Genomic DNA, 144,179 nt, shown 5'->3' with positions numbered 1-144,179 from the left:
GAGGAGACCCCTTCTGAGGAGATCCCCTTGGCTTCAACTTATCATGATGCCTATCAACAAAATTGCCTCTTCTTCTATCAAAGGACGTGGTACCCTCTCTGACAGCTTTATCAAAACCTCTCTCAGCCTCCAAACTATTATGCACCATCTCATCAAAATTTGTTAACCTTTGTTGACTAACTACCGCATAGAGTTCACCCCTCAAAGCATGCTTATATTGGTTAACTTTCCAGATCTCATTACCCGCATACTCATGGTGAGTAGAGTAATAAGATAATTCCTCAAACTTCTTTGTGAAATCTGTCACCGACATTTGACCTTGTTTCAAATGAAGAAATTCCTGCTCCTACCTGACCTTGAACGACAAAGGAATATATTTCTCTTTCATCACTTGCTTAAAGTTCTCCCAATTCACTAGTATTCCATTTGTCACCATCCTGCGTCGAGCAGTTTCCCACCAATCCTGTGCTGCACCTCAAAATTGATTAGTTGCATAAACTACTTTCTCTTCCTCGGTACAATTGGCCATAAGAAAAATCTTCTCAATATGCTTGATCCACCTCTTAGCTTCAGGTGGCTCCCCACTACCGTCGAACTCTGGAGGATGGTTTCGATTGAATTCTCGGAATGCTGGATTTCCCACAACTGGAGGTGGTGGATGCGGTTGATGCAATCCCGGACCTTGTTGCATAGTTGCAGCCCACTGCTGCTGGGACTGTGTGTTCTGTTGGATCTGCTATTGCATCATGTGCATCATCTGCTGATTCTGCTGCATCATCTGTGCCCACATCTGAGCATCAGGGTTAACATTCTGCTCCACATTCTGATTGGCTCTTGGCTGGCCTCGTCCTCTTTGTGCTCCAGACATTCTCGCTCAAACTGTCATATTTAAGTCAAAGTGATCAATTTTAACCAAATATAACAATGAGGACAACATCCTAAACTCAAAAGAACAGCTACTTGGATTGTAATATTAATGACCCAAGGCACGATCTGAAACGACCTGCTCTGATACCAATTGTAACACCCATATTTGAAATTATCTAGAATAATCAAATGTGCGTTATAAGGTGATATTGGATACAATAATTATACAATACAGAAATGACTTTAAGTCGAGAGTTAAGATACAAAGCTTCCGAGTCATATGTTACATTATTACACACCAAAGTTTTTGCTTCATAAATCTAGTTACGAAGTCTAACAACATAACTTAAATAATATAACATATGCATCCTTAATTCAACTCCACTTTGATTTCTGCAAGCTCGATCAATCCAAAGCTTTTTCCTTACATTTTCTTTGAGCAACCTGTGAACCTGAACAAATAAGGAGTTGGATGAGACATAATGCCTCAGTGAGTTCTTTCTAGCCTAGGCTAGTGATAACCTTGGGGAAAACCTATGGTCATCACGTGTCTAAATTACAACCTGCCGGTTGATTATACGTGTGTGGATTTTGCTTATCTAGACGGTAATGCATGCTATATCCGTCGTAGATTCTTAAAATCTTACTAAAGGTCTTACTACTCTATACATGTCATGGCGATCAAGGGAAAAGTCTAAGATCGCTATATCAAGATACGCACTAAGTATCAAGAACTATCTTCCATGACACATCTCTAAGTCGGACGATTAAGTAAAACCTAACTCGTCATCGACATACTTCCTTTACTTGATTTCTAAACTTGTACATATTAAGTCATATCTTATTTCATACGCAAGCATAATACATGTTCAAATATTAAGTTAGAAGTTAGCGTTGAATAATCAAGAATATCTGAATTCATTTTACAGATTAGTTCCGTGTGGAGTAACCCCGGAAGTTAATCCCTGACTACCGGTATAAATGTCTAGCAAGGCGTACCGGACTCCCTTAGTGAAGTGCGGGTCCCTTACGGCTTACCCCATTTCCCTTGGAAAACCTTTTATACCCATTGATGACATGCTGTCATTACGTAATTTTTAGGACTTATTGTGACATTTTGATAGAGTTCTCATGCAATTTATACTGTTCTGGAGTGCAAAAAGCTGAAATATTGAAGTCTGTTTGAAGCAAATCGCGCCACGCCAATTTCAAGCCGTGCTGTGATTTTTGAAGCGAAATTACAACATCCCTGTTTGAGGGAAATCACGGCACGCCAATATACAAGGCGCGGCGCGATTTTGATGGGTCAGGCCCATGACTTCTATAAATACTGCACTCAATCTGAAGAACAGGAGTTACGATTTTGGAGAGCAAAGTGCGATTTTGAGACATCGGAGATGGCTAGAAGGGCGATTTCTTCAACCTTTTACCAATTCATGTATGTTTTATTTCAATCATTGATTATGCTATTTGTAAACTCGATTATGAGTAGCTAAATCTCTTAGAGATTAGATCCGAGATGAATCTTTGTAACCCTAATTGACACATGTTGCTGTGAAACTCTATTTTGTTTATGAATTCAATTCTAGTTTATTCAATTCAACTGTTCTTAATGCTTTTTATATCTTGATCACATATAACCTGATTTTGTGAGAACGAATGACCACTGACCATGGCTTTCAACTTAGACCTAATTGAGTGGTTCTAATGAACAGGGTTAGTCCAGGAATAGATAATCGTTTGTAAGTGATAATAGGTTAACGTTCGGTAAAACCTTCAAGAATTATTAGACCACCAAGGGATTGGGGGTCGTAGTTTGAGAAGAGGGTTCTAATTCAAGGGATTGATTAGAGCTATTTTGTTAATCATCGTAAATTAAAAGAAGATTCATAACAAATATGTGTGGTATACCGATTAGGGGAACTTAGAGGATTCGAAGGATCTGATCTCATCTCTCTCATATTTTTTTAATCAAATCTTTATTTTCTGTTACTTGATTTAATTAAAATCAAACCAAATCTACTGCCTAGTGGCAAAACAAAATAAACTTTTATACATCCTATTTTTATAACGCGATTGAATTATTGAAGTTAAAAACAGTCCTCGTGGGATCGATATTTTTACTACTTCGATAGTATTTGGTGCACTTGTCAAACTTCTATCAAGTTTTTGGCGCCGTTGCCGGGGACTGTTGAGTCATTTCAATTTGGCAATTACGTTATTATTCAGGATTTCTGTCTTTTATATTTTTGTATATATATATATTAAAAAAAATATTATGCTCTTTGTTTTCTTCTCATTGTACTGTGCTACTGAAAAGTTTATCCAAGTTTTGCAGCTATGATAGACAAGGTACTCTTCTATGACACAGAAGAGATTGCTAAGTTGCAGTATGAAAAATATATGCTATCTTTTAAGATCAAAATTTTGGACAACAAAATCTCGAGTTGTGATCATCAAGAGGCAAATCAACCAGGTAGTGATGGTGAAGGGAAGAAAGAGGTGATCAACATCGATTACAATACTCAACTTCAGAATATTTTAGATGATTTCTTGGTGTCAAATCAAGTTTCATTTGAGAAGTTTGATGTTCAGTGTGGTGATCTTGTTGAAAAAGCACATGAGTCTTAGAGGAAGCTGGTTCATATGGAGATTGAGTGTCACAAGGTTGTGGTGGAAGAAAATCCAAAAGTGAGGAGTGCTGACATTTTCCCGAAGTCTGAACAAACAGGGGTTAAGGAAATCACTCGTGTGCAAATGGATGCATGTCCTTCTCTAAGGTGGGAGAGCTTAAATTCCAAAGGTTTAACTGTGAGCACATGGGAGCACCTACTTCTTTATGCCAAGTTCATGGATTTCCTGCCTAACAAGAGGAAGAAGAAGGGTGATGTGTTCTTTCTGACATATTTGCCACCCTAACAGTGGTTGAAGCGTCAAGCTCAATGACGTAAAAGAAAGCGCTTGGTGGGAGGCAACCCACTAGATTTAATTTCAGGTAGTATTTATTTTTATTGTTTTCAATATAAAAAATAATATTTTCAACAACGAAACACAAAACAGGCAGGAATTTTTCTTTCAAAGTTTTAGTGTGCAAGCCCTGCCAAGAAGATTGTGATACAATACTGATGTTGTGTCCCAATCTCCTCTTCAAAAACTCTTGTTTCTTAAAAGTGGAAGTCCAGGATAAAATTGCAAACTTTAAAATTTTTTATTATGTCTTCAAAGTCGCGTTACGATTGTCGAATCATAATACGATTTTGAAGTAAAACTGCCTGGACTTGACCGCTTAAATTGTATTACGATTGGGGGATCGTGGTTCGATTTCAGAAAAATTTTGCACCCCTTTCTGCCTCAGCCAAATTGCGTCACGGTGGTGACAATCGTGATACGATCCTTGTGATAATTTGAAAAAGGTAACCTTTACAAACTGCCATCGCACCACGATTTCCCAATCGTAACGCGATTTTGCAAGAGCCTATTAAAGAACCAGCAGTTTCAGCATAAACCTCTTTCCATTTTCCTAGTTACTCTGCCCAATTTTCTCCAAGAACCCTAACCCACGAAAATCAACCCTTTTTCATCAATTTTTCATCTCCTTAGCATATCCCAACACCAATTCATCCAACATTCTTCATCTTCATCCATTTCAATTAACCAAAACAACCTACCCTTTTTCACACACTCTCAAACTTTCACACAAATGGCACCCAAAACACAAAATGTTTCAAAACCAAAAACTAGACAACAAACCAAGCCTAAGACAACTACCACCCAACCTTCATCTAGCCAAAACAAACGCAAAAGAAACGCTGCCCCACCATCAAATGTTAATTGGTTTATTTCTGATGACGCAAGAGAATGGTTCGATTATTGCAAGAGTTTGAGGGTGATTTGCATACTCCTACTATTCAGCCTATCACCGACAAGACCATGGATGTCTTTATGAAGAAGTATGAAGAGTTTATGAGGAAGAGAGGTGGTGCACCTGAAGCACCCCCACAGTAGCAGCTACCTCAAATGGAGAGAGGAGAAGGTTTTCCACTGAGTTTGCTGTAGCGGCACAGATGCATAGGAGGCTGATCACTGGCTCTTTCGAGAGATTTGAGAAATCCCGCCAGCCTCCTTTGATGGGTTACCTGAGACTGGTGGTGATGAGGATGTGGACATGGGACTGGACCACTGAGGGTTCAGCTTTGCTTGTTTTAGTGTTTTCGTTGTACTTTTCTTTTTAGTACTTTGTTTTTGTTTCGTACTGTTTTTATATTCTTGTATTGTCAAAGTCCGTTGAACATGTTATTCCCCGTATTGTGATGAATCTGCACTTGTTTATTATTGACGAATTTGTTTGTTAGTTGACTCTTTACAGTTTAGTAACAGTTGTTTGATGAAACTGTATTCCAAAAGTTCTAAAGGAGGGGTGACTTGATTCATAGGCGAAGTGTACGGCGTTGCTAGGTAGTCACATACTCCCAGAAATCTCAGCCATAAGGTTCATTGCCATATTTTGTTTTTCAATTTACTTATATTTAGATTAGTTTTCCATGCAACTACATTTCTAGAACTTGCATTGTTTCTCTATTATTGATTGGTCTTTGTTAATTACACACTGAGGCAAAAGTGCTTGGTCCTGTGAGCCTTTGAAGCCTACCCTATTTTAATTTGTTTTATCCTTTCTTAACCAATTGTGAGCCGGTAGGATTAGAACTTTTTGTTCGGTGACAAACTACAAATGAAGCCTAGAGCCTTTTTAGGATGATTACCTTGAAATTTTAATTTGAGGTAGGCTATGTAGGATGTTGCTTGATAATAAGTTTGGGGTTGCCTTTGGAATTTGCAACCTACTAAGTTTGGGGTGGGGGTACTAGAGAACAAGTGATGAAAAATGAAAAAGAATGAAAAACATACACACAAAAATAGGTGTATAAAAAAAAAAGATGAAAGAAATTGAAAAAGGGGCACACAATGTCATATCCAAGTAACTTCAAACTCGATGTGTCCCAAGCTTTTGATAAAGTTATTGAAAATGTTCTCTAGGTACCTAAGTTTTGTTTCAAATAAGGATTGGGGGATTGAATCTTGTTTTACACTTGTAGGAATGCCTAACTCAAATTTTGTGTAGCCTACTTATCTAAATATATCCCACCTTTCACCTGAGCCCCGTTATAACCCTAAAGACCTCAAAAGTGTGTAATGATATTGACTTTGATTGATGTTTAGAAACTTTTCAAGCGTATGGTAATATGTAGACCTGCATGTCGACTGGTAGAACCCTATTTCAATTTGATGCGAGGAGTTGTGAATTGGTGGATGCGAACAAGTCAAACTAGCTCATCTTTAGCTAGAAGGAGAATGAACTTTTGGGTACTAGCGTTTTGTCAGGTAACTGTTATTTTACCGTCGTTTGTCACTGTTGCAAGCAAATTCCTTGAGGACAAGGAATGGTTTAAGTTTAGGGTTGTAATGACATGCTGTCATTACGTAATTTTTAGGACTTATTGTGACATTTTGATAGAGTTCTCATGCAATTTATACTGTTCTGGAGTACAAAAAGCTGAAATATTGAAGTCTGTTTGAAGCAAATCGCGTCACGCCAATTTCAAGCCGTGCTGCGATTTTTGAAGCGAAATTACAACATCCCTGTTTGAGGGAAATCGCGGCACGCCAATATAAAAGGCGCGGCACGATTTTGATGGGTCAGGCCCATGACTTCTATAAATACTGCACTCAATTTGAAGAACAGGAGTTACGATTTTGGAGAGCAAAGTGCGATTTTGAGACATCGGAGACGGCTAGAAGGGTGATTTCTTCAACCTTTTACCAATTCATGTATGTTTTATTTCAATCATTGATTATGCTATTTGTAAACTCGATTATGAGTAGCTAAATCTCTTAGAGATTAGATCCGAGATGAATATTTGTAACCCTAATTGACACATGTTGCTGTGAAACTCTATTTTGTTTATGAATTCAATTCTAGTTTATTCAATTCAATTGTTCCTAATGCTTTTTATATCTTGATCACATATAACCTGATTTTGTGAGAACGAATGACCACTGACCATGGCTTTCGACTTAGACCTAATTGAGTTGTTCTAATGAACAGGGTTAGTCTAGGAATAGATAATCGTTTGTTAGTGATAATAGGTTAACGTTCAGTAAAACCTTCAAGAATTATTAGACCACCCAAGGGATTGGGGACTGTAGTTTGAGAAGAGGGTTCTAATTCAAGGGATTGATTAGAGCTATTTTGTTAATCATCGTAAATTAGAAGAAGATTCATAACAAATAGGTGCGGTATACCGATTAGGGGAACTTAGAGGATTCGAAGGATCTGATCTCATCTCTCTCATATTTTCTTAATCAAATCTTTATTTTCTGTTACTTGATTTAATTAAAATCAAACCAAATCTACTGCCTAGTGGCAAAACAAAATAAACTTTTATACATCCTATTTTTATAACGCGATTGAATTATTGAAGTTAAAAACAGTCCTCGTGGGATCGATATTTTTACTACATCGATAGTATTTGGTGCACTTGTCAAACTTCTATCACCCATCCTTGATGGAATACAAAAGACACAACACTCTTTCTTGCTTAAAGATTATAAACGTATAATTCTTATCTTAACTTGATCGTGAATAGATTAAATAATCACTATTCTTCTTATTATTCAAAACTCAATACTTAACTATCTAGTTCTCGATACATATAAATCGAGGCTCTAAGTTCTTTCCCATTATCTAATTGCATAGCTTGCTACCCATTCTTAACTTAGTTTTTTCTCATGTCATGCTTTGCCATCAAAACAAATACTTGCTTCACCCTTTTTCTTTAAGAAAACTTTAGGAAGGCCATGCCTTAAGACTTTGCTATGAGGGGTTCACTTTATAAAAGGATTGTTCAAGAAAACAGCTCGAGGAACGGCAGAGGGGAAAAAGGGCGAACGAACAATGCATTGCTGCACTGACTCACTCGCCGTGGCGAGTACATGAGCTCGCGAGGCGAGCAGCCTTACTCGCCATTGCGAGTATAAGGCGAGCAACACCCCCCTTCCGGCCTTCGAGCTCGCCGTTGCGAGCAACTTACTCGCGAGGCGAGATTTGACAGCCCAGATTCACCTAAAATGGTGTTTTTGATCAAAAATCCTCATATACAAGTATCCCAAAGGATAATATGACCTTAATGAACATATAAACCTGTAAAACAGCCTCAAAGCAAGTATTCATAAGCAAAACAAGCATCACATGAAAAGGGGTAAATAATCTATATATATATATATATATAAACCTTAAACAAAACAACTTCTATTTCACAAGCAACACATCAACCCTTGGGAAGGATCTACCTAAGAACTCACATAAAGAATATAATATTTGCAGCAAGAATATAACTCACATCCCTTGATTTCTACATCCAGATTTTATTACTTTTTATCTTTAATTTTTGTCGTTTTAAAAAATTTATATTTAATTCATTGCATGTCAGAAAATTCTAAATTTTAGTAAACGAACCTTTCATAGTGTTCTAATCTTGTCTCAAAAAAATCGTTCAAAAATTTAAGAGTTTAAGGATAATTAATCAAACTTTGTTTTAGCAGGGACTAAAATTATAAGTAAATTTTTTTTATAGGGACTAAAAATGCTATTAAAATTAAGTAGGGACTAAACTTACAAGGTCGCTATTTTATAGGGACTAGAAACATAATTAACCCTAAAAACAAATGTGCTAAATAAATAGTTTTAACTTTTAATCAAGTTAAATGTTCATAACAATATTTTGTATCTTTGAAAAAAAAAATATTTTTTATTATATAATTATGGTTTAAATATGGAAATGGTCCCTGCAAATATCTGGCGTTTTGGTTTTAGTCCCTATAAAAATATTTTTTTGGTTTTAGTTCCTGCAAATATAGAATATTTGGTTTTTGTCCTTGGTATTTTGTTTTAATCCTTGTAAAATCATTTCATATTGAAATTGGTCCCTATAATATTCATTTTAGTCCTCATTTTGAGGGACTAAAATCAAATATTCTACACATTAAAAGGACCAAATCCAATATAAAATCAATTTTACAAGGACTAAAACCAAAATTTTTTATATTTGCAGGGACTAAAACCAAAAAAATATTTTTACAGGGACTAAAACCAAAATATCATATATTTGCAGGGACTATTTTCATATTTAAGCCTATAATTATTTATTAATGACAAATTATTTTGAAGCTTACAAAATTGACCAAAAAATATATATAATTGAGTATATAATGACATGCGAAGATGACATTGTCATCTCAATTCATTCCTTAAAAAAACAATGTTGTCTCAATTGAAAATGTGAAAATTAAATTTCAAAAGAGAATCTTGGTGCAAATGTCAAAGGGAGTGGCCATTCAGGTCATAGATTCAACACCTTGTTTTGCCATTTTTTTTAATAAAACTCACTGATTAAATTTATGTATCAAATCGGTCCGGTTTGTTATAACCAACGGTTCATCGATTTTGATCGTGTCACACCGGTCCACGCCGGATTGAATGCACGACTGATCTGGTTTTAAAACTATGTCTAAACGCTAGTTAATATAAGGCTTAATAGCAGTTTGACCCCCTAAGTAGCACGATCTTGCGATTTTGGCCCTTTAACAAACTAAATTATAACCCAGCCCTAGTACTGCCCAATTTGCAAATTTGACCCCAGGTTAATTTTTACCAGGTCAACATGTGCTACCTTACTTAAATGAGTAGGATGTCACGTGTGTAATTTTTGAATTAAAAAAATTTAAAATTGCCACATATTCATTTATGGAATTAAACAAATAAAAAAGAAAAAGAAAAAAACAAGAAAATTTTTGCAGGGACCTTTTTCTACAATTTTATTTACATTGACTAAAACCAAAACGATACATATTTGCAGGGACTAAAATCATATTTTAGCCTTAGTTATTTAGCTTTAGTACTCCATTAAACCCTCGAAATTAGAAATATTATGAGTTTAATCGAGGTCAATCAAGTAAATTTGGTGGATTATTAACTTTAATATAGTATAGTAGATATAGTAGATACCCCATTAAACCCTAAAAATTAGGAATATTATGAGTTTACTCGGTTAATTAAGTAAATTTGGTGGCTATTAACTTTAATACAGTATATAGTAGTAGATAACTTTAATATAGTATTAAATATCAATGATCTGAACCCACTTAAGTTGATCTGTTGGTGTAGGCTTGGGACCTAAAGTGTGGTTCTACTCAAGGTCTCGAGTTTAAATGATTAAATCTAATCGATGTCAATAGTTTCTTCAACAAAAAAAAAAAGATATCAATGATCTGAATAGAAAATCGATTTTTAAGGATCTCAGGTAACAACTAATTATTTAGATCACAATGATTTGAATACAAATTTTGATATCGAAAATTAAGGCTAATATTGTGAGGGTAGTTTTTTATGTTTTATTTAATTTTTAAATCAATAATGATTAAGTTTTTCCCTCAAAAAAAATGATTAAGTTTTAGTGGACCATTAAACCCTCAAAATTAAGAATATTTTTTGAAGAAGTCAAAATTAAAAAAATTATAAGTTTAATTGAGGTAAATTAAGAAAATTTGGTGGCTATCAACTTTAATATAGTAGATATATGATTTAAAATAACAATTTAAAATTAGTTAAATTTTATTAAAACATGAACAAACCACAACAATAGGAACAAAAATTCATAACAATAAAAATGATATTGGATACTACAAAATATCTTATTTTATTTTTTATTTGTCAAAAATATTTTATCCTCTTAATATAAGTGTATCATGAAAGTGGATAGACTAACACAAGATATAACAAAATATTCTCTCGTCTCTCCTTCTCAAACCCTAGCCGTCACCTCTTTCTTCTTCTTCTTCTTCTTGTCAGAGGGGTGATTTAGGGTCAATTTTGACCCAAAAATCACCCCTCCGAGTTGTTTTTCCTTATATCCTATTTGAATAAGTGATTTCACATATTTTCTGTTTTCTTTCATTTGTTTTTGTGATTTCGTCGTCTATAAACGACTCTGTTTGTTTTGATTTTTCGTCTTTGTGCGGTGTGTTTTTTATTTTCCGTCTTAGTGCGGTGTTTATTTGATTCAAGTTGAAAGATTAGCTTTGAGCAAGTGCAGATCTGATCAATGACAATGACTTTGGCGTCGTCAACGTTGCAGATCCGGAGACATGAATATTCCGGAGACTTTAATATAGTCATATTAGTAATATTTTTAGGCATAAGTACTTTGCCGTTTTATGCTATTAACATGGATGATGTGAGTTTGTTCACAAATTCATCCTTTTTGTTTTTAGCGAATTTGAATTTGTATTGTATCGATATACTCTATCAATTTGAATGAATGAATATCGTTTATTTTTGTCAAAAAAAAAATGAAAGTAGACAGACTGCTACGTTAATGCCATCAATTCGTTAGTATGTATAAATATTTTGCACTTTTAAATTGTAACAAACTTTACTTTTTTTTTACAAAGTAACAAACTATACTTTTATTTCTCAAAATCACAAGTGTAACAAACATAAGATAATTTTCTTTTAAGGAGCAAATATAATATAAATATTATCTTACACCATTATAACAAACATATTATATCTTTCAAACAAAACAAAAAAACAAACATATTATAACAAACATAATATAAATATTATCTTTTTGGAGGACCCGTGAATTTGTTTAAGGCTCTGATTGATCCGTTTTTTGCACTTAGGCATGTCTTCATCATCGTCTCGCAAAGACATGATTAGCACCCTTCCAGACTCAATTCTTTCTCACATAATCTCTTTTCTTCCCACCAAATACGCTGCCGCCACAAGACTCCTCTCAAAACGATGGAACCCTTTGTACCCATTATGGCTCTTGGTTCTCACCCTCGACTTCGACGTCCAAAGCTTTGAAGACTTGAACACCTTTCGCCATGATGTATATCCCAACATGCTACCAATACAACATTTCATTAATGCCTCTATGCAACAAGGAATCGAAAACCAAGCCTTCGAGAAGGTTTATGAATTGAAATTAACTCATGGCATTCTGAGTGTGAATCTGGTATGAAAACTCACATAATTTAGTGTAATTATACATGTCATTGTTGTGTTGGTGTCAGAAGTGACACGTGTCCGACACCAGGACACACCTAATCCAAAGAGTGTCCGTGCTTCATTACTGCTGACTTTCTTATTGATTAAATAGTCTGTCATTGTGTGTAAATGTTATAATAATGCTTTGTTTTTATAACTAATGCAGAGATGTCCTCATCTTCTCTACATAGTCCACACTTTTCATAACCTAACCCAAATAGAGGTTTTCTTCCTTGGCTATAAGGGTAAAACTTGGAGTGGGAAATGGAGGTGGATGCTAGAAGTGCTTCAACAGAGTCCCAAGCTTCAACATCTTGCCATTCATCAGGTTATTCATTTAATTTGCTTGGTTTATTGTTTTTTTACTGCAAATTATATTCAAAATTTGAAACGCACAGTCAGCGCAAGAAGCGCAATCTAGCACAAAGATCATAAAAAAAAAAATATATATATATATAGACGGAACAACCAAAATACCAACACGGCAACAACCGATGCTGCTCTGCTGCTACTTCAAAACAAAACACTATCCGCTGCGCAAAAAAACAGAAGCACAACAGTATTAACACAAATACAAAGAACCAAAAGGCTAAAGCTTAACAAACCAAAATTCCAATTAAGAAGTAATTTTCACGAGAATGCGACAACTTTGGATGGAATCGGACTCTTCTAGATCGATGTAAACACCTTTTCCACCAAGCTATCCATCCTATTCTCTTTCAAAAGGACCCCCTCTGACAACTTATTTGTCGACTTCACAAAAAAACTCCGTCTTTTGGAAGCCACCCCCATCGATCCTCCTATTTTGACCACCACCCTCCTCCACAACTCCACTAAATTATTCAAAAGTGTTTCTTCCAAACAAATAGATTTTTTTGCCAAAAAAAAATCCCACCTCCACAACCTGAACCTCAAATGACTCACTTTAGCTTCTTTTTGAACCGATAGAGAAAACAAACGCGGAAATATTTCTCAAAGAGACTTTGAACCGATAGAGAAAACAAACGTGGAAATATTTCTCAAAGAGACATTTCTCAACTAACCATCCTTCCAAGAACTCGTCGAGCTTTTGTGTCCCATAACATGAACAACTTCCCCTTTGAACCTCTTAGAGATCGTGGTTGGGCCTAACATATAACCCCACAAAACCGGCTTGTGAGGTGAGGATTACCCCACTTATAAACACATTGTCAGGTCATCACCTATCCGATGTGGGACTCTTAACACACCCCCTCACGACCAGCACTATGGGCTTGGTTCGTGGACATAAATGGTGGGTGGCCTGATAGCGGAAACTTGATAGCAGGTGGCCCATTGGATCTTGGAGAGGCTCTGATACCATCTTAGAAATCGTGGTTAGGCCTAACACAACCCCAAAAAACCGGTTTGTGAGATGAGGTTTGCCCCCACTTAAAAACACATTGTCAGGCCATCACCTATCCGACATGAGACTCTTAATAGAACCAATCACTCCCTACCGACGCCTCTAACTAGACAATATCATTGAAGAATGGTAAGGCCAATGAACATTTTCCAATCGACATTCGAAACCCCATTCCCATATTTTTCGACTAACACATCCTTCGAAAGGGACCTCCGATTTTGAATTAACCTCCATCTCCATTTAGTCAAATGACTTAATTTGATTTATATGTTGTATAGAATTCTAACTTCATTAATTTGATTTGTGAACTCTACCTTTACATATTTCAATTATTATTATTTTCTTTGTGGAAATTTACTTGAACATAATTTTTTTTTACAGGAGATGGAAAACAATTTAATGGAAAATGTAGGAATACATGAAACCAATTGGGAAGACCCACAGATTGTTCCACATTGCCTTTCATCTCAGCTCAAAACTTGCTTGTTTAGAGATTTTAGAGGCAGAAAGAACGAGATTCAATTTGCAAAATATGTAATGCAAAACTCAAGAGCATTATGTACCATGACAATTCATAGTGTGTGTTCTATCGATTTAAATGCTAAATACCAAATGTTACAGAAATTAGCTACGTACCGAACGGCCTGTAAACTCATATTTGATTGATGAGGTTAGGAAATATATAATAATTCCTAAATGACTAGCTTTTTGATAGATTTTAAATTTATAATAGCCAGATTTGATGGTGTTTCAAATAGGGTTAATTATGTTTCTAGTCCCTATAAAATAGCGACCTTGTAAGTTTAGTCCCTACTTAATTTTAATAGCATTTTTAATCCCTATAAAAAAAATTTACTTATAATTTTAGTCCCTGCTAAAACAAAGTTTGATTAATTATCCTTAAACTCTTAAATTTTTTAACGATTTTTTTGAGACAAGATTAGAACACTATGAAAGGTTCGTTTACTAAAATTTAGAATTTTCTGACATGAAATGAATTAAATATGAATTTTTTAAAACGACAAAAGTTAAAGATAAAATGTAATAAAATCTGGATGTAGAAATCAAATTTTGCGATAATTTTTTGCGGACGAACTTTTAGTAATGTTCTAAACATGTCTGCAAAAAATTGTTCAAAAATTTAAGAGTTTAAGCATAAATTAAACAAATTTGAATTGAGTAGGGACTAATACTCAGTAGGGACTAAAATTAGGGACTAAAAATGCTATTAAAATTAAGTAGGGACTAATCTTACAAGGTTGCTATTTTATAGGGACTAGAAACATAATTAACCCTTTCAAATATACATTGGTGTTTCAAATACTGATATTTTGCATAACTACATGGAATGGAACAAAGTGTATAAACCTTGAAATGGACTGCTCTCACTCACTCATTCAACTGCTTCTCCCTGGTTTCTACTCTCTCTAGTCACTTATAAGTAAAAAACTACTTTTTAACCAAATACAATATGTATTCGGTAAATCTAAAAAATAGTTTTTTCTCTTATAAATATGACATCAAGGTTTATAAGGGATCTTAGCCTTCCGCTCTGCTATTAAAAATTCAGAAAGTGAAGAAGAACCGAGTGCGTGGACCATAACGCAACACAACTTCAAACCCTCATATATTTTCTCAACTTTGAATTTTTTCTTGCCCCGGTGATGATTGTTAATGGTTGTTTAATTGTGTTGTGTCCAAACATCATATGAAGAGGAAGTGAATTTCAAAGGATGAGGGACGGGGAAAGACAATTATAGAGGGGAAAAACTTGCTACAAAGAGAGAACTGAGAATTTTTACATTTCATTTAAATATAACATTCTTATTATCAAAACAAAATGTCTCTCTTGAAGAGTAAATTAGTAAAACAATATCAATTTTCTACAAATTTGATACCGCTACCAAAATTTATCAAAAACATTGAACAAACAAAGTTAAATTCTATATTAAAAAATAAAATAACAACCTTTGGATTGAAGCACTTACCATAGAGATAATTAAACACAACTTTTGTTTCTTGAACAGAATTTACACATTCTAAAAGGACTGTAAGAGTACTATCAAAACCTTCACTTCACCGAAAGTGTGTTGTTCGGATAGACATATTTTAATGTGAAATTGACTAATTTAGGTCCTTATTTTTAAGGGATCGGAAAAATATTTAATCATATGTTGTAAAATAAGATGCAACAAGGTTTTACAAATTGAATTATCTCTTTCATTTGAATTAACTCTTCCAGTCTCCTTCTCATCTCTCTCCTTTAATCTCAACAAAGAGTAAATTTAAGAGAGACATATGCTAGGAAGAAATAAGAAGAGCTAATCCATATGCTAGGATATGTTACGGTTAAATAATCTTCTACCGAATTAAAGCTCGAGTCAAGAACTAGCATTTCAGTTTAGTTATATATATACTTGAAGATACCCTTTCAAAACGTATATTTCTCCGATGTGGGACTTCAATATTTCTAATTCTTCACACACACACCCCACCCACCACACCAGTACAACTTAAGCATCCTATCTACTATGACAACACCAAAAAACCATGGCAGCACCTAAAATTACTTTTTAAGCATCCTAATATTTCTAATGTATAAAAGAGATGATTTACTTTTTTGAGTGTGAGCCTAAAATTACTTTTTAGTTCTTACTTCTTTGAGCCTAGAAACCATATATTTATAGCTTTTAATTTTTATACACAAACATGTTTCGTCGTGTGGTTTTGGCTAAAATCAAGATATTCTACTTTATATTAATCATTTGTTCATTGCAGCATAAAGTCAAAAATATTATAGGGACATGATTCCACTTTTTTTTTTTTTTTAAGGAAACATGATTCCACTTAGATTGTATATGATCACTTCATCAACAATACTCATACATATAGAGGAATCTATTAGAATTTTTAAATGTTTTTGAAAAACTTTACATCCAACCCCAACCCAAGGACCGTCTAGTTTGAGGGGTACAATTTCAGAGTCAATTTGTTGGTTTTTTATTTAAAGTATGGACTAGTCCACTTCAATTGTTAACTTATTTGTAACACGAAATAAGTTAAAAATAAGGTATACATCGTCTAATTAAAGTATGGACTAGTCCACTTCAATTGTTAACTTATTTGTAACACGAAATAAGTTAAAAATAAGGTATACATCGTCTAATGCTTGAGTAGTTGTTGCTAAAATCAAAATTTCTTTTTGTTACGAACAACAATGAGTGTATTTCAAAGTCTTCATTAGGTAGAAAGTAGTGGGAAGACAATTGTGTTTTGTAGAGTGTAGACATATCTGTGACGGGGTGACTCGAAGTTTTTAAACATACTCCTCAATCGTAAGTTATAATTTGTTTTAAAAAAAAATTTATCGCAAATTATAAGTCATTTTATATATAATAGCAATAAAACATTAAATACAATTTTTCATATTATATCTTCAATTAGTTATTACTCTTTTTTTATCTTTTCTATACCATTAAAGAAGACAAGTTTTATAAAATAAGTTATAATTTCTCTTTCTCCTTTAACATTAATACGTAGCTATTCTTCGATAACAATGTCTAACAGTGCAACTCTTAAAGAATCAAAATGAAAGCAATCAAATGTTACATGTTCAACTCTTCATTATCACAATATAACTGTCCTTTTCCGGCAGCATAACTAACTCCGGTGACCTTCCGGTGAGTCCTCCTCCGCCGTTTTCTCAACTTTCCTCTCTGATTTCTCACCTTTGTTGCTCTAATCGCACTTGCTCCACCTTGTTTTGCGGTGTTTCTGGATTTTTTGGTTTCTTTTCCGTTCACGCTTTTTCTCAAACACCTTGCCGGCATTTTCGCCATGGTTTGTCCCTGGCCTTTCATGGCGGCCGTGGATGCTACGGTACCCAAACCCACCACACCTGCGAAGTCTTTCGCACAAGCCTTATCGGATTCTGGTGATTTTCATCTCAATCAACTTCCTCCTAAAGCGATAATGGGAAACTCTGTTCGCGTTCGCACCATGGCCGAGTTACTCTGCATAAGGGTGACACGCCTTTAACCACACAAGCTTTGAAATTGAAACTAGAAGGTTTATGGCCAACTCTGAAAAATTGGAGTGTGATTCCCCTAGGTAAAGGTTTTTTTGAGTTCAAATTCAACAATGTTGAGGATATGCGTAAGGTTTGGGCTATGGGAGTGGTGAGTCTGAAACCTGGCTTCTTGAGATTCTATTGCTGGTCCAAAGACTTCACTCCTCATAATCAGACTCAAACCCATGCTCAGATTTGGGTCAGATTGTTGCATTTGCCCCAAGAATAATACTAGAGGAAGCAAACCCTCTTTGAGATTGCATCTGGTTTAGGCACCCCTCTCACTATTGATGAGGCTACTCAAAACAGAAAATTTGGTTTGTATGCCATGGTACTTCTGGATGTGGACTTATCTGAGAAATTGTTTGAGAATGTGTTTGTGGAAAGAGAGGGTAATGTTCTCTCTATTGGTGTTCAATATGAAAAACAACCTTCATTTTGTGCTCATTGCAAGATGTTGGGCCATACCCTACAAGATTGTGTGAAAATTGGAAAGACTAGCTCATCATTGAATGTCAAAAAGATACAATAAGTTAATACCACTGGCAAGCACAACTCCATCACAGCCTTACATGGCAAGAAAGCTGAAAACTCTAAGAATATGCAGTCAAACAAAAAGATTCATGAAGTTACTCTCACCAATGATACACCTGCCAAACAGCTGGACCAGGATAGTTTGATTGCTTTTGATACTATAGAGAAGGATGGAGCTAATGATGATGAGACTGTTACAGTAATCATGAAGGATGCTACCACAGATCCGGCCTTAGCTCTACACAACTCATTTGACCTTTTAAATGAGGATGCTGAAATTCCTTTTAGGGAGAACATGTTAGTGGAACATGAACAAACTCAGCACAACAGATATGCAACATGATATCTTGGCGCTTGTTGAATCAGGTTCTAAGGGGAATGCTTGCATTGAACCTGGTGTCAGTATTAAGAAGCCTAGTGAATTGAAAAAGGGGCTTTCTCAATCTGGCACTATGGATTCAAGTAAGCAGCTGTTGAAGGATGTCAATGGGAGGCTGTCATTCCCCATTGCATCTTCATCTTCTCCTCAACATGGTAACTCAACTGGGAGGCTGTCATTCCCTGGTGTTACCAATGCTTCCATTAAAATGGTCTGTGATGAGCAAATATCTACTGTCTATTTTGATGAGCATGCTGCAGGTATGGATGTTTTGTTTGTGCCTGAGTCACCCATAACATCTCAGCAAGACATATATGGGAGGCGAGTCTATGCTTATTCTTCCATCAGGGTTGTGGACCCGAATATTGATCCTGATCCAGGGATCTCCTTGGTGCATCTTCCTCAACCTATTACCATCTATGCTAGTGCCTTGACTTTGGACAAGCTACATGTGGTAACTAACTTGAAGCCTAGCACTGCTGAGCCCTCTAGTGATGTACAAAGGAGTGTTAAGCTACTCCAGAAGTTATGGGGAGACTCAGTAGATGAAGAATCAGATAATGAATGGCCCTCTGATCACTCTTATAGTCCATCAGGCAACAAGTTGTTGCTTTAAAGGATCATAAGAAGAAAAATAAGCAGAAATAACATGGCCCCCATGAGACAGGCATCACCACCCGCTCCAAAAAGAATAAAGCTCACAACATTTCATCATAATTTTACTGTATTGGAATATCAAAGGCTGGGGAAACAATGCCGCTCAAAGTGATTAGTGCTAACCTCAACAATGTGGTTCTTTGATTCATTTAGCTGATATATATGCTAATACCTACTATGTAAAAAGAAGTCAGCTTTGGCTTGACTTACAAAATCTGCAGGAATGCTTTAATTGCTGAGCTAATTGATGTCTTGTTGGCTGCTAGCCCTTTTTTTTCTTTTATCCTTTGTTATCTAGAGATGGATCTGGGCTCCCTTATTTTAGGGACTCTCATGTGTAAAAAGGTTCTAGACTCTCCAGTTTTTAATACATTTTGCAGCTTTGATAAAAAAAAATAACATTAATACGCTACTTAATTTAATTTGTATGAAATGATTAAAACATGGTATAATTTGAGACTGGTGAAGTATTGTGTAAATGGTATTTTGTGGATATGCCTCATGCACCGTTGACCAAAAGTGTGTGGAAGTTCATATAAACATATTTTAATGCGAAATGGACTACTTACAAGTGTCTCATTTGTTGGCATAACTCATAAAAAAAATCTAAAAAACTTATTTTTTTGGTACGAAAAATCTCAAAAACTTTGATGCCAAGTTTGATGTCAACTCATTAATGAAGACATGGTTTGTGACGTGCCAAACTAAACTTGCAAATTGTAGTTACTTAACATTAATTGGGTCCCTATTTTAAAGGGATCGGAAAAATATGAGTTCTGCTAACCGGTGCTCCCGAGACACTGGTTAAACATACCATAAAAGAGAATTATTACTATAAAAGGAAACTGTTTTTGACTTTATTAGAAATTAGCTACACAATTTCAATGCATTAACTACTATATAGTTTCCTTTTTCATATCCTTAACCAATGCCCCAGGAGCACCGGTTAGCATTTCCCGAAAAATATTTAATCCTATATTGTAAAATAAGATTAAACAATGGTTTACAAATTGAACTATCTCTTTCAGTTTCCTTCTTGTTGCTCTCCTTTAATCTTAACAAAAAGTAGCTTCTTGTTGCTCTCCTTTAATCTTAACAAAGAGTAGCGTAAATTTGAAAGCTATCTCTTTCAGTTTCCTTCTTGTTGCTCTCCTTTAATCTTAACAAAAAGTAGCTTCTTGTTGCTCTCCTTTAATCTTAACAAAGAGTAGCGTAAATTTGAAAGCAACAGTAAAGAAAAGAAAAGAGAAAATCCATATGTCAGAATATGTTACAATTAAAGTGAAAGCTCTGGTCAAACTGGCATTTCAGTTTAATTATATACTCCATGATACACTTTCAAAACATATATTTCTCCGATGTGGGACTTACACCAAAAAACAATGGCAGCACCTCGTTGTCAAATAACATTGTATAGCCACAAATGATATATATATGCTTTACTTCATGTTTTGATTTATATAAAACACAGTAAGCACTAGTTGTTGAAACTTATCATCAATTAGCTTTTAAAACTAGTGACCCAAAATTAACTTAAAGTTTCATTGTATCATTGGTCCATGTAGGTTTGCTAGTATTGGGATTTTCATATTGCATTTGACTTTGTGAAACACTTGGCCATCGTTTTTCTTTCTTTTGGTAAAGTCCTGCCCTTTCATAAATTTTGAACTTTTTTCCTTCATCGTTATATATGGTAAAAAAAAAATTATTAAAGGAGAGTTTATGTAATTGTTTAAAACTAATAATAAATTGGACAAATTTATAATATCATTGTAGGTTCATGATATTGTGAAGCCCTAGAGGCAACATTTTTATTTCTTTCGGAAAGTTGTTGCTCAACCCAACCTCTCATGTGTTTCCAACTCTTTTTTCCTTCTCGATAGAATATCCACATGTTTTTGTATAGAATATATAAAACATTTTCCTCCAAAAAGAAATTTTACTATTATACAAAAAAGTTATAGACCTTCAATATAGAAAATAGAATATATAAAACAGTGGCGCCTCCGGAATTTCTCTCATCCAATATTACTTTAATTATCCTCTCTTTGGAGTCTTGATCCAGTATCATCTAGAGCGAGTCCATGATATGGTACGTCTGGGTGTAAGTTGCAAAGGGATCCCGAAAAACATGACTTGCAAACATTTCAAAATACAATTGGATTGGAATTCCAAACATGGACTTGCAAACGTACTTTCTGTTCATTCCAATCCAAACATTTGAAAATACAATCTAAAATTGTGTTTATCTTTATACAACTTGCAAACAAATGACTTGCGGTTTCAGCTTTATTAAAACAAAATACACAATGTTGTTGATGCACATCATGGATGATACCTTGTCTCTACCATTCCACATGGGTCGGTAATTTGTCTTGGAGTAATCTACAGCTGAACACACATATCTTCTATGCCATTGATGTATTCCTTAGTTGTTGCATCGCTTAGAGAAAATCATCGCCATATTCATCACACAACTGTAGTCTTCTAATGGGGATTGATTTAATGAAGAAATGTGAGATTAATCTTTTGCATTTTTTTTATTTTTTTTTTAGGTTTTGAAAACTCGGTATCTGGCTCAATGACTAACTAATCTAAGAGGTTCAATTCTACGGTCAATTTATGTGGATTTCATTTAAAGTCAATTTATTCTAGACTAAGCCACAGAACTACGAGTACAGAATTTGTGGGGACTCCAATTATATTTATATTCTTATATTTTAAAAAATAATTTATTTTAAATTTCTTTAAAATGTATTAATGTAGCACCGAACATGAGTACAAAATTTATGAAGGATTTCCAATTTGAATCATCTCTTTAACTTTCCTTTCCATACCTCATCTTTATTCCCACCAAAGAATAAAACTAAGGGAGGAATGCAAAGCGAAAGAAAAAGAGAGAATTCATATGATTGAATCTTATGTCCAATTAATACATTTCAGTTTACTCTTATATAGTTGATAATACCCTTTCCAAATGTTTACTTCTCCAATGTGGGACTTCAGTGTATCTAAATTCTTCACACACATTCAGCTTAAGCGCTTACTCCTATAATCCAAAAGATACACTATGACAAAACCAAAAAAACCATGGCAGCACCTAGTTGTCAAATATAGTTGTATAGCCACAAATGATATTTGTTTTACTTCAAGTTTTGATATTTATAAAACACAATAAGCTTGTTGAAATTTATAATCAATTAAATTGTAAAACTAGTGGACCCCAAATTAGCTTCAAGTGTCATTGTATCATTGGTCCATGTAGGTTTACTTGAATTGGGCGTTTCATATTGCATTTGACTTAGTGAAGCACTTAGCCATCGTTTTTCTTTCTTTTGGTTAAGTCCTTTCATCATAAGTTTTTAACTTTTTTCCTTCGTCATTATATATGGGAAAAAAAGGTTATAAAACGTGAGTTCAGGTAGTTGTTTCGAACTATTTGTAGGTTCTTGATATTGTGAAGCACTAGATGAAGCATTTTTATCTCTTTTGAAAAGTTGCTGCTCAACCCAACCTTTCATGCGTTTCCAACTCTTTTTTCCTTCTCGATAGAATATCCACATGTTTTTAGTATAGAATATATAAAACTTTTTCCTCCAAAAAGAAATTTTACTATTATACAAAAAAGTTATAGACCTTAAATATAGAGAAAAAAAAAATATAAAACAGTGGCGCCTCCTGAATTTCCCTCGTCCAATATTACTTTAATTATCCTCTCTTTGGAGTCTTGATCAAGTAGTATCTAGAGCGAGTCCATGATATGGTACATTTGGGTGTAATTTGCAAAGGGATCCTGGATCCAGACAAAGATTGAACATTGGTCAAATCCGAAACAATTGTACTTGAAAATGGATTAACTCAAATGGTATTATGATTATGTGAAATCTAAACTCTTAATAAAAGGGATGGAGTGTTTTATCATAAATTGTAAAAGAAAGTTTGTGATGTTTAAATGGTGGGGTATAATTTTTTTTATAAGCAAAATTTTGTTAAAAGTGAGTAAAGGGGTACTCAAAACCTATTACAATAAGTCTATATCAAATACATTGGAGACAACTGAGTGGGTTAGTCCATCAATTTGAGGTAACAATTTTTTTATTACGACTACCTACTCTACAAATAAACCATATACCATGATAATCTCTTAATCAGATCTACAGAATTTGTGGGGACTCCAATTATATTTATATTCTTATATTTTAAAAAATAATTTATTTTAAATTTCTTTAAAATGTATTGTAGTATAGAACATGAGTACAAAATTTAAGATGGATTTGCAAATTGAATCATCTCTTTAACTTTCCTTTCCATTCCTCTCCTTTATTTCCACCAAAGAGTAAAACTAAGAGAGCAATGGAAATGGACAGAAAAAGAGAGAATTCATAGGATTGAATCTTATATCCGATTAAAGCATTTCAGTTTACTCTTATATATACTTGATAATACCCTTTCCAAATGTCTACTTCTCCAATGTGGGACTTGTGTATCTAATATATCTAATCTAAATTCTTCCAACACATTGAGCTTAAGCGCTTACTTCCTAGAATTACAAACCCTAACTCAATTCTACTCTTAATTATCTTATCAATTAAGTGAAGAGAAATCATCATTACTCATTTTTTCAACTCAAATGAGACTACTGGAGCATAAGCTGTCTGATGTAATTTTATTTTACTTTAGTTGCAAAACCGGTTGTAAAATTGTATCAATGTTTATAAAAGGGATTTGCTGTTTAAAAGTTTCAAACTTAAAATCACACTAATAGAGTACAATAAAATGTCTAGAGTCAAATAAAGGAATATGAAGAGGAATATGGAGATACCTAACATGTAACATTGAAAGTTTTTTTTCTGCATTATCGATCGATTATGCAGAATGAATCAAAAAAGAAAAAGAAGGGATAAGAAACAAAATAAGTACAAAGGGCTGAGAGCAAGGTTATCAAAATCGGGACTTTACTTCAAGTCGAAAGGGAGTAGCAAAATCGGGACTCGTAAAATCGCAATCAAAATCGAAGGATTTTACTCAAGGACTTTTGTAGAATCGATATAGGATAGCAAAGTCGGGACTTGTAAAATCGCAATCAAAATCGAGGATTCTACCCAAAAAAAATAATGTTAAATATATGTTATAAATTGCATATAGTCATAAATGACTAAAGTTCAAAGTCCACAAAATACATATACATAAATGACTCAAAGCCTAGATGCAAATATTCTTTAGTAGTCATAATAATGGTAAATAATGTAGACAAAATACTTAAAGGCAAATCCTAAATGCCTGACAAAATGATGGATAGGAAGGAAGCAATCTAGTTAGGTTTAGTTCATTTTGAACAAGATGAAAAATGAACAATCCCGTGTAACTATTGAGGAAGTGTGGGGGAAGTGAAAGAATGAAATTTTTTGGCCTTTTGGGTATTTATAGAACCAGGTCATGGATTCAAATCGGGTCCATTTACGAACCGGGTCAAAAATTGACCCTTATCAAAAAATGAACAAAATTCTTCAAAATCCTGCGATTTTGAACGGATTTCACGATTTTATGCGATTTTGTGCGATTTTGATAGGATTTTGCCTGTTTTTGGGACTTTCCTATTGATTTGAGTCGTTGAAGCTACGCAAAGTCGCAAAAACCAGGATTTTGAGACTTAAGTCGCGTTTTTGATAACAATGGCTGAGAGGAAACAAAAGAAACTTACCTGATATGTATGTAGTTTTTCATCAGTGGCAGCAACTGCATTTGTTATGTCAAGAACCAAAAGTATTATTCAACCATTTGAAAATACAATCCCAAGTTATCTTTATCTTTGTACAACTTGCAAACGAATTACTCGTGGTTTCAATGTCTTTAAAACAAAATACGCAACATTGTTGATGCACATCTGTCGCGTCATTTTTCGGAGATCAAGGCTATTTGGTTAGCGTTTGACTCACTTTTTATTTCACGACTTTGAAAAAATTTATTTAAATTGGGGGGTCCGGGGGTTGGTTATATTTAGGGAAGGTATTAGCACCCTAAATATTCGTAGTACTCTACGAGAACCTTTTGATTTTATTTAATGTTTTGTGCTATAAACTTGCATGCTTTTTTTTAAAAAAAAAAATGAAACTTTGAAATGATTAAAAAAAGGAAGACCTAATTATCTACATTTTATTGATTTGGAAGGACGAGTGTCATCTGCCTACGTACCCGTGAGGGATCAAAACCTCGTAGTTCGGGGTATAAATTGACGTTTGATTGGTTGTGTGTTTTTTATTAGTTTTGAAAAAAGTTTTAAAGAGAAAAAGCCAAGTGGCAAATGAGAATTGGTTTGTATTTTTTTATATCGAAAATAGACTTAAAGTAGAATTAAAATTTGATTTGAAATTTGATTAAGAAAGAAAATAAAAAGAACGTCACTTGATTGAAAATCAAGGTTTATTATGAAAATATTTTTGTATTTTTGGTTATTTGAATGTTTTTTGTTGTTTTTGAATATTGAATAGAACATAAAATAAACTAACGTAGCAATAAAAATAAAAGCGTGAGAGTTTTGTAGTGACGTTGGATCACCACAAAATCTCCTAACCTAATCTAATATTTTTGCATTTTTTGATATATAAAGCAGTAAGAGAAATAAAAGACAGACACACACACACACACACACACACACACACACACACACACTATTTTTTATTTATATTGTACATTGGACCTAATTACATTCTAGATATATGCAATAAAATAAATGACTAAAAATATACATGCATGAATAAATAATACAAATGCAGAATAATAAATCTAAACTTATAAAAGTGCATGAGATAAAATTAACAATAGATAAACTAAAGGGATAAATAAATAACAAAAATAGAAATGCATGATAATAAAACACTAAACAAATCAAACAATGCATTATTATTTACCTTTGTTTATCGTTTAATTCAAAGATCAAATTAAATTCTACGACAAACAAAAGCAACCAAAATAATAGTATAGAAACAATGTGAATTGACCAAAAAACATAAATGGAATCCAAAATAGTTTATACACGGTTAAAAATTAGTATCATGGTAAACATTGCCTCATACAAAAACTAATTTAGTGTCACAAACAAACAAAATTTGCCTCAAAACATATAAACATACACGGTTAAGGTACAGAGTTTGCTTGCTTAAAAAACGTATGAAAATTAAGTATAGAAGAGTTGTTGCAGTATTAAAAGGCTGAAATATCATGAAAGAATCAAAATCAGACGAGTGAGCCTGCAAAGAAATTGATATTCGCAAGTATATATAATTGAATTGAACCATGGTTTTGATAGAGTTCAATCAAGAAGCTGACTTGCGTTTTACTGACACTAGATCTATAATCCTTTTGCAATTTCAACCAAAATCAAGACATGCATAAATTAAACATAAGAAAAGACGATTGATAAGATTAAAGAAATAAAACAAAAAAAGAACCAAAAGTATAAGAGAGAGAGAGAGAGATGCAAGACAATATGAGTGTGTTGTGTTTTGGCTTGGACCTTTTGATTGGAAAGAAAGTGAATCGGTGAAAGAAAGCTGCCGCCACCTCCAAGGTAGCTCCCCCGATCCCCCCTTTGATATGTGACTCTGTCCTCCTTTTAAACAATTATGCAGTTTTTAATTTGGACAGAAATTAAACTCCAATTAAAAGTGCATTGAATAGGATTGAATGGCATTGCAAGATGCTGGACGCGTTTGGCATGAAAAAGGGAAGAAAGAGTAGACTTGAGACTCTGCCTGTGATTGAGGCGTGGAAAAGAACAAGAAAATTGGAAAAGAGCAAACAATATTTTTTGGACACTATACTATTTTGGACCCATTAAAAAGTTAACAAAACAAAAATCAAAACTAAAGAAAACGTATTTGACTAAAAGGATAGAAATGGAAAAGAAATGATAAAACTAAATAAATAATAATAATAAATATGGAAAGGTGTAAACTACAAACAAAAGACAAAATCAAATAAAAATATAAAAGATGGAAATTAAAATAAAAGACTAATAAAATAAAATAAAGGAGAAGTGGGCTTGAACTCGGAACAAAATATGAGGTATTTTAAAATACCTCTCTGCCGAAATTTTCACTGAAAAGACCGAGAATATTCCAGGTCAGAGGACATGTGTCAGTGGGACCTTAGGTCAAAAATTGGGGTATGACAGATGCCCCTATTTAAGTTTCTTCGTCCGGAGACTTGAAGATGGAATCTTTGAGTTGACGGACTGAAGAGACTTAAATATAAAAGTACACCAATTTTGGACCTAAGATGAAATGCTCATGATGCAAGTATGAATGTAGGACGACAAAGATTATTTGACTGAGACGAGAAACAACAACGGGATACCCAAATTTGTTGAAGAGAAAGGGATTCGATTCCGCTAGGGGAATGTAGTTTCACTGGGGAAAAGATTGTCTACTACCGTATTGACTTGGAACGATAGCTTAATGAAGACAAAACTTTTTATTAGCGACACCTCTCGACCAGACACACTGGGGATGACACTTTTGAAACAAAGGGTTCAAGCTGTCCTTTTGTCGGAACTAGCCACTTGAAATTGATTAGCGACGTCTCTGGAACAGATAAACTGGGGACGACACCATTGAAATTGAAGGGTTCAAGCTGTCCTTTTGTCGGAACTAGCCACTTGAAAGCCACTTGAAATTGATTAGCGACGTCTCTCGAACAGATACACTGGGGACGACACCATTGAAATTGAAGGGTTCAAGCTGTCCTTTTGTCGGAACTAGCCACTTGAAATTGATTAGCGACGTCTCTAGAACAGATAAAACTGGGGACGACACCATTGAAATTGAAATTGAAATTGACCGGTGACATCACTGGAATAGCTAACGCTGGGGATGACACCTCTGAAATTGAAATTGAAACTGAAATTGATATTGATTAGTGACATCACTAGAACAGCTAACGCTGGGGATGACACCTCTGAAATTGAAATTGAAATTGACCGGTGACATCACTGGAACAGCTAACGTTGGGGATGACACTGAAGAAAATAAAATGTGATTTCAAACTGAAACGTGACGAAAGGTATACTCAAGCGGTCCGTTGTTTAGGACTGGCAGCTTGAAACAAGATAAAAAGGTAAACTCAAGCGGTACGTTGTTTAGGACTGGCAGCTTGAAACAAAATAAACTCAAGCGGTTCGTTGTTTAGGACTGACAACTTGGAACGGGACAAAAAGGTAAACTCAAGCGGTCCGTTGTTTAGGACTGACAGCTTGGAACAAGACAAAAAAGAGAAGCGGTCCGTTGTTTAGGACTGGCAACTTGGAACGGGACAAAAAGGTAAACTCAAGCGGTCCGTTGTTTAGGACTGACAGCTTGGAACAAGACAAAAAAGAGACTCAAGCGGTCCGTTGTTTAGGACTGGCAGCTTGAAACAAGATAAAAAGTAGACTCAAGTTGTCCGTTGTTTAGGACTTGCCACTTGAAACAAGATAAAGGTAAACTCAAGCTGTCCGTTGTTTAGGACTTGCCACTTGAAACAAGGTAGACTCAAGCTGTCCGTTGTTTAGGACTTGCCACTTGACACAAGATAAAATGTAGACTCAAGCTGTCCGTTGTTTAGGACCTGCCACTTGACACAAGATAAAATGTAGACTCAAGCTGTCCGTTGTTTAGGACTTGCCACTTGAAACAAGATAAAAGATAGACTCAAGCTGTCCGTTGTTTAGGACTTGCCACTTGAAACAAGATAAAGGTAAACTCAAGCTGTCCGCTGTTTAGGACTTGCCACTTGACACTGATGGGTGACATCTCTTGACCAGACACACTGAGGATGACACTTTTGATGATGAGAAGGTAAATGTCAGATGTTCATGTGTAGAAACTTGCGGCTTGACACAATGATAAGTAGAGACCAAATTGAAAAGACATGACCGAAACAAGATTTTGGTGACCAATGCAATCATGTATGAATTGGTATTGCGTATATGATATGTATGAATGTATGAATAAGTGAAGGTATTTATGTATGATTGTATGAATGTATGAATTGTATATGACAGACGACTCGATGAAACGAGACAAGATATGTAGGACGGGAGGCGGACTGACATCGCAGTACAAACACTCGGCAAACTTCCTTGGAGATGATATTATTGTGAACAAATTGAGCCATTGATGGGGTGAAACCCGGCACAAGGTAGCAACTGATACCTCCTGGGGAGAGAGCCCAATGTTTAAACGAAAGTCTGGAAGAAGTCGCCATTTGTAAACCGACGCAGAGTGCTTTTCCCTTGGCATGCTTCAGCAGTCATTTTTTTTGTTATGAGAATCCCTAACTTTTGCCTGGACCGCCCTTTCGGGTTTTCAGTCCACCGGGAGTATATTCCTTTTTTGTGCCCCTAATTTTTGCCTGGACCGCCCTTTCGGGTTTTCAGTCCACCGGGACGCTCTCTATTGCCTAAGCCGCCTTTTCAGGTTTTTCGAATTAGCGAGCATTGATTTTTTTGTATCATTTTTTGTATATATTTTTTTGACTGTGAAAGCATCTTGCTTGAAGCAGAGATCCCCTCCATTGCGTTTAGACATGTTTCTCTTCCGGAATGTAGCCGTTCTCAAGGCGGATGCTGATGTACGGTTCGACTACTCACAAGTTCAAAGAGAGTGTGTTTGTTGTTAACGCTTTTCAAAAGATGAAAAAAAAAAGTTTTGTATTTTGAAAATTTTTGCTTCAAGTATTGCCATCAAAAATAGAAGAAATTTTGCAAACAGAATAAATGAGAGTTCCAAGTAAATGGCACAGGCTCAAATTTGATGAATTGAGTGGTGGCCTACCAATGGCGTGACTCCACGGATCTTTGAAAATTTTGGAAAATGGTAAATATAATGGGAAGGGTACATTGAACACAATAACCGTTATACTCCCTGACAACTTTGAATGCCCCCGTTTCGAGTCTTTGATATGCAGATGCTTCGAATCGGAGATTCTTTTGATGACTGGGTGCCCCAAGAGGACAGTGCTGGCGGATGCAGTTACTTGTCATGATCCTTAACTTTTGCATAGATCGCCCTTTCGGGTTTTCAATCTATCAGGATAATCATCAGTTTTTTTTTGTCTCTAATTTTTGCCTGGACCGCCCTTTTCGGGTTTTCGGTCCACCGAGACGCTCATTTTTGCCTAAGCCGCTTTTTCAGGTTTGCGACTTATCGAGCTTTTATTTTTGACAAAGTATTTCTTGACTGCATCGGCATTCACGGGATGTGCGAGTTTGTCACCATCCATAGTTGCACACAAGCCTTCAAAGTTAGGCATCCACTTGTCCCTGGAGTCTGGTAGGAAAGTAGTACAAAGTTCCGTTCTTGAAATTCATGGGGACGAACCTTTTTGTTAGAAGCTTGTTTCAAACCTCTTTTGATATATTTGTACAAGGTCGTCATGTGTTTAAATTTGATCAAGCTTGGACTTTAGCAGAACTCCTATTGACGGGACTTCGATCTCCGCGGGAGGCACGACCTCCATGTTGCATATTGGGGAAGGAGGGAGGGTTACCCCTGTTGAAATTTGTACTGAAGTATGATGTCCATGCGAGGCAACGGTAACATCTCATGCCAGTCTTTGTGAATGACTGCCATCTTCTTGGACAATCTTCTTGATTTTTGTTTGCAGCTTCGACGGCTAAGATGCCCCAGTATGTGTGAGATCTCATTGGGAGTCTCTTCATCCTTCCCTTCTTCAGCTTCGGACACAGGGAACTCAAAGTCGGAAGAGAGTACATGGTTAATGTGTTCAACGGGTTTATTAATGCATGATTTGATTATTGATTTTGACAAGTGTAAGTTATGATTATGCAGATATTTGAGAATGATTATATTTTTTTGGTTTTTTGTATTACCATTTTTCCAGAACAAAGCACAAAATAAAAAACAAATTCGGGATCAAAACAACCTTTTTATTATTGATGAAAATGCTTAAAGCAAAAAGCCCTACACCAGTTCACTTTCGTCTCGGGCAGAACGAAAGGGTTTTTTTTGAAAAGCAGCAAACAACAAACCAACGCATTATTTGAACAGATAAGTAGTAGAAGGAACATCAAAAACGACCCAAATGTGGCTTGCAAGTCCGAATTCAATCTTCGAAGAGCAACATATTGGCTTTAATCAGCTTCTGGACTTCAATCTTCAAAGATAAACAGTGCTCGATGTCATGGCCGGGTGCTCCTTGATGAAAGGCACATGAGAGGTCAGGTTGATACCCAACCGGCAACTCGTTGGGCACTCGAAGAGGCTTTCTAGTTTTGACAAGGTTCTTCATGAGCAAGATGGGAAGCAGTTCCGCATACGTCATTGGGATTGGGTCAAACTGCATCTTTGGAGCCTGTTGTCGAGGCTGTTGTTGATGTTGGCGTTCGGGCCCTTGCTGGAACTGCGGTTGCTTTGACTCGGCCTAGAGTGTTGTCCTGTTCAGACTGATACGTTCACTCTTTTTATTTGCACGAGTGTTGTAGGTGCGAGTCGACTTTGGATGAGAACAGTCGGACCACTTTGTGAAACGGGTTGACCTTTTATTGAGAAAACAATGACTTGTGAGACTCAGATTTGAAACTTATGAATGCAAAATGATGCATGATATGCTTATGCAAAAAAATGGACGAATTTGAAGGCCTTGTCAAAGTAATTGTAAACATCATAAGGAATAATGTTTCATTTGATAATTTGAAACGTTAAAAACAGTTCCCTTAAAAGCAAAGACAAAGTCCTCGACCAAAGTTAAGGTCTAGTTTAAGACTTTTGAAATTGTATTCCTTGGTGTCCCTCTTTACAAGGTCCACACCTCTAATGTTTACAAGGACTTATCAAGGTCCTTCGATTTTAATGATTTTTTTTTTATGGGTGAATGCATGTATGCATGTTTATGCTCGAAATACATATTGAGGTTAAGTCCACATGTTGGAGTCCGGGTAACAACGCCATTTGGTAAGGACTAAAGTTTCCATTTGCATTTGTAACAAGGGTTCTACCAAGTTCCCAAAGTTTTCAACCACTTCCGAATATTTGTTAGGTGACGAGAGTACTCTCGTTCCAACAATATTCGTAGGTTAGTCTCGTTTGGGTGTAGTATCGCGTGTCAACCAATACGAGAGTACTCTCGACCAGCCACCGCACTACGTCCTAAAAGGCCAAGATGGGTTAAAGGTGACTAAAGGTTCTCAACTTCGACGGTCACTTGAAAGTAACATGCCATACGCGAGTACTCACGACGACAAAAGTATACCTCCAAGATCCCTCCATTGAGTGGGTTATCACATGTACCAATACCGAAGAGTACTCTTGGCATGGAAACTATGATTATACCCGGTCCTATCTTAATTTCCCTCAAGTCCAAGTGTAGGACTTATCTCACCACTCACGTTAAAAGAAAGAAGAAAGAAGAAGGGGAGAACATATATACAGATATTTCCATCTTTTATTTTTTTGATTTTTTTTAAGCAAGTTATAGCACAAAAATTTAGGTAAAACCAAGTTAGGCTCAACCCTCTTAGGGGGGTCCCCAGTGAAGTCGCCATTTCTGTCGCGTCATTTTTCGGAGATCAAGGCTATTTGGTTAGCGTTTGACTCACTTTTTATTTCACGACTTTGAAAAAATTTATTTAAATTGGGGGGTCCGGGGGTTGGTTATATTTAGGGAAGGTATTAGCACCCTAAATATTCGTAGTACTCTACGAGAACCTTTTGATTTTATTTAATGTTTTGTGCTATAAACTTGCTTGCTTTTTTTTAAAAAAAAAATGAAACTTTGAAATGATTAAAAAAAGGAAGACCTAATTATCTACATTTTATTGATTTGGAAGGACGAGTGTCATCTGCCTACGTACCCGTGAGGGATCAAAACCTCGTAGTTCGGGGTATAAATTGACGTTTGATTGGTTGTGTGTTTTTTATTAGTTTTGAAAAAAGTTTTAAAGAGAAAAAGCCAAGTGGCAAATGAGAATTGGTTTGTATTTTTTTATATCGAAAATAGACTTAAAGTAGAATTAAAATTTGATTTGAAATTTGATTAAGAAAGAAAATAAAAAGAACGTCACTTGATTGAAAATCAAGGTTTATTATGAAAATATTTTTGTATTTTTGGTTATTTGAATGTTTTTTGTTGTTTTTGAATATTGAATAGAACATAAAATAAACTAACGTAGCAATAAAAATAAAAGCGTGAGAGTTTTGTAGTGACGTTGGATCACCACAAAATCTCCTAACCTAATCTAATTTTTTTGCATTTTTTGATATATAAAGCAGTAAGAGAAATAAAAGACACACACACACACACACACACACACACACACACACACTATTTTTTATTTATATTGTACATTGGACCTAATTACATTCTAGATATATGCAATAAAATAAATGACTAAAAATATACATGCATGAATAAATAATACAAATGCAGAATAATAAATCTAAACTTATAAAAGTGCATGAGATAAAATTAACAATAGATAAACTAAAGGGATAAATAAATAACAAAAATAGAAATGCATGATAATAAAACACTAAACAAATCAAACAATGCATTATTATTTACCTTTGTTTATCGTTTAATTCAAAGATCAAATTAAATTCTACGACAAACAAAAGCAACCAAAATAATAGTATAGAAACAATGTGAATTGACCAAAAAACATAAATGGAATCCAAAATAGTTTATACACGGTTAAAAATTAGTATCATGGTAAACATTGCCTCATACAAAAACTAATTTAGTGTCACAAACAAACAAAATTTGCCTCAAAACATATAAACATACACGGTTAAGGTACAGAGTTTGCTTGCTTAAAAAACGTATGAAAATTAAGTATAGAAGAGTTGTTGCAGTATTAAAAGGCTGAAATATCATGAAAGAATCAAAATCAGACGAGTGAGCCTGCAAAGAAATTGATATTCGCAAGTATATATAATTGAATTGAACCATGGTTTTGATAGAGTTCAATCAAGAAGCTGACTTGCGTTTTACTGACACTAGATCTATAATCCTTTTGCAATTTCAACCAAAATCAAGACATGCATAAATTAAACATAAGAAAAGACGATTGATAAGATTAAAGAAATAAAACAAAAAAAGAACCAAAAGTATAAGAGAGAGAGAGAGATGCAAGACAATATGAGTGTGTTGTGTTTTGGCTTGGACCTTTTGATTGGAAAGAAAGTGAATCGGTGAAAGAAAGCTGCCGCCACCTCCAAGGTAGCTCCCCCGATCCCCCCTTTGATATGTGACTCTGTCCTCCTTTTAAACAATTATGCAGTTTTTAATTTGGACAGAAATTAAACTCCAATTAAAAGTGCATTGAATAGGATTGAATGGCATTGCAAGATGCTGGACGCGTTTGGCATGAAAAAGGGAAGAAAGAGTAGACTTGAGACTCTGCCTGTGATTGAGGCGTGGAAAAGAACAAGAAAATTGGAAAAGAGCAAACAATATTTTTTGGACACTATACTATTTTGGACCCATTAAAAAGTTAACAAAACAAAAATCAAAACTAAAGAAAACGTATTTGACTAAAAGGATAGAAATGGAAAAGAAATGATAAAACTAAATAAATAATAATAATAAATATGGAAAGGTGTAAACTACAAACAAAAGACAAAATCAAATAAAAATATAAAAGATGGAAATTAAAATAAAAGACTAATAAAATAAAATAAAGGAGAAGTGGGCTTGAACTCGGAACAAAATATGAGGTATTTTAAAATACCTCTCTGCCGAAATTTTCACTGAAAAGACCGAGAATATTCCGGGTCAGAGGACATGTGTCAGTGGGACCTTAGGTCAAAAATTGGGGTATGACAACATCAAAAATGACGCCTTGTCTCGACAATTCCACTTGCATTGGTAACTTGTCTTAGAGTAATCTCCATCCAAACACACTTATCCTCAACGGCACTGCAACACTGAGAGAAAATCATCGTCGTATTCATCACAGAAATATAGTCTTCTGACGGGGATTGATTTAATGAAGAAAATATGAGATATTAGTCTCCGGCATTGTTCTTTTAAAAAAACAAAAAACTTGATATATGATATGAGGACCAAATAGTTCGTGAGGTTAAATCCCACCATTTATTTGCGGGAGGATATTTAAAAGTCAAGCAAAACTTTATATCGACTAACCAACCGAAATGGCATAATAACATCTTCAGGTTAGATGGCATGTCAATGGTCCTAACATCTCACAGGTCTTGGGCCAAGGGTATAGTGTACGTTGGGGGTTGAAAATTGCTCTTCTCTCATACCCCTAAAGTGAGTTAATTCACATTCGGTATAACCAATGTGAGTTAACTCACGTTAGTGACAACCCATTCCCATTCCTTTATTAAATTTTTTGCATTATGGACTTTAAGAATTGAATACCATAGTTCTTGTGTGTGGGGTATGACTAGTCCAAAGGATATATTATGTTAACTCGCGTTGGTGTTCAGAATGTAATTTAACTTAAATTGCTCCCTAAACATATACCCCAATTTTGTACAAGATATATTATGTTGCAACTTAATTAATTGTTGGTCGATATGGCAAATAAGGTTGCACGCTAGAGGGGGGTGAATAGCGCTTTGAAAAAGTTTTTCGGAGTTTTAACAAAAAAACGATTTGAATTGATTTGACTATTGGAAACAAGCTTGAACAATCATAACAATTCACAAAAAGATAATGCTATGTGCTAATGAGATACAATATAGAATTGAGAGATGCACAATACAAATCTTATTACAATCAAAAGTAAATGGCTCTTGAACAAGTTGCAAAACTAGACAATTTCAAAACCAAACTTATATGAAAATATAACAAGCTATCAATAAAAAACACAAGGCATATGCGATTGAAGAATTGAATAGCAATTGAAACCAATTGATCTAAGGTAGTACTAAAATATAATTCAAAGAATTAGATTAAATTTTTATCAAAAACAACTTAGATCAATACAAGTTTCTACTCTAACAATTACTCAATTAACATATGCAACAATTGAAAGTAAAGAGGATAAGGAAGAGAGATAACACGATATTTTTATAGTAGTTCGCTCTTTTCGTCCTTGCTAGAGCTGCGTCTACTCTTCTTGGTGAAAAACGTCTCTGCGCACCAAGGTAATCCATTAATAATAACAATGTTGAATACAAATGTGATTACAAGAGTTCCTTGAAACTAAACTAGTTCTTCAACCCCTATGTAAACACTCCCCCAAAGTTCAAATAACCTTTGAATTTGGTGTTCCTTGAATCTTTGAATCCTTGATTACCCGTGCACTCTTTCGGACTCTTCACTCAAGTCTACGATGCTACGTTCGGTAAACGAATCCCCTTCGATTGCAAGAACAATTAGAAAGAACCCCCAAGCCCTTTGGAGGTGGAATGAAATTATTCACTTCACTTTGGAACCTTGATTAAGCCCAACCAATTTCCTCGAGAGAACCAACTTACAATCCCTATAAGCACCACAGAAAATCAATGTGAATCAATGTACAAAGTGATTCTAAGAAAAAATGTTTAATCTTGAAGAATTTATGAACAATGAGTTTTTGAAACCTAGAGAGAATAGATGCAAATGGTTCAATGAAATAGGAGTTATGAGAGAGTGAGTATATATAGTAAATGAGTGTAGGTGCAAATTTTCGTACAAAAATAACTATTTGAATCGATTCACTAAAAGTATGAATCAATTCAGACAGCAGAACATATAGATTGATGCGATTCAGGCAAAAATTGAATCGATTCAAATTCGCCAGGATGAAGATTGATACGATTCAGATTAAAATGAGTTGATTCAATGCAAGTCAGAAAGTTTCATGATACGATTCAGGATATATTGAGTCGATTCACACAAAGTCGGAGAGTTTGTGTGATACGATTCAGATAGATGTGAATCGATTCATCTGTGCAGAACCAGAATTTTTGAAAGCAAATGAAGAAAACTTTTGACATACGGGGAAAAGAACATTATGCCACAAATCACTAAGGTCCTTTAACAAGTTCTAAGTCTAATTTACAAAGAGAGAAACAATATGCAGGAAAGACAAACTTGCAATTAAAACATCATCAAAATGACGGTTGTCAACACAAGCTTCATTAACAATCTCAGTTCATTAAAGATTGTTAAATAAGTCTTTGGTTCTTATAAATTTTTAGTTTCTCTAAATTTATTTCAAACATTGGTCATCCCCTAAATATCTTCCTCCAATTTCATTTAAAAATAATAATAATAATATCTTCCTCCAACAAATTGGATTCTTGTTGTAAAGGCTGCACATGTCGCAATATATAGAGGGATTAAAAACGAAAGCCAATGTATTTATAAGTAGCAAAACTTATTTTGAAGTAATTTTTTGTCTCTATAATTTCAATTTTATTCCCTTATACACCGTCATGTGTGCAACTTTAAACAACGATTGCCAAATTCTAAGACGAAAAATATTTGAGGGAGCATTGTTTGAAGAAATTTTTTGACAGACTAAAAACAAAAAGTGATATATTTATAAAAACGGGGGACTTATTTAAACCGTAATAAAATTCAGATCTATTGAGTTCTACAGGTTTCAACGGATAAGGTTCCGTGTTGTCGCTACTTTAGCATTCTCATTCCTAGATTCTCTGATAATTGTTCAAGTCTGTTGAAATCTACAAATTTTAGGGTTTTGGGTTCGTCTCCAAGGCACATGTTCAGCCTCAATATCTATCTCAATCTTATGAGCGAATTTTCTCTCAGATCTGTTCTTTTACTTTGCACTTGAAATTTTTGATAATTACTACTCATCTTATTTATAGAATTTTAACTATTCATGGAACCATTATTATAGGTAACAAAATTTTGTTTAAATTTTAAGATAACAAGAAACAAACTTTGTTTATAAAAAAAACTTTAGTTTTCCAAGTATATAGCATTAATTAGCTAGTTTTATTGAAAAATATATGAGTAATTGACAAAGGGTATAATTGACAAATCATACTCTTAAAATACTAAAACGACTGTTAAATAGAAACACTAAATTCACACTAGAACGACACTTAAAAGGAACAGATGGAGTAAATTAGTTGGATCGAAATGCGTAAAAAAAAAATTTGATGGGTGTGTAAGTATAATCCAACGTGAAAGTGTGAATTTTGAGTTTGATCGAAATAAGTTGTAGAAAATGTTCACATACATCCTTGGAGAGATGTCTCGTCATTTTATATATGAAGAGTGTTGGGAATAGTCATCTTGCAACATTCTCACTTATACTCACTCATTTATTTGATGAAATTAATGTGGATCTCATATTTTAAAAATAGATGCCACATAAAAGGATTTGATTGGTAATAATTTCATCCAATAATAAAGTGAATATTAAAGGAATAGTTGGAAAAAGTGTTTATAGCACCTTTTTTTAAAGGGGAAAAACTTATAGCATTTAATTAGATATTAGTTCAATATGATATATGGCAGGTCATCAACAAAAGTATGGAGAGTTGAGGATTAGATAAGAATATGGTCTCACTAACTAATGTATGAGCTACCTTATTCGTTTGCCTCTGACTAAACTCCACATGAGAGTTTGTGAAAAATAAACTACAACAATGTTTGCATTCATCTAATATAGTGTCAAATTTTGTGATGTTGTGGTTGCCGTTGTTGAAGTAATCTACAAATATCTTTGCTACTTAGTCAAAATCAACATTGTGAAGTTGTAGACGATGCACCCAATTGATGGCATAAATCAATCCCAAAGATTCTCCGACTTCCGTGGAGCAAATATGTTGTGACCAAAGTGTCATAGCAACCCCTAGTTCAGCGTGATGGAGAATCAGACGTCAATGTTGCACATTAGGCACCCAGTAATTGGTGGATGCCAACGAGACAACTGATGTTGAGTGTTGCTAGTCGTCTCTGTTGTGACAGTTTTTGGCGTAGGTCTATCTTCTTGTTGTTGTGTTTGCTTAGCATGCTTTGTTACATTTGCATGCAACCAGTCTTCCTATAAGTTTTTCGCATGCTCCAAAATTTGACTACACGTATTAATAACTTACTACCACACTTTCATGTTTTGACTCTTCCACAAACTTTAAGTAATAGTCACAAACCTCTCGCGTTGTATTGGCGGCATTACTTGCAAAAGTGAGAATATTATAGTTTCAACATTGTAATTTTGCCACATCTCATTCTAACCTGCCATAAGTCGCAAGTCTTTCAAATAGTTACAGCCATGGAACAATCAAATAAAATGTGTGTTGCATCTTCATAATTACCGATGCACACCATGCATTCTGTCGGACAATTTATTCTTCCATCTCTGAGTCCTCCATGGAACAATCAATTTATTACCTCTTTTATCTATTGTAAATATCAGCTTGTTAGAAGAAAAATGAATAAGATTACTCATTCGATCGTTGGCTGTAACAACCTTATTTGTTAAGACTTTTAGTTGGATTGATTGATAATATGATAATTAATTTCTTTATGGAAAATGCTAACTTATGTCCTTAAGTCACAAATTTATTGGAATGTGTGTATTACATTTAATTTTTAACTTTTTAATGATTTTTTTTGAAAGGAGCTTTTTAATGATTTAAATGCACAAAAATTTAAAAAATATTTCTTCTTATATTTCTTAACACGTGCCCTCAGGGAACAAGTTAGCACTACCCTTTATTTATATGTTAAAAAGAGGTCGCATTCAACAAGGTTTACTTTTTGTGTGGAATAATAATGGCAAAATGGTAGCTGGCTGCGATTGCAAACGGACTTAGCAGCAAAATGATGAAATGGAAAATATGTTTTCAATCTATAATTGGACGCCACTTTGGCATTATGTAATCATTCAATGCACCTACATGGTTACGCTATATAGTCACGGATCAAAATCATTCATGCAAGTTCGGCTTTAAAATAGTTTAGTGCGTATCTACCATTCAATAATTTAGTATCATATTCCTCTCAAAAATAGTTTAGTATTATATATATTTTTTATTTTTTTATCCACGTGAGCTTAACTCAGTTGGTAGGAATATTGTATATTATATACAGGGGCCGGAGTTCGAATCCCGAACACCCCACTTCTTCACATTTAAATGTGTGAGCTTTAGTCATTAGGCTACTTGACAAAAAAAAATTATTTTCATTATTTTAAATTATATTTTAATTTTAAACTATTTTTTTAAGCAGAAAAAATTTATATTAAATAAAACTACAAAGATACAAAGACGGAGGGACATTAGAACTGACCCAAGTACAACCCAAACTGGAATACAGGGTGTAACTTAAGCCTACTAGATCAACCCTACTCTATCCTTCCAAATAATCACTCATTATGAGTGCAGTCCAACGAACCCGCGTACGAGCGTGAAACCAAACTACAAAAAATAAATGAAGAGCGAACATTTGTAAATAACAAGTATGGTATAAAACTGGTGAATGGACAAACCGTCAACACGGAATCAAAATCCACGTACCAACAACTCTCTAACCAAAGCAACAAGTATAAAAGTTCATTTGAGTAAAGCATGTCTGACGCGCCTTGATACTTGTGGATCTTAACAGATCCGGAGCATCAAGAATCAAAGGTTCAGACTACCAACACAATTGATTTCAATTTGACGCGTAAGAACTCTTATCGAGCAATGAGTTCAATACATTAATAATCAACCGCCCTTTCGGGTTAACAGAACCATACCCTTTCAGGTCTGCGAAACCTATCCACCATTGAGGTACAAATCTGAAGTCGCACCCAATCTTTGAACAACCATAAAAACATAGTAACAAATCCGGAGACCCACAAAAACAAAGCAGAGCTGGCGGCAAAGATCGAGGGATGAATTTTAAACTAATTTAATCTAGAGTATCGACAATAAACCAAACTCATTTTATTTAATTGTTTTGTAATTTTGCTCAATTTGGTCCCTTCGGGGACATCCGATAAAATTGGAAGAATTGTTTTGTAATTTTGCTCAATTTGAATTTTAATGAAAGTATTTATTTTCCATTAAAAAAAACCAAACTTGTTTTTTTTTTTTTTTACAAATAATGAACAAAACTTGTACACCAAAGAATTCTCCTAAGAAATTATGCACGGCAAATCACAACCGGTCCAATTTGGAATAGAGATGTGATGTCTCTCTCTAATTTTGGAGGAATAAAACCAGATTTTGTAGGCGATGTTTTGTCCAGTAGAATTAGTTTTGCCTATAAACTTTGATTATACATTTCATGTTTGACATACAATCAAGCAAAACACTTATTTCTCGCAACTTATCATTTTTAACAGCTCACAAAAACTCAACTTCATACTTAACTATATTTTGAGAAGTTAAAGAACCCACAAGGACGAAATTCCTTCCTTGTCGCTATTGTTTGAAGAAAAACAAAATCATGGTAGAGTTATTAGCCGATTCTTGGGGCTAGCTTTCAACTTTAACAATAGTAGTATCAATATACCCAATATTGAGTAAAATTTTGGAGCACTGTTCACAAATGCTCAAATTGCTTATAGATGCTTTTGCATTAAATGTCGATGTGATGGTTTCTACCCTCAGCTACTGTTCATTGCTTATTTTATTTTGTTTAATATATTAATATTGGAGAAATACTTGAGATACTTTATCTGTACTTCTCCGGGTTTGGCGGAATTTTCCAGTAGTTGTCAGAAAAATGCAGTGCAGCTTTGTTAGTCAAATGCAGTGCAGTTGTGCCAGTATCAGAAAAAGCAGCGCATGCGTCAGTGTCAAAATTCCCCCTTCTTTCTCTCTTCCACGCAACTTATTTCTTTCTCTTCCTCCACTTGCACTTTTCATTCATCCTTCTTTTCTTTCTCTTTCTCTCTCTCTCTCTCACGCTCCCCTCCCCTTTCTCTTGCGTCAAGTAGTATTTAAACCATTGCATTGCCATCTCATTTACTCATCTCCAACATGCTAAAATCCTTCATAAATTTTGATACCCATCTATGCTTTCCTTTTTCCTTCGTGTTGTACTATATTATGTATTTTCATATGTTTGATAAATTTACATTAACATACTCTACAATTGATGATGCAGGTGGTATATTAGATGATAAAACCAGCAGCTTATCTCATTGATATGCATTCTTTTTTATTCTCTTTAACAAGTAGTACATGGCCGTCTTTTTATCATTCTCCATTTGTATATTCAACATGCAACTTTTTGCCTCTTCTTTGTCTCCCATCCATTGGTTTCGACAGCCAACTCATGGAATTCTTGAAGGAACCACACCAGCAACATGAAGACAAGTCAAAAGAACACAATAATTAGAATTTTTCACAAAAGTTAGATTTTATTTTGAAAGGAAATACTAAGTGTGTGGAAGAAAAATTGATTTTTAGTTCACAAAACTCATGGTGAGATTGTTTACTAGCCAACTACACTATTTAACATCTCCATTTTAATGATTTTCACATATTCATAGGTATTCATCAAATTTCAGTGATACATCTTTTCTTGGTACTCAGTAAATTTCTATTATCCTCTTTATTTTTCAGTTGAAAGCCCTTAATATGAAAGCAAATGATAGGTCTTCTCTAAATAGACAAGTTTAAGGTATAACATCTTGATGAAGAGGCACGTGTAAGGCTTTATTAAAAAAATGTTATTTTTGTTGAATCAAACATAAGCACAATGTTCTATCACATATAAAGTATAGGTGAGGTTTAGCATGGGAAAGGAAAGTTCTTTCCCATCATGGGAAAATTTAACCACATCCATTGATTTAATAGTTTTTTATTTGAATGGCTTAGATCCATGACTTGATAATTGTTGTAACTTTTTGGTGGTTACATAGTAGACAAAAAAACCGACCCCACCATTGATTAAATATCAATTTATCATTTGATTTATTAATTTACTTTTTTTTATTAATTCATCTTCTTCCCTCCTCCACTTCTCCATCTTCATCACCATCTTCATACATTCATCAACATCAAACCCAGAAAAAGAAGAACAGAAAATTAAAACCCAAAAAATAAGAATTGAAATCATAGATCCACTCTTCATCATTCTTCACCATCATCACTAAAAATCCTATATCCACTCTTGATCATCAAGATCCATGGTTCCTCAATGATAACAACAACAACAACAACCTAGAATCATCATCTTCATCCTCGTTCTTATTCATTCATTTTTCAAGAATTCGTCTGTGTTATACATTGACAAATGTGGGAGGTATTCTGGAAAAAGCAAAAAAGAATTAAAAAAACTAATTTAATTTTTATTTATTTTTATTTCTGAACAGGTTTGAGACTGCCACCTGTCCTGGGAAATGGACCTTTCCCATGGTGGGAAAGAAGTATCCATTCCCAGGCTAAATGCCACCTAAAGTATAAGGGTAGACTTTAACTCTTGACTCCTTCTTTTTGGCCTGATACTGTTAAGTTAATGATTTGTTTTCTCATTTCTCTATTTTCTTCTACAAATTTCCTCCCCCCGCATTAACCAAATCACCAAAGAGAACACTCTACCATCTTTTCTACATGGACAGCTACATTTATTTTATCCCTAACAATTATATTTATAATTATACTTTTAACCCTTTTATAATTATACTTTTAACCCTTTATTGTCTTATGCAGAGTCTCATCATTCATAACATTCTTGGTACAAACAGAGTTATATGCCTAAATGTGTGTGTGTGTGTGTGTGCGCGCGCGCGCATATATTATTAAGTGCAAAAACATGATATGCATAGTCATGTTATGCACAAGTGCAATCAAAAACCAGATGTAAGCTAAAAATAATAAACTTTCTTCAAATTCGTAACAGCTTACAGTTGAATAATAAAGTGAATGAATGAGAAAGAACTCAAAAGTGGAAGGCCAATGCTTTGTTTATATAAACAAGAGATTCATTAAAACAAGTTCTACACAATTGTTTTCATGTTTTTTAACTTACAGTGATAATGTGCATTTGGACAGCAGCAAGCAAGCATGTAAACAAGTCCTCATTAGACACTTTGATAGCTCCTTCGTCCCACAGTTTCTCTAAGTGTTTGGATAGAAGCCGAGCAAGCATATCAACAGGAACATAATCACCTGCATATTTGTGTAGATTAAGAAAGCAGCATCAGCAATAAGATATAATCTTCAACAAGGAATTAAAATATTTGATGTTGTCATTTACTAATTTTTGTTTCAGTAATTTATTCCTATATTATTATTATTATTAAGATTATTTTTTCAATCATTAAATGAAAGGAAAATATGAGTCCTTGAGGTATGCAATGGAATTCATGTCCACAATTTGACTAGGAGAGCCGATTAAAAGGCATGACAAAAGAATTATTGACTTGCAATTCCATTATAATTGTTAATCACATTTGTATTGCATGTGTTTCACTAGCAAATATTCTACTTAACCATCTTTTGAAAACTTGTGATTATGAAAAGGATCATAACAAGTGAGTATGTTAGTTAAAATTTTATTCAATGAGAACAAGTCACGTAAAACCAAGAATTTGAGTCATAGTCAAAGGAAACAACAACCAGATTCGGAAGCAGTGTTGTAAAGGGATGATTTGCTACCTCTGGCCATGCACTAACAACACTCAAAGTATTAACAAGACTTTTAAAAAAAAAAAATTGATGAGAGCTCTACTCACATGTTCCATTTTTGTCTTTATAATTTTCTTGAAGTCCAAAAAACTCAATTGATAAAACAATTTTTACTTAAATCATGTACAACTTAGATACACATGTTAGGGCAAAAAAGCGAAGTACACTATTTCTAAGCCTAAAAGGTTTCAATATGTCATATCATAAAGATTAACCATTTCCACCTCATCCACAAAAAACAGTTAAAAAAAGTAAATTCAATAGTATTGAATTATAAATATATACCAAATTCATTTCCAAGTTCAATGGCAGCATTTGCATTTTGATAGCTACTCTTCCTCCCATGACTACTTCCACAAAGACACGCACCTCTTTAACTTTGATAACCTTATCTTATTATTTGTCTTCATGTGTATTTGTTGCTTGCAAACCTTCCAAAAGTTTCACAAAAGACAATTTAGAAATACTCTTGGACAAGTTTTTGTAAATTTTTTAGCTAAAAATGATTGAAAATAACACAACATGATTTTTACCTCAAGAAAGTACTTGACTTAAATTGTCAAGGTCAAAAAAAAAAAAATAGCATGACAAGCCCATCTAGCAAATGGTGTTCTACTGTTAATGACTATTAAAATATTGTCTGGTACTTACAATTTAGAACAAACACAAATGAGCTAGCAAGCTGAGAGCCTGAGATCATATCCTCCTATACATGAACAGAGCCACCCACGTCCATATTTATAAATTAATCCATCATGCCTCACACGCTACATGAATGACACGGTTTACAAATTGATGAACTTCCTAGCAAAGAGAGATGGCACATTCCAATATGTTTCCAAGCTTGCAAACTGGCGTGTGGAAGCCACTCACCCTGATATATATATCCAAGGGATTCAAAAATGATCACAAGCCAGTTAGTTGAGTATAAAATTCAACACTAACTACATGACTATATTTGAATCAAGCATAACCAAGAACATTTCCTCAACAAAAAAGACGAGAAGTATGATATGCATTAAGAAATTAACTCAATTTTCCACCTACGGTTATTTTTATTACACAGATTTATTAAAATTAAAAATAAAAAAATTAAAGATTAAATAAATTTTTCTAATGTCTATAAAATATCCCAATAATCGAAATTATAAACCAAGTATAAACAAAATTTTGAAAAACAAATTTGTTTACAGATCTACAGTAGCAAAGTAACTCACACTATAGATCAAAAATGATAGTTAAAACATTGCTATGAAATGAAAGAGGTAAAAAACTGAAATCATAACCAAATTCAACATATACAGAAGAATAATAACCTAGAACATATATGAGAATAAACAATAAAACAAAAATAGAAGACATGCAGAACTGTCTATTGCAATAAAATTGAAACAGAATTGAATACCCTTTTTGGTTCGATTTTTCCATGGATTTTGTAACGGAGAAAGGCTTAGCTGATGAAAAGATGCCGTAGTTGGTTGAAAACACCATCGAAAAAGGACCCATTTTTTTATCTATGATTTTTGGAGATTTTGTTTGGTGAGAAAGGTAGATGAGGTTGAGAAGATGAAGAATACAAGGTCGTTTGAGTCAAGAAAGGTCAGATGGGGGTGGAGAAATAGCTGGCGGCCGGTGGTGAGGGAGAGGTTTATAGTTTCATAATGGAAACGTGTTAGAGTAAGGATGGGAATGAAAAATGAGGGTAAAATTTTTTCTTAATTGGGCTTACCTCGATTCTGTTTACTAGAGGAGGTGTATGTATAAAATTGTGGTGTGAATAAAAGTATGTATAAAATTGAACTTAAAGTAATTAAAAAACAAATATACATTCAAACCTAGATCTTATGTCCTCGTGAGCTTAACTCAGTTGGTAGAGACAATGCATAATATATGCAAGGTCCGGGGTTCAAACCCCGACCACAACAAAAAAAAAACCTAGATTTTATATTATTTATTTAAATTTCAAAGTTAATGCATTCTCAAATTCATCTCCAAAAAATTGTTTGTTCAAATTTAATTGTTTGTTCAAATTTTTTTCAAACTCATTCGGTTTTTGCCTGATCGTAATTTAATTGTATTGTTTATTAATTACACTTCTGATATTACTTCATATTATTGTTTCTTATAAATTATTAAAAACAAATTAAAAAGCTATTACAAAATAAACTACATGTGTTGTCACTTTTCTAAAGTTTGTTATACATATCGTTGTAATTCAACTATATTTGAATAACTTTTTTCAAAATTTTAATATATAATATTAAAAAATATTCTATTTATAATTTTTTTTTGAAATAAAACTTTTATTAACTATATTTTTATTTATAAATATTATAGTGCATGAGTTGTATTTTTTTTCACCACATGTATAGTCATTTTCTTAAAGTTTGTCAGTGTGTTTTGTTTTGGCCGAGTATATTAGTCTGTAATAGTGTTTAAGTTGTTTTAAATGATTTGAATACATCTGCTCAAATATTGTTTGATTTGTTCAATCATGATACGGTGCTCAAACATGGTTTGATTTGTGCAATAAATAAAGTTATGTTTTTTTTTTAATATTCCTTTTGATCTCTAATGATGTTTGCACCGTTTTGTGTGATTTAAAAAAATTGGCTCAAACTTTAAACATATATACACTCGTGGAAATGCTTGAACGTGTTGTTCTATGTATGAGGATTGAGTGTGTTGCTCAAATTTATGCACAAGTTTGATTTCAAAATTGGGACTAAATGGGCTTTCGTGGATGGTCATGGAAATGTTCACAACGCTATATTTAGTGATGATTATAGTCATCCTTGGATGAAGGATAGATAGGAGAAACTTAGAAGTTTTACAATATTGTTGGTTTTTATTGAAATTCATCTTATCTAATTTGAAAATGATATTTTTACCTAAAATTTAGAAACTGTATTTATTATGGCGATTAAATCCATTTTTTTCATAGTTGTAGTACTATGATTGAAATGACAAAGTATTTTGATGTTATCATCCCAGTAGATGGACTCAAAATGGTTTTTTTTTGGTGTTTTGGTAGATTCTTAGATGCTTTTGCGGATTATATCATAAGGAAAAATTTTGAGTTTTTCGAGGTATAATGGATCAAAGACTATTTATTAATTAGAGAATGATTCCAATTGTGGTAATTTCATTCGTTTTAAGTTTGCTTCTGTTGATAACAGACAATTGGTTCATGTTTTTGAAATTGTACTTTAGATTTATCTCTGTCTAGACCGTCGCCACTATTATTGGAATAAATGTTATTCATGCTCACGTAGTTAAATAGATATATTGCAGATAGAGTATGTATTTATATATTATGTCTATTACATAGTTTGAAATGTCAATTTTTGTATAATAAGAGCTACTATTGATAAAAAAAAACATTCACGTTTATGTTTGATTTGTATAATATTATGCTATGGTATTTGTGACATCTTAAATTGTTGTATTCGAATCTTGCATTCGTGAGTAGAAAAAAATTGGACATGGCATGGATGAACGCACCGAATACGAATCTAATTTTGCTTATTTGTAATTCAATTTTTTAATCATTTTATTTTTATTGATTGCGATGACGCGAATTTCTGATGTTGATGTCGTCAAACATTTTCTATGTTGTGTTTATCTATTTTTTTATTTGATTTTGTTTTTCGCCATGAAATACATTAAACGATCAGCATGTGCTATCTTGGTAAGAATCGATAGTTGATAACAATTTAATCATGTTGTGTCTTCTTTTAGTACTCCCTCAGTTTCAAAATGAGTATCGCTTTAGGCTTTGGCACACAGATTAAGAAATGGAATGAAATAATCATTGGATACAACGCTTTTACTAAACTGTCCTTACTTTATTAGAAAAAGACAAACTTAAAGTTGCATTGAAAATTATGTGAGAGAAAAGTTTGAGAGGGTAAAGTTGGAAGAAAAAAATTAAAGTTGTATTTGAAATGTAAAGCGACATTCATTTTGAAACAAATTTTTTTTTTACTAAAGTGACACTCATTTTGAAACGGAAGGAGTAAATTAATTTGAACTTTTTGATATTTTTTTTTTCATTTTACTTGAATTATAGTGTTTGGTAACAGCTGCATTAAACCCCAAACATTTAATAGGTGAAATTCTAACGCTAAGCTACTTGACAAAAATCAAAATAATTTATTTTTAAATAAAAAAATATAATTTATTTTCAACAAAATTAGAGTGCCAAATAATTTTTCAAAAAAAGTAATTAAATATTTTGCCACAATAAACTAATCAAAGAGATGATATTTACACCCCACCGATTGTTATTTATTTCCATAAGAATCGGGAATATAAATTATTAAAGAAGTTTATAATTTTTATATATTTAAGAGGTTCCAAAAGAATTACTCAAGAAATTTATTGAATAAAATTATAACTATTATAGTTTTAGTTTTTGTTGTTGTATTGTGGTGGTGTCGTGTCGTCTGTGGCCGACTGTAATTCCACTTGTCCGTCGTCGTGTAATCATTGACCGATTGTAATTCCAACCATATGTCTGTGGCCGACTGTAATTATACATGTTCGTCATCGTGTAATCTGTGTCCGATTGTAATTCCACTCACCCATCTGTAACCAACGTTAATTCTACCCGTGCTTCGCACGGGCAACACACTAGTATTATTACAAGCATATGGTAATTAAGATTGCATATATGCCATACCTATATTAACTGACGTTAACATCTATTAATGCAGTTTGAATCTATTTTAGTCTATGATTTTCTGTGAAGTTTAATTCATGTTTTTTTTTCTTATAATAATTATTTTTGTGAAGTTTAATGATTTTCTTTCCGTGAAGTTTTTGTTGGGTATTTGTGTTGGCTGCATTGTTGCTAAAACAAATATCTTTGTTCTGTAAGTTGGAACCAATGTTCCAGCATGTGGTTAGGCAACTCTGTAAGATGTTGGATACGATGTTCCAACATCCTGGCACGGTTCAGTGTGCCTGGGTTTCTGCCTTATCTATACGTGCGTATTTTATCGTTTAAGGAAACCATATTTCCTTTACTTACTGACCAAGTAACGCGCATATCTTATAAGAATCAGCTGTGGAATATTACTAAAATAGATATTTTATTTTAGGAAATATTTGTTACGATTTGGAATGTTTCTAAATAGGTTCTGACATATTAGGACTTTCCAGAATTGTTTCTGATTCTGTTTTGCAGGTTTGCTGAACCGATCTGCAAGTTGACTGAAGCCCAATGAATTATTTAGCCCAAGCTGCTTCAGTATAAAAGGAAGACTTCAAGACCTAATTGATTATTCAAGCCGTCATTCTAAAAAGCTTAGATTTTTAGGGTTTGAGTCTTCATGTATTCTGTTCTTGTATCGTTTGTGATGCAAGTCTAGAATCTTTACTGTCTTCCTTTCTTGTGTCGTGTTAGATACTTGTTTAGGACTAAGTTTGTGAGTATTGATACTCTTGTGCATCAAACCGAAGTTGTGAAACAAGGTTTGGTTGTTTGTGTTGGAAGGTAACTTCTATCTTGTTGTGTTTGAGGTCTGATAGGTCACTAGGGCAGTGACTGACCATTAGGATAGTGAGATGAGATCTCAGATCTAGGAGTTCCTAGGTTGAAGTCTATACGGGTAGGTCCTAGGTCATATAGTGTAAACGAGGAGTTTGCTGGGAGCTATTGAATAAGGACTACACTAGTGAATTTCCTTCTTGGCTTGGTAGCCCCCAGATGTAAGCATGTTGTGCTGAACTGGGTCAACAAACCTCATGTGTTCTTTATTTTCTGTCCTTTATTTTTCTTGTTTTATTTCTGTTTATCGCGTGATGGTGAAACATTAATCGGAACATTGCAAACGTTAAAACATCTGACATAACATGTTAAAACAGGTACGCTAGAATTTCAGTTTTATTTGGATTTTTCGGAATAAATAAAATAACATGTGTTATTTTATATGTATCTTTGTTGACAAACATATTAGTAGCTCGTATCGAGTAATGCTAGCAACATTCTCTTTTGAACACTCTTTCTAATACTCACTCTTTTATTGGTTTAAATTATTGTGGGTCTACATTTTGAAAATTGAACTCACACAAAATAGTGAGACATACATTGATTTCATTCAATAAAAGAGTAAGTGCTAGAGAGAATGTTGTTGCGAGTATTCCTCGTATCTTATGTCGTAAGAGCTCACTTCAAGTTATATCATACAAAGTCTCCACACGTGTAGATATTTATTTTTGATGAAAATATTTATTGCAATTACCAATGGTCGTGATTGAATATCTCATCAAAATATCGTACAGTAGTCTTTAGTAACATTCTTTTCTTTAAAAAAAAAAATGTACGTCCAAAATAATTAAATTATAAAATTCAGTCAACATGCACAAGCCGACGACCTAAGGGTATGTTTGGTTCTAAGGAAAGATAGTGGGGAGGAGAGAAAGATGAGGGAAAGAAGCATTTTCCCTTGTTTGGAACACTATAGACAGGTTAAGGAAAGAAAGATTTCAATGGGGCCCACCTTAAAAAACCTTTCCACACTCAAATGGCCGGAAAGGTTGAAGAAAGTTGAAAAAAGGCATCCAATTGAACAAAGTGACCAAATAACCCTTGCTTTTTGATGCATATTTCTTGGCATCACGTGAAGTGCTTTCTTTGTTTTGTTTATTCCAATTTGCTTCAATACTACGTAGATTTATGCATGTTTATTCCAATTTATTCTAATTTATTTTTATTTCTTATATCTACCTGTTATTTTGCACTGTTATTTATTTTATTTAGAAATATATAGTCACTTGTTATTAGTATATATTATTGTTATTACTATACATTTGATAAAAAATTATATATTATTTCATTTAAATGTGAGGCTATATATGTCATTTTAGGAAATACACATCTTTCTTTCCTTTCACTTTCCTATCACTTTCATCAATACCAAACAACTAAATAATCATCTCACTTTCTATTCACTTTCTACTCACTTTCATTCCTTCAACAATCTTTCCACTTACAATCTTTCCTTTCACTTTCTTTGATCTTCCAAACAAACCCTAACAGTCCAAAAAAAAAAAACAAGAGTCTAGTGGTACTTGGCCTCTGATTGGCAAATTATAAGAATGTAAGTCAAGTCAATGATTAAAGGTCTATAACCTAGCTTTGTAGAAAGATAACATGGTTTGGTCTCTCTTTCATACACATGCTCAATTATGAACCAGTCCTTTTTAGAAAATATTTACATTTTCTTGAATAGAAGTCAAATTTTTAAAAATGTAGCCAAAGCCAAAATGTAGACCTGTCATCTTTCGCTATCAAGTATTCATTCTCTTCCTTAAAACATGCTCAGCCACTAAGGTTTATGCTACGATGTACAACGACAGTTTGTTATAGCATTTTAAGAAAAAAAATCATTTTTTTAAGAAAATAATCATTTTTAAGAGTTCCGCATTTGTTTGTTACAGATTTTAAAAAAAATTAAAATCTAAAAAAAATCTAAAAATAACTTTAAATGAGAAGCTGTTAAGAGCAGCTTCTCAAAAAATAGATTTTTTTTAGAGGAGAGAGAAAATATGATTTAAAATATTGAACTAATTTTATAACAAAAAAATCTCTTTTATATAGTTGTATCCAAACAAACTAGATTATTTGTTTAAAAAAAGTGATTTTTATTACGGTAAGCAAACGCAAAATAAATTTTGATTTTTCACAAAATCTCTATAATATAATCTCTAAATTATTTTATGTCAAAATCACTTTTATTTTAATCCGTAACAAACGGGCCCATAATCGCCAATGCCGGCGTGACTAGTCGACACCAAACATGTAGTATCTCCTTCTCTTTTTGTCATACAATCTTTAATTCTTCGTATCCCTTTTTCAAGCCTAACCACAAGTATATGATACAATGAATTTTGGATTAAAGTGAATATTTAGTCTTGCATCTACTATGAGTGATATATATTCATTTTAATCCAAATGCTATTAATTATTCTTATCATTCTCACATGTGATTCTCATTCTCATTCTCACTTGATATTGCATATATATACATATAACCTTTAAAGATTTGGGTGCAACTGACGAAATGTAGGGTCTCGATCTTTCGGTGGTGATGAATCATTGTCGACTCATATTCAGTTGATTATCTTGAATAATGCCCACATCGTCTAGTATGATAAAGGAAGAGGAAGATCAAGACTATGACCTTTTTTGGTTAACCATTTTATTAGTCGTTTATAAGCCTATATAAATTATTAAATTATGTAGGCTTATAACTAAGTGTTTATCACACAGGAACAACACCAATGCAAAAACTCACTAAATTCATGAACGCTTAAAATATACTATAATATACACACACAAAAAACTATAAATGACTGAAAATAAAAGTAAGGGTTATAATACTAGGTTACCTCCTAATAAACGTGTATTTTACGACATTAGAGAATTGATCTTGTAAAATACATTCTCTAAATTGATTATATCTGAACTCGTTCTGGCTCGCTTCTAGATATCTCTTCTTTGATTTCCTAATATACTTGTTCTATTTTTCTTCGAGGTGAAGGATCACATGGGAAGGTACAATCCCTTCCCACTATGGGAAGATTTTTTTAAGCCATTAGATCCCTTCCCTTATCATACACTTTCAACACTATATTATTTTCTAACACCTTCCACCATCCTTCTCTCTCCTTCCTCTCTACCACCAGCAACATCAAACCCAGCAACATATTATCACCATCATCTCTCTCATCATCACCACCTCCCTATCATCAACACAACACCACCCAGATTCATCATCAACACCATTTTAAGTTTCAATTAAATAATTAATAATGTTCTTTATATACCCTAAATCTAATTATTGAAAAAAAACATAAATTCATAATTCTCTATTCATCACCATCGATATCTTTTTTTCCCTGCGGGCTTCTTTGGTGGTCCTTTTTTTCCCTGCGGACTGTCAGTTTTAAGGGGTTCTGTTTTCTTTTAGCAGAATTTGTTTGTTCTAGTTAATTTGTTTAGTTTCTGTTGCCTTTTGCTCTGTGGCTTTTTGCACTGCTTGTGCAAGCCTTTGTTTAGTACATGATGTTTCAAAAAAAAAAAAAAAAAGGGAATGAGGTAGATCTCATGTGAGATGGAAATGAGGAAACACGAACAGAAAAGGAGAGAAAGAAGATGTAAAGAAGAAGGAAAGAGTGAAACATGAGTAAAGGAGAAAATGGAATGAGAGGCTGTTGAATTTCTGAAAAATGAGATTCAGATTAATTGATTTGATGTTGGTGGTGATGATGATGGATACATGAAGGAGAAAGAAATGGTGTGTGGGAAGATGGTATGAAAGAGCAAAGAGAAAAAAATATAGTGTTGTGTGACCATGATAAAATCAGCAATCTAATGGCTAAGAAAAGCTTTCCCATGGTGGGAAGGGATTCCCTGGTACCATGTGAAACGCCACCTTTCTTCGAACTATCTGACTTTGTTTGCTTTTGCTCGTTCATAACTCGCTTGCTCCAAATCTCTTATAGTGTGTTTGGATGGGGGAATGTTTTGAGGGAATCTAATGTCATGAGGGAATTTAAATACTTTGAGGTGAATTTCATTGTTTGGATGGGGGAATGTAATGTAATGTTGAGGAAATGTAATGTTATGAGGGAATTCAAATACTTTGAGGTAAACTGCCTATAATTTTAATTTCTTTAAAATTTCCAAATTACCTCATCCAAACACACACTGGGAATTAACTAGAACTTGGGATTTATTTATCTTTGATACTACGAGCATTCCTCGATCAGTTGACCTACAAGTAAGATAAAAAAGGATCAAAGTGGCTATGATGTAACTCAAAACTTAATTATCTACTATTTACTTAAAATTTGGGGAATTCTAAAATATTACAGGCAAAATGAGCTAATAAGTTCCTACCAAATATATCTAAGATTAGGTAAATTTCACACTTATCACTGTTATAGGCAATATCACAATGATTTGGTATCATTTGCAATATAAACAACTAATGTCAGAATCAGCTGATACCGTATTGAATGACAGATGAGTTGGCTATCTCTTGATAGATGAGCATGGCTATCAAGTCCAAATATGATTGGAGGATGTTATAGTCCATGTTGCAAGTATTTTTCTATCAGTTGCATCATAATCAACTGATGCTGGAATTAATTAATATAGACTTGACTAATAAATATATCAGTTGGCGGCTGAACGTGAATACCAAGTCTGAAAGGGATTAGAGGGTGTTATTGTCCTTATTAGGGTTGTGGTAATGTTAATCAATTGGAGAATGAGGACATGATATTTGACGTTATTTTAGCTATGTTTTCGAGTCAATTTAGTAGAGTCTAAGGTCATTTAATAGATGTTTTAGAGGAATTGCTTATGGTTTAAGTGACATTTTATATTATTTGCATTTGAGTCCATGTAATTTTGTTTATTCCAAAAACTGGCAACTCCATAGGAGTTTTGAGTCATTTAAATCAGAAATTATGTAAATTGGGAAATCAAAACATCACATGGAGATATGGAGGCAAGAGAATGAAGACCAATGGAGTTCGAGAATGTTTTTGATGGCAATACAATGTAGGAAAATAATGTTCCAAGATGAAAACATGGAAGAAAATCACTAATAGAATGAAGAAAAATGTCATTTTCTACATATTTCCTGCCTTGGCACATAACACATTTAAGAGGGAAATAAAACTGTACCTCATCTACCCCAGCAAGTATCCCATGTGCATGGTTCTGGGAGTTTTTGCCCAATTTCTTAATTTGCAAGCTAGATCAAGTTGAAAAAGCCTAGTAACCCAGTTATAAACTTGAGTATAAATAAGGTGGAAAAGCTCGTAAACTTGGCGGTGCAAGGTGAAGGCATGCATCAAGGCAAGTATTAATGATCAGCTGGAGTTTCCCTAACTGCACTCTTGAGTATATTTTGTATCTTTTTCTTGTTTATTTTTTTTGTTGCCATGAGCAACTAACATCCTCTAATCAAGGTTCTAAGATCAACCTCTGTTTATTTGTTGAAATTCATTAATGTAATTTCTTTATTCAGTTATTATATAAGTCTTATTTAACTTTTTATTTCTTCACATGTAATGCTTTTAGATCCCTCGACACAAACATGGGTGGGAATAGGACAGGCCGCCTAACAGGGGCCTATGGCCTAGCCTATTTAAAGCTTAGCTCGTTTAATAAGAAGGCTAGGCTCGAGCTTTTTATAAAGTCTATTTAATTAAATAGGTTAGGCACAAACTTATAAAAAAAAAAAAAAAGCTTATTAAGCCTATCACGTCGGCCTATTATGCTTTTTATATATATAATTTCTATTCCATTATTAATATTGAAATTATTTTTTATAAACTCACACCTTCATATGATTTAGTTATTTACTAGCAGGCATATTGGTGTGATTAGACCTTCATCAGATTTTGTTATTTAGTAGCAGACTTATTCGTGTGTTTTAGGCCTTCATAAGATTTGGCATATTTAATAGTATAGACTTATAGGAGAGGCTAGGCCTTAATGTAAAATAGACTTTTAAAGAGGTTTTCAGGCTTCATCAAGCCTTTAAAAAGGACAGGCCAGACCTTAAAAATGAGCCTATGACGGGTAATAGCTCAGGCTTAGGCCTTACAAAGTCCAGCCCGACTCATCCCATTTCCACCCCTAGGCACAAATAAGACCTAATTATAAGTGTATTAAGTTCAGGGACTTATCTATGTATGATCTCTAGGTTAAGGTATAAGACTGATTTACCTTGCTTTTATCCTAACACGAACATAGGTTGAAAATTGCTTACTTATCTTAATCAAATTAGGGTTTTTATGTATGATGTTAGATAATGAATCATCCATTAAGAATCTACTTTGTGTAACGTTCTAGTTATGCCCACTTACCATAAGTAATTATACATATCTATAACAATTCATAATCAACCAACATTTATAAAGTACTTAGTCATAATTGAAGATTATGTGGTTTTGTACCTTAACGAATTTTGACCGTACAAAATCGATTATATGGCAGGGTGTAAACCAAAATTCTCTTAAATTACAAAAGGCGAAAGTACCTTAAATTTTGTAATTTGATGCCATGAAGGTCCAAAACTAAAGAATCTTTAAATTATAGGGTTGGAATCTAAAAAAAAAAAAAATTACAGAGGTAAACTGAAAATCGTTAATATTACAATAGTAAACATATATTAACCTTTTTTATTATAGTATAAATTATTATTATTTGTCTGCACGCCATCTCGCTGCCCACCAACAGTGACAAATTGCCGTTCTTATTCTGTGGATGGATGGATCAGGTCAAAAAAGTATATGCATACTATATCTTTCATGTACATTCGTAGCTTATCTTGCATTATTCTCTAGATATTCAAAGTATATGCATACTATATCTTTGTCAAAAAAAAAAAATGCATACTATATATTATATATACTTTAAAATAATGTTTTCACCAACAAAGAAAACAATATTGTAAAACTTGCGTTTTTATTGGAAACGACAATTTCAAAAAATAATTTAACGGCTGCTGATAACATGGAACACGCAAATTATTACATTATGTTTGTATATCACGTCTTATATAGTAGAAAAGGATTATGATCGCTTATATTAAAGCTATCTAGGATATATATGAAGAAGATTCGACTAGTGTGAGGATGCAAGATGAGACTATACCAACGATTTTCTCATAACAATAGGAATAGGATTGCACTAAGGGTCAATCTTAAGCCCTTACTTTTTACTTTAGTTTTTGATATATTTACGGAACACATCCAGGAGTTAGTATTAAGATGTATGTTTTTTGCAGATGATGTAGTCCTTCATGAAGAGTCAAGGGAGAAATTAAATGAGAGGTTAGAGACCAGGAGACAAGCTTTAGAAGATAATGGTTTTCGCTTGAGTGGAAGCAAGATAGAGAATATGGAATGTAACTTCAGCAAAATAAGAAAAAGTTCCACCATGTAGGTGAAGGTGGGAGGTCATATCATATCCCAAGTTACAGAGTTTAAATATCTTGTGTTCATAATACAAAATGACAGAGAAATAGGAACATGTGTAAACGACCATATTATGTGATAAAAAACTTCCGCTTAAGTTGATAAGAAAATTTTATTAGACATCGGTCAAAATGGTGATGTCGTATGGTAGGAAGGGTTGAGTGATTAAGAACCAACACAAGAATCAAGTAGGCGTAGCGGAGATGAGGATGTCGTGTTGGATGTGTGGTAAGACTAGAAATGATAGACTTAGGAATATCACCATTAGAGAGTTGGGGTAGCACATATAGTAAAAAAGATGGATGGTAGAAAATAGGCTTAGGTGGTTTGAGCATGTAGAGGGAAGATCAGTAGATGTTGTAGTATGAAGAGTAGATCAAATGAATTAGAGTTAGATCATAAGAGTTAGAGGATGACCTGAAAAAATTATAAGAGAAACCATTAGAAGATATCTAGAGGTTAATGAGTTGGATCCAATTTATGGTTTATGATCGAACAATATGGCGTAATTTGATCCATGTAACCGACTACACTTAGTGGGATAAGGCTTTATTCTCTACTCTTGAATAATATAATTGTTGATTAATATCAATAAAAAAAACATTGCAACCAAAAATATAAAAGGTTTCATTTAACATTAACATTGTAGCAAGAATTTTTTTCCTGTTAAATATCAGTTATCATCTATCAGTTATCATGAGATATTTGTTATTTTTATCAAATAAAATCCTAATAATAGTGTCAGGTTATGTGGTGAAGATTTACACAATTTAAGTATAAAGAAGTGGAGATAAAGGATGGCCTTGAGCATGGACAGATTCTACAGAAACTTATATTTGCTTTTAACTTTCTTTGATCAATTCTACTGAAACTTTATTTTTAGACAACCTTGATTATGAATGAATATTTTGCAACAAAAAAATACAAGAATAATTCTTAGCCAGATTATATTTATGGTCAAACTCCGGATTACCAGTGCCTCCTTGCCCTAAAAAATGGAGGGTTAACACAAAAAAACACAAGAAAAAAAAATACATTCAATAATCAAAATGACACAACTTTACTGATTTACCCATGCCACCAAACATCAGAAATTCAAGGTTTAAACCCAACTAAGGACACATCTTGCTGTATCTTATAGTAAAAGTATAGTGATGTAACAATATTATAAGGACACATCCAACTTTTTTCTAGTTTAATGATCAATTATGGCAACATTTTTTTTTTCAAGTAGCTTAGAGACTATAATTTATTTTTAAGACAAACAACTGGAGTTTTTAATCCTTCAAAAAAAAAAACTGGAGTTTTTATGGTTCGAACCCCAACCCTCATTTATTATAATTTATTGTCTTTATTGATTGAACTATGATCACGGGAACAACGTTAATTTCTTTTCTTTTAACTAGTCTATTATGTATTAAGGTAATAAATAGCTTCGTTCATTAACTCAAGGTTCCTTACCTATCGATTAAAATAGTATATTTAAAAAATTTGAGAAGCAGCAAATGCTAACTTTTAATTTAAGGAAAGAAGCTTGTAGCAAAGATGCTAACAACCCACAAAATAAAGGCACATTTCTAATTTCACACAATTTAAAAAATGTAGTTAATTTTCACACAATTTAAAAAATGTAGTTAATTTTATGAGAAAGAAAAATTATATAAATTACTTACAAAATTATCTTGTTTTTAGTAGGAGAAATATAAATTTGAAAAATTGAAAAAATAGGCAGTAATAAATAGTAAGTGTATGATAGAAAAATGGTAATATGTCATTAAGATTGTAAAACAAGTCATAATTGTTAGACATGTGACCTCGGAAATAGCCACTTACCCAAAATACTCTCTCCCTCTAAAAACGCTATCACCTCTCTCTTCTAACCTAACCGCCACGGCATCCCTTCCCTTTTTCTCCAAACTTCTCATCATCCTCATGTAGTGGTTCCTAGTAGTGGTGGTAAGACGATTTTTCTACTCTGCATCGTCGATCCTGCCCTTATGGATTGAATTGTTCGTTCGTCGACAATCTTCTGTTTCGTCGTCGGTTTGAAAACCCACACGGGTTTTTGGTCCTAGGTGTTATCAACGCACGATGCTCTAGTGTTTTTTTGGCCCTAGATGGTTGAAAACCCGATGTTGCTAGACCTGCAACATTTGGGTCGGTTTTTTTGGTTGTTGTTTAAAGCCACGTTATCTTCCTTGGAGGTGGCGGCGGTTCCGTGTTTCACTTGCAAGATAGTTGTGGTTCATTTTTGCCTTTGTTTTCCTAACTCTGTTACATATTTATTGAAATCTGCATGGTTTTATAGTTTCGGGATTGCGTCAGTCGTGCAATTGAAGATGGTCACACGTCGGAAGAGAATGTTCGGTTTCGACAAAATTTCGATCTTGTGTACTATGTGGTTTTGTATCCTAGTCATCCTTTTGTTTGTCATGGACCGGTGTGGACTCGAAATAGTCGTTAATGATTGCTTTCGTTCAGGGAGTTGATGGATCTTTAATTATCTCTATGTTGGCAGACGATTCATATGCCAAATTAATATTTGCCATTCACTTTGTTTGATTTGGACTGTGAGGCTCGAAAGGGTTGTTCAACTTGTTGTCATTGTAGCAGGAAGTTGATGGTACTGTTTACCGGCGTTTTTTGTAAACAATAGGACTAGTTTTGATTATTACAAGCAGGATTAAACCAGAAATCCTAGAACATGTTGTGCAATCTTTTTCCAGAAAATACATGAATGTTAATCATATTCCTAGGTTGTTTTATGAACAAGATGAAGAAAACTGTTTTTGTACGAAGATAACTGCCTTTCGACTGTAGAAAATGCAAATAAAAGACTTAAAAGTTTAAACGCAGAAACTTAAAGAAAAGGTAAATTGCATTGCATTAAATGTAAGGGTGGTTCGACAAATCAAATTACATACATTATGTGACTCTTTTCTTTAGACGTTGATTTGATACTTTGAGTGTTAGAATTTTATAAGTGATTTGCAACCCTTTTTCCTTATGAAAAACTAATATATATATAGACACACACACACACACACATAGAAGAAATAACTCCAAATACCTAAACTGGTAAAAATTGAATGTATTTGACCAGAAACTGCATGCCTTCCACATGTCTGGACACTTGAAACCAACTCCTTTACTAAATTAACTGCTTGTCAGTTTCTACCTTTCTGTCAAAAACTTCCAATGCCTGTCGAACCGTGACTTCTGTCGAAAACTCTCAGTATCTGTCGAGTATAGCAACTCCAATCATGGACTTTAGAATTTTGTAACTTTAAAATTTCTTTTACCTGTCGAATATACACAAGATAAAATGCAGTCTAACATGTACATGAACCACCTCCGTGTTGAAAGAGGGTTCAATCACTGTATCGAAGACCTTTAGTTCTTTTTAGGATTAATTAGAGGTTGATACACTTGTGTGTTGTTTTAATTTTTGTATCATCTGTTTTGGGTCAACTTACGCCCTTGTTTGGTTTTACTGGGTTAGGTTTATGTCCCCCAGTTTTTATGAATTTTTCCTTTTTTTTAATAATATTTATGAGCCTTTGACAAAACATTAGAGTAGAGTGTCAGCTTAGTAGAGAACCTCCCTTTTTGATATAATTTTACTCTTGCCTTATAAAAAAAAAAAAAAAAGACATATGACCTCGACCTAGAGGGGGTGAATATATCATAAGTTGAAAAGTTTTTAAAACTTTTTGGCATAAGTTATTCCAAATTGACTCGTGTCTATCTCGAAGTCTATCAAACTCGAGTAAAAAAAATTTGGCTTAAATGCTCAATTGGTCCCTTAACTTGATTTCAAGTATCGGTTTGGTCCCATAAGTAATAAATTGTCCGTTTAGGTCCCTTAACTTTATTTAAAGTATCGGTTTGGTCCTTTCTGTTAATTTAATTCAAAAAAAAAAACGTTAAGTTTAGGGACCAAACTAATACTAATTTAAAGTGAAAAGTTTAAGGTTAGAAGTGAAGTAGGCACCAATGAAAAGGAAAAGTGTTAGCAACATGCTGTCAAGCTCAAGATTATTCACTAGTATGATTAAAATACAACTTTCATCTCAATAGTAAGGACATTCTTTAAGAAATTTGTTACATACTCAAAATTAATAATATGGTTGAAATATGTGTGATTCTTTTTAGTCTTATGTTACATGTGTACTATTGTGCGCGCATGATCTTAACTTTTGGTGTATAGTGGTTGAAGCTTGTAATTAGATTTCTTTTTGTGTATGTATGATGAACTGTATTAAAATACATTACCTAGAAAAGAAAGGATAAATGGTTTTTATTTGACTAGAGAATGATGTCCCCGCCTAAATGCAAGAATGATATTTAAATTCTCTTACTGATATTTTATGTGATATCCTGAAAAATATGATTAGTGTAAATTATTCTGTGTTTATTTTAGGAGAGATTTTTCAATGCTCAGTACATTGGCATGGCTAGAAAGCATCATGATATTTTTTTTAAGTTCTATGATATTGAGTTTTATTTATTATGTTTTCGGGGTGATGATCGAGAAATATCCAATAATTCATTAGTCGTTCAGTATCTTGAGTTGGAACCGGATCGCGTCAAATGTCTATAGTCTAAGATTTGATTATTTATTGTATGCAAAGATTTCAAATTTGTTTTACTTGTATCTATTTTTTTTTAATATTCTCTAAGGGAAATAAGGCGTTACATTTATGATATCAAAGTAGGTCGGTTCATTTCGTCCTATGAGTTTTAGGTCTAGAAATTATCTGGTGCAAGTTTTTACGTATACACAAAAGACATATAATAATCAATATCAAAACCATTGATACAATAAAAAAATATAAATTAGTTGGAATATACAAAGTATTTTCTTTTTGACAAAACAAAGGATTTTCTTTATTATCAAGTATTGTGTGTGTATTTATGTATATATGAAGTTGATACATAATTTTTATCTTTATCATGTGTCATGTGAGTGACCAACTTTTTTTTTTTTGAATAAATGTGTGCGAGCAACTTTTGAAAACATGAAATTCATTATCATGTTCATATGAATTTCCTTATGTTTATACTCAAGTACTCTTTTCAAAATCACTACTAATCTGGTGATTTTACTGTCTATTTTTTTTAAGATATTCATATAATATTTTAAACATTTTTAAAAAAAAATTATTAAAAAATATGAATGATATACATGAGTTGACTTAAAATAAGTGATTAAATGTGATAATTGAAAACTTTTGGGACTAAAAGTCAGAATTTTTTTAAATGGATATTAACGAAAAGTTAATATATTTGTAAAGACCATACACATATTTAATCCAATAAACCATATCGATATTGTCAATTATCATCCTCCCTCCGGAATATAATATAAACAAAAATGATACTTAGAGATTATATTTTTAAGCATATATTGAACTTTCAAATACCACTTTTGGTTATACTTCATTTTAGAGGGAGTATATATATAAAATATTTTCCCACGGTTTTAGACTTTTATTACACATAAAAAGACAAAACTGAACCCACACAAAAACTGTCACGCATATAATAGGCGACATAGACCTGTTGTTTTCTTATCCTAACCGGTGTTTATTGAGAATGTTCAAACCCATATTTGTGACGTAGCAAAATCTTCAACTCTTAAGTCTCACTTAAAATTCCAAATTTCATAGAGACTCTTTCGAGGAAGGTGAGCTCAATACCCAAATGGTTTGAATATTAAAATAAGAATATCAATTATTGTCGTGGACCATTCAATTTAATTGCCAATCTTGAATAGAGGTGTGCGCAATATCCTATCATATATATAAACTAGCCTTGAGAAACAAAGTTGAACAATCTTGTTTCTAAAGAACACAAGAGAGTTAACTAAACTAGCTTGTGAGAGCACAAGAATAATAATTCATATACCCTCTTGTCTCATTTTCAAGATGGTTAGGGCTCCTTGTTGTGAAAAGAAGGGATTGAAAAAGGGTCCTTGGACCATAGAGGAAGATGAAATCCTCACATCATACATCAATAAACATGGACATAGCAATTGGCGTGCCCTACCAAAACATGCAGGTATTTGTTCATATTTCTTGATAAATATTACTTTATAGGATATTTCTTGAATAAACTTGATGATTTAGATATAATATTATACTTTTGGGATAATTTGGAATGTTTTATCTTTTGTGTGTTGATTTAGGTTTTGTAAATTTTGCAGGTTTATTAAGATGTGGAAAGAGTTGTCGATTGAGATGGATTAACTATTTAAAACCTGATATTAAGAGAGGAAATTTTTCAAATGAAGAAGAGGAAACTATCATCAAGATGCATGAGTCACTGGGGAACAGGTAATACATATATTCAATTGGTTTTTTTTTTTTTTTTAGTTGCAAAATTTAGTTCCTTTTTCAGAATTTGTAGTCTTAAGTCTTAACCTCATATAGTAGGATGCTAGCTGATGATTATTACACTTTTGTTTTTAAAACTGAATTTGGGTTATGATCATTGCAACTAATTTGCTGAAATTTTGATGAGTTAATTATGTTTCTTATAACTGCATTTCGGTTTTAAATTTCTTGCTTAATTTCTTTTTCTTAATTTAAGAAATAATTTCTTTTTTGTGAAAATTAAGTAGACAATATTTAAGTAGTGGGGGGAAGTAGCATTAATATTAATTAATTTATAAAGGAAAAAAAACAAGCTGTGTAACTAATGTTAATATTTAATCACAGTTGTGTAGTTTAATATATAAAATGGTTCACAACAACGTTCAATCAATTTTAGATATATATATTATTTTTTAATATTATTTTCTAAAATATCTATCAAAATTAAGATAATACTAGGCATTTAATTTGTCGTATCAAGCACATGCAATTATACAATTATTTTTTTAGGACGCAATTATAGAATATATGTCCTTGACATACATAGCACTATGCATGTAATCCAATCAATGCAACCAAAATTTGTTGTTTATTGCAAATAAAAAACAACATCGTTGTTTTCTCAATCACTTTAAGCAAGAAGCAAAATTCGAATTGCATGCATTAATTAATATTTTTTTGATTCAATCATTCATTAATTAATTAAATATTTAATTCTTGCTTTCAGGTGGTCAGCCATAGCAGCAAAATTGCCTGGAAGAACAGACAATGAAATAAAAAATGTATGGCACACTCACTTGAAGAAAAGACTATTGAATACCAATAATGACCAACCCAATTCAAACACCAAAAAAAGAGTATCAAAACAAAAAATCAAAAGATCTCATTCCAATTCCAGCACTATAACTGAATCATATGAACCTTCTAATACTCCTAATAATCATTTCCTTGAAATGGAAACTACATCATCAAATTGCACTTTTTCTAGTGATTTTTCATCACAAGGAAAAAATTTGGACAATAGCATCATTTGTGACCCTGAAGATTCATTTGTGACAATGCTTGAAATTGATGAAAGCTTTTGGTCAGAGACAGAGACAGTAATTGATGATGAAATTAGTTCCACCATGCCATCAAATTCTATGACAGTTTCAAATGATTTACCAGATCAACAATACAATTTTAATAATTCAGTGGAAAATTTCCAAAACCCTTTTGATAATGATGATGGCATGGATTTTTGGTATGACGTGTTTATCAAATCAGGAGAATCAACAGAATTGCCTGAGTTTTAGACTTACATCATGACCACATTTTGATGGTGTGTTACTAAATTTAAACAAACACTTTTTAAATTAAATTATGTCACTATATTTAATTTGTTCGTTTCAATAGGCGAAAGGTACATTGTCATTCATTAGTAAAGGGTGATGATGATATGATGTAAAAGGGAAACTCAAATTTATTTTATATACAATATACTGTGCAAAAACATCAGGTTAGCTGAACAATTTTTTTCTTGTAACAGATTATATCATTAGGTTAGAGATATTCAATTGCAATAGTAATAAATTATGAACCGAGTTATGTGAAGTATTCAAATTTTTGTCACATTCCTTGTTTTGTTTAACTGTCTCGGTGATTTATACAAGGGTGTATGTGGTTTGGATAAAACCAACGAAACTGAAAAAACTATCCGACCTTAATTGGTTCATTTCGAAACCAAACTAAACCGGTTTAGTTTGGGCTTGTTATCCGTTACCCCCATCCATTTTACTAATATCATCCCCTCCTCACACTAAACTAAGGTTAGACCAAAAATTAAAACCCTACATAAAACACTTGTCACCTCCGTTCTGTCTCTTCGGCAAGTCCTTCGTCTATCTCTTGATTATTTTTTTTTTTTACCGTTTCTCCATCTCTTTTCTTATATTTCTATCTCTTCATTCATTTTTATATTTAATCAACCATTTGGAAACCCTTTTTTATGACTATAAGGAAGATTTTGTCATTGTTGGCACCAAAGAGATAAGAAAAACAAAAATATATTCATAACTATCTTACTTTTGTGATCTGATTGTAATCGGATGATATTAAACTTTTGAAAAAATCTTTGGCATGAGTTAGAGTATACTCGTTTTATGCCTTGATTCTCTTTGATGTCTTTATGCTCTTAATTTAGCAACATAAAAGAAAAATACAAAGTCGTTTGATAAACAAAATATGGAATACAAGTTCCATGAAATATTTGAGTACGTATGAAATACAAACTTGTCCGAATATGAATATTATTTCTAATTATATTGTCAAACCAAATTGCTCAACTGAATCAAACTGAACTGATGAATAATTCATCAGTTTGATTTTTTTTTTTACTAAAAGCCGATGCAAACCAAACCGTTACTTTCCTATATTTATATGTGGGGACGTTCCCGTCTCCAACATATGGATGGTTTGAGTGGTAGGGGAATCATAAAAGAAATAGAGGTAAATTATTCTAACCTATATTTATATCTATTATATACTTATATATAAAGGGACTACATAGTTTATGATTGTTTTTTTTCTTTCATTTTTATCTTTTATTTAAACTAATTAAATCTTTTTATAATATTATTTAAATTATTAATTAAAAAATAGTTAAATCTCATTAAAATATGAACAGCCACACTAGAATAGGAATGATAGTTATAACTATAAAAATAGCTTATTTTAATTTATTTTTTTCTGATATTTGATCATTTTTTATGCTTAAATTGATATCTTTACAATTAAGCGTCGTTGAAAACGGATAAACAGACATGTTATTTCGTTGGTTATGGTTAAAAATTATATATGTAGTTTTGTGTTTGGTTTGATTATATTTGAATCATTAAAGAATCATTTGAATCAAGTGGATGGTTATATTTGAATTGGTATGTCATAAACTTGTTCGTTCCTGGTATAATAATTGCTACTTGAAAGTTATTTGTCAGGCTTGAACAAGTAAGCAAGGCAGTCAGGTTACAATTCATTGAGGCAGCCAGGATTGGAATTTTGATTTAGCATTGTTTAGTTAATATACTCCTTGATCTGTTCCGTATTATGAGAGGATTTTTGTAATTTTTCTTGTGCCAAATATAAGAAAAATGAACAAATTTTTATTTATATTTATAGCTGAGATGACATTTATATCCTTATTCTATAATTTTTTAAAAGAAAATATGTCAGTTTTATTCCCTAAAAAAAAAAACAGAATATCAGTATTCTATGTGATTATTGGCTTATTATTTTTCATGCATGCAAAATAGTAAGGGTAAAATGTTTAATATTTTCGACTCCACTCAAGTATTACAACAACATATATTTCCTTGGTTATGATGCTTTATTTTCTTATAATTAATAAAACCATAGGGTTCGTGTGGTAAAATATTTGTTTGTGAACTTATTCATGTTTGAACAAACTTATTCTTGTTGATTGTTGAATGGAAAATGTATCAAACAGACAAGTATAAAGCCAAGCTCCAGCACCGCAGAGATCGATATCATCCAGCAGAAATCAATATGATCTCAGTTTTCTACTTGTATCTTAAGTTCCAATTTTCGCAACGAGGTTAATAACATTTTAATGAAGAGACATCATCTCCTATAAATAGAAGAATACATGAAAGGAAAATTTTAAGAATTTGGAGCTTTACTTTGTAAAAAAAAAAAAGAATTTGGAGCTTTACTTATTAGCGCAAATATCACTCAAGAAGAGACCTTTTAAATCAAGTACAATTTCATCAAGATCATACATAAGTTTGATCTTTTTAGTTGAAAAGCCTTCAAGAGTATTCAGCATTTGTAAAAAAAAGTCGCTTTGTAAAAGGAGGACAACGAAATTTGTAAAAGTTTTATCGTGAAAGCAAGTGCCTAGACCCATAACAGTTGAAAGAAGTTGATTGTAAAGATCTAAGGTGATCTAAGAAAAGGAGTTGAGATTAAGATATAACTCAACTACTTAGTGGAAAATATCACAGTATAGTGGGTACTAAACTAGTCCATATTAGATGAACCAAGATAACATTTGTGTGTGATCTTTCTTCCCTAATCTCATTTATATTCCAAAGTCTCACACACAACACACTTATTATATTCTTGATTCCAGCTGAATCTGATTCGAGCTTGTCCAATCCCAGCATCTCTAACATGTATTAAAGGAATCTCATTCCAAAATACCACTGGATATGATTCAAGGTGGTTATACCAATATTTCTTATATGCAACCTATTCTTGTAGACATCCTTCAGACTCCTAGTATGCACTCTGAACTACATCATATTGACCGCAATGCGAATAAACATGCGGACATTCTTGCATTTTTTTTTTTTTTTGACAAAATGCAGACATTCTTGCATATTGAGCTCATTCTACTTCTTTGTATTTAGTTCTAATTTTTTTCTTTTATTAGACATTTTTATTTGTAAAGATTCTGCTAATGTAAAATTCCACTGGTGTGGTTACTTAAAGAAATTCCATTATTAGAAGAAAAAAAATATTGATATATAAACTTAGACCAACAAAAAACATGAAGGTCTAAGTTAGCAAAAATGCACATTTTCATTTGAACAAATTACCCTTCATCTTTAATATTTAAAACTAATAGCTTAAGGGTACTTTATTAATTTTCATTAAAACATATTTGTTAACTTGCACCAATTTTTTGCTAACTTAGACCCACTTTTATTTTATAACAAATAGTTTGAGGGATAATTTAGTTTTTTTTTTCCAAAAAATTATGAAACGGTTGTTGGATGTTTTTTTATTGAAAAATAAAATTAAATGAAATTTACTAAACTATCCATTACTTTAAATTGGTTATTGGTTATTTTGTCCAAATAAAATGATGCACTTTTGTTAACTTGGACCTTCATGTTTTTTGTTGACCTAAGTTAGCAAACCCACACACGCTCTTTGCATTATCAATACCCAACATATTTAAAGGGTACGGATCCGAGGTATTCTTTTTTATTAAATACACAACATATATATTTTTAAGAAGCAATACACAATATTAATATGAAAGTGCAATTTTTCATGGTTTTTGTGGTATTAATTCTTGCTTGGTAGCCGAATTGTATGTCATTTTTCATGGCCTTCGTATTGTATATGATACACGTCACAGGAACATTATTCTTGAATCAGATTCTAGGATGACTCTTGATTTAATCATGTCAGATGTCCAACCTCATCATCCTCACACTCCTCTAATTAGTCAAATTGTCTAACTGCAACATCGAGATTGGATTGTTGATTTTCATCATACTCTCCGTCAAGGCAACGAGTGTGCGGATCGGCTTGATAAGCATGGTGCTTCTTCTTCGGATGCTCTAAAGTCTTGAATTTTTTGCCCTCCTCAACTGTATCATTTCCTTCTGGATTAATGTTTTAAAGTTGCTCGCATGAGATTCTAGTTTGATTTTATTTTATCATTTCTTCTTGATAAAAAAATATCAAAGTGCACTATTAATATACTTTTAATTAATGCCCCCTAAAAAAATATACTTTCAATTAATAATTTTTTTTTAAGAAACTTTCAATTAATAATTGAAAAGTACACTACATATGAAAATAAAAATTATTCAAAAGTCTTTTTTTTTTTCAAGTCTTTTTTATTTATTTATAAAAACAAAAACCTTTTCCCACCGTTTTAGACTTTTAATACACATTAAGACCCAACCGAGCCCAAACAAAAATTTCACATACGTCCCCTCAAAAAAAATTCCACATACGAGGCACACAGTCACATGTGATGGGTGATAAACCTGTCGTTTTCTTGTCCTAAATGGTGTTTATTTAGAATGTTTTTGATTTTTGACACATTGAGAATGTTCAAACCCATGTTTTCTGACATAACAAAATCTTTTTTTTAGGGAAAAAATAACTCATTTTATTGCATCCAAAATAATATAGTGAATATAATATGGAGGATGATAGAAAGTAGTGGGACTTTTCTTAAAAAAAAAACAAGAAGAAGGTAGTGGGACTTCTCTTAAAAAAAAAGTAGTGGGACTAGCATGTAATATAGACGTTCGAGCAAGATTATGAGCGACTCTATTATCTTGTCTTGTAATATAAGATAGAGCATAACAAACATTAGAAAAAAGCAAAATCCTACAATTAGAGAGTAAAATTCCTAACTCATTCACATGGAGCTATTACCAAGGACTATATTCACAACTAGCTGACAATCAATTTTGAATACTACCCGATTGAGGCCAAAATCAAAAAAAAAATTGGAGGGCTTGTTGTATAGTGGTAGTTTCACATTCAGCTCCGGTTGGAATAGAGGAAAAACCATTGAGTGAGCTTAGATAAGTTGTCCAAGGTTGTCTTGAAAACAAATACCAACACCAAATTTTCCTTCAGCTTCAAAAGGGCATAATAAACGTTACACTTGATCCAATCTGCTTGCGGTTTAGACCTTATTGGAGTAGCCGACTGCGCATTATCATTGGGACGGTTGCACCACTGGAAGTCTCGAACAATATCCAATGCCATGACACAAGATGCGTTTGCATTGACTGGTTTTTGTTATGTTAGTGACATAACAAAATCTATAACTCATAATTTCACTTAAAACAAAGGATGTTATGACCTATATCTTAACAGTGTATGTTAAAATTCTATAAATAATAAGTATTTATCAAAGAAAAAAAATAATTTTCAGCTTTTTATGAAATAAACTGACATATTTTTTGAAAGACAATATTTATTTTTGTTATACTAACCTATGTCTTGAGGAATTTTTTTTTTTTTAACAAACTTATATCTTGAGAATACATTTTAGTTTTTTCTCGAATAAATAAAACATTTTCCTAAGAGAGATACTCTATTTCCAGGAAGGTGTGCTAAAATGCCCAAGTGGTATGAATATGAAAAAAGAAAAAAAGAAAAGAAAAAAAAAGAACTATTATTGTCGTGGACCATTATTCAATTTGCCAATCTTGAATAGTGGCGTGCGGAATATCCTATGGTATACATATAAATTAACTTTGGAAAACAAAGTTGAGCAATCCTGTTTCTAAAGAATACAAGGGAATTAACCTAACTAGCTAGCTAGTTCGAGCACAAAAATAATAATACATACAATAGCCTCTTGTACGTACCAAATTTGAAGATGGTTAGAGCTCCATGTTGTGAAAAGAAAGGATTGAAGAAAGGTCCTTGGACCTTAGATGAAGATGAAATCCTCACATCCTACATCAACAAACATGGACATAGCAATTGGCGTGCTCTCCCAAAACATGCCGGTATTTATCAGTTATCCGCTATTTTTACCAAACGCTTCGATGTTATTTTAGTCAAAAACTCATTTGGTGTCTCTTCGCTAACCAAACAAGCTCGTTTAGTTGGTTGATGATATTTATTAGATTTAATAGAACATTTGATAGTGTATCTTCATTCAAATGTCATGCATGAATGAACTTGATGATTGAGAGACATTCTACTTTATGGAAGATTTGGAATGTTATTATCTTTTGTGTATTGATTTAGTTTTGGCTTCTCTTGTCAATTATGCAGGTTTATTAAGATGTGGAAAGAGTTGTAGGTTGAGATGGATTAATTATTTAAAACCTGATATTAAGAGAGGAAATTTTACAAATGAAGAAGAGGAAACTATCATTAAGATGCATGAGTTGCTAGGGAACAGGTACATTTGTTCATTTGCTTCCTTTTTCAAATCAAAGTCGTTCATCATTTGTAGTTTTCTTATCATTAAGTAAAATAATACTAGTAAACATTGACCAATAAACTATATATTGATATTTATATACATGAAAATTACACATGAATAAAAGGTAAGCCGACAACTAAGCATTAATTTGTAATAACAACCACATGCAATTACAATATATTTATATATATTATTGAGATACATAGCACTATGCATGAATACAGTCAAAATTTGTTGTTTTCTCAATAACTTTATCCAAGAAGCAAAATTCGAATCTCATACATTAATTCTGATTTTTGTTTTCAGATGGTCAGCAATAGCAGCAAAATTACCTGGAAGAACAGACAATGAAATAAAAAATGTGTGGCACACTCACTTGAAGAAAAGATTGTTGAATACCAATAATAACCAACCAAGTTCAAAACAAAAAATCAAAAGATCTGATTCAAATGCCAATTCCAACTCAATGGAAGCTACATCATCAAATTGCACTTTTTCTAGTAATTTTTCATCACAAGGAAGAAATGTTGACAACATCATCAATTGTGAAGACCCTGAAGACTCTTTTGTGACAATGCCTGAAATTGATGAAAGCTTTTGGTCAGAGAAAATAAATGATGACGAAATTAGCTCCACCATGCCATCAAATCCTATGACAGTTTCAAATGAATTACCAGATCAACAATATATTTTTAATAATTCAGTAGAAAATTTCCAAAACCCTTTTGATAATGACGATGGCATGGATTTTTGGTATAACGTGTTCATCAAATCAGGAGAATCAACAGAATTGCCAGAGTTCTAAACATTTTCATGAACAGATTTTGATGCTGTGTTTCTAAAATTGGCAGAAAACAAACTTTTTTTTGGTTTAATTTTATTTTCTTAGTTATTTTGGGTTTGTTTGAATTTTTATGAATGTATGAATATATGAATTTTTTTTTTTGAAGTGACTAAAATGAATTATATTACCACAACAAAAGGTCTTCCTAACACAAGATGTGCCAAGAAACAACATAGTCAAAACAATGTATAAACAATATATGATTAATGAATATAAAGAAGAGGAACATGGAAATAGATGAAGAAAGGTGAAAAAAGATAGGTGTTAGATGCTGCAGGGTTAGATCCAGTAGATATGTATTATTTAATGGTTGTCATTTTGAGAAAAAAATCGAATGACTAATATTAAACAAATCAATGAGGTTTTTGGTGGACATGTCTATCCACTTTAAACAAGCGTTAACGGTTTTGGAAGGAGTGAATTTATTTGATTGACGGAATATAACTTAAGGAACCAAAACATAACATTAATTAGATAGGGGACCAATATGAAAACAACAAATAAGTTAAGGGACAAATATGCGCTTTTTTATTTAAATTATATTACTAACTTCAATTTGACCGTTAAAACAAATATTACTAAATTCAATTTGACCGTTAAAACAAGGAAGGAGTACATTGATTTCTGAAGGGGGGACATTGCTTATCCACTTTCAAGAGCCAAGTTGGTAAAGGCTAACAATAATATGACAAAACATGCAGATGCACATGCACATGCACATGCACATGCACATGCAGATATACATAAAAGAATATGTATGTATGTGCATAAAAGAATAAAGAAAAATAGCTGCCAGCTGTTAAAGGGTAAGGGGCTAGAAGGGAAATCCAAATTTTGTTTATGCAATATTCTGTGGAAAACATTAGGTTGGCTAAAAAATAAAAATTTCCTTGCAACAGATTGTTTTATTATGTTAAAATTGTATTTGATTGTAATTGTAATAGCAATATTATGTAATAAATTAAGTGGAAGTATTCAAGAAAATTTTGTCTAAATTATTTATGAGCAATGCTATATCTCTATAAAAATAACATCAAGAATTCTTCAAGAATAAAGAATAGCCAATCACAATGCACTATTTGCCACAATTCAAGGAGGTGTGGCTGAAAAATAGGAAGTGGACAAATAAATCATCCAATTAAAATTTGCCAACTATTTCTTGAAAAATTCTTGAAGCTATTTTTCTTGAGAAGTAGCATTTTCCATTATTTATATGTGCAATGCGTTGGTGATGAGTTAGAAGTTTTTCATTACATGAAAAAAAAATGAATGTTTTTTTGTTTGAAGGAATGAAAAAAATGAATGTTAACTACATAGAAGGAAAATAGTTCTTCAAGTTTTGTGTGAAAATACGGTGTTCAAATAACTTATACAGATATTCTCTTTAAAAAAAAGTATACAATTATTCATTCAATGTAATGATCTTAATACTAGTCTCAATTCAAAAAGACGTCCCTAGGCTTCAATGATGATGGAAAGATATTTACGGTTTAAAAATAATATGGTGTCTGGGAGAGAGATTAATTTTTTTTCTTACAAAGAGATAGATTAATTTTTATGCACTAAAGGGTCAATTTATATATTATTTTTTAAAATATTTTTACAAATCTATATAACGGAATTTGATTGGATACATGTGTAAAAGAAAGTTTGACACTATTATTGTATACAAATTAAATCTAAGGAAATGCTAAGTACTTGTTACCTTAACGATTGAAATTTTTTTTTTTTAAGGAAGATTGAAATCTTTTTAGAACTTGTGTATTCAATGTTGTAAAAGTTTAATTATTTATATTTTTAATACAAAATTTATTTCTTATTTCCTTTTTTAGTTCATTAACTTATGTCATAAGGGTAGAAATTAGCAAGACCCTGAAATCTAAATCTACGTGGGTAGTTGTTCATTATTTACTTTGATTTTAATCATTAAAGAATCATTTATTAGCTCAAAATGGATATATTTGAAGGGTCCTGCTAACCGGTGTCTCCGGGGCACTGGTTAAATATACCATAAAAGTGAATTATTACCATATAAGGAAACTGTTTTTGACTTTATTATAAATTAATTAGATAATTTCAATGCATTAACTACTATATAATTTCCTTTTTTATATCCTTAACCAGTGCCCTGGGGGCACCGGTTAGCATTTCCCATATTTGAATAGGTCTATAATTATACTTATTCGTTCCAAGTATAATTGCAACTTGAGAGTTATTTAGCAGCCTTGAACGTCAAATTTTGAAAGCCAAATTACAGTTCATTGAAACAAGTTGGACAATGAACTTGGCAAAAACGAATGTTTCCTTCCCTAATTGCATTCCAGCTGGATATTGAATTTGGACCCAATATTTAAATTCTGATAAAATGTTTTAATCTTGATACTAATAAAATAATTAGAATCATTTGGTGGGGGCATATCACATGAGAATGGGTAACTTATGTGAGAATGGTGAGAATAAATTGCAGCCATAGGATTAAAAGCAATGGGTGAGATTAAAACACCACTTAGTGACTCATGTGCCAAACATGTGATCATTCTCTCCCTCATTTTCATCATTCACGCGCTTCTTCGTTCATGCCGGAAAACGTCACCGAAGTTAGTTATAGGCCACCGGAGTTAGCTTTCTCTCTCTCTTTCCTGTAATTTCTTCTTCAGGTATCTCTCTTTCTCTTGTTTTCAATTTGTGTTTGTGATGTTGCTGTTAGAACATTTTAATGTCGTTTAGGAGAGAGCAACAAGGGGTTATTGGTGGTTTACCAATTTAGGAGTACGGTTGCATGAATAGGAACCACAAGCTGAAACAAGTGAAAAAAAGAGTTGCTAAGTTGCTATTAAGAGGTTGATTTTGAGGAAAAAGAATTTAGAAGCGTGTGTTTGGTTCTGTTGGGACTGAAATTGATTTTGACTTAATTGACTTTCTAAAATGATCTTGGATGAAAGTGAGTTCAACATAAAATGATTTATATATTTGGTTTAAAAAAAATGTGATATTTATCCATTGAGTATGTTTGAATAGTTTGGATCAGAATTGTTTTTGTGTGTATATATGTTAATAAGTTTGAGCATTGATTCTATGTGTCAACAGAAGCTAGAAATTATAGTAGCTTTTAGGTAGAGCTGATTTTTGTAATGGTATCAATTCTAAAGTCACAAGTGAAATAAACAATTTATGGTCAAATGATATTTGACTAACCCTAATGTGATAAATAACAGTAGTGTTATCCAACCTATCAAGATACTGTTTCTGATCCACAAGATACTATTTGTGATAAATAATCCCAAATGATATTTGAATTTTGAGTGTTTGTTAAAACAGGGGAGTTGGTTAGTGATTGATGATCAACTGGGTTTTGAATGAGTAACCTTCTTGTGTGAGATTCCACAAGAAGCTCATGGAGAAGTGGTGAAGTAAAGGAAGTAGAAGCATACATGTTTTTTGTTGGGGAACTAGTTGATGAGTTAGTTAATTAGAGCTTGAGTTGTTGTTATGTTATCTTAGATGGAGTATTATATATAGGGAGGGAAGTTATACTTCTATGGTAGGATATGGTATCTTGCTTTTATTAAAGTTTGAAATTAACTAGTATTATAATGTGCCTAGGTACTTAAATTAAATCAGTTACTATGTGAATGCACTACAAGTTTAGCTCTTGTCAGTATATTGATGCATAATTCCTCAAACATGATCCTTTATGTGTATATAATATATTATGGCCGCCCACTCACCTAGCTAGCTAAATCTTATTATTGATCCTTTAGTGATCCTAAATGCACTACAGGTTTAGCTTTTTGTTTTTATTGATTTGTTTACCTTCTTGGCAATTTGGATGAAGTAGGGCACATAGTGAATTAGTAACCACGGAAGACAAGAATTACTTGGTCATGGTTTTATCATTAAAAGCGATGCTTTTTGGTGCTTTTGGGAAGTAGCGGTAATACAAACAAGTACCGCTTGGATTCATATATATCTTAATAGGTTGGATAACACTACTGTTATTGTTTCTTTGCACCCGTGAGTGATAAGAGAGAAATTAAGTGCATATTTGACTAACCCTAATGTGATAAATAACAGTAGTGTTATCCAACCCGTGAGTCATATATCTCCTTTGTAGTCATAAGGGCTCGAACTCCATTCTGCATATTGGGGCATTATAATTGGTGTGCATTCAAGTTAATCAAAGTTCAAGATTTAAAATAATGAATAGCCAAAAGTGATATCTTACATATAGTTGCTGAGAAATAGTGTCTTCTTGATTTGGGAAGGTAACTAGAGGAGCAGCATCATGGGTTATTGACCTTTTTTTTATTTGCAAATGAATTGTGGGTCGTCAGATATGCATATTTGTTGAACGGCAAAGATGTATTCTGTGCAAAATCTGCAAAATAACATATATAAAATAGTTCTGTTATTGGAATAAGATTCTTCTAGACTCTATTTTCTTTTGGTACACTATAATTATATTTTATTTTGTCACAAAACTAAGTTTAGTACGTCATCATTGTTTGAAAACAAATTATGTCGTTAGTTTTGAACCTTTAAGGGGACCGCATAATTAATAAAACTATATATTGTGTATTAAGGTTAATTGGACGTGGAAAACATTGTGTTCTGAAACAAACATAATTTGCTTGGTTGACTCTCACTTCGCTAACAGCAACCTCTCTCTGTAGGTTCTCTCTCACGGCTCTCTCCCTCACAGCTCTCCTTCTCACGGCTCTCTCCATCACAGCTCTCTACCTGACGGCTCTTTCTCTCTTTCTCCAGTAATTTCTCCAGGTATCTCTCTCTTTTTGTAATTTCTCTCTTTTTGTTATGGGTTTTATTCATTTTTTCCACAGCTTCTGAATTTATAAATTTTTGTAATATTTTTTTTCTGTTATAGAATTACTTGTTTAATAGATGTTGTTTCATGTCACAATGCTAGCTAGAAATTACTTTTTCTGAAGTACTTGTTTAATCCGACCTTGGTTGTTATGTGCCATGCTGCTTAGAATTGAGATTCTTATTTGAAAGTAATGGAATTTGAGAGGAATTTGCGCTGTATTCTGTTCTATTTTTGATTGATAAAAAATTAAAATTAACAAGTTTGAATTGTAAATGGTTTTAGTGTTGTGCTTTGATTATTTTAGTTAATTACATGAATTGTGACAACGTGTAGAATATATTCATGTGTTGTTATATATGGCAGAAGATGTTGATATTGTAGGCGTAATAGTTTTGTAACTCTTTTGTAGATTGAAAAATTAATTGTTTCTTAAATTAACTTTAAGAAACAATGGATAAAAAATGGATGTTTGCCAACCGATTTTCAAAGGAATATGAAAGTGGAGTAGAGGAGTTTGTTAAGTTTGCCGTGAAACATGCCACAGACCCCAATCGAATCATCTGTCCTTGCTTAGGTTGTTGTTATGGAAAAAGAGGTAATGCGGATGTGTTGCGAAATCATTTACTGGGGAACGGAATTGATCGAAGCTACACATGTTGGACAATGCATGGTGAGATGAGTAACAATAACGTTGATTTGGGGAATAATGAGACATCTGAATCGAATGAATTTGACACAAATACAATTGACTATGATCGAATTGACGAAATGCTAGATGTAGTTGAAGAAGATCTTCGGGATTGTCCTAAAATGTTTGAGAGATTGGTTAGTGATTCAGAGAAACCGTTATACGATGGTTGCAGCAAATTCACAAGAATGTCTGCAGTATTGAAGTTGTACAGTATAAAAGCGAGAAATGGATGGTCTGATAAAAGCTTCACATAATTGTTAACCCTTCTGATAGATATGCTGCCAAAGGATAATGTTCTTCCCAGTAAAAACTATGAAGCCAAAAAAAATGTTGTGCTCGATTGGCATGAGTTATGAAAAGATACACGCTTGTCCTAACGATTGCATTTTGTTTCGAAATGAATACGCATCGTTAAATGAGTGTCCTGAATGTAATGTCTCTCGATATAAGAAAGAATTTATTCTTGCGAAAGTCGTATGGTATCTTCCTATAATACCGAGATTCAGGCGCATGTTTAGTAGTGAAGTTGATGCAAAACATTTGACATGGCACAAATATGATAGAATTAGAGATGGGAAGTTTCGACACCCTGCAGATTCGCCACAGTGGGCTAAAATTGATCATGATTATCCTGATTTTGGGAAAGAAGCAAGAAATCTACGCTTGGCACTGTCTACTGATGGAATGAACCCACATGGTTTTCAAAGTATCCCAAACACCGTATGGCCTGTGATTTTGGTGATTTTTAACTTGCCTCCATGACTATGTATGAAGCGTAAGTTCATGATGTTGTCTATGTTAATTTCTGGGCGCAATCAACCAGGGAATGATATAGACGTGTACTTGGCACCTTTAATTGATGATCTGAAGCATTTGTGGGAGACAGGAGTGGAGGTTTATGATGGATATAAGAAAGAAAACTTCAATTTGAGGGCGATGTTGTTTGGCACCATTAATGATTTCCCAGCATATGGAAATCTATCAGGATATAGTGTTAAAGGTCAGAAAGCGTGTCCTATTTGTGAAGAGGAAACTGATACGTTGCGGTTGGAAAATTGCCAGAAGAATATCTTTCTCGGTCATCGTAAATTCTTGCCTTCTAATCATCGCTACCGTGGGTGGAAAAAAGCATTCAATGGAAAACCAAAAAAAGGTGTAGCTCCAGTTGCATTGACGGGTGATCAACTATTTGAAAAGGTGAAGGATATGAACAATAAATTTGGCAAACCTTTTGCAAAAGATCTTGTTAAAAGCGGGTGGAAGAAGAAGTCAATTTTCTTTGAACTCCCATATTGGAAGTCATTGTATGTAAGACATTTCCTTGATGTGATGCATATTGAAAAAAACGTATTTGATAGCATTATTGGTACGCTACTAAATGTACTTGGAAAGTCGAAGGATGGCATTAATGCGAGGTTGGACTTAATCGATATGGGAATTAGAACTGAATTGGCACCCGTGAAAGACGGAAAGCGCGCATTTTTACCACCTGCGGCTCACACTTTGTCAAGAAAGGAGAAAAAAGTATTGTGTCAAATTCTTCATGAAGTTAAAGTTCCAGAAGGGTACTCATCAAACATTAGTAATTTGGTATCTATGAAAGACCTCAAGATAAGGGGTTTGAAGTCTCATGATTGCCATGTTTTGATGGAACACATGTTACCAATAGGTATACGTTCCATTTTGCCTGAAAACGTTAGAAGTGCAATCACTAAACTTTGTTTTTTCTTCAGGGCGATTTGTAGTAAAGTGATCAATCCAGAGAGCTTACAAACATTGCAAAGAGAAATTAGTGTTACTTTGTGTGAGCTTGAGATGTACTTCCCACCCTCATTTTTTGACATTATGGTTCATCTAACTATTCATCTAGTGAAAGAGACACAAATGTGTGGACCGGCTTATATGAGATGGATGTACCCTACTGAGCGTTATATGAAAATATTAAAAGGCTATGTGAAAAATCGAAGCCGGCCAAAGGGTTGTATTGTTGAACGGTACATCATTGAAGAAGCTATTGAATTTCACACTGAATATTTGTCCAACGTTGAATCCATTGGACTTCCTAATACATCTCATATGTCTGAAAGAATAACAGGAAAATGGTTACTTGGAAAAAAACTAGTGACGATATCTAAGACTGAATTGGAGCAAGTACAATTGTATATTTTGCACAATGATGATGAGGTTGAGCCGTATGTTAAAAAACACAAGGACGTACTAAATGCTTTGAACCCAAATAGAAGTGAAAATTGGATAGCACGGGAACACAATCGAAATTTTGTAACATGGTTTAAAAATCATATTTATTCAAAGTTGTCTGAAGATCCTGCTTCAGTTTCAGAACGATTGGCATTCTTATCACGTGGTCCAAATTCACATGTCTATTCTTACACTAGATATGCAATTAACGGCTCCACATTTTATACCAAAGAACAAGATGATAAAAGCACTATGCAAAATAGTGGTGTCACCCTAGTAGCTGAATCGATGCACATCTCAAGTGCCGAGGAGACAAACCCAGCATACACAAATCTATCATACTTTGGGGGTATCAAGTGCATTCGGGAGTTCGATTACACAATGTTTCGAGTTCCTGTATTTGGGTGTACGTGGGTTGATAATAAAAATGGTGTTCGGAATGATGAGCCTGGTTTTTTGAAGGTGGATCTTAATAGAGTGGGGTACGAAGATGAGCCTTTCATTTTAGCGTCACAAGCTAAACAAGTGTTCTATGTCATTGATCCTGCTAATGTAAAATGGTCCATGGTACTTTTGACCAACAAAGTTAGAGATGATAACAATACAAATCAAGATGATGAGGACGTTGAGGATGATCCTTTCTTAGCAAATCCACGATCACCTGAAACTGGTCCTACTATAGATGATGATTTGTATGTTAGAGATGATCATGTTGAGGGAATTTCCATCGATCCATCATTCCAAGTAGTCAAGCAAAAAAAAAACGTAATGCCACAAAAAAAAGAAAGAGATCTAAAAACTCTTAAGTTTTACAGTTGTTATTGAAGATACTCTTCTAATTAGTAGTTTCTTTGTGTAATAAAATTCACTGTATTCATTGTTTCTTATTGAATGATCATTAAACCTTGAAAATTTGTTGTGATTAAAGTATGCCCACCCTTTCTTCTATTTTCTACTTTTGAAGAACATATTTCTGTTATGAATGTTCGTTAAACCATGATTATGAATGTATTTCTATTATGAATGTTCATTAAACCATGAACGCATTTATGTAATTTTTTTTATATTTTCTTATTGCAGATCATGGAGTATTATGATGAAGACAATGACTATGATCCTGACAATGAGGAAAGTGACAATGACGAAAGTGGCTCCCATAATGATGGAAGCAACTTTACTGAGCGTGAGATCACGCGTGGGATAACCCTTATGAAGAATGTCATCCGCGCAAGAGATAAAGGAGTCAAATTTGAGGTTGTTCAACAGTTTGTTTAAAATTAAATTATATTTGGTTTCTTTCTTCTAGACATACCTACAGTTGTTTTATGAAATTATTAGGTGTCATGGAATGTTCGTAATCAACCAATTGGGGCTTACTCAGCATCGTTTGCAAGTTTCGTTGGTGCCGATGTTCGTAGACACATTCCAATCACTTGTGATCATTGGAACCCCAAAGACAAATCAATGAATCCCCACAAAGAGTTCCTTTTTAAGGACATACATGTATCAAATAGTAGTTGACGTTTGACTGCATATAAGTGCTTTTACTTATACATTTTTTTATTTTTATTTTGTAGAGTTATTTCCTTAATGTTGATGAATCACGGAAGAAATATGTACTTCAACTTGCTGGAAAATTACATAGATGCTTTCGATCTTATTTAACAACAAAGTATCTCAAAGATGCTGATGGAAATTTTGTAGATGCCGATCGTCCAGCACTTTACGAAAGCTTGATATCTCCGGAGGAATGGGAGACTTTTAAAGCTAAACGGAATACTGTTGAATTTAAAGTTAGAATAATTTATTGACAAGTGTTTATTATGATATTATATCATATTATATATATATATATATATATATATATAATTGAATACCATGTTTTGATAATGCTACTTGTATGTATAGGAATTGAGTGAAACAAATAGAAAGAGAGCGTTAAACCCCCAATACCCATACCTCAGGGGGCGTATGGGATATGCTCGCTTAACACAAAAAATAGTGAGTATATCTAATCAAAAACCATACCATGACGTTTTAGATTGTAACAATACTTCTAATTGGTAAGCATTTTTTGTCATTTTGTAGCTAGCAGAGACTAACTCTAAAGAAGAAGACATTGATGAATGTTTAAGGTGGAGGGAAGGGCGTGTGAAGAAGGATGGAACGGTTGATGAAAGTGTCCAGAAAGTATATGAAGAATGTGTAAGTATTATTTTTATTTAATTTGATTCTGAAAATTTATTGTTACTTCATATAAAACTTGTAAGTATTATTTTTATGACGATCTTATTTTTTCTGTACTACCATATATTATTCCAGGTGACTCTATCTCAATCTTCTCAAACTTCTAGCCGTAGGGACATACTTAGCAAAGCATTAAATGTCCGTGAGTATTCTGGTCGTTTAAGGGGTATGGGGTTAGGGGTCACTCAAACACTTCTTAATAAAGGTCAAAAGAAAAGTGAAAAAAATCCCAGTACTAAAGAATTATTGGCCATTATTCAAAACCTATCATCTGACCTTGATCAATTGAAAAAGGAAAGGGGAAAAGATATCTCAAGAAGTCAACAGGATATGCATATCCCTAGTGATAAAGATAGTACCAACATTGATGTTTTGAAGAATATTCCCGAGGTATTTAATTAATTACTTGTATATATTTCATTTATTAATTTGCTAATTATATTTGTTAATAGTTTTACGTTGACTTTTGGTTTAGGGTATATCACCTTGTTCATTGTACTTGCTGTCTCCTACTTATCGCATAGTCACTAAGGGAATGGTACACAACATCTTGGGAGATAAACTTCACCATAAGCCACTCCCTGATGGCTATTTAAAAGTATCAATTGATGTTGCTTTAGAACAGGATGCAGAGTTGCCCATGCCTGATGATGTTGCTGATATAAGGTTGGTTAGAGATGCAATAGGAACATATGGCAAAGAAACCTCATTTCCCTTAATCTTGAGGTAAAGTAAATTTCTCTTGCTTTCATTTAGCAACGTCGTACATCGTACATGGTTGTGATATTTTTCTTTTTCGAATTAGTTATGTTCGATGATTTTATTTCTACATCATGAATTATTGTGCAATTCAGATTGCAATTTATTTCTGTGTGTTCCAATTTTAGGTGTAGTGCTATCTACTTGAAACAAACTTATTTCTCCTAGTGGGTTTCAAAAAGAATTTTAGTTAGTAACTAGCTAGCTAGTCTCATTTATAGTTTGTACTGATAAGTATAGTTTGTGATTCTTTGAAATGGGGGCAGAATTTGTACTTCTATGAAGTTGTGACACTGTGTCTAATCAAAGATAGCCTTTATTTTTCCACTCATGTGCAAAAAATAAATTGATCACTGACTGAATCAATTTCACATAGATTCCTGCAACATATAAAGGCAATGGTAATGACGGGATTAGGAGGGGTGACGAGTCGGTCACTTCAAAAAAACAAGTATATTGATATACACAAGAAATGTTCATTTTACTATTCAATCATTTGTTAATCATTAACTTTATTAACTATACAATTAATATTATAGATTCAAACACAAAAATTGCATGAAGGCACTAAAATCATGAAGGATAAACCAAGAAATATGTCTCAAGCACAAAAGTTGAAAGAAGTCACTAATAAGGGTAGACATAGCAATATTTCAATCACAAAACAAAAACAAGATATTACAAAAACCAAACATCAAAAGCCTAACTCTACAAAGTGTCGTCCATCATGGGTGTCAGCTCTTAAATCACTAGTGGAGGTGCAAATGGAAAACTCAGATACGCGTCAGATAACTATGGAGGAAGGTATTTTTGGTGAAGAACAGTATGATGAAAACATTACCAAAGAACAAATGTATGAGTTTTTCGAAAATAGGTGTCTCTGTTGTCTGCGTATATATCAGGTACTCCGAATAACTTTAAATTGCTTTGACAAATTATTTTATTTGTATAACATTTAATATATAGTATCTAATATTACATTTTCATTCTAGGTACTTGTATGAGAAGTTTGTCCGCGACACTGATTTCCCAAGGAAATTTTCCTTCTTATCCCCCCATCGAATATCCTTGGTGTTAATTGAAGCAGAACCAGAATCGGTCAAAGCATACATGGTTAAGGAATTCTTGAAATATAAAGATGAGCGCAAGTTATTTATTCTACCATTTTATATACATCAGCCTATGTAAGATTTTCTTTGAAACTTTGTTTTTAAATATTTTTTCCTCACTTTTTACCATCGTTTATAGAAGATTTTCTAATTAACTTTGACATTTGTGTAGTGCACATTGGGTGTTATTTGTCATTAATCCCATATCGGAGATCATGTATTATATGGATCCATTACTCAATGACTATATGAATTACCCAAAAGTGAAGAGTATGTTTGACACGTAAGTATATATATATATATATATTTATGGTCGGTTGTTGTATATGAAAACTATATATATATATATATATATATATATATATATATATATATATATATATATATATATATATATATATATATATGGTCAGTTGTATGTAATCTAAAGTTTACATTTGTATTTTGTAGAGTTCTAAAGGTATTTCGCTCTGCAAGGGACGCTCAAGTATCAAAGAATAAATTTAACAACATATCATGGGTCCGAGTACAGGTTTGATAATATAACATATAACAACCTTAAACAATTAGTGTATGAATATGCAATTAGTGTATGAATATAATATAAATAATTTTATTTATACAAACTTATTTTATTTTTTGTAGTGTCCTCGCCAAGAAAATGGTCTAGATTGCGGATACTTTGTGATTAGGTTTATGAAAGAGATTCTCATTTCAAAACTAAATGAGATTCCAAAGCTGGTATATGTTATTTTTTATATTAAAGTATAATAATTGCATATATTATTTAAGTTTATTAAGTAACATGGTTATTTATTGTTATAATATATGCAGTACATTGAGGGTTTCAGGTGTGTGACATACTCAAAAGATAAAATAAGAGAAATCCAAGAAGAATGGTGTCAGTTCATGATGAGCCTTTTGGTTATGTGATATTTTTATGATAAGGTGAGTTTCATGTTTCTAAATATATTTGCTAGAAGTGATAGTGTTTTTAATTTATAATCTTGCTTTAATTTGTACTATGATCAATATTACTTTGAATTTGTCTCTAATATAATATAGTTGCTTATTGCTTAATGGGGTTTTTTGCTATATATATGCAGGTGGTGGAGAGTGAACGAAATTTGGAAATGAATAATGATTTGCCTGCTTTTTTTGAATAAAAATGTTGAGACGACCAAGAACATAGATGAAGACATGCTACCATAGAAGATTTTGATCTTTATGTTAACTAATTAGTTGTAACTTAGAGATATCCATGTTACCATATTAGTGGATATACATTTCTGACTTTTATGCTATATACATACATTTTTTATGATATGTTTTAGTTTTATTTGATAAAAATAGTCTCAATTTTAATGTGCCGAAAATATATAAATTTCCCTTAGAAAAATTATATATATATATATATATATATATATATATTAATGAATAATGATTTTGATAAAATTAAAATCTAACCCAAATAAAAAAATATTAATGCTTTTCCTAGCGCTTTTTTCATGCATAAAGCGCTATCTAAACCTAGTGTTACATAGCGTTTTAAAACAAAAACGCTATTTTTAACTAGTGAATGCGTTTTTTTAAACGCCTTTTAGATGGCGTTTATTATTGAAAGCGCTATCTAAGGATAATCTTTGCTAGCGCTTTTTGAGAAAAAGCGCTATCTAAACCTAGTGTTACATAGCGTTTTAAAACAAAAACGCTATTTTATACTGGTGATTGCGTTATTCAAAACGCCTTTTAGATGGCGTTTATTACTGAAAAAGCTATCTAAAGTTAATCTTTGCTAGCGCTTTCTGACAAAAAGCGCTATGTAAACACCGATTTAGATAGCGCTTTATACAGAAAAAAAAGCGCTATATTACTTTTACCAGCGCCATTTATAGTAGCGCTTTCAAAGCGCTAGCTAAAGCCAAAAAAAAGCGCTATATAAGCCCATTTTTGTAGTAGTGATAGAAGAGAGTTGTTGTTGTGCCGTGGCCAAAACCACTGCCCTGAAAGCAAAATTCTGGTGGACCTCCGGTGCAACCCAATAACTCGTTTTGCTCCCCAAGGTTTACACAACTACGTGTCTGAACTCGTGCACTCGAGGTAAACACGTTGGAGCTTCACAAACAATGCCCAAGTTTAGAGTAGAATCGAAAGCTATGAATATGATTTTTGACCATTTCTAGCCACTGCCATAGTTTCCATTGTTATACCCTAATTTTGGACCTAAAAATACTTGCTCAAAATATTTTCCATCTCTGATATGTGTCTATTACTCTTGAGAGATTGCCAATTTGATATTGTTTACTCTGACATTTTACTATGTTTTAACTGCATGTTTTACTGTCTTTGTTTTGAAAAAATTTTCAATTGTGACTTTGTCTATGTTTTCTTGCATTTCAAACCATCCAAAGGGGTTTACTTGCATTCCAAGTCATTTGAAAGTATCTATGATCAATTGCATATCTCTCTGCATCTTTTTCAATGTTATTTGCAAAAATTCATAAAAAGGGTATTTTAGTCAGTTCATGTATTCAAATTCATTTTAATCTCTGAAAATTGCCTCTGAGTCTTTTCAATTGGTTTGAATAAACTCTTGTTTAATTCCATGTCAAAATCCATTTCAAAAATTGCATCTGAGACATTTTGAGTCAGTTTAGTCCCTAGGGGCATTTTGGTCATTTCACACAAAATTTTGACAAAGAGAGGTTACTTTGAAGTACCTCATTTATGTAGTTGGTTCATTTTAGTCCTTTTTGTGTTTTTTATTGGTTTCACTTTACGTTTTGTCCATTTTACCAATTTTATTCCAATTTTATTATTATTTTCATTTTGGTCCTTTTTACTTTCAGAAATTGCATATTAGTCCTTTTTCATTTTAAGTCTTCTTTAATTGCAGTTTCGTCCCTTGACCAGTTTTTCATTCTAGTCCTTTAAGTCTCAAACTTTTGTTTTTAGTCCTTTTTCCATAATTGCAGTTTGGTCCTCAAGTTTTAGTTGATTGCAGGTCAGTCCAAAGAGTTTGTTATAAGTCCAGGTATACGTGGCAGATTATGACAGGCCAGGATATCACATGTGTCAGCTATAAATAAGTACACAGTGTCAGAACCATTCATTACAAGCCACATCACACAAACAGAATTCACATTCTCTCTCCAGGATTAGAAATCAAACCCAGAAAATCACCAAGAACACGTTGAAGTTCATGAAGAACTTCATCCCCAAATCATGAACCCTAACTTTGCAGAACACAATTCCACATCAATTCCTCACAAATCCACAACAATTTCATCACAAACAGACTCAATCCAACAACCACGTAATCAAATCAGTTCGAATTAAAGCAATTTCTTCGCAATTCTCAGAGATTCGCAAGGGAATCTTCATCATTAAACTACGTTCTCTGCAATTCCAACACCGATCCATCTCAAAGACGAACCAGTGCGATCACAGAGACGAAGAGGTGAGAAGAAGAGGGGTCGAAGAAAAGAACCAGTTCGACAAATTCACAGAGAAGAAGCAAAGACGAAGAGTGAGAAGACGAAGAAACTTCGATTTATTTTCGAAGTTTGAATCAAAACATTCATCAGAGACGAAAAAGAAGCACCAAAATCTTTCTCACCGTTCTCTTTGTTCGAATCTCCAATTTCCAACAGGTAAACACATAAAACTTCTCAGTTTTTTTTCTTTAAATACATCAACGAAGGTAGGTCGAAGTAGATCGGTGCTTTCTGGAAAACATATGTGAAAAAGATTCATATCTAAGAAGTTCTTGAAAAAACCGTAAGTTTCAAACCCCGATCTACTCTGTTTCGATCACAACTTCACAAAAGTAACCTCAAAATCTTAAAGAGGAGACTCAGACGAACATAACGATGTGAAAATCTTTTAGAAAACATTCAGGTACGGCGGCGCCACCGGCGAACCACCGTACCTCCGCCTTCATGTTCGTCGGAGAAGATGATCAGAAGAAGAGAGAAGTTGCAGAGCTTCTCTCTCTAAAACGTTGTAGAGAGAGAAGAGAGAAGGAGGAATGAATTGGACCGGTAGGTTTGTGTTTATATAAACACCTGAACCGGTCTGGTTCATTTTGGTTCGCTCTTCTCTTGATCTCCACTGTTTGATCTGCCAGATGGCGATGTGTATGGTTGTGATTGCTTCCTCCTGTGTGTCTGATTGTGTTTACCATGCGCTGCATGTTTTGAACCCTTGGATCTAGGTCAAACTTGGACCTGGATCAATCCAATGGCTGTATGGCTGATGGATAGTCCAGATCCATGAGTGATCTTGGGCCTGGGCCTGTCTCTTGCAGATTTTCGTTCTTCTCTTGTTTTCTTGCTATTTTGTATACTGCTTTTGCTAATTGCACCTCTATTGAGTTTAAAATCTTTTATAAAAATTCCATAAAAATTCATAAAGTTTTCTTGATGATTTTGTGATGTTTTTTTGATAGTTTTATACTGGAAAACTTGATAGGAAATATTGATGTTGTTTCTTGTTTCGTTTCTTGAATTTCATATTAAAAACTTGTGAAAATTGGCTTAATTTTGATTCCAATTCTTGATCTACATTTGTGATTCATAATATGTGACTTTGTGAGGAATTTACTACAGTTTGAATGTGTTTTTACTGTATATGTGTATGTGATGTTTGGTTGCTTGCTTTCCAAGTTTTGTTTGTGAATAAATAATGTGGAATTTGCCTAACTTTGGTCTTAGATGCTTGGTAGAGTGTATTCCTTTAATCCTCTTTGTGAAAACTGAATTGAAACTCTTTGGGAACTCTTTGAAATATGGGGATTATAGGTCATATTCAAACCTTGCATTGGTGATGAATTTTTAGGTCTATTTCACATTATTTTTGCTTGTTTTTATGTCAATTCTCTTACTTTTGTTATGATAGCTTTTACTTGCTTTATATCTTGTGCTACTAACATTTTCATCTCATGTTTCATACATTCCATAAGCATATTTCATCCTTCAATTTTAGTTTCATCTCTTGCACTTTAATTCTCATGCCAAGACTTAGAATGTAAAACCTAGGGTGGTGTATTTTACTTCGTGCAATTTTAAATTCTTGCAAGACCATAGAATGTAAACTAGGGCCAATGTAAAGGACAATGGACTCTAATGATGTACACCGACACAAGCACCGACACATGCACACACACCACATGGATACGTTAGATGAATATCTAGGGAATGTATGCTTTATATGTATGCTTAGGAGTCACGATATTTAGAAAGATTCTCTTTTCCAAAAAAAAACATGAACAACTTCACTCAAATAATTTTCCAAAGAAACCTTGGGATCAAAGTCCCATTGAATTTTCCCTTTATTTTCTTAAACAAAAACTTTAATGAATTCTAATAATACTTAGATCTTTTTGCAAAATAACTAATTTCACCTCACATTTTCCAAATCTTATGCCCTTGAGGCCTCTCTCTCTTATTCTTCAAAATCCCATTTTCAAAATTAAAATCAACCAACAAAAACAAAAACATTTTTTGGAAGAGAACTACATGGAGTTTGATCCCTTAAAAGGATATGTAGGCAAGAGGCCAAAACCTCTCCAAGTCCAATAAAACAAAAATTCAAACATCTTCTTCTCCCTCCAATTCTTGACTTAGCAAACTCTTAGGTGTAAATATCATTTTCCAAATAGCATTTAAAAATAAAGCGCGCGCGTAGAAAGTAAAGACGGTTCCTATAGGATACTATAGTCGTTATGGGTGCCTAACACCTTCCCATAGCGAAAACAACTCCCGGACCTCGATTCTCAAGGATTTTTTCTTATTTTTCCCTTCCCAAGAAAAAATGAGATATCGAAGGTTAAAAAGGTTCAAACTTAATCAATGTTTGACACCCGAAAAACCAAGATAAAACATCCATACACATCCTTGTATATATGTTGCAATTGGCTACATGTTTTTTCACGTCCACTGTTCCTATATTTTTATCCTCGTATATATAGAGACCAAGGTGCCATATCTTACCAAGCTAACTCCATATTTACTTTTCCTTCACAATGCTATTCATAACCGAAACAGTAATAGCATTGAAGTGTACTAATGACAATAACTTTGACCATAGGATCCATTGGTATATTTTCAATAACATAAAGGAATTGTATCAATCGGTTATAAGAAGAAAAGATAATTAAAGGAGTAAAAGATAATTAAAACATGAATTATATATGACCAAAGAAGTTCATCAACAATTCTACTCAAACTTTTTTAGCATGTGATACAACAAAATTCAATTATGTCATAGATGTGTTCATACATGCAAACGCACTCCATAGATCACCAAATATTTATGGACATCCAACTGCATATACATAATCATTAATAAGCCGTAAAAGTCCTAAGCTTTAGAAATGAAATGACTTACAAAAATAGTCATATTTAGGCCACCAAAATATCGATAGAGAAGTCTGAAATTTCAAAGATTATTTTCCTTGACATATAAAATATCGATTTCATGCCTCTATTTTTCATATAGATCCTTCAAAAGTTGTACCACAAATTTACAAGCAGAACCATAACGATGTGTAGTCTATCATGAAGATTTCAAACCTATGAATCACTATTAAGAATTTAAGGTATCAAACTTTCATAGACACATCTCAAATTATAATCAAAACTATCACGACGTAAGAATTTCAATATATATTTTCTTGCAATTTTTCACCAATTAAGCCAAAACATATTTATATAATTTCTGGCAATCATGGACATAAAAATTATTTTATCATTAGATTTCAAAACATATCTACATACATGTCCTTCACTTTTGATAGGGTCAAACCGCAAGTGCACGGCCTATCGAAGTAATAGTAGTAAGTAGAGTTATCGTTCCGCTAAGGAGTTGTTCAACTTAATTAACTTTTAGTGAATGATTAGAGGAGAGAAAGTTAATAAAAGAGAGTTTGATTGTTGAAGGTAAAAACAATAATAATAAAGGGCCTTAGGATCATTGGTTCATCATAATGACTAATCCCTCACTAGACAAAACCTAAACATCTAATTTCATGATTTACACACTAATTTCTAAAGACCGGTTTCCCTTAGCCCCTCACCTTTCCGATGAAAGTCCAGTGAGAGTTTACTTCTAGTAACCAAGCCTATTTCACTGACATGATTACTAGAAGATGCATAGAGGATTGAAACTACTCTTTGTCTTAATAATTGCAAAGACTATTTCACTGTTTTGCAATTATTGTCTAGATTCACTTGTTCCAACATCAAGACTCCGCTCTCGCTTTATGAATTGATGTTTGGGATGATGGATTAGCGATTATCAAACCCTCCGCTTTCGCTTCCACAGTTTGATAATTGTTAATCCACGTTAAGACGGTGAATCTAGATTAGAAATTAGGGTTACATAGAAATTAGGGTTTAGACATGTTTTGTTTAGGATTGAGTCATTAGACTCCCCAACAATCCCAAGACGAAGAAGTCTACTCACTCATGTTCATCGTAGACATGGGGGAAGAAGAGAGAAAATAATAGTAAAGTAAATTGCAAAGAAAGTAAAAGGGAAAATAAAGACTTTTATTAAAATAGCAATTGAAATAAAAAAAGTAAAGGATGATCGTTTTATGGTGGAGAGCTACTCTATTTATAGCTTTACAATCAACTTAGAAACTAAGCAACTAAAGGGATAAAACGGTAAAGCTGCAACAGGGTAACTTGGGCCCAAAGAAAAGCAGCAAAAGAGCATCCTGGGGACGGGCACGGCCGTGCCACATGTTGGCACGGGCCGTGCCAAGCTTCTGAGTTTGGGGGAACATATTTTTGTCCCGTATCTTCGTATTCTTGCGCTGTATTTGTTCCAGTCCTCTTTCTTTTGCTCCAAGGCACCTTCCACCATATATTTATTCCTAAAATAAAATAAAACACAATTTGAAGTAAAATATTCTAAACTAAAATAAAATGCAATAAAATAAAATCAAATCTAAAATAAAACTAAACTAAATAAGGCAATAAATAAGACTATCTATAACTCATCAAACTCCCCCACACTTGAATCTTTGCTTGTCCTCAAGCAAAAGGCAGCAAACATAGCAGCAACAAAAGATTTGATTATGACAATATTAAGAACAAAATGTCTCAAAAGAAAGGCTTTGCTTCAAGGACACTAATTACAATTTCAAATACTTCTCATGAACCTATTCTACCCAACATCAAGTCTCAAGTGAGTGTGTGTGTGTGCAGTCCAACCCTTTTCTTGCTCCTGTATAAGACAGATATTATGAGGAATAGGTTCTATCCTTAGTGCTAAAGTAACCGAGAAAAGTCCTTTCTTCATTTCATATAAGAGTGATGGGAATTTAAGTTAAGATTGAATTAATTTAACAATTAAGCACAAGGGGCTGCAGATGCTTAGGGGCTATCTATCCTCGTAGGAAGTCTTCTCGGATGTAATTGTCCTTTCCCCTAGATTCAAAATCACCCTAAACAGTGCTGCAAAATTATTATTTGTTTCATCTCCGCGTAGGAAGTCTTTTTGGATGTAATTGTCCTTTCCCCCTAGCATTGATGAATTTGTTTCACATTAAGTTCAAATCAAGGAGTCACCACCACAATTAGGAAGTTAGGATGTAATTGTCCTTTCCCCCACATGTTGGTGCCATTCTCCCGCCCCATTTAACATTAACAAATTAAAAAGAATATAACAATTAAGAACAATTTGATTAATTTTCCCACACAAACTTATACTACTTTTACTCTTAAGACTTTAAAGGGTCTAAGTTAACACTAAAGATAGAACGTGTTTCTTAAAATACCTATTCATACATTTACTCAAGGATTGCGACCGGGTGCTTTTCTCATTGGAGAATTTTCACATTAAAACAAGATATGGGTATAGCAAGAACACAAGAAACATATGAAACTACTTTCATGTACAAGAAGCAACCTTTAAGAAAGAGACAAAACAAAAATTTTCATGCCATTTTTTACATTAAAAACAAGCTACTAGTCATGCCTCTTGCCCTAAAAACAAAACAAAAAGAATAAAGTTCAAGGGAGTTTGGGAACACTACAACTGTAGACACTTTATTAGCCCCCCCCCCCCCCCCCCCCCCCCCCCACACTTAGGGGAAGCATTGTCCTCAATGATTCAAAAGAAAAAGAAGAAGAAATAGAAGGGGAAGAAAGGGGTGCAGAAAGCTCACAGTGTGCTATGAATAGCAAAAATTGATGAATTTTGGGATCTGCAAGCTGGCACGGCCGTGCCAACCTCAGCACGGGTCGTGCCAACATTCTGTTTCTTGCCCCCATTTTGCTTGAAAAACATGGCACGGCCGTGCCAACATCAGCACGGGCCGTGCCAACCTTCTGGTAAGGAGGCTTCAAAAATTTTCAATTTCTTTAATTCTTGTCGAATCATACTTGGACAATTACCTACAAGACAACTTAGAACAAAGAAAAACAAAACAAAAGCAGTTAAAAGCGTGGGTTGCCTCCCACGAAGCGCTCTTTTACCGTCATTAGCTTGACAAAAAGAAAAACAACTTTAAGGCGGGTCAATAAGTCTCCAAGCAGCCGCTACTTCAGTCCCTTCCCCTACATTGTAAACCTTTAGCCTATGTCCGTTAACTTTGAATGGTCCGATTTTTTCAGAAAAGATTTCAATAGCTCCATAGGGATAGACCTTACGGACTTGAAACGGACCAGACCACCTAGACCTTAGTTTTCCTGGAAAGAGCTTCATCCTAGAATTAAAGAATAGTACAAGGTCACCAATTTTGAAGTCCTTTTTAAGGATATGTTTATCATGCCATTTTTTTGTTCTTTCTTTGTAAATGCGAGCATTCTCATAGGCATCTAACCTAAGTTCTTCTAACTCACTCAGTTGAAGTTTCCTTTTTTGACCGGCTAGTTTTGGGTCCAAGTTAAGATTCCTAATTGCCCAATAAGCCTTGTGCTCGAGTTCAACCGGCAGGTGACAAGATTTCCCATAAATTAGCTTAAAAGGAGTCATTCCAATGAGAGTTTTGTAAGCCGTTCGATAGGCCCAAAGAGCATCATCAAGCTTACTTGACCAATCTTTCCTAGAGATAGAAACTGTTTTTTCAAGGATGGCCTTTATTTGTCTATTTGATACCTCGACTTGTCCACTAGTTTGTGGGTGATAGGGTGTTGCAACTTTATGTTTCACTCCATATTTTTGTAAAAGTTTTTCAAAATGTTTAGAAATGAAGTGAGACCCTCCATCACTTATGACAACCCTTGGCACCGCAAACCTTGGAAATATAATTTTCTTGAACAATTTCATAACAACATGTGCATCATTGGTGGGGGAAGCAATGGCCTCAACCCATTTGGACACATAATCAACAGCCACCAATATGTATTGATTACCAAAAGAAGAAGGAAATGGCCCCATGAAATCAATACCCCATACATCGAAAATTTCAACTTCAAGGATGTTGTTTAAGGGCATTTCATTCCTTTTAGTAATATTACCGGTGCGTTGACAATTGTCACATTTAGAAACAAAGAGATGCACATCCTTAAAAAGTGATGGCCACCAGAAACCAGATTGAAGTATTTTAAAAGAAGTTTTTTGACTACTGGCGTGGCCACCATAGGAGGAGGAGTGACAATGGTGAAGAATACTACTTACCTCGCTTTCAGGGATGCATCTTCTAAAAACTCCATCCGAGCCTCTTTTGAAGAGGTAAGGCTCATCCCAATAATAGTGCTTGAGATCATGGAAGAATTTTTTCTTTTGCTGGTAGTTCAAGTTAGGTGGTAGTACTCCTGCTGCAAGAAAATTAACAAAATCTGCATACCAAGGTGTGTTAGCTTGTGCCAATAAGAAGAGTTGGTCATCCGGGAAGGAATCATCCAAAGGCAACTCATCCTCATTGGGTTCCCTAAGGCGGGACAGGTGATCAACTACAACATTTTCAGTGCCTTTTTTATCCTTTATTTCAATGTCAAATTCTTGGAGGAGCAAAATCCATCGGATCAATCTTGGTTTGGCATCTTTCTTGTTTAACAAATATTTTATTGCCGAGTGATCTGTGTAAATAATGATTTTTGATCCTACCAAGTATGGCCTGAATTTGTCAATAGCATAGACTACTGCTAATAGTTCCTTCTCAGTTGTAGCATAATTTACCTATGCCCCATCAAGTGTCTTACTTGCATAATAAATGGCGTGCATCTTCTTATCTTTTCTTTGTCCTAACACGGCCCCAACTGCATAGTCACTTGCATCACACATTATTTCAAAGGGTAAGTTCCAATCTGGCGGTTGTATGATTGGGGCAGTGACCAAAACTTCTTTTAACCTGCAAAATGCTTTTAGGCATGCATCATCAAACACAAAATCTGCATCCTTAAGAAGCAAACTGGTTAGTGGCTTAGTGATCGAAGAAAAGTCTTTAATGAAACGGCGATAAAATCCGGCATGTCCTAGGAAACTCCTTACTTCCCTTACTGAGGTAGGAGGAGACATTTTTTCAATAATTTCGATTTTTGCTTTGTCTACCTCTATACCTTGTTCAGAAACTAAGTGTCCTAGGACGATTCCTTCTCTTACCATGAAGTGGCATTTCTCCCAATTCAGCACTAAGTTCACCTGTTCACATCTTTCTAAAACTTTTTCCAGGTTAGTTAAGCAATTATCAAAACTGAATCCATGCACAGAAAAATCATCCATAAAAAATTCCATTATATCTTCAACAAAATCAGAAAAGATAGACATCATGCATCTTTGAAAAGTAGCTGGAGCATTGCAAAGACCAAAGGGCATTCTCCTATAGGCAAAAGTGCCAAACGGGCATGTGAAGGTAGTTTTCTCTTGGTCATTAGGGTGGATGGGTATTTGGAAGAATCCGGAATAGCCATCTAAGTAACAAAAGTGTGAATGCTTTGCTAACCTTTCTAACATTTGGTCTATAAAAGGGAGTGGGAAGTGATCTTTACGGGTTGCCTTGTTAAGCTTCCTATAGTTAATACACATCCTCCAACCGGTGACGGTTCTAGTTGCAATGGATTCATTTTTATCATTTTTAATACAGTGAGACCACCCTTTTTAGGTACAACTTGAACTGGACTAACCCATTTAGAATCAGAAATTGGATAAATAACACCTACATCTAGGAGTTTTAAGACTTCCTTTTTCACAACTTCTTTCATGTTAGGATTTAACCTTCTTTGGTGCTCAACGGAGGGCTTATAGTCCTCTTCAAGTAGTATCCTATGTGTACATAATGAGGGGTTTATTCCCTTAAGGTCATCAATGGTATAACCTATAGCCTTAGGGTATTTCTTGAGGACATAGAGTAATTTTTCAGTTTCTACCTCATTCAAGTTTGCATTCACAATAACAGGGTAGGTTGAGTTAGGGCCCAAGAATTCATACCTCAAGCTTGGTGGGAGTGGTTTGAGTTCCACCTTTGCGCCTCTTTTGGTAGAAGGGCTGCTTCTTCTTTCATTAATTCTTCTATGCCCAAACCTTCCATGGGAGGGTTTTCATTCAATAACTCCTCGTAGGCTTTGGCATCTCCTTCTAGCTTTGTACCTGCATCACTAACCAAGCATACCTCCAAACCATCATGTGTAGTTGATGCTAAGGAGCATTCTTTCACACAACGGTCAATTATATCTAACATGCAACAAGAATCTTTAATGGAGGGATTTTTCATAAGTTTAGCAAGTTCAAATTCAACAGTATCTTCACCAACATTAAATTCCAATTTCCCATGTTTAACATCAATTATAGCCCCCGCGGTAGCAAGGAAGGGCCTTCCCAAAAGTATGGGTACTTGGTTATCCTCCTCTATTTCCATCACAACAAAGTCCGTAGGGACGTAGATTTCTCCTACCTTGACAGGGACATCCTCTATGATTCCAGCTGGATACTTAAGGGAACGGTCAGCTAATTGTAGGGTCATCCTAGTTGACTTAAGCTCCCCCAATCCCAATCTCTCATAAAGAGATAAAGGCATCAAACAAACACTGGCTCCTAAGTCACACATTGCCCTCTTTACTATTTCAGACCCTATGACACAAGGTATTGAGAAACTTCCTGGATCCTTAAGCTTGGGTGGCAACTTATTTTGGATGATGGCACTACATTCCTCCGTAAGGTTCATCGTTTCACTTTCCTCAATTTTTCTCTTTTTTGAAAGAATTTCTTTTAAAAATTTAGCATAGGTGGGCATTTGAGTTAGGACATCGGTGAAGGGAACATCAATGTAGATTTTATTCATCATTTCAATGAACTTTTTAAATTGCTCATCAAGCTTAGACTTGGCAAATCTTTGAGGGAAAGGAATCTTTGGTTTGAAGGGAGGTGGTGTAACTTCCTCACTTTGTGGTTTCTCACTCTCTTCTTTAGCTATCTCACCTTGCGGTTCACTAGTCTCTTCCTCACTAGGCTTGACTCTTAAGGGGTCTTCTAATTGCTTACCACTCCTAAGTGTAACGGCGTTCATTCTAGGTTGGCAAAATTGAACAACTAGAGAGAGCTGAGCCTCTAAGACCTTATTGTGAGAGAAGATAGAGTCTACTTTTGATGTAAGTGAAACAAAAGAGTCATTCAAAAGTCTAGTTTGATTTGCAAGCTCTTTGAGCTGCTCGGATTGGTTAAGAAGATAATTTTCCATTAAAAGTTCAAGATTAGGCTTTTGAATAACCTTTTGGTCATTAGCATAACTTGGTGGTGTTGTTCCTTGAACCAAGGGATTTTCATTAGGGCTTTGGTCAAAACTTACTCCTTGGTTGTTTTGAATAAAGTTTATTTGCTCAACACTACCTAGTTTGCATTCACTACATGTTTTACAAGGGGATGTTGGAGTAGTATCACTAACATTAAGTTTTTCAAATTTGTGAGTTAGTGCATCAATCCTAGAAGCAAGGTGGTCATAGTTAGAGACTTCGTACATACCTGCCCTCTTTTTGGAGGGTGAAGACTTTGTAGTGAGTTCTTCATCAGTCCATAGAAAGAGATTTCGAGCCATGTCTTCAATCAACGCATAGGCTGTTTCGAAGTCTTTGTTCATTAGAGCACCACCTGTAGCTGTATCAACAAAGATTTTAGTAGCATGAGATAAACCATTGTAAAAAGTGTGGATGATCAACCATTCCTCTAGACCATGGAGGGGGCAAAGTTTAAGCATATCCTTAAAACATCCCCATGAACCATGAAGAGATTCCCCTTCTTTTTGAGTAAATTGAAAAAGCTTTGCCCTTAGTTGGCCGATTTTTGATGGGGGAAGGAAATGGATGAGAAATTCACGCTTCAATTGGTCCCATGAAGTGATGGAACCAACTCTTAGGGAATGGAACCAATTGAGAGCCTTATCTTTTAGAGAAAAAGGGAAGAGATGTAGTCTCAAGGTTTCTTGGTTTTTCTTATATGTTACGGTGAGCCGCCAAAATGTTGAGATATGGAGATTGGGATCCTCATCGGGGGATCCCGAAAAATAATTTTGCTGCACCATTTTAAGTTGGGCAGGCTTAATTTCAAAATCTTCATCTTCAACCGTTGGATACACAATAATAGCATATGACTCTTCCATTGAAGGAGTCACGTATTCTTTAAGAGCACGTCTTTCAGCCATGTTGGTATTATTTTTATGCTTTCCAAGAAGTTAATGATGAAGAAAAATAAAAAGTTAAAAATAAAAAGAAAAGAGAAAGAAGAGAGAATTCTAATCACTAAGAAAAAGCTAATTAAATTAGTTAACTCCCCGGCAACGGCGCCAAAAACTTGATAGGGTCAAACCGCAAGTGCACGGCCTATCGAAGTAATAGTAGTAAGTAGAGTTATCGTTCCGCTAAGGAGTTGTTCAACTTAATTAACTTTTAGTGAATAATTAGAGGAGAGAAAGTTAATAAAAGAGAGTTTGATTGCTGAAGGTAAAAACAATAATAATAAAGGGCCTTAGGATCATTGGTTCATCATAATGACTAATCCCTCACTAGACAAAACCTAAACATCTAATTTCATGATTTACACACTAATTTCTAAAGCTGGTTTCCCTTAGCCCCTCACCTTTCCGATGAAAGTCCAGTGAGAGTTTACTTCTAGTAACCAAGCCTATTTCACTGACATGATTACTAGAAGATGCATAGAGGATTGAAACTACTCTTTGTCTCAATAATTGCAAAGACTATTTCACTGTTTTGCAATTATTGTCTAGATTCACTTGTTCCAACATCAAGACTCCGCTCTCGCTTTATGAATTGATGTTTGGGATGATGGATTAGCGATTATCAAACCCTCCGCTTTCGCTTCCACAGTTTGATAATTGTTAATCCACGTTAAGACGGTGAATCTAGATTAGAAATTAGGGTTACATAGAAATTAGGGTTTAGACATGTTTTGTTTAGGATTGAGTCATTAGACTCCCCAACAATCCCAAGACGAAGAAGTCTACTCACTCATGTTCATCGTAGACATGGGGGAAGAAGAGAGAAAATAACAGTAAAGTAAATTGCAAAGAAAGTAAAAGGGAAAATAATGACTTTTATTAAAATAGCAATTGAAATAAACAAAGTAAAGGATGATCGTTTTATGGTGGAGAGCTACTCTATTTATAGCTTTACAATTGACTTAGAAACTAAGCAACTAAAGGGATAAAACGGTAAAGCTGCAACATGGTAACTTGGGCCCGAAGAAAAGCAGCAAAAGAGCATCCTCGGGACGGGCACGGCCGTGCCACATGTTGGCACGGGCCGTGCCAAGCTTCTGAGTTTGGGGGAACATATTTTTGTCCCATATCTTCGTATTCTTGCGCTGTATTTGTTCTAGTCCTCTTTCTTTTGCTCCAAGGCACCTTCCACCATATATTTATTCCTAAAATAAAATAAAACACAATTTGAAGTAAAATATTCTAAACTAAAATAAAATGCAATAAAATAAAATCAAATCTAAAATAAAACTAAACTAAATAAGGCAATAAATAAGACTATCTATGACTCATCAAGTTTAAGGCACTTACTTGGACTTTATGCTCATCTTTTTACCTCAAATTAGATGACGATTCATTTGAACTCTCGCCCATTCACCATCCACTTGATGAAGGTATCGGGTGATCCTTTTCATGCAACTCAGACCAACCATATACAAAGACAAAACCACAAAGTTAATATTTCCAAATATAATTAAATAATAATAATTTTGCTTTCAGATTGTTGGAAATATTAAGAGTAAACTAGAATTGAGAGAGTTAAGGAAAGATAGAAGAGAGTTGTTGTTGTTGTGCCGTGGCCAAAACCACTGCCCTGAAAGCAAAATTTCGGTGGACCTCCGGTGCAACCCAATAACCGGTTTTGCTCCTCAAGGTTTACACAACTACGTGTCTGAACTCGTGCACTCGAGGTCAAGACGTTGGAGCTTCACAAACAATGCCCAAGTTTAGAGTAGAATAGAAAGCTATGAATATGATTTTTGACCACTTCTAGCCACTGCCATAGTTTCCATACACGTCCTTGTATATATGTTGCAATTGGCTACATGTTTTTTCACGTCCACTGTTCCTATATCTTTATCCTCGTATATATAGAGACCAAGGTGCCATATCTTACCAAGCTAACTCCATATTTACTTTTCCTTCACAATGCTATTCATAACCAAAACCGTAATAGCATTGAAGTGTACTAATGACAATAACTTTGACCATAGGATCCATTAGTATATTTTCATCAACATAAAGGAATTGTACCAATCGGTTATAAGAAGAAAAGATAATTAAAGGAGTAAAAGATAACTGATTGTCATTATATCCAACAGTTGTTATACACCCCATCAAGTTTGTGCAACGTACCATATTCTTTTATATTAACCGAGATGTTGTTTTAATATATGCTCAGGTTACATTTCAGTTATCGTTTGTGGTGTCATCTTAGGTTCCCGAAATGTCGCTATTAAATCATGCTGCCGCCTCCACCTCTATTGCGGCGGAGAGGAATATATTGTTTAGAAAATGTGTTGTTCATCCAACCCCTTACAATAGGGTTCATCGTCGCACCGTTTCTATGAAGACTCTTTCTAAACGTGTACTTATGAGGGTGTTTGATTAATTTTTTGTGATGGTGCAGGTTGTGGAGGAACCAAGTGAAATATGTTGTATATATTAGGTCTTTAATGTGTTATGTTTAATTAATGTTTGTGTCTTATATATGTGTCTAATGTGTCTAACTCCTCTAGGTTTTACCTTATAATAAAGTTAAGTCTTTAACGATGATGAGAACTTCGGAAGCTACTACTCAATGAGTTCTTTATCTGCATTTGAGGGCCAACATCATGTGAAATTGGGGTGATTGCCGAGTTATGATCAACGTTGAAAGTTTGTTGCATATGGTTGTTTGATAAATGTATTACAAGGGTTGTATTTGGCAGGTTGAGTTTCTTAGCTTTTTGTTTGGGTTGTTCTGCTATGATTTATGTATGATGCTTGGAGGAAAAAGTTAGAAGATGAAGAATATGCCTTCACACAACAAGAAGAAACCCTAGCTACCAGGGATGATATCTTCGTTTTCTTGCTTATCAATACCTTCATGCTACTTTTTTTCCTTCTCAGGGAATGAAGCCATATGGTCCGATTATTTGTTAGATCAAGCAAGTCTTTGAATTTGTGTTACGTATTTAGCTCATTATAATATGTGGATTGATTTTATATGTGATGTATAATTTCTATTGTATTGTTGTGTATCTCATGTATAATGTATAATTTCTAATGTATGGATGGTTTTGTGGCTGTGTATCCCAAGGTTTTTAATATGATATGTAATTAATTATTAACTTGCCTAGAAATACCAAAAAATATATGTAAATACACAAGAGATCTTTATCTTGTTTAACTGATAAATATTAATCAACTCAAAGTAGTTGTTGGTTCCAGTTATTATCATCTTCGTTAATTACAATTACTACAAGTAATCAGTTGTTTCGTACTGCATCTGCGTTAGTTTTCTGCTTGGGAATGTGACAATTGGTTTCACTCATAGCAAGAGGACTCTATGTATGAGAGGCATGCTCAATGGATTTCTAACTGTGGCAAAGTTTGGGTGAAGCATTATCCACAACTACATACATCTTGAACAGATGTCCCACCAAGGGATTGTAAGGCACCACGCAAGACGAAAAGTGGTCAGGTAACAAACCAAATGAAATGCATCTTAAAGTATTTGATTTAGTAGCTTATAGACATATACCTGATCAACTTAGAAAGAAGCTTGAAGATAAATCATCAGTTATTATTCTCATTGGCTACGATTCAATTGGAGGTGTTGTTATAAACTTTAATCCTATTAGCAAAACTATAGTGATCAATATAGATTTGATATTTGATGAAGGGGAGGAATGATACTAGCATAAAAATGAGAAGAAAAACTCAAGTAGTGTATTGTTTGAATATGATGAGTTGAACAACAATACACAAACTGAAACTAGGCTTAGAAGATAAACAAGGCAAATAGTGTTGCCTACTAGACTTCAAGAATGTGAAATGGAGCTTGACACAGATGTAAATAAATGAAGATGCTCTAAAAAAAATTCAAATTGAGAAATGTCATGAAAGAAGAACTAGATATAAACCAATCAAACTTGGAAACTAGTTCAACTTCCTGATAAGAAGAAAGCTATTTGATGGATTTGAGTGAGTTTTCAAAGTAAAAATGAACCTATAGAATGAAGTGATCACGCAAAAAACAAGATTAGATGCAAAGGGTTTCCTTCATAGAAAAGGAATAGACTTTAATGAAGTATGTGCACATGTTGCGTGGATTGAAACTATCATACTTGTAACTATTATAACAGACATCAACAACTTACCTATACATCAAATGAATGTAAAGGATGATTTTCTAAATGGTACGTCCTTTGGATGAAGAAGTATACATCGAGCATCCTCATGGATTTATTATGAAGAATTATATTGACTCAAGAAAAAACCATGATCGTGGAACAAGATGTTAGAAAAGTTTTAGAGGAACCTTGGTTTCACAAAATGCATCATTGAGCATGGTGTATATATCAGAAAAGCTGTTGGTAAAGGTATAATAGAGTTGTGGCTTTATGTTGATGGTTTGTTAATGACTAGAAGCAATGAAAAAATCGTTAGTTATTTAAAAGAGGATATGAAGAAAGAGTTTGAGATGACTGATATAGGGATATCAACATATTTTTTGGAAATTGAATTTATGAGAACAAGCAAAGGGATTATAATACATTAGAGAAGGTATGCACTATAAATATTGTAGAAGTTTGAGATGGAACACTGCAATAGTGCGGTGTCATCTACATAACCCATATTACAACTAATCAAAGATACAAACGAGAAGGATAATCCTATATTCTACAAAAAAAAAACTCATAGGATCACGAAGGTACTTTTCAGACCTAGTTGTTACAAAGAGAATCCTACGGTACATCAGAGGTATAAAAGATTATGAAAATTTATTTTCATCTAAGAACAAAGGTACAAAGAATCGAAGAGGTATAGAGGATCGAAGAGGTCCGGATTATGGAATTTACATTCTTTTTCTATGGTTCTTATTTATTCTCTATGGTTTTTTGTGTTGAATCATTCTCCTTGTGTTCTCGAATTTCTCACAAAGGATCAAAGAGGTCCAGATTATGGAATTTACATTCTTTTTATATGGTTCTTATTTGTTCTCTATGGTTTCTTGGGTCGAATCATTCTCCTTGTGTTCTCGAATTTCTCATCATTATCACCATTCAAAACAAATTAGAAGTATTTTTCTCTGTTTCTCAATCTGTTTATTCATATTTTCTTTCATTCTTTGTTATCTTTCTGAAAACGCTTCATTTTTCTTCTTCTTGTTTCTATTTAATTGTCTGCATTCACAATGTGTTCTTCCTACTTAGTAACAAAATTTCACCATTAATTTCGGTTTTTTTTTATTCTTTTCATTATGATAACCTTACTTCTTGGGTTCTATTCAAGTGATGAGTTTGTGGGACAGTATATCCCTTCAGCTATCAAGTTTCACCTATTGACCACTCTAAGGTTATACATAACACTAAAGGGTGCAAAGTCGTCAATCCTACAAAGTCCAGTAGACCAACGTACATAATATTAGAGTGGGGCCTTACTCTCTAGAAGGTAATTGAAACATAAAAGAATTGGTATTCCTAAATTGTAATCTAAAGGCTCCAACTTCTTCTATGAATCCTAAAAGTTCATCGCATACTCTCTTTTACCTTAGTAGTTCTACAAACGGGCATCCGTCTCTCGTATACCTTGCTAAAGGGGAAAGAATAAAATTCAATGTGCAACATTCGAAAAAAAGTGTTTGCTCTATTTCTAGGTTTAGGCACCAACCCTAGGTATGTCACATTCCCTTGGTCCAATGAGAGCATTAAGACTTTTGCAATGAAAAATTAAATAGAAATTATAACATAACTGAATAAAAGAATTGAATTAAAAAGATCCAACAAACAAATAAAGGTTCATATTATAAACCTACCTAATTAGGGTTTAGTTACTCATGGTAACTAAAGTCAATTACAAGAGAATAAAACATAACCTAGAGACTAATGTCGAGGACAAACTTCTCCCTTGAAGCTCCTAGTGCTTGACTTCCTCTTGAACCGCTTTGTTCTCAATGAATAATTGTGAATGAGATGAGTTGTATTTATAGGCTGATTTCCAAGTGGGTTTGGGCTGAAAAACTAGGATTTTTCCTCAAACCTGCAGGAGAAAAACAACAAAAAGTTGTTCTTTCCCGGAGGTGCACATGCCTCACACATGGCCCGGCGTGCCTCGCTCATAGGCACATAAGGGAGAGACATTGGTCCTAAAGGATCAAATTACTTCAAAAGAATTGAATGAGGACATACTTCACCATTTCTTGGGTTGTTATCGTCTTTCCATTCCCCAAAGAAAGGGAGAGACAAGGGAATCATCCACAAGTGCATTTCCCTTCAAATGACAATTGCCTCTGCAGCTGTCAATATATCTATCGGTAACAAAAATGTATTGTACTCAGGTATATCAATATCAGTCTTCAGTTCATATTTGGGCGACCGATCCCTCATAATTCACATCTTTGCTTTTAAAAAATCTAAATGCCTCTCTTTTTTCCGTTTTTCGAGACCACACAAATTTTCATGTATAAATTAAACTCAAATAATAAATGCAAAAAGAAAAAGTCTTTAAATCTTAATTGAATTGACAAAAATATCAAAATTGTTATATTGAATGTTGAAAATGAAACCTGAACTCCTTTACTTATTTGTTAGTTTCGATCCCTATTGTCATTTTCCATGTGAGAAAGAATATAAATTTTGGATATCTAAGATAATTATAAACTCCGTTGTTTAAACCATTCCTTAAATAATCAGGTGATTTATTAATGAGTTCCACCAAATAATGAATCATTATGATAATTTAAATTCAGTTTTGATTTGGGTTAAACATGTTTTTAGTCTCTCAAAAAGTTACAAGCTTTTAAGTTTAATCTATACATTTTCTTTCTTATGCTTTTAGTCCTTATTTGCATTTTATTGGGATTATTTTGAAGGAGGAAAAATATCCATGTTTTGTAAAAGGTTTTTAAAATATGAACAATTCTTACAAACTACAATATTATAGAGAATAAAAATTACCATTGAAATTTAATAAGGATTGTTTTGGACATGCTAGAATGCCAATCCCATACTGATATGTGGACAAAATACCTCCAGATCAAGACACAATGCCCTCGGTGAGCACGCTAGTTCTGGTGCACTCCACCTCACTGGAAGACTCCCTCACACTTCCTGCACCATACACGTGGCCTTCAACGGCTCCCTGATGAGGCACTGCATCTCACGAAAACTGTTAGCACCTCCATCTTCTATATAAGGGTGACTTAGCATCACCCTCAATGTATGATTCACTTCACACACTTAGACATATCCAATCTCATTTCTCCCACTGACTTGGGCGTTGGAGTGCTAACATGTTCACAAGTATATTTCGCTCCACCGTAAAGACCACTCCGCTGCCGAACCAGAGCATCCTACGACGCCGTTGCCTTTATATGAACACGACCAGACAGATCAAATGATTAAACTTGAAAACTCGTGATTTTGTAAAGATTATAAATATATTTAACACTTTCCTTTTTTGTGTTTAATAATTTTTAGTGACACTTTACTTATTTTATGGTCCAACTTTGCATTACTAAAACCTATTTATGTACGAACTAGAGAGTTAACACCAAAATCATTTCTTATGGGTATGTTTGTTTCAAGGGAAAGAAAGTGATGAGGAGAGAAAGATGAGGGAAATACAGAATTTTTGTGGGACCCACGTTAGAACTTTTCTGCCCACATATAAACGGAATGCTTGAGGAATCCAAGTGTTTTGTTCAGAATGTCCAAAATGCCCCTATTTTTATTCTTTATTCATTTTACCATTCCAGTTGGTGTCTTTTTTCATTTTTTTTTCTTTCAATTCAACGCTAATTCCTTTTTTTTTTTTTTTTTGAATAATTTACTGCCTAATGTTTTGTTAGCACATATGGTTGTTTTATGTCACATTTTATTTTTCCATTAAAACTATAGACTAGACAATTAGTTTATATATACTAAAATATTATTTTTGTTTAAAGGTATTAATGTCAATTACTAAATTTAGGTCTTTCTTTACTCCAACTTTCTATTCCACTTTCTCTTGTACCAAACAACCAAAACAATCCTTTTACTCTCTACTCTCTTTCTTTTCTTAGACAATCTTTCCTTTCTCGTTCTTTCCTTTCACTTTCTTTGTACATCCAAACAAAGCCTACACGCAACAAAGAAGTGTCGTTTCACTCATAACGTGGCAACACTGTCTCCACACACAGAAATAAAACCACAAATCACACAACACAAACACTACCTCACTCACTCTCTCCGAAACAAAAACTCTTCTTTCTCTTCTCATCAATCTTCCATTTTCGATTCCCTTCATTTCATCACAAATGGCCAAAGACCCAGTTCGTGTTCTTGTCACTGGTGCCGCAGGTACTCCTTTCATCACCATGATCTCTTCTCTACTGTTTCTTCACTTTGGTTTCATCGCCCATGTTTTGATCTATGTTTTTGCATTTTTATTCGAGATCCATGATCTAACCATGTTTTCTGATGATTTTTTTGATTTTAAATAATGGGTTTGTTTCAAAATGCTGTCTTTGTTTAGTTTCGATCTTGATCTGTTAATGGGTTCGGATCTGATCATGTGATGAATGACGATGATGTTTTGTGTTTATTTATTTATTTATTTATTGTTAAGTTGTTATTTGTGTAGTTTTATTGATCAGTGTTCTATTTATGAATCTTTCATATGTATCTGTTAATTGATTGATTGATCTATCTATATATGTATTTTAAGTAAAAATTCAATTTGGTCTCTCACAATTTTCTCTCAATCCAATTTATTCCCCGACACGATAAATCCACATTAGTCACTTTTTTATATCGAGGACAAATTAATCCCTAATTCATTATGACAGATCGACTTATTTGTCCCAGGTATAAAAATGCCGGCACTAGTTTGGATTTATTTTTTGTCGGGGACTTAATTGGCCCGAGAGAAAATTGTGAGGGAACAAATTGGGTCTTTACTCATGTATTTTCTAAATTTTCTTATTAATTTTATCGAGCTTTAATCTAGCTTGTCCAAATTTCATGTGTAGTGGGTTTACATTGTGCGAAATTGTGATGTGGCATGTATACGAAAGTTGCATTCTCATAATTGGAAATGTAGCGACTACTGGATTTAATCTGCGGTTTATAATGCTGTTGATTTATTTTCCGACCATTAATCTAGATCGTCTAATTTAATTTTGATCTAATGGCATGAAGGGAATCTGGTTCGGTTGATTTTGCTGTACTGATATAATGTTCTGTCAAATTTCAGGGCAAATTGGTTATGCTCTTGTCCCTATGATTGCTAGGGGAGTGATGCTCGGTCCAGATCAACCCGTGATTCTTCACATGCTTGATATTGCTCCTGCAGCAGAGTCATTGAATGGAGTTAAAATGGAGTTGGTGGATGCTGCATTTCCACTTCTTAAAGGTATAACTTATCCTCCGTATTAAATGTTTCATTAACTTGATGGCTTGAAATCTCAGACTCGATTTTGTTTTATTTAATAATTGCTTGTATGTGTGATCGACTTAGGTTTGAAGTTGTGTGAAATTATTTGTTTCAGGTGTTGTTGCTACAACCGATGTTGTTGAGGCATGCACCGGAGTCAATATTGCTGTCATGGTTGGTGGATTCCCAAGAAAAGAAGGTATGGAGAGGAAGGATGTGATGTCAAAGAATGTCTCTATATACAAGTCTCAGGCTTCTGCTCTTGAGAAGCATGCTGCTGCCAACTGCAAGGTAATTCCTTTCATCATAAACTCAGACTTCTGCAACTTTGTATCCAATGTTGCAATGGACTTTGTCATGTCATCGGGTCAATGGCTAACTGCTTGAGAACATCATATCCAATATTGTATATATAGAAAAAGGGAAGCCCGGTGCATTAAAGCTCCTGCATATGCAGGGTCCAGGAAGGGGTCCTCAAAAAACATCATTACATTTAAATTTATACTACCAAGTTTTTTAAACAAAATTGATCATATCATACGTTCAAAATCCCTACCATATTTTGGTAGACATTCAAATTTACTTTTTAACTTTGTGATTTTAATATAGAATATTCTTTTGTAATGCTTAGACATTATCTAAGAATAAACAGCCATATAACATTATCAATAATCATCAATATTTTTTTAATTCCATATGTAGTATATTGTATAATTATATGTCACTCCATTTTCAATTTTATAAAGATCATATAAACCTATAACATTTCATTTCTTGGTAATAAAACTTGTGGTTGAACCAGCGGTACTACTAAATTTGTCATGTAGAACAAGTTTTTACCCTTTTGTATGCATTTTCTATCCAATTAGTAGTTCATATCGATTATGTGACAGACTCTCATGTAGACCAATTGAACCAGCCAATCTGACCTTACATAAAATTCTGTTATTATGTCAAAAATGTCAAACATATACATGTATTTGTTGTTCTTCCCTGTTTTTTTTTTTTTTTTTTGTTTTTTTTTCCTAATAAATTTGTTATTCTTTGGCACATGTTAGTTTTGTCTATTAATTAAAAATTATTTGTTTGAGATTCTTCTACTATAGAACACTATGGTGTATCCATGTTGCTGACCCCATTTAGTCGCAAAAAACTTAGTTGTTGTATCGGTTTGTTTGCGACTATGCTGGATGCAAGACCAATAAACTATGATTGAATATATTGATTTTATTTGTTAGTTTTCGCAATGAAGACATTAAGGGTGTGTTTGGATGGAGGGTTTAGGAAGGGAGGGAGGGCTTACTTTTCTTTTTTAAATTACGTACTTTAAAATAATTTTTAGAAAATTGAATTAACGTGATAAATGATCATATAATGCAAATTTTCACATGAAATCAGGTGCATGGGAAAACACCACCTAATTCATATATCCATATGATGAAGTCCATGTGATTTCATCGCCAAGGAGTCTAATTTTATTCATGAAATGAGTACCTTTTTATTTGAAAACAAGCAGTTTGGTTGTATTGTAATTTTTATTTTTATTTTTTTGGAAAATTTACAGAAGGCTTTGAAATATCTTGCAGGTTCTGGTTGTTGCTAACCCAGCAAACACCAATGCATTGATCTTGAAGGAATTCGCTCCATCTATTCCAGAAAGAAACATTTCTTGTTTGACTAGACTAGATCACAATAGGGCTTTGGGCCAAATTTCCGAAAGATTGAATGTTCAAGTTTCTGATGTAAAGAATGTCATAATCTGGGGTAATCATTCATCAACCCAGTATCCTGATGTCAACCATGCAACTGTTAACACCCCAGCTGGGGAGAAGCCCGTCCGTCAAATTGTTTCCGACGATGCATGGTATATCACAAACACTTTAAACTCACTTCATTCATTCATTTTTAGACGTTGTTCATAGGTATTTACACATAACAAGAAAAACATTAAATTGTTACTTTTGATGAAATTATATCTTTTTACTATACCATTCTTAACTATTTATGATCTCATTTCACCTATTACTCTCTGCCATAAATAGTGAAGGGTATTATTTGCAAAAGAATAGTTCATATTGCATTCAGTTTTGATAATGACATGTAAATTTGAAAGAAATTCTCTACAAAAACAACAGTTAAAAAGGAACTGGGGGAGTATGATCTTAGCAAATTCTTTTTTCAAAATGTTTGTATATTGAAGTGTTCCAACTTTTCTCTACTTAGGTTGAATGGAGAATTCATTTCCACTGTTCAACAACGTGGTGCTGCAATTATTAAGGCTAGAAAGCTTTCAAGTGCACTATCTGCTGCTAGTGCTGCTTGTGACCACATTCGCGATTGGGTTCTTGGAACTCCCCAGGTTGGCTACATTTTAATTTTTCTTTACTTATGATTCTTCTGTATTTGCTTCCAGATCGGCTTATTTTCTTTTCCATTGTAATGTTAGGGTACCTTCGTTTCAATGGGAGTGTATTCTGATGGTTCCTACAATGTACCATCTGGATTGATCTATTCATTCCCTGTCACCTGTGCCAATGGTGAATGGAAAATAGTTCAAGGTAAGTTTTGATCACTTTATGCATATTGAATCTTTGTGAAATGTTTCCCCTCAGTTTTTGGTGTTTGTTGATAACTGGTAAAACACCTGTATATTCACTTTACTCGGTAGAAAAAGACCTTTTTTGTTTTTACAAACCATACCATCCATCACAATCATAAGTGTTGAAACACCCTCATGCCTAAGTTGTCGGTTTTTGTTATGCGCTAATCCCTCTTTACATTTTCAACTAAAGTACTATAAACCCTCGTGCTTAATTTGTCGGTGTTTATTATTTGCTATATCCTTTCTGTACTGTCAATAAAACTGTTACTTGAGCCATACTTGATTTTACAATCCTCATACTCCTTGGTGGAGTGCTTTTCTAATGAAATTGAAATTATGGACCAGTTTATATTCTTTTTCTAGTGCTTAAAATTAATTTGTATTCTTTTGCAATTTCTGGAAAAATAGTTTTTAGTGCTTTCATTATAAAAAAAACGTTTTTTTTTTTTTTTTTTTAATTATATACTCTTTTACACTAACAACTAATCGCAATGAATCATGTGACTTTAGAGGTAGTGATAATTAAAGAAACATTTTTTAATGATCTGACTGCCAAATTTGAGTTAAATTTTGTACGGCGTTAACAATTTCTTCACCTTTTTTATCCACAGGACTTTCAATTGATGAGTTCTCAAGGAAGAAGTTGGACTTGACAGCCGAAGAGCTGACTGAGGAAAAGAATTTGGCTCACTCTTGCCTCTCTTAGGCTGCTTTATTTTTGTGTATAGAAGTAGTAGCTTCAATTTTGAATAATGCTCCTTCTAGATACAAATGAACTATGAGTGTCTCGTCTTTGGAATTACTTGTATTGCAAGTCTAACAGATTTTGGTCACAGTGGTGATACAAGAATTTCGATGTTTGTTGGGACTGCACAAGCGTGCAGTTAAAACACATACATCTAATCCTTGTGATTGAGTATCATGCAATTGTATTGCAAAATAAAGTCACCATGAACTGTTAATTATGAATTTAGAGAACTTATTATGAATGCAAGAGTTCATTTTTTCGTAGTTTATCGTTATCACTTAGATGCTGTCGGTGTTTTTTTTTTTTTTTAGATTCTACCAGGTATGGTGGTTAAAATCTTGATTTAAAACGCAAAAGTGCACAAGCTTATGATTTTAGGGGAAAAATGCACAAGCTTACAATTTTAGGGGTGTTCTGCGTTTGTGAAGTGGTAAGTCATGCAACAACACATTATTTCTCTTTGCGACCAGCACTTGCACCTTTTTAAACTTCGATCTTCTATTTATTTTCACCTTTCAAAATTTATTTCTATCTCCCTCTAAATTTTAGAGTGTGAAAGGATGATTGGATAAATAGAAAAGCTTGCAAATGTGTTGGGGTTTTAAGATTTTTTTTTTTTTTTTGAAATTTTGATCCTCTTAACGGATTAAATGAACAAATTTTGATTAAAGCATTAATCACAAATCAAGCATTAATTACTTGAACACATGTTTACCTCTTTGAATTGTAGCGAAGAATCTATGAAATGATGACCACTATTTACTCGTTGCACGTGAATGGAACTTCTTCACTTGCAATACCTTTGACAGCCCTATACCGTAGCGCGCGTATGACTTTAGTGTTATCAACATGTGCAATTGATAGTTGGAGGGACATAACAAACCCATGAACTCATCACTTGAATATAATCATTATCAATAATTACTTTTTTATTTAATCCAACAAGGAAATGGAAGGGATTCGAAGAATCCTAACCATCGCTTACTTCTGCAATCAAAACCGTTGCTAAAAAATCAACAACTTTGTGCAATCTAATCAAGAATTATAAAAATATTATACGGCTGTGCAATATGGCTATATATTAAGATAAGGTAGGCTTTATGTATAAAAAGAATGATAAAAATTTCACATAACTTTTTACAATAAATAAAGGAAAAATTGTCTTAAAATTTAGAGCGTTACATTGGGTTTTGTTCTGGACCGGGCACAAGACCACTCACACGGCTACACGTGTACAATAATACGCCGTCTTAAGGCTACGCACTCAATGGAGAACGCCAACTTGCATGCGTCGTGTCACACAGGAGCACGCCTCCTTGCTTGGATCACGCTACACGTGTCCTTCCCCGCTCCTAATCACACGCCGCATAACCCGGAGACTGTTATGCCTCTAGCGCGCCTATATAAGGGTGAACTTGTTTCACCCTCGAGGTACACATCACTTTTCACAACACTTTTTACACTCTCTTTCAGTTCCATTACTGACTTGACTGTTGGAGTGCTAACGTGCATGCAGGCACCCTTTGTTCCACCGCGAAGACAGATTGCCACCGTACCGGAAGCCGTTACCAATCATCGGAGCATTCTCTACCACCGTTGCGACTCAACCGTTCTCACCAGACAGATCAGGTTTCATTTGTGTTACTTAAGACTTTGATTTTAAATGTTTGAACAAAATTTGCTAAGGTTTGGTTTTATGAACACATGTAACTACAAACATTTAGTAAAATATTGGAAGTTAAAATATAGAGTAAGAAAATGAATGACACAATGGTTTATACTAGTTGAATATCTAACTGAAATCTAGTTCAGTCCACCCATGACATAATAATTTAGCCTCTTCAATGAAAAAGGACTTAATCCACTGTATTCCATCGAATCTTTTGTCCCATGGAATATGCTCAAATTTATCTTAAAGATATAATTTGGCTAAAATCTTCTACTTATTTGTTTATATAAGGCTTTGACCAAACTAGTCCTCTAATATAACAACAGATTTGGATTGAGTGTTTGTGATTACAACAAGATAACTCTCATACAAAATGATATTAAATGATTACAAGTAAAAATCTTTCTATGAAAAGATTTTGAGCTTTGATTCACTTGACTATTTGTATTTCTTAGTTTGAGATTTCTCAATGATTAGAATGTATGCTTTGATAGTTCAGACAGAGCTTTTTGTGTTTCAACGTTATTGATGAAAGTGATTTCTTCAAACAAATTTCAAGTCTTTGGTTGAAATATATCTTTAATTGTTTAAAGACATTTCTTTGACCGAATAGTAAGCTTATTTCAAATGATTTGCAATGCAGTGGTGACCATATGATAAATGTTGGAACATTAGTGTGATGTTGGAAAATAAATTGGAAGATTAAACACCAAGTAATCATACTTTGATCTAATGTTGTGTGAATTGAAAAAATAGAGTGTGGGGGTCCCACATAAAATAGAACACACGCATTAGTAGTGTTTAAATTGCGGTATTTAATTTTAAATACTTGATAATGATAAAAATAATAGTAATTATTATTTTTATTCGAGAATATCACTTCCCATAAATTTAGCTTATGGTGGTTGTGATAAGAATAAGAATTTAATTAAATCTCTTATATTTCCTTCATTCAAATCCAATAATTTGTTTCCTCCACTTTTGTGGATTTGTTTCTTTTGATCCTATCCACAAGTGTTGTTGAACTGATTCATGGATAAACTTCATTTTAACTTTATCCATTAAGAGTAACTGTTGTCGCCATTTGTGCTAAAACAGTTATAGAATCTCTATATAAATAGAGGACACCACTCAGTTCAAAAAATACACCAAATCGCACAGTTGATGCTTCCTGTGCGGTTTCTCTCTTCTCCCTCCGACTTGTGCTAACGAGATTCTTCTGCTTCTACTCCTTTCTGTCCCTTCGGAATTAAGAGTGTTCTTAAGACCATAGTCCCTTTTCGGTTTAATGTCCCTTCGGAATTAAGAGTGGTCTTAAGTTCATAGTCCCTTCAATAATCTAAATCCCTTCGGAATAAAGAGTACTATTAAGATCATAGTCCCTTTCGTAATAATAATGTCCCGTCGAAATTATGAATGATCTTAACAGTATATAAATTATTTAAATATTTTTCTATTTGAGGAGAAATGGTGGTATCACCATATTTGAGTGGTCGTAGTACCATATTGAAAGTTTGGAGAACTTAAAGGTTAGAATGGTGGAAACACCATATTTGAGTGGTTTTAGCACCATATAGAATGGTAATAATACCATATTAAAGTGGTTTCAGTATTAAAGAGTGGTCTTAGTACCATATTCGAATGTGTAAATCTCGAACGATTTTCTACAGTGCAGTAGTTAATCGAACTGTTGTAGCTGAGCTTGTTTTATCCTGGAGGCGGCATGGTTGATAGTCTACCTTGCACAATTTTGGGTAGTGCCACGAAACGTCTTAAAGAGAGCGACCTGGTCGTGATTCAACCGAGTAACAACTTTGGTAGATAATAGAATTTGGAAATCCAAATACAACAGTTTGGAAATCCAAAAACAACAATAAATAATGTGACGAGATGATCCAGTAAATAACTCATCTTCTAAATAGGCACAGGTGTTCAAGACACACAACATATGTATTCGGTAAAAGAGGCATATAAAATTTTGATGGAGATTGATAAGTGCTCCTAATCCATCATGGTCGAAGGCTTTGGCATAAATCAATTCCGTCAAAAGTTGCGTGCTTAGTTTGGAGATTATTTCAGAGTAAAATAGTTACCAAAGATAATCTTTTTAGGAGAGGAGTCATCGGTCAAGGATCGCTTCAATGTGCAGAAGGTTGTGGAGTGGAAGAATCAGTTTCTCATTTGTTTTTTGAGTGTCCAATTTTTGCAGGTATATGGTAAGTTGTGTGTAAATGGCTAGGAGTTTCCTCGGTGTTTCAAAAAGACAACTTGATGCATTTAGATCAATTTGAAGGGCTAGCAGGTGGTGTCTCAAAAATAATTAGTGTGGTGTGGTTCGTGTGCATTTGCGAATGAGAAGTTATTCTGTAATAAGGAGGTTTGCCTTGATAATATGGTCGAATTTGTGAAAAGAAATGCTTTGAGCTGGCTGAATTTGAAATAAAAAAAATACAAATTATAGTATCGCACAATGGTACTTGAATCCAAGACACTTTATTGGTCCAGGGGAGGATTGGGGGAAGCCCCTTATTAGTCTCTCCAATTTTTGTTGGTGGTGTTGGAATTTTCCGTACACTGGTTGCTTGTACTTTATCCACCATCAAAGTATGCATTATGCTTTGTGGTGTGTTCTTATTTATAAAAATTCTTTTGCTTTTTAAGGCAAAAAAAAACTCATCTTCTAATGGTGATCTGTCCGGTGAGAATGGTTGTATCGCAACGCTTGTTGAGAATGCTTCGATGATCGGTAATGGCTTCCGGTGAGGCGACGAAGCTGATAGGCCAAACCGCAAGTGCACGGTCTATCGAAGTAATAGTAGTAAAAGAGTATCGTTCCGCTAGGGAGTTGATAAATCTAATTAACTTTTAGAAAATGATTAGAGGAGAAAAGGGATTTAAAAGAGGAGGTTCAGTTGTTGAAGGTAAATAACAATTAATAAAAATAGCCTTGGGATCATTAGTTCGTCATAATAACAAACCCTTCACTAGACAAGACTTTAACTTCTAATTTCATGGTTTACACCTTAATTTCTAACGACCGGTTTCCCTTTAGCCCCTCACCTTTCCGATGAAAGTCCGGTGAGAGTTTACCCCTAGTAACCAAGCCTATTTCGCTGACTTGATTACTATGAGATGCTTATAAGGATTGAAACTACTTGTGTCTCAAGAATTGCAAAGACTATTTCACTTCCTTTGCAATTCTTGTCTAAATTCACTTGTTCCAACATCAAAGCTCCGCTTTCGAATTATGAATTGATGTTTGAGATGATGGATTAACAATTATCAAACCCTCCACTTTCGCTTCTACAGTTTGATAATGGTTAATTCATGTTAAAGTGGTGAATTTAGATTAGAAATTATAGTTACATGAAATTAGGGTTAAAGCATTGGTTCGATTAGGATTACATCATTAGACTTATCCAATAATCCCAAGACAAAGAAATCTACTCACTCATGTTCATCGTAGACATGGGGGAAGAAGAGAGAAAACAATAAAATAAATTGCGAGAAAGAAAGTAAAGAAATAAAAGAACTTTATTAAAATAATTGTTACTAAAATATTCTAAGGTAAGGTGAATGTTTACGATGGAGTGCTACTCTATTTATAGCTTTACAATTGACTTAAAATCTAAGCAACTATAAGGGCTAATCAGTAAAACTACAACAGAGTAACTTGGGCTTGAAGAAAAGAAGCAAAAGAGCATCTGGAGGGTGGCACGGCCGTGCCAGGCTTCTGACTTTGTGGAGACATATTTTTGTCTCCGTATCTTCGTATTTCTGCACTGTATTTGCTCCAGTCCTCTTTCTTTTGCTCCAAGACACCTTCCACCATATATTCATTCCTGAAATAAAATAAAATGCAATTTAAAGTAAAAGATTCAAAAAGGAAATAAATTTGCAATAAAATAAAATCAAATCTAAATAAAACTAAACTAAATAATGCATTAAAATAGACTAAATTATGACTCATCAAACTCCCCCACACTTGAATCTTTGCTTGTCCTCAAGCAAAAGGCAATAGACATAGCAGCAACAAAAAGATTAATCATGGCAATACAATTGAAAACACAAGTCTCTCTTAAGGTTTTTTTTTCAAGTGCACTAATCGCAATTTCAAACATTCTTCGTGAACCTATTCAACCCAACATCAAGTCTCAAGTGAGTGTGTGTGCAGTCCAACCTTTTTCTTGCTCCTGTATAAGACAGATATTATGAGGAACAAGTTCTATCCTTAATGCTAAAGTAACCGAGAAAAGTCCTTTCTTCATTTCGTATAAGAGTGATGGGAATTTGGTTAAAATTAAATAAGATTAACAATTTAAGCACAAGGGGCTGCAGATGCTTAGGGGCTATCTATCCTCGTAGGAAGTCTTTTTGGAGGGGATGTCCTTTCCCCCTAGATTCAAGATCACCCTAAGTAGTGCTGCAAAATTTTTATTCATCTCCGCGTAGGAAGTCTTTTTGGAGAGGGTGTCCTTTCCCCCTGGCATTGATGAATTTATTTCCTCATTTGAGGGATTTGGAATTTAAGTTCAATTAGGGAGTCACCACCACAATTAGGAAGTTAGGGATTGTCCTTCCCCCCACATGTTGGTGCCATTCTCCCGCCCCATTTAACTTTAACAATTTAGAGAATATAACAATAAAGCACAATTAATTATTTTCCCACACAAACTTATACTACTTTTACTCTAAAGACTTTTAAGGGTCTAAGTTAACACTAAAGATAGAACGTGCTCCTTAAAATACCTACTCATACATTTACTCAAAGATTGCAACCGGGTGCTTTTCTCATTTGAGAATTTTCACAATAAAACAAGATGTGGGTATAGCAAGAACACAAAAAACACAAGAAATCATTTTCATGTACAAGAAACAACCTTTAAAGAAGAGACAAAACAAAAAAATTTTATGCCATATTTTACATTAAAAACAAGCTACTTAATCATGCCTTTCGCTATAAAAACAATACAAAAGAATAAAGTTCAAGGGAGTTTGGAACACTACGACTCTAGACACTTTATTAGCCCCCCCCCCCCCCAACACACACACACACACTCTGGGGAAGCATTGTCCTCAATGATTCAGAGAAAATTAAAAGAAAAGAAGAAGAAGTAGAAGAAGAAGAAGAGAGAGTAGAAGGGGAAAAAGAAGAAGAAGAGATAAGGGAAGAGAGGAAGAGGAAAGCTCACAATTTATTCATTGAGGTCCATAGGGAGGACCTTGAAGATGAATGTGTTGCATCATCCGGCGGAGCATCTCATTGTTTTCTTGTGTTAAGCGGTTGCCCCTTTGAACATCATTCCTTAGGCCGGAGATTTCAACACCTTGCCTTTGTTGCTCGGTGCTTATCCTTTCAACCTCGGTGCGCATCCATGCCCATCTTGCATTGTCATCTAGCTCTCTGGCGTCATGGCCATGGTGGTATCCCTCATGGTGCAAGTTAGCACCTTCTCCTTCATCATGGTGCAAGTTAGCACCTTCTCCCACATCATGATCTTGCTCCTCAAGAACCTGCACATCATCAACATACAACAAATTTTCTTCCACCTCGATGGTAGTCCGAGATGGGTTAGGAAGTAAAAACAAGATAGGCACATTTAGCTTGAGTTGGTAATGAATGGGTGGACGAGGTTTGATGAAATTCATAGCAATGAGGGTGTTCATGTTAAGTATATTATTTCCCTCAATCGGTTTGATCCCTTCATCCTCACTCACTCCAAAATACCTAGCTATGTATGTAATGATGCCACCCACCACTATGTCTCCTTTACCGGCTGGTCTAGTACCTATGAAGTCTAGGTAATCAATCAAATAGAAACAAGTGTTGACAGGGTGGTTATAGAGCATTGCCCATAACACGAAGAGCTCGTCGGTTCTAGTGTTTCCTAGCTCGGTTTTACCCCAAATAGTGCAAGACATGACCCTTTGAAGGTACCTAAGTACGGGGTTGTGAATGTTGCTAGCTTTATTGGCTCTAGTGACAAAGGAGCTAAGGCCGATGATACGTTCCCAAAAGGCAGCTGGTTGATAGTCAACCGGCTTTAGAGCTGGATCCCAATGATCATGGATATACCCTTCATTTGCAAAACCTAAGGCATCACAAAAGTGCTGAAGAGACATATCATAGTCAATATTCATTAGCCTAAAGGTGATTCTATGGTTGGGGTTATCATAATTCAACCTATCTTTAGTAAAAACAATGGAACTCAAAAATTCATAGGTGAAATTCTCATAACCCCTCATAGATTCTAACATATCAGTCCATCCTAGCCTTCCTATCAGCCTATAAACATCATCTCTAAGCTCTAGCATATTCAAAGTATGAGAATCAGGATATCTAGAAGGGTGCAAAGGTTTAGAGATTAGGGTTTTGTACCTGTCCCTTTGCTTGTTGTCTTTGAACTGGATTCCATGATTCTTGACTTGTGCTTGCCTCTTTGGAGGGGGTCCTCCGGAAGATCTTTCTGGTTCCTTGCCACTTCTTCTTGAAGCCATTGACCTTAGGTTGACTTTTGTGTGGATTGGTTGAAGGATATGGTTTTGGAAGATTTATGGTGGAAATGATTGGTTTAGGGTTGGGGTTTATGTTTCAGTAAGGTTTATGAGTTTGGTTATGGAGATTGGTTGAGAATTTGTGGCTTTTGGGTTAGGTTTTGAATGAATAGGGTTTTGGTGAATTATGGGTTTGGGTGGATGAAAGTTGTTTTTGATTGGTGGTTTGTGTTTGGAAAGAAGTTTGTGATTGATTTGTGGAAGAATTGAATTGGTTTGGTGACGTTTTGATGGAGATATGAAGGTTTGAGATTTGATGGTTATGGAGGTTTTAGAGAGAAGTTGAAGGTAGAGAGAGGTTTGTGTTTGAGAATGAGTAGAGAAAAAGAGAAAAATTGGGGTTATACCACACTAGAGGTCGGGCACGGCAGTGCCAACCTTGGCACAGGCCGTGCCAACATTCTGACTTGGCCATCCTTTTTTTGCTTTAAAAACCTGGCACGGCCATGCCGGCTTTAACACGGGCCGCGCCACCTCTCTGGTCCAGGGGGATTCAATTTTTTTCATTTTCTTGAATCATACTTGGACAATTACCTACAAAACAACTTAAAACAAAGAAAAACAAACAAAACAAAAGCAATTAAATGCGTGGGTTGCCTCCCACGAAGCGCTCGTTTAAAGTCATTAGCTTGACGATTAGAAAAAGTCCTTAAAATGGATCAAAGAGATCATGTTGTGTAGATGACGCCATGAAACGTTCTTTCACATCATGATCTTTAATCATGCAACAAGAATAAAGAGCGGGACCTTTCATAACATTTTCCAACTCAAATCCTATCATTTTATCACTCACTTGAAAGACGATCCTACCAAGTTTAACATTAACAAGAGCTCTCGCAGTTGCGAGGAAAGGTCTACCTAGGATTATAGGGACGTCATCATCCTTTTCAATGTCAATGACTACAAAATCAGTTGGGATGTATATCCCTTCTATCTTAACAGGTATGTCCTCAACAAATCTGACTGGTTTAATGGTAGAACGATCAGCTAACTTCAACTCTATCTCGGTAGGTTTCAATTCTCCTATTCCCATCCTCTTAAAGAGGGACAAAGGTAACAAACTAACACTAGCTCCTAAGTCACACAAGGCTTTGTCAACGGTCTCACTCCCAATCATACAAGGTATGGCAAAACTACCTGGATCTCTAAGCTTAGGGGGTGTCTTTTGGATGATTGCACTAGTGTCTTTAGCCAAAGCTATTGTCTCACCATGCTCTATAGCCCTTTTCTTTGAAAAAATTTCCTTTAAAAACTTGGCATATAGAGGCATCCTAAACAAAGCTTCCGCAAAGGGGATTTTAATGCAAATTCTTTTAAGGATATTGACAAATTTATTGAATTGACCCTCCAATTTGATCTTAGCATGTTTTAAAGGGGAAGGAGCTTCGGTCTTATCAAGTGGTTTTTCAGTTTTCTCACCTAAAAGCTTGACACTTTATTTCTCAGTGTTTTGAACCTTAACAATAGTCTCTCCTAACTTACTACCCTCAACAGAAATAGCATTAACATGAGCTTTAGGGTTGGCTTCGGGTTGACCAGGAAAGACTCCCGATGTTTGAGAAAGAGTGGACACTTGTTGGGCTATTTGGGAGATTTATGTTTCAAGCATTTTAGAATGAGTAGAAATAGAATCAACCTTGGTATTGAGTTTGGAAAGAGAATCGTTCAGAAATCCCGTTTGGTTTTTAAGTTCTTGAAGTTGTTTATTTTGGTTGGCAATAGAATTTTCCAACAAAATTTCCAAATTAGATTTCTGAGCGACTCTTTGGTTGATTGCATAGCCGGGTGGTGCTACTTGTCCATAGGGGTTTTGATTTTTATAAAAGTTTTGGTTTTGTCTCATCCCTTGGTTGTATTGAGCATAATTCATTTGCTCAACACCATTAATAGCACTACCTAGTTGTCACTCAGCACCAATATGACCAGTTATACCACAGATTTCACAAGAAGAAGATGCAGGAGTAGAAGAGATAGCACTAACATTGAATTTTTCAAATTTTTGGGTTAGTGCATCAATTTTAGCAGCAAGGTGATCATAGTTAGAGACTTCGTACATACCTGCCTCCTTTTTGGAGGATGAAGAACTAGTGATGGCTCTCTCGTCGGTCCACTTGTAATGATTTTGAGCCATATCTTCAATCAAGGCGTATGCCTCCGTGTAGTTCATGTTCATTAGAGCTCCACCTGCAGCTGCATCAACAGACATCTTAGTGGTATAAGACAAGCCATTATAAAAGGTGTGGACAATGAGCCAACTCTCTAAACCATGGTGGGGACAAAGTCTGAGCATTTCTTTGAAACGCTCCCACGCATCATAGCGAGACTCCCCATCTTTTTGATTGAAACGAGTGATGTGGTCCCTTAGTTTAGCAGTTTTGGATGGGGGAAAGAACCGGGCAAGGAATGCTTGCCTCATCTGATCCCATGAAGTAATGGAACCGACTTCGAGGGAATGGAACCAAGCACTAGCTCTATCCCTTAAGGAAAAGGGAAAGAGATGAAGTCTTACGGCCTCTTGGTTCTCCTTCATGGTTCCACTAATTCGTAAGAAAACAGAGATATGAAGATTGGGATCCTCGGTGGGGGATCCCGAATGGTTTTGCTGCACCAAGTTAAGTAGGGCAGGCTTGATTTCGAAGTTGTCATCCTCAACCGTTGGGTACACAATAATAGCTTGTGGCTCAGCCGTAGACGGCTTTGCATACTCTTTGAGAGTGCAATTAGCCATGGAGGTATTATCTCGTGCCTCTCTCCTCCTTCTATGTAAAAACCTTTCGATCTCGGGTATGAGTACCACTCGATTTCTAGTTCTTCGCATAAAAGGTTGAGAACCCAAGAAGTTAACAATAACAGAAAGAAAAGAAAAATAAAAGAAAAATAAAATAAGAAAAGAATAGAAAAAGAAAGAGAATTCTAATAAAAAAGAAAAAGTTAATTAAATTAGTTAACTCCCCGGCAACGGCGCCAAAAACTTGATAGGCCAAACCGCAAGTGCACGGTCTATCGAAGTAATAGTAGTAAAAGAGTATCGTTCCGCTAGGGAGTTGGTAAATCTAATTAACTTTTAGAAAATGATTAGAGGAGAAAAGAGATTTAAAAGAGGAGGTTCAGTTGTTGAAGGTAAATAGCAATTAATAAAAATAGCCTTGGGATCATTGGTTCGTCATAATAACAAACCCTTCACTAGACAAGACTTTAACTTCTAATTTCATGGTTTACACCTTAATTTCTAAAGACCGGTTTCCCTTTAGCCCCTCACCTTTCCGATGAAAGTCCGGCGAGAGTTTACCCCTAGTAACCAAGCCTATTTCGCTGACTTGATTACTAGGAGATGCTTATAAGGATTGAAACTACTTGTGTCTCAAGAATTGCAAAGACTATTTCACTGCCTTTGCAATTCTTGTCTAAATTCACTTGTTCCAACATCAAAGCTCCGCTTTCGCATTACGAATTGATGTTTGAGATGATGGATTAACAATTATCAAACCCTCCACTTTCGCTTCTACAGTTTGATAATGGTTAATTCATGTTAAAGTGGTGAATTTAGATTAGAAGTTAAAGTTACATGAAATTAGGGTTAAAGCATTGGTTCGATTAGGATTACATCATTAGACTTATCCAATAATCCCAAGACAAAGAAGTCTACTCACTCATGTTCATCGTAGACATGGGGGAAGAAGAGAGAAAACAGTAAAATAAATTGCGAGAAAGAAAGTAAAGAAATAAAAGAACTTTATTAAAATAATTGTTACTAAAATATTCTAAGAAAAGGTGAATGTTTATGATGGAGTGCTAGTCTATTTATAGCTTTACAATTGACTTAAAATCTAAGCAACTATAAGGGCTAATCAGTAAAACTACAACAGTGTAACTTAAGCTTGAAGAAAAGCAGCAAAAGAGCATCTGGAGGGTGGTACGGCCGTGCCACATGTTGGCACGGGCCGTGCCACATGTTGGCACGGGCCGTGCCACATGTTGGCACGGGCCGTGCCAGGCTTCTGACTTTGTGGAGACATATTTTTGTCTCCGTATCTTCGTATTTCTGCAGTGTATTTGCTCCAGTCCTATTTCTTTTGCTCCAAGACACCTTCCACCATATATTCATTCCTGAAATAAAATAAAATGCAATTTAAAGTAAAAGATTCAAAAAGGAAATAAATTTGCAATAAAATAAAATCAAATCTAAATAAAACTAAACTAAATAATGCATTAATATAGACTAAATTATGACTCATCAGAAGCGTCTTCTGTGGTGGAATGAAAGGTGCCTGCAGACACGTTAGCATTCGGACGATCAAGTCAGTAATGGAACTGAGAGAAATGTTTTAGGAGAGTTGTGTAAAGTGTTGTGTACCTTGAGGGTGAAGCAATTTCACCCTTATATAGGCGCGCTCTTGGTATAACCGTATGCGTATGATTATGAGCGGGAGTGGAGACATGTAGTGTCATCCTGGCAAGGAGGCGTGCTCCAGTGTGGCATGGTGCAGACGAGTTGGTGTGCTCCTTTGAATGCGAAGCCTTGAGGCGTCGTAATATTGCACACATGCAGCCGTGTGAGTGGTCCAGAACAGTTTCCCCCCAAGCCGTTGATGTCTTTATGACTCAATGACTTTAGCAGAGAAAGAGGCGTTCGATCAAAGGTGCGCGTCGAAGTCTTAGTCCGGCGGCCCTCGATGCGTTGTGTCAGGAACTGTAGCCCACTCGTAAAGAGTGTGGCGTCTGTTGATGAGCTAAGTTGGACGGTCCTTGAAGCGTTTTGTTGATGAGTTTTGATTCCTCTCGTGAGTAGGAGGCTCCCCACTATGAGTTAGCAGGAGTGATTGACACTTAATGCCTCAGATGGAACATTGGCGATGTGATGGCCGTTCAGTTCTTCTTTCCACGTGTTTTGTTCGTGTGTTTTATGCGCTTATGGAAAAACATTATACGCGCATGTACCTTTGACAGCGTTACGTTTTTCGAAGACCACTGCCAACCATCAGATCGTGGTTCTTTGTTGTTGCTCAATCAGATCCGTTGATGTGGACATTTTTGAGGCTATTTAAAGAAAATCTTCCCTTTGTTTTTCTCCGCATCCCTTTCTTCCTTTTAGGCATTTTTTTTGTTGCTAAAGGCTTTTTCTTCTTTCTTTTTTTTTTTCTTTCTTCTTTTTCATTTCTGATCTTCGAGTGTTTTCCTCCATTGTTGTTTGGATTCTGAGGGAATGGTGATCCCTTTTTATGTGGGTCATGGAGGAAATTCTCATGTGTTTTTCGCGATGATTTGCGAGAATGGAGAGGAGGTTGAAATCTTTGAAGGATTCTTAGTTCCTGAATTGGAATGGATGATTTCGTGGGTGACTCCTCTTTTATTGCAAAGAGTTTTGGTTGGCATAGAAGATGTTGCGGCTGAGATGAAAAACTCGCTTTGTTCCGTCCCGTTAAGATGGCGGCTAGCCTTGTTCCGTCCCGTTACCCCGGTCAATTCGAGAGCTTTTCCCGTGAGACAGAGATGTTTCAAGGGAGTCGGGCGTGTTGTGGTGGCCGTCGTCCTCCTTCCAGTCTCTACGGAGTGCGAGCTCGAATCTTCTCCTGGCTGGGGTTCGATGCTCGACTATGTCAGGTTTGTCTTCACTTTTACCAGTCGTGTCTGTTTGCAGTCAGACAGAACTCGGTATATTGCGGATGTGATCTGTCCGGGGCGTGCTTTCTTCTTTCAAATTGGCCCCTTTTACGGCCAGACTACCTCTGTTAGCCGACGGATAGGATGGCCTGGCCCGTGCTCCAAGGTTCCCTCCGGCATCCGTCCAAGGTCAAGAGTGATTCATTCATCGGACGGTCAGAGGAAGTTAAGAAAGGAGTCTCTTTTATATGTTGTTGTCGCCCGTAAGTTGAAAAGAAGCTTGAAGACCTCTTTGTGATTCTGCTCTGGCGACCCTCTTGTAATTGTTTTGAATGTTTGAATGAAAAGAAGCCTGAGAGCCTTTTTCTTTCCCTTGTTGTTGTTGCTGTTGTTATGCCGCCTGATCTTTTCCTTTCCCTTTGTATCTGCGAATTTTATTTCATGCCACGTTTTGGATTGTTTGCTCATTTTTTTATGCCACATTTTGGATTGTTCACACATTTTATTTCATGCCATGATTTGGATTGTATGATATGTTAGAAAGGATTGCCCAGACGTCTCGTTCGGATTACGCTGGTGCATTTTGTTTCATGCGGTGCCCAGTTTAATTAGTCTGCTCTAATGCATTTTGTTCCATGCGGCAGCGAGTGTGAGATCCTGGCGCCTTGTTGCATTGATGCATTTTGTTTCATGCGGTGCCTGGTTCATTTTGGTATGCGTTGATGCATTTTATTTCATGCGGCGGTATCTTTCGCTTCATATTATTGGTCGCCCAGAGGAACATGTACGGCCAAGGATTAGTAACCCTTTCATCGAATTCAGGGGCGATACACTCTACCTTAGGGTGGCTAGCCCTTGAGGCAGGTCCCGCGACAGACGCTACGCCTGTTTTTTCTACTTGAGAGTAGAGACCTTGACGCCCGCCCTTCACGATGGTGCTACCCTTGTATGCGGCGTTGATTCATGTCCATCATGAAACAAGAGCAAATTTGAAACTAACGTCCTTCCTTTTGGGAAAAACACCTGTTTATTAGTGTTGATAATGCATATTTACAATGACTCATATTATAGAGTTAAGGTGTATTAGAGAGATGAGTGAAACTACTAGCGTTTTAGCTATAATAGCGTTTGAGTTTGTCGGCGTTCCATGTTCTTGGGATTGGGAGGCCGACCGGTGATTCGAGGATATAGGCTCCCTTCCCTGGTGACTCTGTATGGTCCTTCCCAATTGGCTGCCAGCTTCCCTTCTTGGACGTTCTTGTTACCCACATCCACCCGACATAGGACAAGGTCTCCTGGGTCAAGTCCGTGGGTCTTACTCTGTTGGAACAAAATGTGTTTAACATTACCACCTTAAGTTTTGATGATAACAAGGTATTAAAAAGTCAATCGAATATGCTAATATTTGTTCAAATGTGCAGGACCATAGACTAACATTTATAAGTCTTAAAACAAAGTAATGGTTCTGGAAGAACAAATGAGAGAAATAGAATTTTCAAAGGAAGCTTATGTTGCAAGTCTGAGTCTGAAGACCATCAGAGTCTGAAGATTCATCAGAAGCTGACTGCCAGAGTCTGACATCATTAGAGTCTCAAGTTCATCAGAGTCTGAAGTCAAGAAGCTGGAGTTAGTTAAAATTGGTTATTTGAAGTCACAAGATTGCAGAAGGAATAGAAGCTTGGAGCAACGACTATTTCAGAGGAATTAGAAGGCATTGGATGTTTACTCACTGAAGAGCGCAGGAAAAGGACAATAGTACAATTGTCCCAAAATTGGTCTAATACTCATCTATTATGCTTGTAAAAACTATTGAAAATGACTAAAAAAACATGCTAGGAATAACGTAAGATGACATGTCATCAATACCCTAAGTTGAAATGATTCTCGCCCGTACGTCGAAACCTCATGAAATACGGCTTTTGGCTCTCTTCTCCAAGGCTAGGGTTTTCTTCTTCTCCTCTATTATTTTAACTGGTTTCTACGTTCAGCGAAAAGTGTTATTTCTGATTCTAACTTTCTATTTATACTAGGGAAAATGTGTCAGACATCTATTATTATTATTCTCTCCTTCACATACCGTAATTTTACTTTCTCCTCCCACAGTTATTTATTTCTTCTATTCCACACCTCCCACCTCTATATTATGTTTATTTAATTCTTCCCCTCAGCATATTAATCCTCATATCACACCATTAACCATCAAAACTCCATCTTCAATAAAATAATATAATACTCAATCAAAAATGCATCATGACTACAACAATAATCAAGACTCCACATATTTAACCTCATAAAATTAATTAAATAGCAATTCGGGGTGTTACGATTTGGTGCACATGCCAATTTCGTCTGTCACCGGTTGTGATAAGTCTAGTCTGTGAGGTGAGTGATACCTGTTGTTTTTGGATTTCCAAATTGTTTTATTTTGGTTTTTCAAATTTTATTTTCTACCGAAGTTGTTACTAGGTTGAGTCACAACCAGGTCGCTCTCTTTAAGACGTTTCGTGGCACTGACCAAAATTGTGCAAGGCAGACTATCAACCACACCGCCTCTAGGATAAACCAAGCCCATCTACAACTGTGCAATTAACTAATGCCCCGTAGAAAACCGTTCGAGATTTACACCTCCAATATGGTACCAAGAACAGTCTTTTAATACTGAAACCACTATTATGTTGCTGAGACCACTCAAATATGGTGTTACCACCATTCTAATTTTAACTTCTCCAACTATGATATTATGATCACTCAAATATGATTTTACACTATTCTAACCTTTAACTTCTTCAAGGAAGAAAATATTGAAAAGGAATTATACTCTTAAGATCATTCATAATTCAGAAGGGACATTATTCCTGAGAAAGTAACTATGATCTTAAAAATATTCTTTATTCCGAAGGGACGTATATTATCGAAGGGGCTATGCTTTTAAGACCATTTTTAATTCCGAAGGGACATTATACTGAAAAGGGACCATGGTCTTAAGAACACTCTTAATTTCGAAGGGACAAAAATAAGGAGATGAGGAGAAGAATAGCTCGTCAACACAAGCTGGAGGGAGAAGAGGGAAAGAGTTCTCGACAACTCAATAGAAACTCTTTGGTGTATTTTTTGAACTAGGAGAGATCTCCTTTTATAGGGAGAGTTTGTAACTAGTTTGGTGAAACTTAAGAATTAAGTAAGCTTAAAAATTAAGCAACCCATAGACCAGCTCAAGTAACAAACTAATCGGGTAAGTTCAAAAAGAAACAAACCCACAAGATTAGTTGAAACAAACTAATGAAGGAAAGATAGGAAATTGAGTTGGATTCTCAATCTTATCACAACCAACATATGGTAAAATTATGGGAAGTGATATCCATGAATAAAAAAAAATAATTACTATTATTTTTTATCATTATCAAGTATTTAAAATTAAATACCACTATTTAAACACTACTAATGTGTGTGTTCTATTTTCTGTGAGACGCCCACACTCTATTTTTTTCAATTCACACAACACTAGATCAAAGTTTAATTACTTGGTATTTAATCTTCCAAAACCTTCAAATTTCTTTCCATCTTCACACCAATATTCCAACAATACCTAGGTGTGATCTACCTATGTACAAATTTTTCACTGTCTACATCTTTAACTAGTTTCAAGGGTTGCGGATTTTTTCAAAGAGAACACTATAAAGAATGATTTGAGGTGAAAGGTGGCGATTTTCATCATTGGAAACAACACTGAAAATTTATTTTCACTCATCCCTTTCAAAAATTATAATTTCCCAAACATTTTGAATATGTATGTGATTGTAATTAGTATCTAATTTCCTTTATATTAGGTTTGCTAATGAACCTCTTTGAAACTATCTAATCCATGGAATTTATGAGTTATAGTTTGTGAAATTGGTCCCTATATTTGTTAAGTAATTATTTCGCTAAATGACTTTCTTTACTTGATCACTATTGAATTAAATCTAAGACATAATTCACTACTAACCGTAGGTTTTATAACTAGATCTAAAAATATTGTTCACTAGATAATTGTTTTATGGATACTCGATTACTAAGTGTTACATGGAATATGTCGTGCTTTCAAGATTTGGATAACATTAGTTTTATCTAAGGGATTAAGGTACTTAGTTTCATAAACGGACCCTTAGGAAATTGATTGGTATTGATCTATTTTTCTCTTGAATATATGGTAATTAATTAGGGAATTAAACAACCCTTGTGGTTTTTAATCATCTGCTTTAATCAATTTAATTTTAATCTGCAAACTAGATTATTAGAAAACTCCCTCCTTAAGATATCACTTAAGTAAAGTTATAATTAATTGTTGAGTTTATCGATTGATCACAATCCTTATGGAGACAAATTTATCATTTCTTGATGCAATTTGGTACACTTTCTAAATGTTTATCAACCTTTGTGATGCATGATTTTGAAAGATAACTTTTTTCATTGTTCATCACTAATGTTTTTCTGCAGGTATTTTGTCCCTTCTCTATCATGAAAGCCAATAAAACAAAAACAAAAAACTAATGAATTTTTTATGGGCATCAAAATTTTTAACCGAGATCTTTCTTATGATTATCTGGTCAATTGAGTGAGTTAAAGGTTCTGTTTGGTAAGACCAAAAACGAGCTTATAAACTATTTTTCAGATGCTATTTCAAGTAGCGTTTGATCATATAGATTATAACTTATTATTTTTTCTTTCAATTTTATCCTTATTATTTTATCTATAATTATTTTTTACCCTTAATAATTTATTGTAATTTAAACTAATATATATACTTACGTTAGTTGCTTGACATTTTTTTTTTGAATAAATGTTAGGTGCTGGACATGTACATTTCTTTTCTTTAAAAACAATGTACATATTGTTTTTTGTTACGAAAAGCCACGTACTATTTTTGTAACACCCATACTAGACGTATCTAGAAAGTCTAGCACGTGCGTTGAATTTAGTACTGGATACATTAATAATTTACAACAATAAAACTTCGAATGAATATAAAAGACAACAAGGGCGTTCGTACGATGATAATACAACTTAACTTTTATAAAACATAATAAAAGCATCCTTTAAAATCCACACCATCCAGCTGCAAGTACGACCGAACACTTGTCGTATCATCCATTCGGCTACTAGCTTGCTAATCCACCTGATATCTGAAACAAATAAGGATTGGGATGAGACATAATGTCTCAGTGAGTTCCACCTAATCCTAGGCTATAGGCAACCTCAAGGGAAACCTACGGTCACCACGTGTCTACTTTACAACCTGACGGTTGATTATACGTGTGTGGGGACTTGCATGCTTAGACGGTAGTGCATACTAAAGCCGTCATAATTCATCTTACTTGTTATAGGCTTACTATCATAATATGGGTCATGGCGGTCAAGGGAACCTAAGACCACTATGCCAAGATACGATAATGTATCGAGGTCTTCATATAACATGTTCATGACACAATCCTAAGCCGGACGATTAGGGAAACCTAAGTACGTCATCGGCATCACATTATTTACTTGTCCTAGTCATAACTTGCATTTAACATAACATACATGAGTTCATTCGTAAACATAATCATATCATACATAATCGTATCTAAGTTCATTATTCATTATGTTAGCGTTGAACAAACATTCTTATCTTGATTCATTTTACGGAAAGTCCCGGGTGGAGTAACCCCGAGTACAATCCCATCATGACCGATGTACGTACATCGGACTCCCTCAGTGTCGTGCGATCCCCTTACGGAGCTTTCCCCGTTCCCATCATGAGAACCCCTTGAATCCATACCTTCATGGATTACAAGAGACACGAACACCTACATTCATACTTACTCAGTGACATGCGGGTCCCTTACGGCTTGAATCGTTCTCATAATGAGAACCCCTTGTATCCCCCTGATGTGGATATCAAGAGACATGTCACCTACACTTATTAGGTCATAGTCTTGCCGTGCATAAGTTCATTTATTTAGGTTATACCTAATCATGCTTAAAGCTTACCTCGGAACCTTGATCGATCCGATTTACGGTAAGTGTTCATACTTGTTCATTCATATCGTGGTGTAAAGATAACTATCTTGTCCACGACTTATGCATTAATATATCTATCTTAATCATGTGCGAAGATAACATACTTCGCTCCTAATCATTCTAGTTCTCGACTACTATGTCGAGGCTCTAGTCCCATTTCCGTACTTGAAATATAACTTGCTACCCGGTCGTGAAACAAATATTTCCCTCGTATGTCATGCTTCTCTATACAATATAAATACTTGCTTTACTATTGGATAAAAACATGTATAAAGCTATGCCTTGGGGTCATGACTTGAGGGGTTTAATACTGTAAAAGACTGCACGTAGAAAAACTGGATCGAACGGCGGTGAAAGGGCCTGTAGCGGGCGAACAGGGTGCTGCCACCCTGTTACTCGCCACTGCGAGTTCACCTACTCGCCATTGCGAGTTACCTAACTCGCCACTGCGAGTTCGCGGCGAGTAAACACCCCTTTCGGTGTTGCTTGCTTGCCATGGCGAGTAATTACTCGCCGTTGCGAGTTAAGACAGTCCAGAAGTGCAAAAACGATGTTTTTGACCCAAAATCCTCAAATCAAAATATCCTAAGGCATATCATGACTCTATGGATCATTTAGCACCTGCAAAATAGTTTTGTAGCAAGTATTTCCATGTATTGAAAGCATGACATTAAAAGGAATAACAATTTCTATGTATAAGCCCTAAACATATATGTTTCCTTGCAAGCATAATCACACAATCCCAAAAGGGTAGGAAGCTAACTAAGGAACTCACCTATCGTGTTGTAATTGATCCCAAATCTCTCAAGCATCATCATCATCACATAACAAAACCCTAGCTTGCTTCCAAAGCTTTAAGTCATTCAAGAAACACCACCCATGCTCTAGCTCTTGCTCCATCTTTCACTAGTTGCTTCCAATATTGCATACCTACCACAAACATCATCAACCCACTACTTGATTCTCTTGAAACCCTAGTTCATGATCTTGACCCCAAGTTGACATCAAAGCTTAAAGACAAACTCAAGGCCCTAGCTTCTTGGTCCATGAACTATGAAGACTAAAACAACTCATGTTTCAAATTCCAACTTTGCCAAACCAAAACCCTAGTTTCATGGATGAGAGGAAAATAAAGAAATCAAACCAATTACACACTTCTTTAAGCTTAAGGGTTCATAAAAGATCTTAGATTGAAATCTTACCTTGAGAAGATGGAGTTTTAAGTAAAGTTGATGAAGAGGAGAAGAAGTAATGGAATTCCCCCAAAGTCTCTAATTGTTCTTGAAAGAGGAGGAGAAGAAATCATGATGCATGATTCATTACCAACTTAATAATCCATGAAGAGGAAGATTTGATAATTTGAGGAGATAAGGAGAGAAGAGAGAGGCCGATGGTTAGAGAGAAGAGAGAGCAAAACTCTTTTCTCTAACCTGGAAAGAGAAAGAGGTTGAAAAATGAGATATTTTGGGCCTCAATTCAAAATAAATATCCTTTAGGGTGAAATTACCATTATGCCCTTGCCTTTAAACGTGTTAAATCCGACTCTGATATTTATTACGTAATGAGCTGACATCACTTGAAAAATATTTCCTTCAAACCTTCTTTCGAAATATTAATCTTCTGACACGATCGACTGGTAATATTCCGATACTGACAGGCGGGATATTACATTCTACCCCTCTTAAAAGAATTTCGTCCTCGAAATTCGAAAACCATCTACCAATCCCTAAGATTAAACTCGTCTTCTTCAGTTTTCAGTTAAACAAAGTCGTTCATACTCACTCCAACGAGTTCAAAGCATACTTCCCTCATCAAAACGTGTAATTCATCCTCTTTCTTAATCCACACAACGAGCATAACCTCTTTATCAAATCACAAAATTATCTTAGAACATCATGATTGACTCTTACCTTGCTTCTTAAGGATTAATTGTTTTAATTCCACACCTTAACTGCTTAGCTTAACCATCAAATAAGTAATTTATAATTAACTGAAACACTCAGACTTTACCTTGTAGTGCTTCTGTGCATCTAATTCATATTATCTTGCATACATCTTATCTTATATACATAATCTTTCCTTATCGCTCTTGGCGACTTATTCTTCTTACTTATGTTACTTACCTTGATGGTTCCGTACATTTCTTTCAAACTCTTCAGAAACCATGGGTAGCTCGTCTATCTTGGCATGGAGAAATGAAATTAATTACTTCGATTCTCTTGACAATCAAATGACCAAATATATGGTTTGCCCTCCTAGCAAAATCCATTTGCACTTGCAATTGAATACTCTTAGCAAAGATCCGTGCATCCCGTATGATATTAATATCACACCAACATTGCTAACTCCTCTTAATACTTTATCTCCATAAAACTGGCATACTTCCGAATACTACTTCTTGTTAGTCAATAACGATACCCATCTAGTACTTTACTTCAAGAAATTTCTAAACTCTGATACTTAGGTTCTTGGAACGAACATTTACTTGGATAAGGAAAATCTCATTTTGAAACTGAATTCGCAATGATACCTCAGAACCACATGACGGGTCTTTACATTTATTAAAAAGGTTTTACCACCCGCCACAAACTTGTCCATATCAAGTTGGTCCTGAAGTCGGTACGTCTTAAGTGAGATTGCTCACTTATCGTGCACCTCATTGGTTTCATCAATGTTTAATATTATACTTTTAAAACAATTTCGTTTCCAAGTTCCTTAATACCAATCTTAACTTTAAGAAAATTTCAATCATATCTTGTCACTATTCTAGCAAGTATCGTTATCATTTAACAAGTTTGGTATAGGAGGGTATGTATTTCATCAGGTAATTCTCATGAACCTTATTCCATCATCATAACTTATGCTCTTCTACATATTCAATAACAACAATTAGACAACCCGAATACTTCCTCTGTGGCAACTCTAGTCTTCCTTGTCTTACTTAAGTAAAGATACACTTCTTATCCTTTTACCTTAATCGTCACTGACCACATAAACATCAATACTTACTCGCTACATCGAGAATTCCTTGTTGGTCTCATAGTACTTTTTATTTAACTTATATTACTTTCCCAACATTCTTTGTAAAGATTCTTACAACCAAAGTTCCATAGTCACCGTTCACAACTTTACCAATTAATTTCCGTAGCGCTACTCTGATTCCCACCGGTTGACTTTGACTAGTTCTCTAATCCGTTGAGACGAGTGGTCTTCACACTCCTTCTATCATTTCGATAATATCTTCGTGAGCTCTTCTCAAACTTTCTATGTTGCAACCATCTCTGCCATCCTGCTCTACCCTTAGCTTGTAAGATTACTCTCAAGATGACCCTTTCTCTTGACATACACCTACTTCACTCAATTATTCTCGGTAATTTGAATTCATAGTATACATCTTTGATATTACATACTTACTATTTACATAATTCATCCTTCCAACTTTCCAGGGTAAACTCATCTTGCACCCTTACGTACCTTCCTTATGCATCTAACATTACAATTCGACATTCTCTCACGCTATGTTTTGCTCAATCTTACCATTGCTTGCTCGTTGGTTTTTCTTTTAAAGAAAAATTTCATAATCTAGCACACGGACCATTGACGTTGATGATTTCCCATTGTATATAAAAACCCTACTGAACCTAGGCTCCCGTCGTTACTCTAAATTCACAGAACGGGTTTATAACACAACCGTGCTATCAAATTTTAGTCCCAGTGAGTTTAGTCTACGTTATATGAGTCGTAACAACCGGTACCAACAAATTCCTCTTTGAATTTCCAAAAATATCAACTTCAATCACCCATATGCGCATGTTCTTCTAAAATCTTGTAAACTTTATAATTCAACATCCTAACGAGCCTTTGCAAATCAATTAAGCAAAACGTAGGTTCGAGGGATACTCATAACTCCACAAAACTAAGAACCTTGTAATTTCCTATAGCTCCACACCACTTTAATTCTTACTTCATGTCTTCAATTCCGTGACATCTATTCTAAATACCAGAACCTCTAGATTCTTGATCAGAACTCCTTCTCGACCCTTGACACATTAACTTCCAAAGTTACCTTGAATCGAATCAATTCCGTTGATAGTTGCTCATGCTTTCTTCTTTTGAAAATCTTAGGGTGTGATATGCATTCGTCACTTGTTGTCATAAAGGTTTTCATTACTTAAAATATTATTACAAAAATAACTCTCCAATAATTACTGCAAACCCTTGAGACGAACTGACCGTTTTCGGAAAAATAGAAACCTCGCCTCAGGTTCGCTATTGGTGAGCTTCTTCAGTTCAACATTCTTTTCCAAAAATTACTTTGCATAAAATCCTTATTTCTCAAGTACCCCAATGCATATCATTCATTCCCATCATCGTAAAATGTTCTTTAATATGTGCACAACAACCATCAACCTATATCGATACAATTCTGGCACGTCGGAAATTTAACGCCTTAGCTCTGACAATCATAAACTTTCCTAGTTACGTCGTCGCTTATTGCAGTTTCCGTATACTAGAACCTTGTCCACCCTGATCTTACAAATTCATTAACTCATTTACATAACGATATCCCTGCGAGCCTACTAATTCCGTCAGCAACGTCGACTTCTTCCTGTACAATAAATCTGTTCCACAACAGCTCTTACTAAAACTTCAGATCATACATAAACATTTCCAAACTCTTACTTACGGGTATGCGAAGTATCTTCCACATCTTACCCAACACTTTCGGAACATTCCTACTTAACCTTACCTTACATCCCCAGAGGAACTATACTTCTACAACCTAGTTCACCGTCCACCTTCTGGCACTGCAACCCCTTACTAATACTCATCCCGAGTTCTTACCTTTCAAGGCAACTTCATCTCTTACTTCATTCCTCCTGGGTCCTATTCAGCTCTCAGGCGTCTATCCTAATCGTCAATTGTTAAATTGAGTTGATCAGGCTCAACTAACAATGACAACTAGAACTTTTACCCGGAACCCAATGGTCCCACTACCTTGTTGTAACTTAATGACCCAAGGCACGGTCTGAATCGACCTGCTCTGATACCAAATGTAACACCCATACTAGACGTATCTAGAAAGTCTAGCACGTGCGTTGAATTTAGTACTGGATACATTAATAATTTACAACAATAAAACTTCGAATGAATATAAAAGACAACAAGGGCGTTCGTACGATGATAATACAACTTAACTTTTATAAAACATAATAAAAGCATCCTTTAAAATCCACACCATCCAGCTGCAAGTACGACCGAACACTTGTCGTATCATCCATTCGGCTACTAGCTTGCTAATCCACCTGATATCTGAAACAAATAAGGATTGGGATGAGACATAATGTCTCAGTGAGTTCCACCTAATCCTAGGCTATAGGCAACCTCAAGGGAAACCTACGGTCACCACGTGTCTACTTTACAACCTGACGGTTGATTATACGTGTGTGGGGACTTGCATGCTTAGACGGTAGTGCATACTAAAGCCGTCATAATTCATCTTACTTGTTATAGGCTTACTATCATAATATGGGTCATGGCGGTCAAGGGAACCTAAGACCACTATGCCAAGATACGATAATGTATCGAGGTCTTCATATAACATGTTCATGACACAATCCTAAGCCGGACGATTAGGGAAACCTAAGTACGTCATCGGCATCACATTATTTACTTGTCCTAGTCATAACTTGCATTTAACATAACATACATGAGTTCATTCGTAAACATAATCATATCATACATAATCGTATCTAAGTTCATTATTCATTATGTTAGCGTTGAACAAACATTCTTATCTTGATTCATTTTACGGAAAGTCCCGGGTGGAGTAACCCCGAGTACAATCCCATCATGACCGATGTACGTACATCGGACTCCCTCAGTGTCGTGCGATCCCCTTACGGAGCTTTCCCCGTTCCCATCATGAGAACCCCTTGAATCCATACCTTCATGGATTACAAGAGACACGAACACCTACATTCATACTTACTCAGTGACATGCGGGTCCCTTACGGCTTGAATCGTTCTCATAATGAGAACCCCTTGTATCCCCCTGATGTGGATATCAAGAGACATGTCACCTACACTTATTAGGTCATAGTCTTGCCGTGCATAAGTTCATTTATTTAGGTTATACCTAATCATGCTTAAAGCTTACCTCGGAACCTTGATCGATCCGATTTACGGTAAGTGTTCATACTTGTTCATTCATATCGTGGTGTAAAGATAACTATCTTGTCCACGACTTATGCATTAATATATCTATCTTAATCATGTGCGAAGATAACATACTTCGCTCCTAATCATTCTAGTTCTCGACTACTATGTCGAGGCTCTAGTCCCATTTCCGTACTTGAAATATAACTTGCTACCCGGTCGTGAAACAAATATTTCCCTCGTATGTCATGCTTCTCTATACAATATAAATAATTGCTTTACTATTGGATAAAAACATGTATAAAGCTATGCCTTGGGGTCATGACTTGAGGGGTTTAATACTGTAAAAGACTGCACGTAGAAAAACTGGATCGAACGGCGGTGAAAGGGCCTGTAGCGGGCGAACAGGGTGCTGCCACCCTGTTACTCGCCACTGCGAGTTCACCTACTCGCCACTGCGAGTTACCTAACTCGCCACTGCGAGTTCGCGGCGAGTAAACACCCCTTTCGGTGTTGCTTGCTTGCCATGGCGAGTAATTACTCGCCGTTGCGAGTTAAGACAGTCCAGAAGTGCAAAAACGATGTTTTTGACCCAAAATCCTCAAATCAAAATATCCTAAGGCATATCATGACTCTATGGATCATTTAGCACCTGCAAAATAGTTTTGTAGCAAGTATTTCCATGTATTGAAAGCATGACATTAAAAGGAATAACAATTTCTATGTATAAGCCCTAAACATATATGTTTCCTTGCAAGCATAATCACACAATCCCAAAAGGGTAGGAAGCTAACTAAGGAACTCACCTATCGTGTTGTAATTGATCCCAAATCTCTCAAGCATCATCATCATCACATAACAAAACCCTAGCTTGCTTCCAAAGCTTTAAGTCATTCAAGAAACACCACCCATGCTCTAGCTCTTGCTCCATCTTTCACTAGTTGCTTCCAATATTGCATACCTACCACAAACATCATCAACCCACTACTTGATTCTCTTGAAACCCTAGTTCATGATCTTGACCCCAAGTTGACATCAAAGCTTAAAGACAAACTCAAGGCCCTAGCTTCTTGGTCCATGAACTATGAAGACTAAAACAACTCATGTTTCAAATTCCAACTTTGCCAAACCAAAACCCTAGTTTCATGGATGAGAGGAAAATAAAGAAATCAAACCAATTACACACTTCTTTAAGCTTAAGGGTTCATAAAAGATCTTAGATTGAAATCTTACCTTGAGAAGATGGAGTTTCAAGTAAAGTTGATGAAGAGGAGAAGAAGTAATGGAATTCCCCCAAAGTCTCTAATTGTTCTTGAAAGAGGAGGAGAAGAAATCATGATGCATGATTCATTACCAACTTAATAATCCATGAAGAGGAAGATTTGATAATTTGAGGAGATAAGGAGAGAAGAGAGAGGCCGATGGTTAGAGAGAAGAGAGAGCAAAACTCTTTTCTCTAACCTGGAAAGAGAAAGAGGTTGAAAAATGAGATATTTTGGGCCTCAATTCAAAATAAATATCCTTTAGGGTGAAATTACCATTATGCCCTTGCCTTTAAACGTGTTAAATCCGACTCTGATATTTATTACGTAATGAGCTGACATCACTTGAAAAATATTTCCTTCAAACCTTCTTTCGAAATATTAATCTTCTGACACGATCGACTGGTAATATTCCGATACTGACAGGCGGGATATTACAATTTTTATTAGAAATGGTCATGCATGTTCTTATTGTTAGGTAAAATAATTCTTTATTTTTTAAATATGTAACTGTAATTCAGTGAAGTAAGTATTCAACGTAAGTATAATTCATTGTTAATAATACATATAAAGTCTCTTAAAAAAAATACATCATAATAATAATAATAATAATAATAATAATAATAATAATAATAATAATAATAATAATAATAATAATAATAATAATAATAATAATAATACATTCCTCAAACAAAAACAAAGTATAAACACTTAAATAAAAATAACTATAAAATAAATGTTACTGAATAAAATTTGATTTGATAGTTTAATATCAAAGATATAATTAATTTAAAAATTTAAATTACCAAATTATAAATATTTATATTAATTGATATAAATTTTATTATGAATTAAAAATGCCCTTTTATGTCATTTTACATTTATCAGCTAGTTGAACCACTAATTTTACCAAACATTTCAATTAGCTTATAAGCTACCAGTCATCAGCTAGAAGCTATCAACTATCGGCTATTAGCTAACTTATCAGATATCCGCTATTTTTACCAAACAGAGCCAAAGGATAAACTTGACACATCAATATACCTTAGAGACATTTAACAATAACATCAATTTAATAAACAACATAATGTTTAATCCTTAGAGACAACTTAGAGACAATTTTTTTTCTTTCAAAAAAAAAAAATTTAATCGACGTTAACAAAACAATAAAATTTTACTTATAAAATGTTTAATCCACTTTTTACTGATTACATGTAAATGAAGAAAAAATGACTTTCATTTCCAAAGTTGTCTATGCTTTGATAATCTTTCTTTCTATATATGTTGGGGTAAACGACTGCAGTAAGTAATTTTTGACGTTATTTTCTCATTTTCTTATTTATATTACATATAATATTTCACACTCTTTTAATAAAAATACTTTATTGTTATTTGACATTGCAGTGCTTGTTTCATGCGAAGATCACTTTGATTGTCGACAAAATTTGCAACAGGTTGGGTGTAGGTTTCGGGAAATACCTCAATGCATTAACTCAATTTGTAAGTGCATGCAAATGTAACTATCAATATGCAAAATAATTATATGTTACATATAAGTTATTTGTATGTCATAATGTTCGTACTTTGATAATATCATATGCACTTTGATTTATGTTTATGTTACTTTTGTGTTGTTTAGTTCCTCTGGACTTTTTGCCTGTACTCAGGTTTTATCCCAAGGGAATTTTTTGAGAAAATTTTAATAAGGGACATGCTGAAATCACTTGGTTAACTTTTATTGTGGTTTGGTATAGTCCCTCCAATATATGTAATTCTTATTTTCCTGTGATTTATTAATAATAATTTTATAGTGTTTCAAGTTATATCATAATCATAGGAGGCCAACATAGTATAGATAACAAGTTTGTCACTTACACTTGGTTTTTTCTTTAATAAATGTTCCGTCAACCTTTAATCTCTTTGACAAGAACAAAATAAAAAGTAACAATGTTACATAATTATTAGTCACTTGAATTAATAATGCCAATATATGATTATTTATATTTATTATTTATTCATTGGTTATAAAATATTTATTATTTATTCTACTTATAAATTTAGCATATAAAATTGTTGAGTGATATACAATTAATAAATATTTGTATGTGATAAAGGAATCAAAGAATGTAAAATAGATAAATCCACATTTTTGAAAATAAAGTTGTGTAATGGTATAGACAAAGTTTCAACCTATGATATCATGTTTTTAAAGAAAGGCGTCGAGTTTTCAAAAATGTCGTTATTCTCCTTCATTTTTTCCAGTTGAAAATGACATTTTTAGGGGGTAATTTGTTAGCCTGTAATTTTGACAGGCTCAATTAATGCAGTCAATGATGTTTGACTTTTGCTCTTTCAAGAATTAAAGATGTTATCTTTAGCATAAAGATTTCGACATGGTCTGGGACTTAGCATTTGGAAGAGTTTAAGAGCTTTGAAGTTTGACAAGAGGTAGTTCAGAGAAAAGAATGGTCGAAGCTAAACAGTTGTTGTCGAAATGAAAATAATTCAAATTCAAAAACAACATTTTCTTGATTAATATGTGGGGAGTTGGCAGTTTCCATTGAAGACCTTCAGTTTTTAGTAGTTTAGGTTTTTGCAATTATTTTCTATATGTATATATAGTAGTTTTCACATGAAAAATAGGTCCAAATCACTTATAGAATTCTAGCACTCGAAGTACTAGCGTCTAGAGAAAAGAGTTGTACAGAGTGTATGTTATCTGATTTGTCGAACCACATTTACACTAATGCAATGCAATTTACTTTTTCTTTAAGTTTATGCGTTTTAAACTTTTAAGTCTTTTACTTGCATTTTTTGTTTTTCTCTGTCGAAAGACAATTATTTTCATACGTAATAACTTCATCTTGTTCATAAAGCAACCTATGAATTTGATGAACATTCATCTATTTTATGGAAAAAGATTGCACAACATGTCCTAGGGTTTCTGGTCTGATCCTGTTTGTAATAATCAAAACTAGTCTTGTTGTTTACCAAAAACCCACATAAAGACATGGGAAGCCCTTTATTTTTAATAAGTGTTTTTATAAGAAATGCAAATTTGCACGTGTTAAGAAGCAGTGGCGGAGCCAGGAAAAAAAACTTGGGTGGGCCATAAATAGTGATGAAGCTTAATATTTTTGTGTGCGGCCAATTTGTTTAGTGAAATTTTTATTTATTTTTTTGGCAAAAGTGGCGCAGAAAAGAACTGCTACCACCCAAATATATTGAAAACCAAAAAGGAACAGATGGGGGGGGGGGGGGGTGCTAGGCCAAGACCCCCCCTCAAAAAGGAACAAACCTAAAGTTAGGCCAACCTAACTTGTTTAAAACAAAATGGAATTGTAGACTACAAGGTATAACATTCCATGATGTGAAATTGGCTAGGGTTAGTCCAATATTTGCAACTCCAACTGCACATTGATTTCCTTCCCTATACACATGTGAAACTATAAAGTTCATTATCTTTATCAAATGAGTACAATTCCTCCATCTGTTTCTTAACTTGCACGGGACCTGAGAGTTGTTTTTTAAGGCATGAAGCACCATAACCGAGTCCAATTCTAACCAAAGATGATTCCAGCCCTGTTGATGAGCTATCTCTATTGCTATCATGGCACCAATGAGCTCTAATTGGAAAGCATTGCCTTCACCAATATTATCAGCAAAACATAACAAAACATCAGCAGAAGCATTCCTAAAAATTCCACCCATCAGCAGAAGCATTCCTAAAAATTCCACCATATGAAGAGGTAGAGGAAGTGGCACAACCATTTGTGTTACATTTTATCCAAGGATCAACTGGAGGGTGCCATATCACTTCTATAATTTTGGGGGCTCTTGTCGGTTGGAAAGTGATGTCAAACTTTTTAAGAATGGTGAAATATGTCATGGAGAGAGAACATTCTTTAAAGTTGTTACCGGCTAGTCTTACCAATGCCGTAACAGATGAAATTGAGCTTTTCCAAGTAATTTTCTTATTGTTGAATCTAAGTTGGTTCCTAGAAAACCAGATGGCATTTATAATGTTAATAATTGCTGAGTTGACCACAAGTTTGGTTTGGTGATTTGAAAATCTGTCACTAGTTGTCCAGATGTCCTCAATATCTTGGAAGTGGAGAGGAATATTTAGCATTTTTGATAGCCAACACCAAATATTGCAAGAGTATATGCACCCAAAGAACAGGTGAAAAGAAGTTTCTTGAGTTCTATTACATAGAGAGCACATCGAGGGAAGATTGAAGCCTCTATGAGACAACTTCTCATCAGTTGGGAGTTTTTCCAACATTAATCTCCAGACCATTAGAGATCTTGCTGGAGGGATATCCTCATTCCAAACAATTTTTGTTCAGGGAAGCTTCACTAAATTATGCTTTTTGAACCTATAAGCCTCTTTTAAAGAGAGTTCACCATCTGAAGTATGATTCCATGCAAGAGTATCATCAATGTCAAAGCTTGGGAGAGTAACTTGGGAAACAAGATTCCTCAGGTTTGGGAATTTTTTTTTATAAATCGTCTGAAATTCTCCAACTGAATTGATCAATATATTGATATACCTTTGGGGGAAGTAAGATGATCAGGTCATCAGGAATTTGATACAAGTATGCTAGAGGTTCTCACCACCATTGGTCAGTCCAAAAGTTAACTTGACTACCATTGCCAATCAGCCAACTTGAATTATTCAAAATGGTTTGAAACTCAGGCTTGATGCTGCTCCAAATTGATGAAAAGACATGATGGGAAATGAATCTAGATCCTCTCAAAACTCTACTTCTGAGAAGCGATGCCCATTGTTCAGTAGAATTAAAAAGACTCCAGCAACACTTTAAATTAGTAGCTTCATTTAACCAGATAAGAGATTTCACTTCTAAGCCCCCTTCTTCACAATCTGAACAAACCTTCTTCCACGCCACAGTAACCATTTTCCTCTTGGAACTATCCTCACTCCATATAAAATTTCTAATGTATTTTTCCAATTCCTTGAGCAAAGAGACTGGACAAGAGTAGAAAGTCATTGTGTGAAGTAGCATGCTTTGAATCACAGATTTAACCATTTGAACCATGTCTGCTATGGAAAGAAGAGCTGCCTTCCAAGTTGCAAGTTTGTTTTTTATTTTGTTTGCAATAGGTTGGAAATGAATGACTTTGGGTCTCCCTTTGAAAATTCGTGCC

General features: G+C 34.3%; 6 protein-coding genes, 4 long non-coding RNA genes, 2 other non-coding genes and 4 pseudogenes across 13 annotated transcripts; 9 read left to right on the top strand and 7 right to left on the bottom strand.

The window, feature by feature from the left end:
- The first annotated feature begins 11,598 nt into the window (after positions 1–11,598).
- LOC146954115 (uncharacterized) lies at positions 11,599–14,092 on the top strand. Its single transcript, XM_085752010.1, has 3 exons — positions 11,599–11,945; positions 12,144–12,305; positions 13,743–14,092. The coding sequence occupies exons 1-3, from the start codon at positions 11,610–11,612 to the stop codon at positions 14,025–14,027; spliced, it is 783 nt and encodes a 260-aa protein (XP_085608136.1). The 5' UTR covers positions 11,599–11,609; the 3' UTR covers positions 14,028–14,092.
- A 16,820-nt stretch (positions 14,093–30,912) lies between these two features.
- Positions 30,913–34,266, bottom strand: LOC146954114 (uncharacterized). The gene is made up of 2 exons (XR_015011829.1): positions 34,163–34,266; positions 30,913–31,535 (listed from the first exon to the last, which is right to left on the bottom strand). It is a non-coding gene; the product is annotated as an uncharacterized LOC146954114 (long non-coding RNA).
- Positions 34,267–41,796: 7,530 nt separating this feature from the next.
- On the bottom strand, positions 41,797–46,400 carry LOC146954113 (uncharacterized). The gene is made up of 5 exons (XR_015011825.1): positions 45,962–46,400; positions 45,208–45,430; positions 44,842–44,987; positions 43,898–44,037; positions 41,797–42,207 (listed from the first exon to the last, which is right to left on the bottom strand). It is a non-coding gene; the product is annotated as an uncharacterized LOC146954113 (long non-coding RNA).
- A 16,996-nt stretch (positions 46,401–63,396) lies between these two features.
- LOC146954112 (transcription factor MYB30-like) lies at positions 63,397–65,552 on the top strand. Its single transcript, XM_085713946.1, has 3 exons — positions 63,397–63,627; positions 63,773–63,902; positions 64,669–65,552. Exons 1-3 carry the CDS (start codon positions 63,495–63,497, stop codon positions 65,234–65,236), a joined length of 831 nt encoding a protein of 276 aa, XP_085570072.1. The 5' UTR covers positions 63,397–63,494; the 3' UTR covers positions 65,237–65,552.
- Positions 65,553–70,969: 5,417 nt separating this feature from the next.
- Positions 70,970–73,468, top strand: LOC146954110 (transcription factor MYB14-like). Its single transcript, XM_085713954.1, has 3 exons — positions 70,970–71,215; positions 71,487–71,616; positions 71,947–73,468. The coding sequence occupies exons 1-3, from the start codon at positions 71,083–71,085 to the stop codon at positions 72,443–72,445; spliced, it is 762 nt and encodes a 253-aa protein (XP_085570080.1). The 5' UTR covers positions 70,970–71,082; the 3' UTR covers positions 72,446–73,468.
- Positions 71,759–72,452, bottom strand: LOC146954111 (uncharacterized). Its single transcript, XR_015011823.1, has 2 exons — positions 72,315–72,452; positions 71,759–72,218 (listed from the first exon to the last, which is right to left on the bottom strand). It is a non-coding gene; the product is annotated as an uncharacterized LOC146954111 (long non-coding RNA).
- A 1,435-nt stretch (positions 73,469–74,903) lies between the features above and the next one.
- LOC146954109 (uncharacterized) lies at positions 74,904–78,772 on the top strand (annotated as a pseudogene). Its single transcript, XR_015011818.1, has 3 exons — positions 74,904–75,141; positions 77,158–77,263; positions 77,722–78,772. The product of XR_015011818.1 is annotated as an uncharacterized LOC146954109 (transcript).
- On the top strand, positions 78,748–85,667 carry LOC146954108 (uncharacterized). Its single transcript, XM_085743611.1, has 15 exons — positions 78,748–80,967; positions 81,283–81,456; positions 81,541–81,705; positions 81,780–81,995; positions 82,111–82,203; positions 82,291–82,407; positions 82,525–82,839; positions 82,925–83,175; positions 83,585–83,659; positions 84,201–84,392; positions 84,490–84,600; positions 84,768–84,849; positions 84,963–85,058; positions 85,152–85,265; positions 85,424–85,667. Exons 1-14 carry the CDS (start codon positions 78,772–78,774, stop codon positions 85,248–85,250), a joined length of 4,182 nt encoding a protein of 1,393 aa, XP_085599737.1. The 5' UTR covers positions 78,748–78,771; the 3' UTR covers positions 85,251–85,265; positions 85,424–85,667.
- A 7,834-nt stretch (positions 85,668–93,501) lies between these two features.
- LOC146954106 (uncharacterized) lies at positions 93,502–97,944 on the bottom strand (annotated as a pseudogene).
- On the bottom strand, positions 93,837–96,890 carry LOC146954107 (uncharacterized; annotated as a pseudogene).
- A 484-nt stretch (positions 97,945–98,428) lies between the features above and the next one.
- On the top strand, positions 98,429–98,535 carry LOC146954105 (small nucleolar RNA R71). Its single transcript, XR_015025243.1, has one exon. It is a non-coding gene; the product is annotated as a small nucleolar RNA R71 (small nucleolar RNA).
- Positions 98,536–107,173: 8,638 nt separating this feature from the next.
- On the top strand, positions 107,174–111,988 carry LOC146954104 (malate dehydrogenase, cytoplasmic). Its single transcript, XM_085714000.1, has 7 exons — positions 107,174–107,300; positions 108,196–108,354; positions 108,491–108,666; positions 109,962–110,239; positions 110,599–110,734; positions 110,822–110,933; positions 111,589–111,988. The coding sequence occupies exons 1-7, from the start codon at positions 107,258–107,260 to the stop codon at positions 111,681–111,683; spliced, it is 999 nt and encodes a 332-aa protein (XP_085570126.1). The 5' UTR covers positions 107,174–107,257; the 3' UTR covers positions 111,684–111,988.
- A 6,912-nt stretch (positions 111,989–118,900) lies between these two features.
- Positions 118,901–119,892, bottom strand: LOC146954103 (uncharacterized). Its single transcript, XM_085743591.1, has 2 exons — positions 119,025–119,892; positions 118,901–118,908 (listed from the first exon to the last, which is right to left on the bottom strand). Exons 1-2 carry the CDS (start codon positions 119,890–119,892, stop codon positions 118,901–118,903), a joined length of 876 nt encoding a protein of 291 aa, XP_085599717.1.
- A 1,492-nt stretch (positions 119,893–121,384) lies between these two features.
- Positions 121,385–122,677, bottom strand: LOC146954101 (uncharacterized; annotated as a pseudogene).
- On the top strand, positions 122,211–122,317 carry LOC146954102 (small nucleolar RNA R71). The gene has a single exon (XR_015025160.1). It is a non-coding gene; the product is annotated as a small nucleolar RNA R71 (small nucleolar RNA).
- Positions 122,678–140,267: 17,590 nt separating the features above from the next.
- Positions 140,268–141,783, top strand: LOC146954100 (uncharacterized). The gene is made up of 3 exons (XR_015011832.1): positions 140,268–140,312; positions 140,415–140,510; positions 141,323–141,783. It is a non-coding gene; the product is annotated as an uncharacterized LOC146954100 (long non-coding RNA).
- Positions 141,784–144,179: the final 2,396 nt, after the last annotated feature.

This window comes from Medicago sativa, chromosome 1 (genome assembly GCF_051527215.1).
Source record: "Medicago sativa cultivar Bolivia chromosome 1, Bolivia_mono, whole genome shotgun sequence".
In the NCBI taxonomy this organism is placed as follows: Eukaryota; Viridiplantae; Streptophyta; class Magnoliopsida; order Fabales; family Fabaceae; genus Medicago; species Medicago sativa.
Note: the sequence above shows the minus strand (reverse complement) of the source record. Positions and strands in the feature narration are given on the sequence as shown.

What these genes read in the sequence shown, in the direction of transcription:
- LOC146954115 (XM_085752010.1), top strand. Translation starts at nt 11,610, where the DNA reads ATGTCTTCATCATCGTCTCGCAAAGACATGATTAGCACCCTTCCAGAC. An exon ending in GCATTCTGAGTGTGAATCTG is followed by an intron (nt 11,946 to 12,143) that starts GTATGAAAACTC and finishes TAACTAATGCAG; the next exon opens with AGATGTCCTCATCTTCTCTA. An exon ending in AACATCTTGCCATTCATCAG is followed by an intron (nt 12,306 to 13,742) that starts GTTATTCATTTA and finishes TTTTTTTTACAG; the next exon opens with GAGATGGAAAACAATTTAAT.
- LOC146954112 (XM_085713946.1), top strand. Translation starts at nt 63,495, where the DNA reads ATGGTTAGGGCTCCTTGTTGTGAAAAGAAGGGATTGAAAAAGGGTCCT. An exon ending in TGCCCTACCAAAACATGCAG is followed by an intron (nt 63,628 to 63,772) that starts GTATTTGTTCAT and finishes TAAATTTTGCAG; the next exon opens with GTTTATTAAGATGTGGAAAG. An exon ending in CATGAGTCACTGGGGAACAG is followed by an intron (nt 63,903 to 64,668) that starts GTAATACATATA and finishes TCTTGCTTTCAG; the next exon opens with GTGGTCAGCCATAGCAGCAA.
- LOC146954110 (XM_085713954.1), top strand. Translation starts at nt 71,083, where the DNA reads ATGGTTAGAGCTCCATGTTGTGAAAAGAAAGGATTGAAGAAAGGTCCT. An exon ending in TGCTCTCCCAAAACATGCCG is followed by an intron (nt 71,216 to 71,486) that starts GTATTTATCAGT and finishes TCAATTATGCAG; the next exon opens with GTTTATTAAGATGTGGAAAG. An exon ending in CATGAGTTGCTAGGGAACAG is followed by an intron (nt 71,617 to 71,946) that starts GTACATTTGTTC and finishes TTTTGTTTTCAG; the next exon opens with ATGGTCAGCAATAGCAGCAA.
- LOC146954108 (XM_085743611.1), top strand. Translation starts at nt 78,772, where the DNA reads ATGAAGCGTAAGTTCATGATGTTGTCTATGTTAATTTCTGGGCGCAAT. An exon ending in TTTTGAAGAATATTCCCGAG is followed by an intron (nt 82,840 to 82,924) that starts GTATTTAATTAA and finishes CTTTTGGTTTAG; the next exon opens with GGTATATCACCTTGTTCATT. An exon ending in TCATTTCCCTTAATCTTGAG is followed by an intron (nt 83,176 to 83,584) that starts GTAAAGTAAATT and finishes AATTTCACATAG; the next exon opens with ATTCCTGCAACATATAAAGG.
- LOC146954104 (XM_085714000.1), top strand. Translation starts at nt 107,258, where the DNA reads ATGGCCAAAGACCCAGTTCGTGTTCTTGTCACTGGTGCCGCAG. An exon ending in ATGCTGCTGCCAACTGCAAG is followed by an intron (nt 108,667 to 109,961) that starts GTAATTCCTTTC and finishes AATATCTTGCAG; the next exon opens with GTTCTGGTTGTTGCTAACCC. An exon ending in TGAATGGAAAATAGTTCAAG is followed by an intron (nt 110,934 to 111,588) that starts GTAAGTTTTGAT and finishes TTTTATCCACAG; the next exon opens with GACTTTCAATTGATGAGTTC.
- LOC146954103 (XM_085743591.1), bottom strand. Translation starts at nt 119,892, where the DNA reads ATGGCTTCAAGAAGAAGTGGCAAGGAACCAGAAAGATCTTCCGGAGGA.